At 40.3% G+C, this 144,179-nt stretch overlaps 3 protein-coding genes across 6 annotated transcripts in view; 1 reads left to right on the top strand and 2 right to left on the bottom strand.

The window, feature by feature from the left end:
• The first annotated feature begins 49,937 nt into the window (after positions 1 to 49,937).
• Positions 49,938 to 52,586, top strand: TMEM252 (transmembrane protein 252). Its single transcript, XM_058044232.1, has 2 exons — positions 49,938 to 50,402; positions 52,256 to 52,586. The coding sequence occupies exons 1-2, from the start codon at positions 50,056 to 50,058 to the stop codon at positions 52,584 to 52,586; spliced, it is 678 nt and encodes a 225-aa protein (XP_057900215.1). The 5' UTR covers positions 49,938 to 50,055.
• Positions 52,587 to 58,948: 6,362 nt separating this feature from the next.
• PGM5 (phosphoglucomutase 5) lies at positions 58,949 to 127,514 on the bottom strand. The gene is made up of 11 exons (XM_058043798.1): positions 127,254 to 127,514; positions 120,698 to 120,860; positions 117,953 to 118,099; positions 113,803 to 113,928; positions 111,579 to 111,769; positions 110,526 to 110,680; positions 84,061 to 84,176; positions 75,273 to 75,408; positions 74,177 to 74,360; positions 70,375 to 70,509; positions 58,949 to 60,492 (listed from the first exon to the last, which is right to left on the bottom strand). The coding sequence occupies exons 1-11, from the start codon at positions 127,512 to 127,514 to the stop codon at positions 60,403 to 60,405; spliced, it is 1,704 nt and encodes a 567-aa protein (XP_057899781.1). The 3' UTR covers positions 58,949 to 60,402.
• A 12,519-nt stretch (positions 127,515 to 140,033) lies between these two features.
• Positions 140,034 to 144,179, bottom strand: part of LOC131095586 (zinc-regulated GTPase metalloprotein activator 1A-like) — a 21,484-nt gene continuing 17,338 nt past the window's right edge. For 2 of the 4 annotated variants that reach the window (XM_058043529.1, XM_058043532.1), the window contains 4 exons: positions 143,321 to 143,389; positions 143,155 to 143,220; positions 141,218 to 141,347; positions 140,034 to 140,559 (listed from right to left, as the gene is read on the bottom strand). In XM_058043529.1, coding sequence (XP_057899512.1) covers positions 140,486 to 140,559; positions 141,218 to 141,347; positions 143,155 to 143,220; positions 143,321 to 143,389 — 339 coding nt within the window. In that variant the 3' untranslated portion in view covers positions 140,034 to 140,485. Of the gene's footprint in view, positions 140,560 to 141,217; positions 141,364 to 143,154; positions 143,221 to 143,320; positions 143,390 to 144,179 lie in introns of those variants that run through there. The other 2 variants (XM_058043530.1, XM_058043531.1) reach the window with 2 other exon arrangements.

Raw genomic sequence — 144,179 nt, 5'->3', positions numbered from 1 at the left:
ATTTACTGTCAGGCCAGTCATTCTCATTTATAAGTTTGGGCTTTTTTTCTCTCCTTCTAAGAGCTGCTGCAGTTTCTCTTGATACCCATTGATCAGAGTGGTAAAAAATGCTGTGTATCATTGAGCAACATCTTCCGGTACAGCAGCTCCATTAGCCCTGCAGCTGCTGCTGCAGATGCAGTGTATGCACTTTTGCAGCAAACAAGCCTTTCTTAAAAAGCCGCGAGGGTCTGTGGCGATAGAAAGATTCCTGTTCCCTGCCTGGGGTGGGCAGTGAGATCTAGATAGCCTCTTTGGCCCCTTGACTTTTTTCACAAGACTTCCAGTGGCACCATCTTCATCCTCTCTCTGCACTAGGATGCTACAGGGAGTTTTATGAATCACCTCCTTCTGAGAAATAGCGCCTTTCAAGTCATATTAGCAGCCACCACAAGAGTTTTGGTGTTGCCTCGATTACTCCTTTTTTGCCCCAGGGCTCCTGGAGAAGGCTGTAGAGCCAGTCCTCCACCCTGTGAGTCTGCACCACGTCCAGCCTGTCATTTTGCAGGATGAGGGTAACACAGACTCTCCAGCCTGTGACTGCTTCCTGAGTGCTGATGGCACAGCCTAGATAAAGGGTCCTCCCCTCAAACATGCTTGTCTTCAAACAAGCAGAATCAGCCCATTTTCTCAGGGCAGTCATGACTCCATGCATCACCCGCGAGGCAAGTGTTTGTTAACATGGTTTGAGTGGCTCAGGAAGTCAGGTTCCCTTTTTTCCTTCCAGGCAGCTCGTTTACAATTAGTCATTTACAACGCAGAGAAGCAAGATGGGGCAAAGGCTCTCAACTCCTCTGCTGTCAGGGAAGCCCATGCACGCCTGTCCTTCAAGGGGAGGAGGACAAATGGAGTGCCACCATTCCTGGGTGAAGGCGGGTGCCAGAGGACTGGGGACAGGTCTCACAGCAGCTGGCATGGAGCATGCTGCAGAAGCTGAGACAAAGCTGAGCCCAAGGTTCAGTTTTGCCCTTTTGGTCAATGAGCACTCCACTCCAGTTATATGAAAGCCTCCTGCAGGATTTACTTGCAGGATTTTAATTTTTACAGAAATTAAATGCATAGATACAGCAGTGGATTACCAAAGCAAGAGGACACACACAACACAAACTTGACAAAACCCACTTCTATATTGGTATTGCAGGAGCTTGACTGAAAGTATTGGTTCTTGCTACAGTATTTTAAACTTGCCTTTCTTTATGATCCTTGTTTCACAGAATTGTCACTGTCTTCTGATACTGAAAGGGAGAAAATAACACATATTTTTGAAACATATTTTTACTTTACTATCTAAGGGATATCAGGAGACAGATTGAAATCTGCTGCCCAGCCCCTACAGTACCAGCCATTTGGAGGGCTGACAACTTTCAGAGGCAGAGAAATGCAGAGAAAACAAAGCTTATAAGTTAATAATTGGTGTGGATATGATTGGTAAAATATGCCAAAAGTCTAAGTGGCCATATTACAAAGTAGATCAATTCTGCATTTATGCTGACTGCAGAATCATTCCCCATGGTTTTTGACCACTGAGCCTTGGTTCTTGCTGCTGCAGGCCCAAGTCTTCTAGAGCACCCAGCACCCACTCTTGGGTACATGATACCCAAGAGAGAAGGCAGAGGCCTGAAATCTGGGAGCGGATTTATTCTCCCAGGTTTAAAAAAAAAGATTTCTTCACTTGGGTGAAAGTCAGATGTGTGAATCAATGCCTGACAGTGTTGTTCTAAAAACAGGCAGAAGGCTGAAAGAGTCACTTTAATGTGTTTTATGGCCTTTGATTTTTTTTCCTACATTATCAAATTTTTACAGCACTAGGAATTTGCCAACTGTATGTGATACCAAGACAGGAAGTTCTGCCAAAGGTTTTGCTTGAAGGTAGGGGAAGAAAGAAGAGAATGTTCTTCCATTTAATGTCTGTGATGAGCAGTTTATAAGGTCTGCATATTTAAAGTACTTTGCATTATTCTTGCACAACTCTAGCCTTGCTTTAGAAGCAAAAACATGACTGATCATCTCAGTTGCATTCAAAAGTTTCCATTTCTTGACATCAGCTGACATTTTGTGAATTATTTACAGTGGGACACTAAAGCATACATTACATCTCCCCTAAAACCTTAACTCTTCAAGGCAAATGTCTAGACTTTCTGTCATTGGAATATCTCATCCAAAGACAGTATGCAGAAGCCAAACTCACCCTTATGGCCCCTCAAACTTATTGCTGCCATTTTATCATTCCACAGATTCAGACAATGTAGTTAAAATGCACCAAGCCTTTGAAAATTAGTGAAATCCAAAGACTGCATTTTTTTTCTTAAGGCAGAAAACTGCCAGGCTCACAGTGGGAACCTTTGAAAGACAGATACAGGCACTGCTGTGAACATCTTCCTCACCAGCTGCAAATCCTCAAAACTGCTCTACTGGGGAAGACAGCCTGGCTCAGCAGATCCCCACAGTCATGCTGCTAAATGATTTCCAGGAAATGATGTTGAGCTCCTCTGGGAGATGTGGGCAGCACTAACATGCATCAAAATGTGTCAAAAACAACAGAAACCCAGATGGCACAGAGTAAGGATATCTATCCAATGGGGTAGGCAGGGGTTGAGGACTAGGACTTCCATCCATAGAATTACAGAAACACATAATGGTTAAGTTTGGAAAGCACCACTGGAGGTTATATAGCCCAAACTCCCTACTTAAGCAGGGTCCTCAGGGTTCTGGACAGTATTCAGGTGGAATTGGAGCATCTCCAGGGAAAGAGAGTCTGCAGCCTCTCTGCACAATCTGTTCCAGGGCCCAGTCACATGCATACAAAAGAAGTTCTTCCTCATGTTGGGGTGGGACTTCCTGTGCATCAGGTTATGTCCTTTGCCTCTTGTCCTATTGCTCAGCAATATCAAAGAGGGACTGGCTCCATCCTCTGACACTCAGGCACTTGCATACATTGTTCATAAATCCTCACAGTCTTTTCCAAAGTGATCAGGCCCAGCTTGCCAAATTTTTTTGGCAATAAAGATCTTCTAGTCTCTTTATACCAAGGAGCCCAGAACTGGACATAGCACTGCAAGTGTGGCCTCAGCAGGGCTGAGTACAGGGGCAGGATCACCTTCCATGACCTGCTGGCCATGCTCTTCCCAATGCCCCCCAGGATACCATTGGCATTCTTGGTCACAAGGACACACTGCTGGCTCATGGAGAGCTTCTTGTCCACCAGGACCCCCAGGTTCTTTTCCACAGAGCTGCTCCCCAGCAGGTCAGCCCCAGGTGCCTGAGGCTGTTCGTCCCCAGGTGCAGGATCCTTCATTTGCCTTTGTCGACTTTCAGATGGTTCTTCTCTGCCCATCTCTCCAACCTGCCGAGGTCCTTCTGAAAGGCTGCACAGCACTCCAGAGCACTGGCCATTCCTCCCAGCGTTGTGTTCTCAGTGAATTTGCTGAGGAGGCACATTCCACCTTTTACAAGTCAAGGATGAACAAGTTAAACAATACTGGCCCCAGTAATGAACTTTGAGAGACTCTGCCAGTGACAGGCCTCTGATTTTAACCCTCTGGCCTCTGTTGTTAGTCAGTTCTTGATCCACCTCTCTGTCCACTCACGCAGCCCCCATCCCTGAGTTTGTCCATGAGGATATTGTGGGTAATATCAAGAAAAGATTTTCCAAAGTTCAGGAGATCCATCCGCTGCTCTCCCCTCATCCATTCATGTAGTTGGTTCATCATAGAAGGCAATCAAGTTGGTTAGGCATGATTTCTTTTTGATCAATCCATGCTGACTACTCCTGGCCAGCTTCTTGTCATCGTGTTCAGAAATGGTCACCAGGATGAGCCATTCCTTCACCTTTCTAGGGATTAAGGTGAGGCTGCCCAGCCAGTAGTTCCCTGGGTTGCCCTTCCTTCCATTTTTGAAGACTGGGGTACCACTTGCTTTCCTTGAGTCCTCAGGCACCACTTATCTTTATGACCTTTCAGAGATAATAATGAGTGAAATAGCAATGAAACTTCAGTTCCCTCAGCACTTGGGGATGCACCCCATCAGAGCCACAAGTACAAACTTGTGGATATCAAATTTGACTTAATGGTCCCTAACCCAATTCTTCCCAGCCAAAGGAGAGTATTTCCTCTTCCAGGTCTTCTCCCTGGTCTCCTGGGTCAGGGTTCCCTAAGGGATGGGCTTGCCAGTAAAGAAGAAGCAAAGAGGCATTTGGTATCTTAGCCTTCTCTACAACTTTGATTGTGAATGGCCCTGTTCCATTCAGTAGCAGACCTACAATTTCCCTAATTTCCTTTGTTACTGATATACTTGATATATTTTGATATATTTCTTTTGTCACCGATATATACTGATATATTTTTGTTTCTTTTGTTACTGATATATTTGAAGAAGATCTTCGTCCTATCCTTAGTCAGATTTAATTCCAGCTACACCTTGGCCTTCCTCACTGCAATTCTGCATATGCTGACTATATCTATGTATTCATCCTAGGGATTCTGTCCCTGCTTCCATCCCATGTTTGGGTTTTTCCCATTCTTTGTACAACCAAGCAGGTCTCCTTTTCCTCACTTGCTAGCTCATGGGGATGGAGACATCTTCCTTGAACCTGGAAGAAGGAATCTTCAAATACTGAGCAGCTTGTTGGACTCACTTTCCTGCAGGGCCACTCCCATGGCATTCTTCCATGAAGTTCCCTGAAGAGGCTGCACGGAAGTTCTCCTGAAGTCTAGGGCTGCAATCTGATGTTCTTCATCCTTGCTGGATACTGAACTCCACAATCCATGGTCCCTGCAGCCAAGGCTGCCTCCAGCCTTTCTTGTTGATTAGTATAAGATCCAGCTGTACACCTTTCCTTGTTGGATCCTTCACAGCAGCCTCTACAAGAAACTTAACATAAGCAGTGACCTGAAAGGAACCACAGGGATTGTTATTACAGCCTTGCTGTGTTTTTCCTTCAACTGACATCAGGGAGGTTGAAGTTGCCCACAAGAACCAGGACTCATGACAGTGAGGCTACTCCCAGATGTCTGCAAAAGGGCTCATGCACATCCCCCTCTTTATCAGAGGGCCTGTAGCAAACACTCACCGCAGTGTCACCTTTTTTAGTCTGCCTTTTAATCCTAATACATAAAATGTCACCTTGCTCATCATCGTCCCTAAGGCAGAAATCCAGCTGCTTCCCTGCAGTTCTGTTCATCAGGCTCCAGGCTAAGCCTGTGGGGAGCTGAGGTCCCCATCCCTATTCACAGTAGCTCTACTGTAGCATTCAATGTGAATATTATGATGGCAAAGGTGTCTGCACAGCTCCTTGTGTGTCTCACCAGTATGGATCACAGAGAACTGACCCAATTGTCTTTGTGCTGCTTTTCTGTAAGAATATGTGAATATTTTCATAGGAGGGGATTTTCTGTAAATATATGTGCCTGGAAAAGAGAAAATGGTTGAGCCTAATGCCCAAGCATGCCTAAGCACAGATTTCCCTATTCAATGCAAGACTCAAGCACACAGAAGATTTAACACAGCACATTTAACTTCTTCATGTCATCCAGAAAATCCATATGCCACCTGGGAACTGGGCAGTAACCTTTTAGATCTTTGGGGATATACACAATTTTCCCACTCTCAATACAAGTGAAATCCTAGACTGGATGTCCTTGTTCAAGCACTTGCCTTAGAAAAAGAATATCATGGGAATCATTCTACATTAAATGTAGATAATTCAAAAATTTTTTGCCCTCCAGAAGACATGAAGGGCAGGGCAACAGCAGGCAAAGGACAATAGTTATATTGATTTTTTGGTGATTCAGGAAGGGCTGAGGTTCAGCCTCAGCTGAAACAGTTGCTTCCCTTGTATTGATGGGCTACTATACCAGTAGAACAGACCAAGGTAGGCAGATTGCAAGCCTTTTCCCGCTGGAGTGAAAGTGAAGGCCATTTGAGAGTATTATTTATTTGGATAAGACCAGTGCTTTGATGAACGCTTGCAGTGATGTAGGAAATTGGCCATGAAGCAGCTGTTTGAATCTGTAGGTGTCTAAATGGTGCAGGTCTCCCCTTTTTCCCGATATCGCCTTCCTTTCTTTTCAAAATGCCTCTTTTCCAGCTGATAACATCTGCTTAAGTGTCAGCTTCTGACTAAGGGGTTTAATGGCTGAAAAATTGCCTAAGGGTCAGAATATTCCATTAGGTTCATCCTTGGGTCACTGCATTGAACCAAGACTGCAGACAGGATCCTGACCTCTCCAAAATATTTTATGCCTTATAGAAAAATGCAAGTATTGTACTTGATGTATTGTTTAAAAATGTAATTGATTTTAAAGAACTCAGAGTCTCTTGGATGAAGCCACTAATGGCACTGAAAGCTGTTATTGCCATTCTAAAATTTGCTGAAATAAAATTAATGCTATAAAGAGCAAGACCCTACCTAGCAGTCTAACTAGGGGTTTTTTTTTGGTACATCCTGTTCAGAAAACCTACGTGAAAAAGTATGAAATTTATACCCCGCTCTGATGAATCAGGCAATGTGTTGAGGATATTCTGGCAGCTAAAGGGCACCTTGTCCTATATTCATATCCACACAGAAAAGTGTGTGTGAGTGTCTATGTGGTTGTTGCCTCTTACCTAAACACACATTAAAGAGCACATGGGTGCAACAAGGTAAATGCATGTACAGGTTCAGCACAGGTTGGAGACGAAACTTTCCACGTGCATGTATGCAAAAGAAATCTTATTTGTCTTCATCAATTTCAGAAGCTTTACTCCATTTATTCTTCTGCAGGAGCAGCAGAATAACACCTTATGTAAAACTATGCTACTATATGCAGACATATACGAGGGAAATGCCATTAAAGAATCCCAAGCAATTTGGTCAGTAAAGCATGCTATGGCATCTCTGGCAGTCTTTTAGAGTGCTACAGAACTGGTTTAACTGGTCAGCCATCTGTACAAAACTTTAAAAATGTTTTCTGCTATAAACCATATAATCTGTAGACCAGTTCCTTTCTGACAGAGCACAAGCTGTGACAGTCCCGTATTTTATGCACAGCAAATCTCCCGTGTTCCTTTAGATCAATCCATCTGGTATAAATTAGAGTCTCTGCGAAGAGAAGTATTGGCTTTCTGGGTTTTTTATTCATCACAAAGGAAAATGTAAATATACTCTTTGTATTTTTTATTCATCACAGAAGAAAGTGTAAATATACTCTTTGAAAACTGAACATGGAAAAAAATATGGCAGTGCACCAAAGGAAAAGGAAAAGCACAGCATTAAAAACAAGCATGAACGTATTTTTTTTCCTACTGTCTGACACAACATACAACCAGAGGGCATGTCATATCTTTATTTTCTCTCAACAGCACAACTATATTCTGCATATAAAACCGGGGGGGAGGAATTCCTATAGAGAAACTTCGCAAAGTCCTTCAGCCTACCATATGGCTTTTTGATCTGCAAAAGGGGCTTTTCCCAGCATCATACAGCACAAGCCATCAGCTGCAGATTTAATGGCCCAAGCCCCAGCTGCTGCTGCTCGTGAGAGCAGGATTTGGGCTGGGCACGTTACTGTATACACTCCCCTACAGCTGAGCTATATAAGGAAGACTCATATCTTGTGCCACTTAGAAGAAAATTAAACTGTTGCTGACAAATCTAGCCATGATTATTTTTCACTGCAGAACAGAGATTAGCTCAGTTGTTTAAAGCATGGCACTAATAGCACCAAGATTGGAGGTTCAATATGGGCCATTCCCTTAAGAGTTGTGGGTCCCTTCCAAATCAGAATATTCTGTGATCTATATCAGTGAATTGCTAAATAATGTTTTGAAAACAATGTTAAAGGACAGTTTTAAACCAACTCTTTATCCCACAGCTTTTCTAGGCCTATTAAGAGAAAAATTGACTGCAGTTTTATTTTACTTATAGCTTATTTTCTCAGTCCAGCAGCTCCCGAGAAGCACAACATTGATACTGCTGGGGTAAGTTGTAGCTCTTGAGACATTCCCAGATACTTCACTGATAAACACAAACAAGAACCCCCCAATATTATTTAATTTCAAGGCTAGTGACAACATCCCTATTACTAATATATGTGCCAGCATCAAAAAGATGATGATCATCTCAGACATAATTAATGCTGACAATAAACTGGTAGCATTGCCACAGATTGCTAAAAGATATAACTGAGGATCCTGGAAGTGACACAAGGGACGGAGGCATTGCTCCCCTAGAATGGCTGCACTAAGAGCTGCCAACACTGCCACAATATTTCACTGAGGCATTAATGCCTTTTTCCCTTTCAGGAAATGTAATTGCCTGCTCTCATAGTCTGTCACCCAAACAAAGAGAGTGAATGCCACGCCTTGCAGAACAGCCCTCAGAAAGGCTGGCCTGGGACCCGTGTTATCCCTGAGGAGCAAGGCTGGCTGAGAACACAGTGAAGCTGAAGGAAAGCAAGGGCCTGGGCTCAAGCATTTACCATGCATCCCTTCATGAAACACAGGTATGGGGGGAAAGCCCTCTCCTCAACATGCAGGTTTCTCAAAATTGTAAAAGATTGTCCATCATAGAAAGCCAAATTTATCCTCAGCTGCATCCAGAGCAGGGTGGGCAGCAGGGCCAGGGAGGGGATTCTGACCCCCTGCTCTGCTGAGCCCCCACCTGCAGGGCTGCATCAGCTCTGGGCTCCCAGCACAAAAGGTTATGAACCTGTTGGGGAGAGTCCAGAGAAGGGCCATGTGTGGATGTGACAGCCCAGTCAGGCAGTGAGAAAACCACATAAAATTTCCCAGAATTGCCTTGTGAGACTTAAAGAAATTGAAGATAGACAATGATAGTTTATTATTATAAACAAACTGCAAGTGTTGTTTTCCTACTTTCTGTTTTCTTGTTGTTTCAAAGATTGTTTATAAGAAAGACATTTTGTTAATTAGCCAATCAGATGAAATGTATTGATTAATTGACCAATCAGGTCTATCTGTATTGGAACAAGGTATAAAAGAGGATCTGAAGTAAAGATCTGGGATGCTGTGCGAACCAGTCTTCTGGTGAGTCTGTGTTGTTTCTTACTACACAGCAACAGCCATGAAGATGATCAGAGGGATGGAGCACCTCTCCTAGGAGGACAGACTGAGAGACTTGAGATATTTCAGCCTTGAGGAAAACAAGTTCTGAGGAGACCTTTTAACATCCTTCCAGTACCTAAAGAGGGCTACAAGAGAGCTGGAGAGGGACTTTTTACAGGGGCAGGTAGTGACAGAACAAGGTCGAATGGTTCAAACTGAAAATAGAGATTTTGATTGGATATCACTGAAAAAAATTTATTATGAGAGTGGTGAGACATTGGAACAGGTTGCCTGGAGAAGTTGTGGATTCTCCATCCCTTGAAGTGTTCAAGGCCAAGTTGAATGGAGGCTTGAGCAACCTGGTCTAGTGTAAGATGTCCCTTCCCATGGTGGGGGATTGCAACAAGGTGATCTTTAAGGTCCCTGCCAATCCAAGCCCTTCTATTATTCTCTGCAATTGTTTTTCTGCAGATTATAAAACCAGATAGGGTCAGTAAGAAGTACAACCAAAGTAAAAATGTATATTAAAGAATGTAATTTTATGTAGAAAAAGATATATTTCTGTCTGTATGTGTCTCATAGTTATGATTTCCTCCCCACTGCTTGTGATAATTACACACACATATAGCAAGTTGCAGAGCTCAAGGAAAGCTGCATTTCTTCACATTACTCTCTGCTGACTAGGGTTTTTTGTGTCCATGTCTGACAAACAGTGTTGCAATTGCCCAGGATTCTGGTGAGAGCAGAAGAATACTTCTGCAATGTCACTCAGTATGGCCAGGAATAGTTTTAATTTTACGGATGAGCATTTAACTTATGCAGTGCCCTTTAAATCAATGTACTAAGTACACACATTAATAATTAATATTTAAATGCAATATAAAATGTGACAATGCTGCACATTTAATCCAATATAGTTACACCAAAGCTGAGTTTTGCCCACTGCATTGATTTTTGCAGATAAAAACGAGGCACAAATAACCCAGGAGCTGAGAGGGGAAAAAAGAACCAAATATGTTGCTGTGGGGAAAATACACCAAAAAACTGGGGGGAAAAAAAGTGTATGAAAGAACGGATTAAAACCTGAAATACAAAACATTTATTTCTGTGTAAATACAGCATTTGGAATGTACATGTATAATGCAGTGGCAATATTTCCCTTACAGACATATGTGTGTTGAAGAAGAAAGGCAAAAAACAGCTTGTGGTAATCTAGGGTGAACGTCAGCAATAACCAGGTTCACTGCAGAGAAGTACACTTAGCAGTTTGGGGTCTTTGGTTTTAATAAGCCCTCTGAAGCTGGAATTTTCACAAGTGCTTTTAAATTAGCTCTGCGCCTTCTTTGTTGTATGAGGACAGCCTGTGTGTGCATCTATTACCCACATGATGAATGTCAAAAAAGGAAAAAGGCAGAATGCAAATTCAAGCTGCAGCCAATTAAAAAGGGCTGGAAGACGTGTCAGGGGACTGTGGAGCAGCCGCACTCCCTGCGCGGTACGGCTGGAGCCGTGGTCTGTGCCTTCAGCTGCAGACTGACTGGCACACATCCCCCACCCCAACAAACTGCAAGGCAAACACTCCCTGCTCTGAGAGCCTGCCTCGCCAGGCATCGCCAGGGACCTGGCTTGCCAAGTGCTGCACTGCGAGGCCATGCAGATCCCAGCACAGCTGAAATGTGAGATCATTTCTGGGCAAGACAGTCCCAAACAATGAGTGCTCCCCACCTGCTTGAATGCATTGGTCTGGGAGAAAAATCGTGTAAAAAACCGGCTTGTACTGAGACAAAACAAAATCAAGCAGCTGCAGCTTAAACCACCTTAGAGTCTATGTGGTTGTTTCTATCTTCTTGAACCCTGTAATCCTGTCATCAGCCCCCTGAGTCACCTCGCACCTTCATTATCCTGCTTAGCACTTGCAAGCAGGATCTGTTTTGACACAGTGAATTACTGGGAGGCAGAAATCTTTGCCCCAGTCAAGAAATCAAATATTCCTATCTCTCAGCTATAACACAATTTACTTCCCACAAAGTTAATAATCCTTCCATCTAAAATTACACATAGAACTTCCCATATTTTCTTTCCTCACCCTATCCCCAGGCATCACATAATATTTGCAACCCCAAAGAGATAAAACATTCCAGCTGCTCTAAAATATTCAGAAGTTAGCTCACAAGAGTCACTGTGGTCTTCACACTTTGTTCTGGAGCTTTTAGTGACACTAAAGTGTTCACAGACAGACAAGAGTACAATAGCAAGATTGCAGAACAGAGGAACAGCAAAAGTGAACTAATCACTCTAAGACAACACAGTAAGCAGCAATTTATTTCAAGACTGATTCAAACAAAAATTCTTCTCTGCTCCAGACATAACACTTGATCAAGATGGTATTTTGCATTTGGATCTCAATAGGTGGAGGAAGAAACCTTTAGGGAATAAACAACTCTTTCCCTATGGATATTTCCTATCAGCATTTCTTCCTCTAAACCTATATTTTGCAATGGTCCAAGTTGTGTTGCACAGGTGGCTTTTCTGAGAAAGGAAATTGCATTGGACAAACAGTCAGAAGTATCCAGGGGAACCTAGGGTACTTGTAAGTTCAGATTTCATGCCCCTCCTTTATGGTTCAATGCTCCCAGGGAGCAGGCTACTGGTGCCTTACATTGTGGCACAGAGGCACTGATGTCTCATGTTCAGTGACAGCTGTGAAAGTAAAATTTGCATCTCTTTCTCTCACAGCAGCCAAGAGGAATTAGGTACAAATGGATAAAGGCATGCTTAACCTCTTACTGGAAGCTAATACATCATTGCTGTTTGCCTATACAAACTCCTACCCTCATAAAAGATCATCACACACTCACATCTATATATTCAGCTACAGCAAAAGTTTCTGCATATTTGTGCAGAAACTGGGCACAAGTGCCGGGCATTGCTGGGCATTGCTGCTCTACAGGTGGTAGTAGAAAGTCAAATAGAGGAGTACTGGGCCAAATAAAGAGGCCAGAAGTAGAAGTTGGAGGTTGCTGAGAAAGGACAGTGAGAATACCAGGAGATCTGCTTTCCTGGAGGTTATCAGTGGGAGCAAGAGGGGTTACTCGTTGCCTCAGAGACATCTCAACAAAAGTCACTTTCTCTCTCCTTCATGAAACTTTGACATTTCCCTTGCTCAGGAATGAGCATTGTCTTTTGGGTGGACGATGGTTGTGCCATGGGTGATGGCCCAGCACAGGTTTATCCCATCTTCAGCCTGTCCTAACTTAAATGAAGGATCAGAGCATTCACAATGAGATGAGACTAAAACCAGAAGAGATCTGTTGTTCACCCAAGCACACCTGCAAGGCTAAAGCTTCAATTTACTCAGTACTCTGAGTGGATGCTCCTGGGGTGGAAAAATGCTATTTTTTATTGTCTGCAATAATAATGTTTCCACTCAAATCTCCACACCTTTCAACATTGATTTGGCTGTAAAAGTAAAGACACTCTCTGGCCCTGCTCTATTCCCACAACTTCTCTGAAATTTTAGGACTCTGCTGTGCGGCCTCCAGTGCAGTCCCTTGCTGGAGCCAGCAGTAGCAGCAGCAGGCCTGGGCTAGGGACAGTCTGCCAGGCCTCACCAGGGCCATCACCATGGTCCACCAGCTGGGGCTGCTGGAGGAAGGAGGAAATTAATGACACAAGGGCCTCTTGACACAAATATGTTCAATCAGCAGCTAGGGAACAAAGTTAATACATTGCTGTAGAACCATGGAAAGAATTTCATGCACTGTCTCCATGAAAGTTGTATTGCCATTTTCCCAACACAAAAGCTGTTTTTATGACTTTTGCAGCTCCATAATGTGACACAAATAATGCATTGATCCTGGGTATGCTGGTTTTGTCTGGGATAGAGTTAATTTATTTCACACGGGCTGGTATGAGGCTGTGTTTTGGTCTTGAGTTGGAAACAGGCTAATAGTATAGAAATATTTTTGTTGTTGCTGAGCAGTGCTCAGCCTGCTCAGCAGGCTTTTCTGCTTTTGGTACAGCCACTCTGGCAAGGAAGCAGGGGGTGCTTGGGAGGCTGGGAGGAGACAGAACCAGGACAGGTGACCTAACTGACCAAAGGGATATTCCATGTAACATCATGCTCAGAGTATAAAGAGGGGAGAAGAAGAAGAAGAAAGGAGGGGACATTTGGAGTGACAGAGTTATGTCTTTACAAGTATCCATTATGTGAGATGCTCTCCCAGAGATGACTGAACATGAAATGCCTGCTCATGGGAAGCACTGAATTAATTCCTTGTTTTTTCTGCTTGCATGTGCAGCTTTTGCTTTGCTTGTTGAACTGGTTTTATGTCAACCCATGGGTTTTCCAGGTTTCACCCTTCTGATCCTCTCCCCAGTCCTGCTGGAGGGGGAGTGAGTGGCTGCGGGGGCTTGGCTACTGGCTGGGGCTAAACCATGATATTGGGAGAGTGGCCAGATACCCACCCTCTGCCATGGGCCTCCTCTGGTGCCACATCCCAGAGCATCAGCCCCTCATCCATTCCATTGCATTTTGGACAAGCTTCCAAGAGCAGTGACACAGGCAAGCTTCCTGCTGTGGACAGAGACAGAGGTTTTCACTGACAAGTTCATTGTGTTCAGTTATTATTTCCATTGATGCTTTCACAGATCCTAAGTTAATGTGTTTTTCTCCTGTATAGTGCAATGACCTGTATTAAGTTTTTTCAGGCAAATCAATCATCTACTTATTTTCCTCTGCATATGCTGCCTTCAACAACAGATTGATAATGAGAGCACACAGACAGACAGAAATCATATGATTAGGCCTTCATCTCAGGGGACATTGTAGTATCTGTCCTGATTTTCCTCCCTTTATTTCCGTCCTTAAGCCAGGATATCTCCTTTCTTAAGGATCAAAAGGGAAAGGAGAAGCAGGGGAAAAGGCTGGCTTCCTGAAATTTGGCCCATTTGATAGTTTTTGTACTTAAGCTATTACAAAAATAATTTCTCCTACTCACATACAAGGCTACAGTCACACATAGCTGCTTGTCTTGGCTACTGCATCTTAACGATCTCCCAAATTGTCCTAAAATGGGACCCTGGTCCCTGGCATCTCTTGGCTGGACATGCCTGAGCACTCACATTTTGGGAGCATCATTGATTTAAATATGACCTTGCATCCATAAAAGGAGAAAAGAGTTTCCAGACATGACAGTGAAGCCTCAGAAATAAATTCTTTGAAGGAAGAAGTGGCAGAGGGAAGGTTAATAAAGTGTGTGAGGAAGCAGAAAGAATTTTCTATTTGTCTCCAGTGCTAGTTGGGTATTTACACTGAAGTGAATAAAGAAAATTAAAAACTAATAAAGCATTAGATACCAGACATTGAATCAGAATTATGGTGCTGGATCAATGTTGTCTGGAGAATGAAACATTACACAAGCTAAAGATCTGATCACAGTTAGTAGTAGATGGATTATATAGAACATGGATTTCTCCTGTTCATAGTGCTTCTCTCTGCAGCACTGCTCCTTTTGTTCTCAGTTTGCCTAATTCATCACTGTTTGGTGGGAAAACAGTCTCATACTTTCATTGATGCTGTTTTAATGCACAAACTTGCACTCCTCTGACAAAGGTCTGTGGGTAGAGAACGCACACTATCGCTGCATCATCAGGCGTGGTGACTTCAACAGGAGGGACGCATGGCCAGTAACTCTTGCTGCTCATGGCTCACGTCTCCAGGAGCATCCAAGCGCAGATGCCAGCCAGGGAATCACACCTGCCCTAAGTGTGCAGGGATGGGCCAGTCTGTGCCAGGGGACAGGAGCTGCTGCTCCCCAGTGTGAGTAATGCCAGACACCTCTCTCCTGCTGCTCATTGCTGGAGTCCTGCCATGGATCTCTAAAAGTACAGCAGCACCTGCAGGTTAGAAACTTACTCAAAAATGTAATATGAGAGTTTGTATTTTCTGGTACTTCTGTGTTCCCAGAGGGCAAGGAAGATACCTAAAAACTAGATACAAAGCTCAGTAAAACAGAAGAATTGAGAAATACAAAACCATGTTTGATGGGAATGTATAATTGTTTGGCATCTGCTACTAAGGTTTTTCACACCAGGAGAAAAATGAGGAACAAGAACATGGCAAGGAACACCTTCAGTCTGGAAACACATTAATTGTAGAGCTAAGTGGCTCACAAATGCCACCTTTCTTTAATGATGTTGACAAGAAATCAAGGGCTTTTCTAAAATACATGTTATTCAGAAATAACTCACAAACAGTTTGTAACAACTGCTGTTCAAAATTGTTTTGCTGTGCTTCATCCAGCTAATGAGCTCAAATCACTGCTTTGGTCATGTCAAGGGTTGGACTCAGATTGCTGTTGCAAATTCATCCATTTAATAATTTTGAAAACATTTCCCAACACTGTTGCAAATTACTGACATAATTCCTGCACATCTGCAGTGTGGAGCATAACCTCCATTTTCAGAGCCAAGCAGTGCTGGTCAGAACCAGCAGTCAGAAGCCATGGCAGCTCATCTCAAGTCCCACAGCCTGGCTGTCACTGCCCCCCACCTTGGGGACCTCCCCTGGATGAACCAGTGGGACAGCTGGAGCTGGAGAGCAGAGAGATGGTGTTTCCAGTGTCACTGTTGAGTGTTGTCCTGACTTCCTGTGCAGGTGCCACAAAGCTTGCCAGACAGTCACAGAAAGGGGGGATAACACACACACCTGTTCCTTGTTGCCAAACAACAGGAAAGCCCAAAGAGCAGATGCTAAGCTCAGGGGACTCTTGCCAGACTCACAGATTGGAACTGTCGGGGGTCTTGGGGTCCCAAGACTGAGAACAGTGAAACACTGCTAATATTTACATGAGCTCAGATTAACAGGGGGCCAAATATAGTGCTGGATCATTCACAAGAGAGACCCAAACCTGCTGGTAATACATGGACTCCAATATTTCTGGCAGTAATTTCATTCTTTGTGTTTTATATAAGATGAAATCTAATGAAAATGGAAATCTTCTGAAAAAATAACTGAAAACAAGGGACGGATTATAGGAAAGAATCAAACAAAGGCTGAAAAGAAAGCAGGGGAGATTTCTGCTTCTTCCCTCCTATGCGTATACAAAGAATGGCATACTTTAAATTGTGAAACCATTTCTTAAGCAGTTTATCTCATAAAACTCATTATGCAGCTTAAGTTTAAAAAAGAGTATATTTTAATTATAGCAACCTTCTTTAGAACTGGTTTGAAAATTACTGGAAAAAGGTATTATCCCGGAACTACATGTTCCTCCACCCCAAAGGGAAGGAGCTTCGCAGGATCCGAAACAATGACCGAACTACATTGTGAAAGATAAAAACTATTATTACGGTAAAACATTTAATTAAAAAAAGCCATGAGTTTTGGCAATATTATGAGCTTTCATTATTCAGGGCACACAGTAGCTTCCCATCAAATGGGATTATAAAAAGTGTTATTTTCTGGAAAGGTTAATTTATGATTGCCCATGTCAGAACCTTTTCATGTATGTCTCAAAGCTGCTTCATTCATTGCTGAATACTGGTTTAGATCAGAAATTCATCCATTATCACCATTTTCAAGCTCCCATTCCAAACAAGTGTAATAAAAAGGAATGAAAAACCATGTTAGATTCTGCTTAAAGAGGCTGATTCTTGGATATATTTAACATGCTCATATTAACTGAAGCTCATTTTAATAGAAGTTACTTCAGGATCTTCACTGGGTAATCAAGTAGTCACCCCTCTTACTGGCAATGCAGCTGTTACAAGATGCTGGCCTTGGCCATGAAGCAGACGGGATGTGTGAAAGCATTTGTTGTACTTTCAGCTTTGCAGGAATTGTGCATGAACAAAATCACACTTTCTTCAATACTTGAGATTTTACCACTAGCAACCCTGCTGGTAAAAATGGCTAATAATCAGATTAGTTAAAAAAAAAAACCAGAATGCTGTTATTAATGTATCTGATCACACAGAAATGCTCAAACTGAATATATGGTTCTCTCTACAAAGCCTCTGTATAAAACCTTCCTTCATAAGCATTTCTCAGTGCTTCATTCAATATTTCTACCATACAAAGAATTAATTAGTATTCTCACAGATGTAAAATATTTAGAATACTTTTTAACTTCTGCAGAATGCTATTTTTGTACAGGCATAATTATAATGAAATATTTTTGCTTACTTATTTCACTACATGCTAAACATAGCTGGTTTTGAATTCCAAAAATTAAACCACTCCAAAAGTCCATTTGAAGATATTAGTGCTACAACCAAAACATAAAACTTATTCATATTTTTCTTGTCCTGAAGTGTTTAGAGCTGAGCTTCAATTGGCAAATGAGTCAGCCCTTGTCTTGGGTCACTGTCTCCTATTTCTTTGCTTTATTTCTTAGGATGGAAACTCTTCACTGACAAGAAACTGAGTCTTAGAGCAGAGCTAAAAAACACATCTGAAATGAAAACTGCTGTTTGAGATTTTAACTGTTGAGACATTGTACCTATGCTTTTGCAGCTGTAATGCTCATAGTGGGAAGGTATGAAGAGGACAAGAGTTACGAGGTGGGTCGGTGTGGGTGCCAGAGTCCTGTGGACATGGGCACACAGTGGAAATGACTCCAAGAGAAGGCTGCCAGGTAGGAGCAGGCAGGAGTGTGACCACTGCTGCAGCTAGCTGCCTCCAGCAGGCTCACAAGTTTCCAGAGGGACTTTCCCAGAGGCTGGTGCAGATATTTCCCCAGGTGCAGCAGCCAGAGAGCAAGGGAAAGCTGGAGCCATGGAGGCTCACTGCATTGCATCACTGTCCTGTTAAACTGCTGTCATACTGCTGGACTCCAAAGGCAAATTTGGAGCAGAGGGATGGATTTGTAGTTTGTGTGGAGGTCTCTGGTGAGGTTTAGTAGTTGAGGATATACTATTATCCTTTTGACATTTTTCTCTTTTGTATTCTTCAATCTCAAAAAAACAAACAAACAAACAAAAAAACAGAACAAACAAAGAAACAACAACAAAAAAACCCCAAAAAACCAAAAACACTACCAAAAACAAACTGTCCAAACCAAAAACCAAAACCAAAACCACAGCACCCCAATACCTGAAAAGTAATTTCCAAATACTTCCTGCCTGCCTAGCACAAATCTCTGAGAACTAACCTGTATAATTCCACCTTTTGGCACCTCGGGCTTGTTGGATCCCATACATTTATCTCAATTTACTTACTGCTTGCATCAAGCCAGTATTAATCGGGTATGCCTAATACAGAGAACAGAGAGAGTGAGAATAACCTAATGTTAAACATAAGTTCTATTTATGTATTTTCAAGCAATCAAGTTAATCTGAGTGTACATCTTGAGTGTGACAGTTAATAATCTGCCACAGCAGTTCAAACCAGTCCCCTTAAAGAAGAAATTCTGCACCTCGAAGGTGCAGAGAAGTGATTCTGTACAGGTATATGAAGATAACAATAACTGCCATAAGGCTTTATGGACACTTCTCAACCATAAGGCACCATGAAAATGGAGCAGATGATAAAAGACATTCCAGCCTAGCTTCTAGCAGAGCTTGTGAATGGGTTCTTGCTAAGAAATGTGAAAATGCAGAAGATGATGACAAAGTGACTCAGAAAGCCTGGATTATAATGCTATTCATACTCTTGCCCTTGGTGATAAATTAAATAAGGTTTATTCAAGATTTTCCCATAGCTGTACTATATATTTTGATCATAAAAATTCACATATTGACTCAATATAGTACTCCCTCTTAGCAGAGGATAAAACTGGAGGCTCATCTCAGGAGAACACAGTAACTTATATGGGCGCAGTTTGTCTGAAACATTGAAAATAACAAAATTTCTGCCTATCTGTTTTTTATTACAGAATTAAAAATAAATGATCCCAGGATTTGGTAGGATTTTTCATAGCTGCTTTGGGGTTTTTTTGAGGCCAGAGTGCTGTATTATGAATTTTTTTATCTGTAAAGAGTATGCTACAGCCAAACAGCTTGAATCTTGACAACAGATTATGTTTTGCAGATGATTTTGGAACACAGCATGAGAAACACTATCTATTCAGAGATTATTAGAAAAGTAGAGTGAAATTTACTTCTAGATAATTGTTCCATTTAGATGATAAACTATGCAGCCAAATACACCACAGATAGTCATAATTTAATCCTAAAGACTATAACATATTCTGAATTACTTTTATTCATCTGCCAGAAGTGTTTCAGAATGATAAAAAATCCATTTTGTCAAATGTGAGAATGCCTGAATACCAAAGCATCCCCTCACAAGACAGTTGTGGCTTCATCCTGCTGCTGAAATGCTAAACATGTCTATCAGCTATTATATTTTACATCTGAATACCAAGTCAATTGAAAAAATCTGACTTTAAATGCATTAACATACACAAACCATGCGTTCCTTGAAGAAGTTTGGGCCCAAAGGTTGCTTCAGCACACTGATCTAGACTTAATATAGTATTTGTCTATGAACATCTTGTCAAGTGGGGACTAGAAAAGCGATTTCACTCCATCATGTATCCAGTCTCAGGCCTGATTGTATTTTATGAACAGAGTCAGCAATTGAAACAGTTTAATCTTGCTGTATTCTATCCCATTTTTTATTTTGTATAAAAAGATGCTGGCCTTCCAATGTCTTAAGTTTGCCAAGAGGTGTTACCACACTTGTTTATACCCATAAACTACATATAATATTGTAGGCTGAGAGACACAGTAGTGTTTGTGTATGCATCTTTTAAGACCTTTGCACCACTTGTATCCATCAGGGTACCATTTTAAATTGTAATATGAAAATCATGATGACTGAACTTTCATTTTTGAAGTGCAGAAATTATACTTCAGTAAAGATGTGTTTTAGCACAGGCAGCAAGGAAGAATTAAGAATTCACATTAGAACCAGTGACACATAAGATATATGCATTCATCATGACAGACTGTCCTCTTCCCTGCTCCTGTATCACCTTCTGTACTCAACACCCAGGACAGATGTAGTCTGAATTCAATCAGTCCACAGCAGGAAAGTGAAATTCCCTCTCCATTGTAAAGGGATCAGGTTGTGATCACCTTCCTTCCCCCAGAAGGATTAGGCTTCACTCCTTTTCTGTGGCTGGGGTGCGTGGCCCTTTGTCCACACAGCAGACTGCAACTGCACAGGTTTCACCAACAGCATATTCCCTGAGCTGTGGACGCTTCCCATTTCTCCTCTCCTAGTACACCCTGCTGCTAGGCCTGGAATTGCTGGGATGTTTGCAAACCTTTGTCTTGTAATATTTCATTGTCTGTACAGATCTTCTCTGCATCAGATGGCAAGTTCCCACTTTCCTCCTAAACCCTGTGGAATAGCACCTTGCTTTGAAGTGGAAAATGCTGCACTGGTTGTACAGACACTGTACTGGGCAGTGACTGGTTTCCAATAACTGGAACTGGTAAAAAATATTGCCCTGTGTTTACCTGAAAGGGAGCCCAATAGCTACAGTTGTGGTTCTGGCTTATGGGCTTTGGGGTGCTCAGCTGGCACCTACGTTTTTCTCCCACATGAAGAATCAGTAAATTGTACCCTCTGCAAACCTTACTCCTTGAGCCTTGCCACAATTTTTCCTTTAACCGCGATCTTTCCAAAGGCAAAACTGTGCACTTGTCAGAAGCTTGTGAGAGGCGAGCTCTGCTCTGCACATCTTCTGGACTGAACACAGGAGAGGACACGGCTTGTTGCTACCAGACATGATTCATTAATTTGTGAATTTTAGAGGCAAAGAGACACTTTCCTATGCAAATCTTATTCTGACAGGCTCTTTCCTCCCATCATTTAGGAGATTGTTTCCAATGGGCCAGCAGCGATTCTCACTGCCACAGCAATCACAGCCACAGTCAGTCATGTATTTTCACAGACTGAATTTTAAGAACATGTCCCTGAAGGGAATGTCTTTGAATAGCTTAGTCAGAATTGTATTTAGCAGCTCTCTTTTGACCCTGGAACAGAGGGCTTGAGTCAGCAAGTCTGCAATGACTGTATTTCTACAGACTTCTTCACTCAAAGAAAAGTCCTGGATGGAGTGATGTGTGAGATATTTAATTATGGCATTCAAACATCTCCATTTATCAGCAAACAGCTTAACAAAGATCACAGCTGATGTAACAGTTGCCTTATTTGCTTTCTGTAAAGTTAAAGCACAAATCTAGGCCTTCCTTTCCTGCTTTAGATATAGTGGCATTTTGAAAAAGCTGGTCTTTTCCTGGGAGAAGTACACAGTATATCAATACATTCTTTTCCTCAGAGGTATCAGTTACACCTAATTGAAAATTTAATTTTTCAGATAAAATATACTTCTGAAACAAGAGGTGGAGGGCCCTTAATGCTGGGGACTTTTCTCCCCTGATGTTTTTCCCTACAGTCCAGGAACAAGAAGATCACTGTGGCTAAGTCCAACCACTACAGCCAAGCGCAAGTGGTTGGTTCTTGGGGTTGGGGTTTTGTTTTGGTTTTTTTTTTTTTGGTGGGTGGGTTTCTTTGGTGTTTGTTTGTTTGTTTGTTTGTTTTGTGGGGTCCCTTGTATTTTGAGCTGTGCTACTGCCCAGCACTGCAGTGCATATTCCCACACAACAGCTACCAGCTCCTGTGTCTCTTGGAAATTGAAAAGCAGGCTGTGACTCAGCAAAATGCAATCAGACTGGAAAATAAAATAATATGCAACACAGAGTGAACCGCAAGTAGCTCAAAACCCAAAGGACAATAAATGCTGAAGAAAATCACTAATTTTCTATGGAAGAATATTCTTCATTAGAATGGCGTCATCCGTCACTAGCTGTTACAGCAGTTAAAGTAAAAACAGCTACAAGCACATCAATATCTCAAATGATACTGTATCATTCTTTCTTCCTGTACGCACAAGAAGCTTAAAATAGATAACTCTATTAGTGCTTGATTTTTACAATGCCTTGTTCCTGCCAGCCCAAGATTTCACTCTCTAAAAGCTTTTAAAAGGCAGGCTTCATTTGAGCCTGGCTTTGTTTGACATGACGGCTATCTTGTGAAATTCCCAAGCTGGTAACTTTAATCCTTTCCTGATTTCAGATAGCTTCTAGATAATGAGAGAGTTTTAACCTTCCCCTTACCTGGCCTCCTTAGTGATCAAGAGGGACCACCAACAGAGAGGACTCGTGCCGTGTGTGTGGTTTACCTTTCCTCTTACAGCTTTCAGAAATTGCTGAACCTAGAGTGGGCCCTGAAGGGAGCAGAGAGGAAATCTTTTTGGTTGCACTGATTCATTTCTGAGGACACCAAGGAAGCCAAAAGAGTTTCCACACAAACTGGGAGGGTGCCTGACTAGACCAGCCTGCTATTCCCAGCCATAAATTTCTTCCACAGATATCTTTCATGAAAAAACAGCACACTTCATTCCACACAGCAAAACATGAACTTACTCCTATACGCTATCTAATTAGTCTCAGTGGAGAGTGAATCTCAAAATGTCAGCTTCTGCAAGTCATGCTGACCTATATCAGCCAAGAATCTGCCTTCTAAAGGCTCTCAAGAGGACATTAAATGGATTCCAGTGTGACATTCTCCATCACAGCTGCCTGTTCAAGGAGAGCTCTAGTATAAAGGGTGAATGGGGAAGTTAGTGCAAGGTTGCAAACACTAAGTGCCTCAATGTCTAAACATCATCTTTTAAGATATTTCTATTTCAGCAATACCCAAGTCAGAATTGTGAGACACAGCTATTCTCACCCATATGAAGAGCAATCTGCAACACTGTGCACACAACTTCTACTTTTGTTCACTTTCTTTTTAGTTATTATTTTTTCCTTAGAGTTCTGGGTAATGAACTCAAAGATGAGAGAAACACCCTACTCTATCCAGAAATGGCAAAACAAAATCAAGAGCATGGGGAAAGCATTTACAAGATTGTTCCATTATTATTTGACATAGTGTTCCACAATGAGTCTCATCTTAGACCCTGGGGTGACACATGGCTTCCACCAGCCTCCATTTTGTACTAGCAGTGGCCATAGCCAGATACCCAAGTGGACAGCAATTGCTGAAAGCCACAGCTGGGCTCCTGTCCCTACCACCCAGCTGAGTCTCTTTGGATAGCAGCTCTTCAGAGTTTGCCAGACTGTCATACTTTGCTGCTGCCCACATGCAGAACAGCTATGTTCTTTTGAATCACTCTCAGAAGCACTGAAAAAGGACTCTGCTGCTGTGGTTTCCTTATAATGCATACACCTTGTCAGGAGCTGGTGCAGGCAATGCTACATTTGCTGTAACATCTCTCATGATTCCATCACTTCAGACAAACATCACCCAGTTTCTCTCTAGCTTCTCCAAAGCAAAGGTAGCAGGACTGAGCTGTGCCTGCAACTCTCATCCAGCCTGAGCAATAGGATGGGGAAAAGGAAAAGCAGCCCTCCCCTTCCTTCCCACCTCTGTACTGGGTCTCTGTCTGCCTCAAGCCCAGTAACAGCCAAATGCTGCTTCTTGGGGTACCCACAGCAAAACTGCTATTTTACATCCATGGGACATGGAACTAAATCAAAGAGCCCAAACCCAGAGCTGAATCCCCCAGGACCATGGTGTGTACTGGTCTGAGGGCTTTCTTCCATGTGCCACCAAGGCTGAAGATGCTCTGCTGCAAGCTGAGCCTAAAAAAATTGGAATTCTGCTTCTAAAATCAGCTAATTTCTCCTCCTTGACTAGAGAAATGAAGGAGATTGCACAATTTTTAGAAAGAGAAAGCAAAAAGGAACTTCAATGCCCCAGGCAGCAATGCTAAAGCAGATGGTAAGATGTGCTGCAGGGAGAGATAACCACAAGGATTATAACAGCAAACCATGAGCCCTGACTATTATCAAATAACTACTGAAGTAGAAGGATCTGTCTGAAATCCAGTGACATACGGACCAAGGCTGAAATTTATAAAAGCAATGCTTTGTTGATGCTTCCACAAGGAACATAGACAGCAACCACCAGAAAAAACCAAGACTTGGCTGCATAGATTCAATAGGTGCATTTAAAAGGATTTTTGGTGTCAGGTTCCAACAATCAGTTTAAAAAACTGGAGACCTATTACCTCAACAGCTTGTGGGAAATTAGCCTGGATAATGGCCACTTATGTTAATACTTGCACAATGCCCTTGTGAGATACAGAATGCCCACCCAAAACCACCTGGACACCCGCGTGGGGGAGCAGCAGTAGCAGATGCTTTTCTCTTTAAGACCCAAAGGCTCAAAGCATTAGCAGCTAAGCTTCATTTAAATGAAGAGTGAGGGTGATTGTTATGAGAATCGTGCCCTCTGTTGATACAGGTGAAACACTTTACTGAGATGGTGTTGCTGGCTGAGGTACGGCTGTCTCAGTAAGAGATGTTCATAGCTTGGAAAGGGTTGATTTTGTTTGTTTGTATAGATTTTTAATTATGTTTTTCATATAACCCCTCAGCAGACATCACCTGAAAAGTTCTTCATTGAAATGCATTAATCTGGAAAAGTTTTTCTGGTCACTATGTATGAATTTTCCTCCTGGGATGAGTGTGAGAAGAGAAGGGTCACATGTCCACCTCCCTCTGGTGACTATGCACCTGAGATAAGAATAACAGTGTCTTGAGCAAACAGGAGCAGACCATGCACAGCCATGTGAGTGAGTTGCACCCTTTGCAGGATTTCAATGTCTGAGTTAAAAAATAGAGCAAGAATGAGAAGACTAATAACAAATTAAATATATATCACAAATTAAGGCTTCACTAAGTATCTGCATTTCTTTATCTGTTCCTTCAGACACTTGTCTTTTCCAAATCATACTTCTAACAAATATTGTCTCCCCAAAAAAGTCAGAGGAGGCAATGAAACTGTTCAAATCTGCCATGTCACATTCAGCATTCTGAATATGCCAATACAGCAATATAGAATACACATAAATTTTTCTTTAAGAGTATTCTTTAAGCAAGGCTTTCTAAGCAAGTGTTTTACCCCCCTGGTGTATAAGACTGTATCACATTAGCTCAGGTTAGACATACAATTAAACCATTGGGGCAGGCCCTCCAAGCACTCTTTTCGGCCCTCTGCTCTGTAGGCTTTTCTAACAATACCCAAGTGTTGTGTTCATTCGGGAGATTTCTAATGACATTCACCCCAAGCCTTTCTGAAGTCTCACTCTTCTGTGCTGGCTTTGGGTCCCTTTATTCTACATACCTCTATATCCTTTTTCCTGTTTGTCATGCTTGCTGGAGCTGAAAGCCACCCTTCCCAGAAACCAGCCACAGATGCATTATTTAACATCCTATGATATGTATATTTTATATTTTCATTTTTTAAAAAATGCATTACAAGTGGTGATTTCAAACTTTGGTGCAATTCTTGGATGCAAGTTTCAAGCAGATTGGCTGCAGGGTATGTGCACAGACACACACTTGGATGGAAAATATCTGAGGAGTTCTGCAAAGACTTGCTATTTCCATCTGAGAAGTGAATATGTTATTAGAGATCAAGACATAAAGCTTGGGAAACAGCTAGTGTGGTTCAGACTTACAAGCTTAACGCCAGGAAATCTGGCATTTGCCCAACAACAATACTGGCTGATTCTCAACAGGAAGGGAAAAGTCTCATAAGGATCAAGGAAACTTTGGAAATGTTAATTAAATGCTGAAGTTAAGATTTTAAGTCAATGCACTTGGCCTGACCCCCTGTTTGCATTGCTGCTTCTGCCTCGCAAGAGACAGCCATCTGTCATGCAGCTGCCCCGGCTTTCCAGGCCTCACCACTTCTCCGCAGGGAGACAATATTCATCACCCAGTGCCCACACCAAGTGTCCCTGAAAGGGGTGGGGGAGGCAAACACCTTTCCCTCCTTCTTTTCTCACCCACTGTGTCCTGGGACAGCTGTCCCACAGTCTGAGGACAAGTCCTGCTCACCCTGCTCAGGTAAGAAACATTAACATGGAGAGAGTTTCCAGGCTCTGTCATATTCCTCAAGATTTACCATAGACCAAAGGGAAAAGAAATACTGTTCCCAACTCTTAGAGACTCCAATATATACATATGGGGAGACCTTATGGCATTTCAGCGCTTAAAGGGGGGCTGTAAGAAAGAAGAACTCAAACTTTTAGCAGGGTCTGTTGTGACAGGATGAGGGATCATGATTTTAAAATGGCAGTTCAACTTAGATGAAATTTAAGAAATTTTTTACAATGAGGGTGGTAAAACACTGGCAGAGCTTGCCCAGAGAGGTGTCCCTTGTCATGGCAGAGGGTTGGACTAGATGATTTTAAAACATCCATTCCAACCCTAACCCTTCTGTGATTCTATGATTACAGACAAAAATGTATCCTGTGATGACAACTTTGCTGAGCACAAATAATGAAATCCAACTGGAAAAGGATCCTAAAAGTTCACCATTGCAATGAGACACTGCAGTGCCACTGAAAGTCCCATTGCAAATGGATTATATTGCTCAAACATGACAGGTGTTTTTGGATGTGGTACAGGAACACATTAGCAAGAAGACTGCTCACAGAAGACAATAATAGATGCACAATTTCTTGCTTTTTTGCTCAGCTTGTCAAGGTTGTGTACTTTATATAAAAACAGATATAATAAAAGAGTATATTCACCCCCAATTGGTATTACAGAGCCCACTTACATTTGCTTAGGATAGATAATTGTAATATATCATGCTACATTGTGCGCCATTAACCATTTTCACAGCCATTGTCATCATCTTGCAAATACACATGCTGCTTTATTTACAAAAGTTCAACATAAGAGTAATTCTTAAAGGGAGAGTGTGCTAGAGACAAAATAGGCTTCTCTGTTAAGCCTTTGCCTGAGGGGAGTCTAATCAAACATACCTTCCCATGTTCTGCATTAACTGGCTGATTTCTTTTTAACCTTGAATAGTAAAATAGTCTCTGGGAGTCTAAAAATCTCATTGAATAATTAGTCATAATTTATCAACTTACCTCATCAGTGCATTCATTCATTCCACAGACTGGAAGGAAAATCTGGAGGTTTCTAATCAAAATCTCTGCTTGAAACAGAGTTGATACCAAAATTACATGAGATCTTTCATGGCCACACCCAAAAAGGTTTTGTATATCTCCAATGGCAGATGCCCCAAAGCATCTCTCAACATCCCATCCTGTTTTAGTGTAAAGACTGTCAAAATGAGGAACCCTTTGCTAGTACATGATAGAATTTCCCTTGGTGAAAATTGTGTCCTTTTATCCTTATATCTCAAAATAGGCTCTGTGTCCATGTCCTGTATAACTCTCATTAGGTACCTGGAAACAGCATCTAGATCCCCATCACTAGATCCTCTTTCAGGCTTTTTACTCCCTGGTGAACTCAGTTCACCTCCCAGGAAAGCCAAGTTCAGATGTGCTAAGCCGCTCCTGGCCTCTTGCAGAGTGCTTACTGAGGTGAGAGGAAACACATTTTCATTCACCTAAACCATCACTTTCAAACCAACTCCTAATTACAGCTGACTATCAGGAAGATTGATTTTAAACATCAACTTTTTTCGTCAATAACCAAGATGGCTATTCTGGTCCCACATCAGTAGTGGCAAAACAAGCCGAGCACAAACCACGGTTATTTTTGCTGCTTCTAGCCCAGCCAAGCCCAGGAAACAGGGTTTCTCTAGGGACAGGACCACCCTGTGAGTCTGCCAGGCCAAGGAGTTGTGGTTGCAGACGGAAAAAGCAGGAGTCTTCCACGGTTTTCAGAACAGCTTGTGCTTTTTCTATGCCAGTACTGATCTAGTTCTCCTTTTGATTGCCTCACATTAGGAAGACATTGAGAAAAGAAACCTGGGCACTTGATTTATAAGCATTTTGGAGAAAGGACTGCTTTTCTTACACTTCCAGTGCACCAAGCAAACTGTCAGATCTTAAACAAGGGATTCATAAATCCCTTGTAACTGTGTTACTAGGCACATAGGAAAACACTACATATATAAAAATCCTCAAACTTGTCTAGCATTTGGAGCCATCGATGGCTCAGCACTCCTCTCTAAAGAAATCTTGTTAATTTTAACATCGGATTATGAACAAGGGCCTCTTCCCTGTTTAACTTAGGACAGATGAGGCATCTCTGCATCAGCTGTTCACAGTGCTGCCTGTGTTATAAATGCCAGGGTGATCGGATTTCTCCTGCTTTTTTAGATATTTCCATTGTAATTTTCTAAAATAATAAAAACATTTAAAAATTACGCAGTAGTATTACCAGTGGTAATCCTTCTTAAAAGGAGATAAAAAACTGACTAAACTGCTTTTGAGACAGCTCTGTTCCAAGCCCTTCTGTTGGCATTGCCTGTACCATTTGCTGACCATGCAAGTGGGTGAGTGCATTGAGAATTACTGGGTGCAGAGAGCCCTGTCCTGCCCCTGCTTGCATGGGGCTGGGCTGGCTTTCTGTGCCTGCACACTCCTGGGAGGCATGAGGAATAGCCATATGCCCCTGCTGCACTTACATCAGGGGCTTTCCACCCTCACATTTCTCATATTATTCTTTGCAAAGGAAATAATTTCTTGGAGCGACAATAACACACATCTGTGCCTTACTCAGCACATGACAGGCAGAATTAGGCTTTTCAAAATGGGAGCTATTTAATCTTATCTCCTCTGTAGCTCTTTCTTTCACTTGAGCTTTTTCTAAAGCACAGATGAGTGCTAATGGTGCCCACCACACAACAGTGCAGCACGGACAACACTGTAGGTAACCACAGTGTGTACTTGTGGCCAAGAAGGCAGTGGTGTCCTGGGGGCATTAGGAAGAGCATTGCCAGCAGGTGATAGAAGGTGATCCTGCCCTCCTCTTCAGCCCTGCTGAGGCCACACCTGGAGTGCTGTGTCCACCTCTGGGCTCCTCAGGACATGAGAGACATGGAGCTGCTGGAGCAAGTGCAGTGAAGGACTACAAACATGATTAAAACCCATGAGCATCTGTCTTAGGAGAAACAGCTGAGGGAACTGGGCATGTTCAGCCTCAAGAGATGTTTGAGAGGGGAAATCATCAAGGTCTATAAGTATCTGATGGGTAGGAGGCAAGAGGATGGAGCCAGGCTCTTCTGAATGGTGCTGAGCAATAGTGCAGCAAGCAACAGGCAGAAACTGCTGGACTGGAAGTTCCACCTCAACATGAGAAAGAACTTTATTGTGCAAGTGACCACACACTGGGACTGATTGCCCGTGGAGGGTGTGGAGTCTCCATTACTAAAGATACTCCAAAACTGTCTGGACACAATCCTGTGTCATGCATCCTGGGAGGCCCTTCTTGAGCAGGGAGGTCAGAACAGATGACCACAGTGATCTGTTCCAACCTGACCTTCTCCTGGGATTCTAGGATTCTATAACCTTTCAAAAATATTTGTTTTCCAACATCCCCATTCACTTGTGTTTTGTGGTGTAAGCCACCACTTATGGAACAAACAGACACACTCATCTGTTAATATTTTTACTTAAGCCATGCAGAGGTCTTGAAGAATTCTGGTCTCAAAAACCCATGAAGTTACAGGTCTAGTTAGAATTTGGCTTCAGTTTGCACTTGAGATCGGTCTGTATCCTAAGATCTGTTGCGGCTGAAATTTCTGCCTTTCCTCTAACTCGTCCTTATTACAGCACTTTGGTCAACACAGGGGCAGGTTTCTTGATGAGGCTGTGAAATACGCATACCCATCTGTGAAAAGGTGTGGAGAAACACATGGTTGGTGTTTGACCACAGAGCCCTGGTGTTCTCCAATATGAAGTCTGCTGTGGCTCCCAACACCTCGTTCCGATTTCCCCAGTTCCAGCTTGATGCCCAAGGCAACTTCTGTAGTTTTCTCTGACATGCACTGAAATGAGCATCACTTGTGCTTTTGTGTAGTGTCCCATCGGCATGTGCCCAAACTCTGTGGCAAAGGCATATCAGCATCTTCTGGAGATGGCAGGGCCCAGTATCGTTGTTGTCAGCTTTCTGGTCAACACAGATGGTGGTCAGGGCTAAGACAACAAGCAGAGCTGTTTGCTTTTGGGGCTTTTTTTAAGTGTGGGAGGAACTTCTATTTTAAAAAATAATGGTGTGTTGATGAGTGCATTACACTAGATTTCTAGGAAGAAAAACACCATCTTCAAGCTGTATCAACCCAGGACCTAATCTTGCTTCTTGCTTTCATTGTGGTCAGAGCTCATCCTGGGGCTGAGGACAGAGACCTCCCCTATCTTCATGCTCTCTGTCTTTGCTTGTCCTTTTGCCCTTTATTCATCTTCAGACCCTCACACACACATTACTGAAACTGTTGTGGTTTCCATAATACCCCTTTCCTGCTCAACTACCTCCACCTTTTCCCCTTTCAAGCCCCCCATTAGTAACCATCTCCTTCAGGAACCTACTGTAGTCCCCCATCATCAGAGATACTCCTAAAGGCTGTGCTTTACTCTGCAGAAATCAAGGAGATCTTCTTCTCAGGCCCACATGCCACTGTCTCTTGTTATTCCTATTGGTCTTCATTTTCCATGGCCTCCACTGACTTGGCAAAGTTGTCATGTCAAGAAGTACAGATAGTGTTTGATCTGAAGCTGTGCCACTCAGTCCTGTAATGGAACTAGAGTCTTCTCAACAGTGATATTCGGGGCAAAAAACATCCCCTTATCATTTCCCCTGGACAACCAGAACCTGTAGAGCAGATGTTTCAGTGAGCTACACACAAAGATGCTTAGGTCAGAAAACAGTAATTACGGTCTAGCTGTATGAATTATGCATAGTAATTAACTATGACAGCTTTTTATGACTGAAGTAACTGTGGCATATTACAGGGCTTTTGATTTGTTTTCTTAATCATCAGTCAAGTCTTGGATAAAGTGAAAAATCAGCTTTCTGTTAAACTATTCAATTCATTTTATGTGCAGGCTTTATTGAGCAACCAGCATTAAAATTGCATTCTTTATTTATGCTTTAGATAAGAGCACAAAAAAAATTCAAAACATTGCATTTTGCAAAAGAACTCTAATGGCTCAAAAAAAAAAAATTGTCACTTAATTTAGCAGCAGCAGAAATACCCACAACTCCATATTATTCAGTTTACTTTACAATTCAAAAAATTAATTTATGTACCCAAATGAACAAGGAAACATTCAAAAGCGGCTTAAAAGGGCCAATTATTAGATATATTTCAAAATGAAGTATTAGTCTCCATGGGTCTACATGCTGCTGGCAGCCATCTCTTCAGCAACAGCCACCTCTAACACGCAAGCTAGCTACGCGTAAAATGGCAGTAGTGCTTATTTGAAACTCTTCCAACAGTGATGGAAGTGATGAAGTTTCAGTGTGATTCCATACAAGCTAAGATTAAGGTTCCTTTTGTCTTCAGAATTTGCCAGATGCAGAATTAATTCCATATTGTTTTATCATTTGAAGTCCAAGTAAGGTTTTAGAGATGCTGAGTAGGGCAGTTCCGTTACAAAAAGCATATCTCCCTAGAATCATAGAATCATTTATGTTGGAAATGATCTTTAAGATCAGCAAATCCAACCATTAAGCCAGCACTGCCAGGTCCACCACTGAATCATTTCCCTAGGTGCCACATCTACATGTCCTTTAAATAACTCTGGGCATAGTGACCCAACCACTTCCCAGGCAGCCTGTTCCAATGTTTGACAGCCCATTCTGTGTAGAAATTTTTCTGCATATCTAATCTAAACATTCCCTGGCAGAGATTAAGGCCATTTCCTCTAATCCTGTCACTTGTTACCTGGAAGACACCAAGCCCTGCCTCATACAGCCTCCTTTCAGGCACTTATAGAGAGTGGTAAGGTTCCCCTGAACCTCCTTTTCCCAAGGCTAAACACCCCCAGGTCTCTCAGCCCTCCTCATAGGACTTGTGCTCCAGACCCTTCTCCAGCTCCATGGCCCTTCTCTGGTCTTGTTCCAGAATCTTGATGTTTCACTTGGAATGAGAGGCCTAGGGCTGAGCACAGGATTTGAGGTGTGGCCTCACCAGTGCTGAGTACAGGGGGTCAATCCCTGCCCTGCTCCTGCTGGCCACACCATCGCTGGCACAGGCCAGGGTGCCACTGGCATCCTTTGGCTGGCAATATGTTTTACAGAGCGCAATGGAGACTGAAGAGGTATTTGGTGCAATGAAGTTATGTTTGATTTTTGGTGTTTTGATAGCAATCTGAGCAGAGGTATCTCAGTGATCTGCTACCCTCTCATGGTTTCATTTAAGCTAAATGAGAAAGTTGAACAGTTCAAGAGGGCATTGGTGATAACAATGGGGTACTGCATAGAAATTCTTCAGCATAACCATACCAAGATAGATGGGGCTTTCTGCCACCTGGTTTAGTGGAAGTTGTCCCTACCTATGGTGGGTATTTGAAACAGACTATCTTTAAGGTCATTTTTAACCCAAGCCATCCTATGGTTCTTTGATAACCAGAGGTTGGAAACTCTGGCCCCTTATTTTGATTCCCATAAATAGGGGCTGTAAAGACATAGATATTTTTCTGCATTGACCACAAATGACCACAAAAGCCCAAGTAAAGTATTGCTGTCATCAACTCTGTGTGCATACAGATCACAAAAATTACTAAGGAATGATGCCTTTTTGTTAAGCTATAAACCACAGACTCCTATGTCTGTTGACATCCTTTTGAAACCTTAATCAAGAAATATTATCACTGCATTTTCTTCCTCTCTAAATATGGATTATTCTCCTCACTCTAGAAGAGAACTCTTTGCCAAGAAATGTACAGAGTGTGTACTAGAACCACACCACCCCTGTACAAAGGTATCATATATAACCACAGATATGAAGAAGATTAATTCTGTTCACCATAGCACAGACTTGTAAAGCCACCAGTAACAGACCTTATTTATGGAGAAAGATGTAACTTTCTGATCTGTCTTTGCCTTCTCCAGGCTCACAGCATACATCTGTTGTTTCTATGATATTGAATATACAGGGTGAGTAGTATCATTATGGTAATAGGTTACTTCAATCTAACCACAGAACTGTAAATACAACATGTATTTATAAAGTACTGGGAAGGTGTCCAGATTAGCTCAGAGCAGTGCAACATTTAAATGCTGTTATTGTGCACTCCTAATTTAATACCTGACATTTTAGTTGTGCCAGAATTATATGCACAGCCTGCTACTGCCATTCAGTGGGAGTTACTGATATAACACTGGAATAGTGTGCAGAGAAGGATGCCAGCCAGCACTGCCAAACAGAAAGAGTTCCTGAGAGAGGTCCATGTCTATTTCAAGGTCTTGAAAAAGATTTAAAACATACCAAAAAACCACCATAGTATGTGACAAAGTCTATTGCAAAGTGAGTGTCCTATCACCAAGAGGTTTTCTCTCTCCCAAGATTTCCTTGCCAGAGGGCTGCTCCCAGACCCTCATTTCTTGAAAGTCAGGAGAGTGCATATTTCTCTCTTGTTATGGTAGCAAGGCCCCACCATTAACCGAACTTGCTTTTTAAACTTTATTGGTCTCAAGAAGATCCTACACCAATGAAAAAAACCTGTGGCTTTCTTTTTCTCTAATCCTCAGCAATGCTGTAGATCAGACACTGCTTATTTCTAAAACACCACAAATGTCACAGAGAAAATGATTTTGAAAAGTTGGATTTTCCAGCACATGGCAGAAGCCCCACTACATACTAGAGCTTTTTCAAAACCCATTTGGAATAAAGGGTTTGCACATCAAACCTCCTGCACAGCACACAAATCTGTGCAAGAAGGTTGGGGAAGAGGGTATTTCTGTGATTGGGAAAGGCACCCTTGCAGTTAATCCATATCACAACAAATGATTGTCAAATGATTGCCATACTCTTCCTAGGTTTGGCTTCAGCTGGAGCTAATGTTAGTGCACAACTTTGTGTCAGAGACAAAAATGATCTTGCAAGAGCTGTTGTTTTATCAAGACAGTCAAGACAACCACAGTGTACAAAGGTGAGGAAATAAGAAATGTTTCCTAATGAGCGTGTGCTGTATATCACAGTAAACTGCAAGTGGTGATACATTGCGCTGGTGATGAATGCCTCCACTCACTTACTCATTTGATTCCAGCAAGACCTTGGATTCATCGGTGGGAGTGTCAGGATGGTGAGAGATGGTCCTTGCCTTGCCTTGCCCTTCTTTAGTTTGTAATGATTCTACTATGTTGCCTGTAAATTAATTCCTACTATATTCTTCAAGCACGTGCTCATGTGCTTGGGGAAAAAAAATTGTGTCTTAGGCATCAAAATCATCCTAGTTTAAGGTCAATTTGTCCTAGCTTCATGTGTAAGTTTTCCTACAAGCAGCAGCTTGCCTTCAACAAGACAGTAGCTTTTGTAGAAGTCCTGTAGGTCAGCCTAAGGATTTCTACATGTGCAAATACCAGCAAAATAAACATTTAAAAGTTTACCCTGCACGTAAAGGTACATGATTAAAATCATACTTCAGCCCATGCAAATTGTGAGCCTGTGTTAACCTAAGGAGATTTAGGATAGGGTGTTAGCAGTGTTATTGCTATTTCAGCAGCACTTTCAACTGGAGTAGCAATGCAGAATGTGAAACAGGTACCCACTGTTCTCCCCATCAGGTAAAACCATCAGCAGGCCAAACCCAGCTTCTGGATGGGCAGTGAAGGCATTCTGCTTTGCATTGATCTTGATCTTGTAAAACACATGGTTAGGTGTGCAGGAAACACATAGTTAGCTTTTGCAGAAGGCAAAATCTCTAAATCTCTTTGCATGAATAATTCTCCCTCGGGAAAGAGAGAAAGACTGACAAAACTCAATCTCTCAAGTTAGCATGTATATCACTACAGCACTATTATGAACATTTTTACTGACTCCTCAGCTTAAAACTGAGAGAAGATACTATTTTCCAGAATGGTTGAGATCTGAAACTCCTGACTTGCTAAGTATAAAAGCCTGTGTGCAATTCTGCCTTATATCCACAGGTGTCAGTGAAAGACCAGCACTTCTGACATTTATGAGGTAAAAAACCACTGAGTCGGCACAAAACATAGAAGTTTAACATAGCTTAACTCCATGAGTGTAGGTTCATCACCTGGAAAATATACACTTTTAAAAAACCTCAAGAGACATTTCCTGGCAAGTTCAGAAAAAGCATTCCTAGAATGAGGCAGGCTGAACAATTTAGCAGAGCAGTTCCTTTCAACACTGATCTAATCCTTTCCTTTGTAAAGCATAAAACCCCATCTCTTTTCATTTAATTCTACAGTACAGACATCTCCAATTTCCCCATCCCTTAGTTCCTTCCCTGTGCTAAATTCCTACTGTATTCTACCTTCATTTCCCTGGACTCTGCAAGTCTAGGCTCACATTCTCTGTCAGCACTGGGTAGCTCTGCCTCATTTGTACTTTCCAAGCCAATTCCACTCAGCCACCTAGTGCCTCCTGCAGCCCTTCAAATTTAGGCTTCCCAAACTAGTTGATGCTACTCTGGGTGCTGCTGGAGGAGTGAAGGAGATGGGAAGCCCTTAGATATGGTTGTTTGCAGTCCCCACACCCAGCCCAGGTGCATGGCAAACACCTGGCTCTTGCAGGTGAGAAGGCAAGATTGGGTCCTAAAGAGAACCATTGTGACAAAGGGAGGGGACCCGTCCTGGTAGCTGTCCCCAGGGAGATGTGATCAGCTAAACAGCTGCCCTCTCCATGGGGTCTGCCTGTGTAAAATGCTGTGCTATTTGCATCTTTGTGATCTCCATTCAGGCAGGGCTCCTTCAGGGGATGCATCTTAGGCAGGACAGGACATTCCCTTGCAGGAGCTACCTGGCACCATTTGGGGACAAACACCTCCTACACATGAGTGACAGATGTAAACCACCTCTTTGCTGTGAGGGAGGAAAAGGTGCATAGTCCTTCCCCAGCAGATCACTGCTCTGTATGTGAGCATACCTCTAGCTGTGTGAGCAAGTATTTCTGACAGGAACACGCCGTGGTGTAAAGTCACCCTCCCTTGTCAAAACAGACCCACAGATCAAGCTGGAAGACAGCTACATGGCTTCTCTGGTGATCTCATGAGGCAGCTGAGAGTGACCCTGGCGCCAGATGAGAGCAGAGCTGGTACCAGCTGCTGATGCTGGCGCAGTCCCAGCCAAGCCAGGGCAGGAGGGAGCTCCTTGGGCCAGCGCATTCAGCTGCAGGAGGAGGCTGGGCTGCTTTGCCTCTGACAGACATGTCTGGAAGGAACAACGGGGCGCAGCTCTTACAGATAGGCAGGAGCTAGGATTGCGGGGCTTGCCAGTCTGTGCCCCTTCAGAGGTTTCAGCACTGCAGTTCTACAAAAACTAATAAAAGGCATGTAAGCATCATCACTCATCCTGTGGAAACTCTCACTTCTGTGAGATCCTACTTTCCTTTATTTAACTACTTTTATTTAACTTGTACAAAGAATGCAGAGAATTTGAGAATTAGGAAAGAACTGAGATGGATGTTACCCGTGAGACTCATGAAAAATTGCGACTGTGATGCTGTCAGCATTTTAACTGAGAAGAATAATTATTTATATGGTCGTTTCTGATATGTGAAACGGTAGTTTGCAGGAGAAGGGGATAAGATGCAATGCTTCAATCATGCAGGTTGCTGAAAGAAATGAGAAGTCCTATGGAAAACATGGGAAATTTTTCCCTGAATGAAGGAAATAGTGTATTAAGAATATTTCCTGTTGCCCAATGGAAGTTAACATAAATTCTTGAATTAAAAAAAATATAATAAATGAATGTATTTAGAAATGGAAATGTAAATATTATGCCACTGTGAAAAAATAATTTTTAAATCTGAAGCATGGTAAAAGTTTCCCAACAAAAATGACTGTTCATGAGATTTTATGTCATGTGTAAGCAGATGTAGAAATACATTCTGCTAACTACTGCATCTTTTGAAAACTCCACTTAACTTCCAACTGTTCAAAAATCCTTCTGATTAATCCTGTAACTGGAAGAGAAACCAAACCAACATTACAGTCTGCACAGACCTACATTTATCTGCACTATTTACTGTCAGTGAAGTAGTTTCATGCCTACTGATTTACAAAGAGTTCTGATTACTAAAAACCTCTTCAGCTGCCATTCTTCATCAAAATCTCTAGAGCATCTACACAGAATTCGAAGGAAAATCAGTAATTAATGTATTGTATTGTCTCATTGAGCTAATTCAAGGTCTAGTGATTCCTTTTATTTGGAAAAATGTTCCATTAGAACGAGCTCCAACCCTGTAAGTCTTGCAGACTACTCCAATCATGTGCTACGAAAGAGAAACAAGTTCCCTGTAACTTCTCTCTGAGGTTGTTTCTGAGCCCTGCAGCCCTGGTCCTTCACAATGTCCAAACAGTGGCCACCTGTGTGCGCAGGTGTTGAAGCCATGAAGCAAATGCCTGAATCCCCAAGCTGTGCATAGCCCTGTCTCACCTCCTGGCCAAGCTCTTCTAGGATTTTTAGGGTTCTTTGCGCTCTTTTTAAATATGCAAAGAATAAACCAACATTTTCATCTGACGTGATACATCACCATGTGGTTATCTGGCAACTTGTATGATTTTTATGTCTACAGTCAATCAGATGTTAGGAAACGTTTGCCTTTTTAAGCTGCTTATAAATATCAAAATACAGCTGACACACCACTGCTTGGGCTGGATAGCCAGCTTGGTTTGATGTCCAAACTGCGCCCAGGCACGTTCAGCACAGACAGCATTGCAGAGGAACAATGCTGTGCACCAGAATGGAGGTACCTGGCAGGGCCACGGCTCGAACTGCCAGCATGGCAAGTCCTGCCTGACCAGTCCAATGGCCTTCCAAGATGCGGTGATAGCATCTGTGGACAAGGGAAGGGCTACAGACGTAATTTATCCGGACTTCCATAAGGCCTTCAACACCGTCCCTCACAATATCCTTCACTCTTAAACTGGAGAAAATTTGTGATCATGTTACTCTCACTTATATTCTGTATTTAGTGTGACATCTCTTCTGCTCAAAGGGGTTTTTTTCAATTCATGTTTTTGCAGTGCCTCATAATATTCTTATGAGGCCAAATTACCTGGTGAGAAATGGCATGAGATAGAAAGCTGCCAGCAGTATGAGGAAGTATGGGTTGAGAAAGGAGGATTTCAGGCTAGTGGGGAAGACAAAGAAATTGATATTTACCCATAAATTTTACTTTTGTAAAGAATATTACAATCTTTTCTGATTGTTATTTAAAAGGTAATGACTAGGAAAGTCATATGTAACCTGAAAATAGACATTTACTTCAATAAAAATGATGGAACTACTTAATTATCCACTTATTTCACTCAGTGCAGAAGATAAAATACTTCTATGATCAAGTTTTTCCTATGCCAGAGCTGAAGGCACAGTCTTCTCTTTTTGCCTTGACCTGGAGCATCAATTTCAATATCCATCTTGTTAAGAAAAAAATCTTAATTCAGATGACATGTCTGAGGGCTGGGGAGTGGGGGTGGTGTTACAAAGCCATATTTTGCACACAGATGAGTAATTAGGCTGCAGTGGGTATGGGGGGTTCTCCTTTACCACGGCAAGATAACTCCCTTTCATCAGATAAGTTTGCAAACAGAGCACAACAGAGCCTTAACAATAAATTTGTCACTAGGAGTTCAAGATGTTTTGAGTTATATCAAAGGAAATAGCTCCCAGAGTGAGATCACTAGTTGCATGGTCCAAAGCTGTCTTTGCTATTGCACAGCTGGGGGAGAGATCACTGAACTTCCATTACAAGAAAATAACAATACAAAATTTCATTATTTATCTTCAATCTCTGTAGGTATGCTTAAGACAGTAGAGATGGATACAGATATGGTCTTCTGCAGGGAACAGAAGCACTGACCAATGGCAGAATTTAAATTGTGTACGGACTGACATATTACTAAAAAGCATAAATTTTAATACACTCATATGCCCTTCCCTCCCTTTTGCTCCTGTCTAAGATCTATATGGAAGCCTTCTAGTTTATGTCCAGACATTCTATGTTTAAGGACAACAACAAATTCAAAGAGCTGTCTTTTTCCTCTTTAAAAACACTACTGTTTGTATATATTTGCTGGACATCATGAGTGATGAATAACAACAGAGTTAAAATGCTGCTTATCAGAACTCTACACATATTGAAGTGTTTTGTACCTGAGAATTCAAAGGAAAGAGCAAAGTTTCCAACAGTCAAACCTCATTAAGTGCGCAGGTATACTTTTTTGTGAGAGTTTTTCTCCGTCATGCTTCGTGTAGATCGTCTTTGCTGGCCTCAGCATTTCCAGTGGAAATGATCCAGGAGTAAATCAGACATTGAGATTAAATGAAGCAGAAAACAAAACAAATTGCACATGAACAAAGTACTGAAGGGTATGTAGAGACTTCATCAACTTGGTAGTTGCATAGTCTACCAAAGGGTTAGAGATAAAGGGAAGAAGTATTTCCCTTTTCAGTAACAGTGAGCAGGACCTGTAGTGTTCCGGAGAGTGGATTGCAAGCAAATAGGATGGAGTCAGTTAGAAACGTGGAAAACAGCGAAAAATATTGAAACCGAAGTACTGGATACCCTTGAAAACAAGTACTGGATAGTTTTCATCTCTAAAATGTACCTGTCTCCTTTGAGGAAATATGACGCTGTAAAGGAGGGTTAGTCTGCAAGGTATCCAGAGTGAGTTGTCATATAATAAACTCTTTCTTTTCTGTGATCTCCCTCCAAGAGATGGAAGGCTGCTTTAGTTTCCCCACCTCCTCCTGCCCTCACTGGGATGAACAGGAACTCTCTACCTTTTTCTCAGAGTTCCTATGCTCCAGCTCCAGCTATTTAAGTAATCCTTACTACGAGTCATTAAACTATGATACCTGTTTTATAATCAGGAGTTAAAATTGGACAGTTATGTGCTGCTCAACTTGACATGCTGCATGTCTTAAAGAGAATGCAGCATCTTTAAAGAAAGAAGCTGGCTTTGCAAAAAGGATTGAGTAAGGGGCAGGAAGAAACTGGGAAAAAATGGTGAAGATGAAAAGCAGGAAAGAAGAGAGAGAATGAGAAGCAGAGAGCAGAACTTCAGCCTGAGAAATAAAAAATTCCAATCTGAATATAGGTAGGAACTGTTTCTCCTTTGGGGGTATAATCAACAAGTACACAGTTACCAAAAGGTGAAGTTGTGCCTTTCCTCCTGACCCAGCTGCCCAATTCTAGCTGTTCCTTCTCTTGGTGGAGGAACTGAGCAGCTGCAAATTGAACAAGATGAGTGGAAAAAAAGGGGGGGGAAAGGTATTTTCTCTGATTCAGACTGTAGCCGTTTGAATGTAAGTGCTGGATCAAATGGGAAGGGAGCAAAAGAGGGGCTGGGAAGGACAGAAGGCAGTGACCATGAGTTAGGAGACAGGGACATAATCCTTTGGATAGTGGTTTATGCTGACTGAAGGGCGGCAGCATCACTCCAGAAGTTAAATTACATGTGCACCATGTTCAATAGGAGCTGAGAAGTAAATACACAGGACTGCAATTCTGTTCCTCCTTCAAGGTTAGATTATTGAAGGCTTTGAAAGACCCAACCCCAAAAAATTCAGGAGTTGAGTCTGGATAAAGAATCTGTTCTGGCCATATTAGAAAATACAGACTCTGTTCAGCAGCTACATTTTTGATGGAAAAATCTCTGCAGCTGTACTTCTAGTATCTTTTTAATAGCATTCTGTGGGTTCAGTGTTTGGAATGTGATGGTAAAGACAACAGATATCAGGAACAAGGGACATCACACTTATGAGACCTAGCATGGTTCAGGTAGACAGAATCATTGATCAGGGATGGTCATCTGGGAAGAGGAAGCTGGGAAGGTGTCTCCAAGTGACTTACCTGTGAAAATGAAGCATTAGCCCACAAGCTATCACGAGGTTCCTGCATGTGTGTGACTAAAGGTTCGCATTTTTTTCATTCTCCAGAGAATAATCAGTCAGGAACAGAAGTGAGTTAAATTGCTGACATGATGAGCTGGAGACCAGGTTCACCTTAAACTTTGCAGGTAAAACACCCCCAGAAATATTTTATGCCTTCTTGTTTTGGAGGCAACATACTGGGAGAGAAAATTGGACAACATTTCTCTAATAGACTACACTATTGTTTTAATTAACGTATGTTGTATGAGTTCTCTGAACAGTAATGTGGTTCAGATTAATCCACTGAAATGAATTTCAAAGTCCTTAGAGGGTCTATATCTTCCTTTTATCAAAATCTGTTTATGCAAGGTATCTCGGGAGTACAGAGCAGGGAAACTTGTCACTATGGATACGTATTCACTGATATTTATTCTTTCCTATTTAGTTAGTTTCACAGCTATTATATATTTTCAGTCTTTCATTCTGAAAAGAATCAGGAATTTCCCTCTTCTAAGTCCACTCATTTTCAGGCTAAGTTTCTCCTGGCTATTTTGAATAATTTTTTTCTTATGCTTTCATAGTTAATAACTTTAATAGTTTTTTTCCTTCTGACCTTGCTGTTCCCTTGTTGATGTGCTTGTGGACAATAACCATATTGCCTCTCAGCTTTCGTTTTGCCCAGTACAGCATGTCCAGCACCTTCAGTTGCTTCCGGTACAATGGGTGTTGATTCATTCTTTACTTAATAGCACTTCTGCTATTAAGTGTGCCTGCTACAGGTTCAAAGGAACCTTGTCCAGGATATCATAAGTCGTGTATGGAATCAATGCCCTTGAATATGAATTTTAACACTTCTTCATCCTTGCAGAAAAGAACTTTCTTGAGGCCTCCTATCTGTCATATCTGCCTCTATTACAGTTGTGTCACTGAACCTTGTTAACAGCAGTACTACAGATTTCTTGCCTCCCCTCTTGTGAAGCCAGAAATGTTCTGTGGGAAGTGTTAGCTTTCTATGTGTAGTCCTATCGGTTCCAAGGAACTTGGATCAGTCCAGTACAACCTACATTCCCTGCCTCTTCTGCTCCTTAGTAAGAATATATTTGATATTTCTTGGATTTACTCATCAGCTCCTCTTAAGTCTTAAATTCAAGGCAGAGCTACTATCCTACTTATCCAGACAATGTTTTTGGTTGACCCATGATCCAAAGGAAAAGTTTCATTTTTTCCAGTTTTCTGTTAGCTAGCTGGTTTTTTCCCTGTGCCTTTCCTTCCTTGTGTTTTCAGTCATAGAATCACAGAATCAAAAAATTACTAGGGTTGGAAGGGAACTTCAAAGGTCATCCAGTCCCACCCTCCTGCAGAGAGTAGGGCCATCTTCCAATATATTGTCCCCATCCAAACTGACCTTGAAAATTTCCAGGAATGGAGCATCTACCACCTCTCACTTGTTTCAATGTTTCACCACCCTCATGGTAAAAATCCTCTTTCTTATGTCTAATCTAAATTTACCCTCCCTTAGTTTAAAACCATTATTCCTTGTCCTATAATCAAATAATCAAAAATCCACCAATCAAAAGCAGTGGCTTTCTTAGATTCTTTTTGAGCGTCATCATGTTATCCACCTGATCATTAAAGATTTGTCAAAAACAAAAGTCCATTGTTACACCCTATGATCTTCCTAACACTGATTCTGCCTCCTGCATGGTTCTACCAACTGTGGTTCTACTTGGTGTTTCTAGTATGAGCCTCATCAGCCACACTGTTTAAAACTTCCTTAAATTTTATACCCCAAAGAATTATGGGAGATTGTTCTACCTTTTTACACCTGTGACTATAAAACCATCAAGGGATAACCAGTGGGGTACTGGACTAGAAGCTCTAGGAACTCACCAAGACCAAACTGACAGCAACTGCTGTTTATAGGACAGAATACTCCTTGTGGCGGAAGGGACCCAGAGGTATTATCAAAGTCCAAATCCTGGCCTCACAGGACACTCCAAGAATCACGCCATGTGCCTGAGAGCATTGTCCAAATGCTTCTTGAACTCTGTCAGGCTGGTGTGTGACCACTTCCCTGGGGAGCCTGTTCCAGTGCCCAGCCACACTCTGGGTGAAGAACCTTTCCCTGATATCCAACCTAAACCTCCCCTGACACAGCTTCATGCAATTGCCAGGTCCTGTCCCTGGTGACCAGAATGGAGAGACCTGTGTCTGCCCCTCCTCTTCCTCCTCTGAGGAAGCTGTAGACTGTGATGAGGCCTCATTGACTCATTTGGACCTCCGTGATGTTGCAGACCAGGCTGCATTTTATGTATGCATACATCAGCCTGCACCATCTCTTTGGCCAGAAACAGGGTCTGCTCTGTCACTCCACACCCATGGAAAGTCTTCAATAGAGACCCCTATTTCCTGCAGAACCTTTGTGACCACCCTAAAAGATGGCTCTTCTTAGGTGGGAAGTGCCCTTTTGTCTTCTCTAGAGGAAGTCTGGTGATCTACAAAGGAGACAGAGTTTGCACATGTCTTGTGAGGGGCTGAAGATGTTCCTGTATCATGTATAGTAGGGGATCTCCAAATAGTGAGAAGCAGTGCCAGTATAGTGTTCTGTGGCAGCCTGCAAAGAGAATGGAAAGGCTTCCCAGAAGCATGGAATTAGTCAGCTTTTGCAATGGGACTGCCAGCCTCTGCACGCACCTGTGGCTCATGCATTCACATCCCATAGTGGCTGGAGACATTCCTCCTTGAATCATCAGGGAGATACCAGCCTCCTGCACTCCATTTTCCTGTAGGGCAGCAAACTAATTGTAGGTCTCTCTGCTCCATGCATTAATGAGCAGTGCTGTGTAGGTATTTCCTGCCAGTATCAGCAGTCTGGTTTATTAACTGAAAGTTAAAGAGGCCTGGGAGTCTGCCGATATTTCTGGGTCCACTTGTCAAAATGCAGACCTTCATCTCAAACACCCACCTCCTAAGACACTTCTTATTATTCTGGCTTTTTTCGGTTTGCTTGCCTTTTTTTTTTTGGTTTTTGGTTGGTTTTTTTTGCTTGTTTGTTTTTGGAGGGTTTTTTTCTTTTTCTTTTTCTTTTTTTTTTTGGTGCATGTGTGTGTGTTTGGCTGACCAGTTCTCCATCAGTCAGGCCTGTTCATTTGCACAGAAGTGTGCAGACTTTGCACAATGCAAGCTTCACACATGCCACAGGCTGTAGTTCTTGTCCATATGCTTTCCCAGACAATTCATATTAGTGTTAATTGCTCCTTAGGCAAATGTTCTTCATTCTCTCTTTTTAAATTGCTTTGTATTTTCTTGTGATACACACCTTCTTCATTTTCTTTGGCAAACCAGACATGCTGTAAGTGCTGAAAACCTGCCTCTTTACAAACCTGCCTGCTTGACTGTTGACATTTACCTGAGTATTGATTCATTCATTTGGTTCAAATCAGAAATGAGGAGACCTCTGCAGGTAAAATTACATATCAAAGCATGCACTGCATTTATGGGAACAAATACAGATAACTATAATTTCTAATGCCAGATTCACTCTGAAAATCATTTTGAAAGATATTTTAAGATCTCACTATATGAGATCATTTGTCAATTTTGTGTAAAACTCAAAGGATTCCTCTAACCTAGGGCTGGACTTTTGCATCTATTCCACTTAAAATTCTTAAGTTACACCTATGCTAATTAAGCTCTACTGATGTACAATATTTGATTGTATCGTTCAGCCAGCCTACTGAAATGACGTCAAATAAGAAGAGTTTCAGGAGGTTCAATCTCATTGTGTTACAATATTTAACTGTACTTGAAAGCCAGTAGGAATGCTTGTTTTAATATTAAACAGTCCAGCACAGCCAAACAGCTAGCTCTAAGCTTTTTGTGCTTTGTTAGATCAAGAGCTACCAGCAGCTCCTTCAGGGTTCACTTTTGATCTGCTTTTGATAAAACTGCTCAAATCTTCAGGCCAAGACAGAATGCCTGACTTTGCCCCTGCTGTCGAAGGCAAAAAGGCATCAGTGCCAACAGCACTGTGCTTCAGTGCCTCCCATACCATAAAACTAAAGACAGATTAAAGAAGTGCTCAAGGCAGTCCTTGTCTTTCCTAGAGGAGAACAGTACTGTTCATATGGGCAGTACCCCATGTTCTCATGCTTATCTGAGCCCTACTTGGAGGTATCTATACAGGCTATGTGTCTTTCTTGGACTCCTTATACAAAACCGTATTTTACTGCTAGACCTCAATTTAAAAATCCTTAGGACAACCATCTTCTGCAGAAAAGATGTAGGAGGAGTAAAAGTTAAAAAGAAGAGTGGCACTTAAATTTTGAATGGAAAATAATACTTGTTCACTCTCTCCCTAAGTAAAACTTCCCCCCAGACATTTTACACTGCCATTAAACCATATAATCAGCTAATTACCTATAATAGCACTACTATTTAACTGGTAATTTTTTTACCAATTTATGATTGGAATTCTGCCAAAATCCTCACACATGAAATGGTGGAATACAAATCTTTCTGTAAAATGAACATTTCGGCTGGCACATCATCTACAGCACTGATGCATGAACAAAAGGGACCTTGTCTCATGTAGAAAGGATGCTCATTCTTTGGGGTCAAAGTTATCCATATTTGCTAAGCAGTGCTGTAAAATTGTTTCCTACTCAGAAATTGTGCAGATACAACTGTGCTGGAAGCACCACACACAGCTGGAACAGAGCAGAGGGGAGGAGATGGCCCTGCACAGCCTCTAATCCACACTGCTCAGCCAGGCTGTCACTCTGTTTACCCACAGCTCTGATCCTTATGCTCAGATAAACAGACACCAGAGCCTTCTGTTTTGTGGGCTTGGTTATTCTTGTTTGGTTTGGGTTTTCTTTTTATTTTAAAAGCATTCTGTTTCACTGGACACATAATAATTTGCTTAACTCTTAATTCCACAGAAAGAAGCATAATGTCTGATTCAATAGATGTTCATATGCAGTTCATAGCTTTCCCAAGCTCCTGGATATCAGGCAAGACATGGTATTTTAAAATATGTGAACATGAGACAAATAAGCATGCCTGTATTTTCATTGCCAGAGCCTTCCACTATATCTTCTTGCTAAGAGAAAAAGAAGAACACTGGCTACTGTATTTTTTCTTTCCTGACACAGGAACATTCTGGTTTTCACATATATAAACCAAAAGGAAAGGCCTCAGATGTCTTGATAATCCATCATGTTCATTTCAAAGTTTTACAAAAATATACAGTTCAGATAGATACATCAATAAATAGCCTGATAGAGCACAGATAATTCCATATTCATAAGGGAACTGTCCCATTTATGTGTAATTTTTTCTGACTAGCCAGTTCACATAATCACTTTAAACTATTTAAAATGTTAAAGATTTAAACTATTAAACTTTGAATTATCGTTAGTTATCACAATTTTTATCAAACTTACTGTATGTCATTCTTTTAGTAAATAAAACAATAAAATTTGGAAAGAATACCTCGGGAAAAAAAAGAATATCAGATTAACCAAAAATAAAGTTTAAATATTTGTTACAATATTGTCTGTTAAACATCAAAATTTTATGCTGTGATTTGAAAACTTAGTATCTCAATTCTCCTTATTTTAAGTATTTATTACTGTTTTCTGTTACCTGTTTCTAGAATAAACTATTCTCTACCATTTGGGGAAACCTCTCTACAAAAATCCTGCAGTGCACTATTTTCAACCCAGTCAGTTAATTTCTGCTTTTTTCAAGTATTTGTAGAATGACTTATACCCAGTTTCCTTCATGAAATTCAATCATTCATTCTCAAATAGGAGCCACACCTCCTAAAATCTCAATACCTTCAGACACGAAGAGCAGCCCTGGCTGTGTTCATGCACCTTGCTTTGCTTAGACATCATCACATCCCCAGGCTGGAAACCGATCTGTGAAATATGATTTTGATGTTCAGATTGCATTGACTCTCAGTCATTCTTAAACTTTTCTATGCTCTCAAAACTGTCACTAATTCAGGTATGATATGGAGAAGAGACTACACCTGCAGAGCTTAAAATAATTTCCCATTAACTCAGTTATATATTTCTAAGGAATACTGGAATTGCTAGAGAAACCCATTGGCAAATCTGCTTTGAATTATTGACAAAAACTTAAAAAACCGTTAAAGTGAGTTATTACAATAAATCATGTCAGCTAAGGCTGCTAGAAAGTTACAGAAGAAAAGTCAAAACTGGTGTAAATTTAGTTTTAATTTTATTAAAAATAATTCATTTCAGACCAGAGTAAAACATATAAGCTTCCAATTTCTGGTAAAATATCACTTTTTAGTAGCAAATATGACCTCAAATCTGACATGCATCTTATATCATGCATGTACTGTGATATGATATGCAGCTGGTATTAACACGCCACAATTATTTGCATTAAAAAGTCTATTTTTTAATTTTCTGACTGTCAAATTTTCCATTTTGTTAGTAGTTAAAAAATAAGTTTGTGTTTCACAACTCTCATAAAAATGTGTAAGATATCACAAATTTCTTTTTGACCAGCAAGCAGCATAATTCCAGAAACTGGTTTGTTGAAGCCTTACATGTTTCAACAGGATACAGGATAAGCAGTGACCTTTCAAAGTGAAAAGCAAATTGCCAAACAATCACAATCGTCAAATCATCCAGTGGAACACCCATTAAGTTCATCTTCAATCAGACTTCCTAAGAATTGCTTTTTCTCCATCTGGACTGCTACCTTTTGACCTTGGTCTGCAGCCAATTCTGCTCAGTAACCTTTACACCATGTTAGTTATTCCCTTTTCCCACCTGATCTCATTAGAAGCAACTTTCTTCCTGTTTTGTAAGAGAAATAGGAAATCTGCTCATCCAGTGTGATGCAGTCCAAGACACTCACTGCCAATAAAACAATCAAGCTGCAAAATGTTAGGGAAATTGGAAAAGGCCAAGAATAACATTACAGAAAATCTGAAATGATGGAAAACAAGAAAAATAATAGAACCCTGATAATTAAGCAGCATTATGGTGCTATTGCCACCTTTTTTTTTTTTTTACCTTTCCCTTCATATACCCGCTGGCTGAGGTACAGATGCTGTTTTCAAGGATAATAGACCCATAGTCTGTTTCCACAGATGAAACCGGTCTCTTGGAGAAAACAGCAAAATTCTGCAGCCTGCAAAAAACCCTGCAAATCTCCAAGAGAGAATACAATTTCCTGTCCATGTTTTCCTGTAACATTTAACTAATCCTTTATCACCACAGATATGATGCTATAATGTTCCAGGTATAAATTTCAATGACCACACAGGCAAGTGAGTATATGCCTATACAGAAAACAAGAAGTAAAAATTATTTTTATTGACATCATTCTTTCATAAATACCATCTCGTAGTAGAAGGAGTAGCATTACAGAAGATGTGAATTACATTAATTAACTGAACTTTAGATAGCAGTCATGAATAACTCAATATTTCTATTTAGGTGAGTTAAGATCTGAAACATCAAAACTCCTAGAAGTAATAAAAAGTATTTTGCAAAATAAAGTATGTTTAACAGATATGCAGAAAGTAGAAATTATACAGAAAAAAGATTATTGTAAATTCAGCTGGATCTGTTAACCTGTTGGAAAACAAATTGAAGGGAGAGCATTCATTAATATTTGGAAAAACAGAGCATGAAGCAAAGGAGTCCTGGTGAACAGTTCTGCAGCAGAAAGAAGATGAACTGGTGGACTTCATATTAGGCAAGACAGATGTAAATTACTTGCCTTTTGAAACAGCTTATTTTAATGTGTCTATGTCACAGTACACTTTTGCAGTTACATTTCTGGAAGGGCAGCTGTTGCTGTTGAGTGGACACCCAGCAGAGCTGACTACCATTTCACTGTGCTTCACCTGCCTCTCACGTTCTCAGCTCCACTCACACCTTCCCTGCATGAACTCCTACCCCCAACACAGGGCTTTACCCTCCTGGTTTCCAATTTCCTCTGTCGCACCTGGGCCACCTCTTTTAAAGACCTGAATTTGGCAAAGCCAGTGTCTAAAATAACTGTTTTCCCAACACTCCACCTTGTCCCTTAGAAACATGCACCTGCCCACAAGCTGAGTGGCAACTCACATTAGTGGGAATCTGCTCCACTTTATGTCTTTTCCACTGAAGCAGGTCCTTTAAGGGAAGTAATCTATTTGTTGTGTCACCAGTTGGTTTTGCAGTCGAATTTTTTGCTGTTTTTGCAACTTGAAACCTACAAACCAGTATAGGAAGGTGTGAGCTGGCTGTTGTAATACCCATCCAATAATAGCTATGCAAGTTAGGCAGATGGAGAGAAAGCTGAGTGTGCTCTTCAGAGCCCAGCATAAGTTTGGGATAACTCCATGTCTAGGAAACCTGCTCAGTAAGAGATATGTTGCCTTCTGCTGCTGCTTCTAGGAGCTCACAGACGCCCCTCAAGGCTGCCCTGTGTCCCAGTCTGAGGTGCTGCACTCCTTTATGAACTGCATAGGTCATGCAAGTGCTTCATGGCAGCTTCCTAGGCTCTCAGGACTGCATGGCAACACTTAGTGCTTAGAGAAGTAAATCCTTTGTTGAACCTAGATTGACACCTGTCAGACACTAATATTCTTTATACCTTATCTTGGCAAGTCAGAGAGAAAAGGTGAGATGACATCCCCCCTCAGAGAACAGCAGTTTTTACTGATGCCCCTTCCCCTCCCATGTCAATGTCTGCATTTATATGAAGCATATTTTCCCTCCAAATTTTAATGGGGATTTATGAAGACCATCTTTGCTGGTTGTTGTTTGGTCTTCTTTTAAAGTCAAGTAAGTCAAATGTAACAAATACAGGTCTCATTCATTAGCAGTGAAGTGTATAAACCACTGCAAATCATGCAATGAAGGGAGCAGTCCAAGTTTACACTCCAGAGATTACAGCGGCAAAGGGATGGTTCAGGAAGTTTCTGCTTCCTTCCTAAAGTAGGTATAAGGTTACAAATTAATCTCAAAAGAGTTTATAAGTCTTCAAAGAGTTAATGAGTAGGTTAAAACTGCCTGCTTCTCTTAATTGTCTACAGGGCGGTTGTAGCATATAAAGTACCCATACTTGAATATGAGAAGTACAGCAGAGAGAGCCAGCAAACAAACAGCAGACAGGAACAAAGTGCTGTGTCTTCTGTGGAGGATGCCTAAAGGTCTCTTTACTTTCATTCGTCTTTTTATGCTCTTACTCAGTTTCTCCACTATTTGCCTGGGAGTACTTTGCATGTCCATGAATTCCTCCATGTGCAGATGTGGGAACAACAAGCTAGTGTTTTATTGCCTGTTAGCTTTGGGGCTCTGTCTCCTTGTTACTGGCATTTTTTGGAGCACTTTCCATGAAGTCCTGAAATACAGGGCCCTTGGCATCTTCATTCAAAGTCCCAGCCACAGAGAACCACATGTCTGCACCATAGACAGGTATGTGTTGCAGATTAATTGGGAGGGAGGGATGCTATTTTTTAAACATACAGTCTTTGTGAAAAGAAAGTAGCAATGCAAGGTTTTTACAAAATGCAAATCCTGTAGCTATTTTATTATTTTTCTGCGGAGAGAACTGTAGTCAGAAATTTTATTTGCTAGAGCAAGCAGCAATGTGCAAACAGCCATTCATGAAAACAATACCTAAGGTAAGGTATACTACCTGAAACAGAGAAAATTTCAGACTTCCCAAAGCTTCCAAAGCCATGCATGGTGGCAGCAGGTGCAACTATTCCGAATTCACGCAGGAGCATACTGAGTTCCATCTCAGCAGACAATTTAGGATGCTGCTGGGGGGTGGGCACTCATGTAGAGAGAAGCTGAGTTATGCAGGGGTCCTCTGCTCATCCATTATATGGCTCCTGCCTAAATTTTATTGTCTAATTAGCCCCCCGATTTAAAAACCTCAGGAAATTCAACCTAAGGCTAAGAACCTTCAGGCTAAGCGCAAGGTTCTGCATCTGGGTTGGTGCAAATTGAAGCACAAACACAAGCTGGGCAGAGAATGGTTTGAGAGCAGTCCTGGGAGAAGAACCTGGGGGGGTTTTGTTGATGAAGTAGGTCACTGTGACCCAGCAATGTGCACCTGCAGCCCAGAAAGCCAAATGTGTCCTGGGCTGCATCCAAAGAAGGATGACCAACAGGTCAAGGGAGGGGATTCTCCTCCTTGGCTGTGTCTTTGTGTGTCCCCACCTGGAGCATCTCATCCAGATCTGGCATCCTTGGCACAGAAAGGGCATGGACCTGCTACAATGGGTCCAGAAGAGCACCATGAAGATGATCAGGGGAATGGAATGCTTCTCCTGTGATGACAGGCTGAGAGATCTGGAATTATTCAGCCCCAAGAGGGTTCCAGTGAGTCTACAGCACCCTATGTACATGAAGGGAACTTATAGGAAAGATGGACAGGGACTTCCAAAAAAGAATGTGTAGTGACAGTACAAGGGGAATGGTTTCAAATGGAGAAAGGATATGTTTATATTAGATATTGGGGAAAAATGCTTTACTGTGAGGGTGGTGAGGCACTGGAGCAGGTTGCACAGAGAAGCTGTGGCTGCCCCATCCCTGGAAGCACTCAAGGCAAGGCTGGATGGACAATCTGGTCTAATGGAAGGCGGCCCTGCCCATGGCAGGAACTGAATGATCATTAAGGTCCCTTCCCAAGTCATTTTGTGACCCTATAATTTTGCCCTTTACAAAGTCTGATGCTTTGAGAGAGACAGTTTATTAAACTGCACTAGACCTGGCAAGAGTCTTTAACATGTCACTGGATACAAATTTCTTTCCCTGGACTGTTGTGGAAACCGTACTAGAAACACCGAGAATGGGTGCTCTAAAGGCACTATAAAAGCAACATTCAGTAAATTTTGGTTAGATAAGCAGAAACGTACCAAATTTATTTTTAAACTGTGGAAAACAATGGTTATTGCAATAATAACTAACTTTGAACACTGATCTCATTCTTCTTCCAAATTAAACTTTTCTCTCACTTGTTAAAATACTCACAAGCATGAGCGTTTGTATGCCATGGTTGGGAATTTTCACGGGGAAGGCTTGTCTTTTTAGAGTGCTGTGTTTTAATAAAACATTTTGTACAAAGGCAAGGCAAATTATACCAGTTATGCCTACATTTTACATTAATGTATTTCATTCTTTAAACACACTTAGATATCGGTTTACTGTTAAAACCTCATCTAAATTTTGGAAACATAACAGACGAAGCGTCTAACCAAGCTCTGTGAGATAAATCACATTTCACCATAATGTGTTTCTTTTTGGCTTGCTTATTTTAGGCCTGACTTCTATCCTCCCTCTTATGAAGACAGCATAGATCCTGAAAAACTGGTCTCCCCACTGTCAGTTGCCTCCACAATAAAACAGCAAGAATTCATCAATATTCCTCCGCCTCCATACAGTGAAAGCACTGTAGAGTTTGTCAGTGAAACAAATGAGCAGGAACAGCCACCACCATACACATTATCTCTGGAGCAACAGCAAACAGCTGGCCAAGACCCAAACCCCGGAAGGGGGTTAAATTCTCATACATTCACGCAAGAAATCAGTTGCCAACAGGATACAGATTTCCAGATGACCTCAGGAAGAGCAACACCTGTCAAAACATGAGAGACTGGCAGCCAGTAAAATCCTGCATCTGCAAAGCACGGAAAACTGGAAGAAGACTTGTGTCAGTGATCTAATAGTAACACTACTTAAGGTGAAATTGCACAGAAAAAACATTCATCATTTGTGACTTAGAGTGGAGTTGGAGAGGATATGTAAAAGTGCTCAGTATTTCAAATTAGAATAAATCTCCAGAGAGATAGAAATGCTCAGGCTGTGTCTAATAGAAGTCACCATCTCTGGCAATAGGAGTTTCTTACACTGCAAGATAAATGAAGCAGCATGGTGTTATCAGTCTTGACTTGTGCTTCATAAGGAGTTTCAGAAGAAAGCTCTCATTTTTGGTTTTGAGACATTAACTAACTTGGGAAACCTATTAACTTAGCTTTTGTTTGAGATTTGCAGATTATTTGTTGCAACTGATTATTTTTGTATTGTATGCCTTTCAACTTATTTTTTTTTATGTGGGGGGTGAAAAGAACTACTATTTTACTAGTGAATTCATTAATAAATTTTGTATTTAAAACAAATGCCTTGAATTGTTTATATGATAAAAGGTGCCTATGATTCACGATAAGGGCACAATAAAATACACCACCTAGCAGCCAAACAGAGAGCTTTGATTATGCTTACATCTCCTCAGAGGGAACTATCAATTGCAGGAGGAAAAACCATCTCTGATACTTCTGAGCCAATTCTAAGAGCAGTTGCTTCTGTCATAGCTTACACAAGACTGTGGGAACTGAAAAAGTGACCCTGTATCCTGTATGCTGTTTCTGACACAAGTGGCTTCATAATTACACAACAAACACCAGAAAAAGGACAGGTTTGGACTCATCCTTCTTCTGTTACATGGATCCTTCCTCCCACAAAATCACTGAGGCAAATTTCAGGCCACTGTCATCTGTAATTCCAGATGGCAAGAAAAATTTCATGAGGGTTCACTCAGATTTGAACTTGTAATATTTATTTTAGATGGAATTTTTCTTTCTGGGTTGGAAGGTTTGTATTGGAGAAGATCATTTAGTCCAAGCCCCTGGAACGAGCAGATACATCTTGAATTAGATCAGGTTGGTCAGAACACTGTCCAACCTGACCTTGAATTTTTCCAGGAATGGGACATGAATCACCTCTCTGGGCAACCTGTTCCTGGTTTTGTTACAGTGAGACAGAAAAGCTATCACACTTTCCAAATGTTCACATACTGTAAGACTACAAGTTAAGCATTACAGCTATACATGTGTGGTAGCCATGGCTAAGGCCAGGGAACTGACAGCTGCATCAGTTTTGTCTTTCAAAGAATTTCATCCTTTATGGAAAGAACACACAGTTCTTCAGTTGTTGTAAGTAGAAAGAAAAGAAGAATAAAAAGGGTTGGACAAGCTACAGAGGTGAAAAATCCTTTCAGGACAAGTTTGGGATGAGAAATGTAGAAAAGTACCCAGAGGGAACAAAAAAGAGTCCCTGAAAGAGACAGAAGATATATCTTTCAAAGTGACTGAGAAGCAGCACACCACAGAGAACAATAAAAATCAGAGGAACACAACACATTATTTCCAAAACAGTTAAAGAGAGGATCTGCTTGGGTGACCTTATTACGGCTTTACCTCCTAGCATTACCACATCCATCCTGCAAAATCTCTGGCTTCTTTACTCCAGAGTCCCACATTATGAAGGCAGCCAGCATCATGCAAGCATTAGTGCAGGCATCAATCACAGCAAGTAAGACTGATTAACCAGGAGACATCCCACAGCAAAATCCTTGTCCTCTGCATGTTTAGCTTCCCCCCCACCCCCATGGAAATCTAAGTTTTACACTAGGTGGTATTAAAGCAAGACTGAGAGAGTGGAAAATGGCTGGGACTACAGTTCTGGGTCATACTAAGAGCAAGAGTTGCAGGAGTATCACTGAAGTTTGCTCTTGGAGTGGTTTGCTATTGGAAACACATTCAGAGCATGTCCACATGTATTTATGAATACATGTGGAATTTCTTTCCTTTCTCCCAATTCTACAAGAGTCCTGCAGTGCCCCTTTTTAGTGCCAGCCACTTTCAGATGTTGTGAGGTCATAATGGATCTAGAAATGTGAAACTAAGGATAAATGCATCTTCAACCTGCAGTATGCAATAAAGTATTTGACACAAAATGTTACTGACATAGGGAGAACATTCACACTAATACCTAATATTTTGATACAATCTGGTTTTAAGTTTCTCTTTTCAGCTGATGATTATGAACTCAATGCAAAATGCCATGGGCAAAGAGCTCAAAAAATGTCAACAATCTTAAGGCAGCAAAAGGCTTTAAACACTTTGATTTTGATTGTATTTAATAGCGTGAATTTATCTTTGCCAAGAGTAGCAGCTGGAAATTTCACATTAAAATAAATTTTCTTTGGGCTGAAGGATATGAACTGGTCAAACTAAAGCTTCAGAATGCAACAGATTCAGTGCATTGACACACAGCTTCCTGACACTGGTGACCGAGAAGCCAATCTTGGCACTCACAACACCAGAAGAAATGTGTGGGCATGTGGAGGTTTTTTATGCAGGGATCATGAGACATCATGAGATGGAGAATTCAGAAATTTGAGAGGAGGGAGAATACCAAAGAGTGGAACTGAAGTTTACAGAGCAGACTTTAACATCTTTAGAGTTGCTTGGAAGAATCACATGGGTTCTGGCCCTGGAGAAAAGATGAGTCCAGGACAACTGTTTAATTTTCAAAGATCTCCTCCTTTAAGCTCAGGAATCGTTCAATCTGATATGCAGAGATCAAACAAAGGCAGCAAAAGGCCTACATGAACGGTCAGAGAGTTCCTGACTAAGCTCGGATATAAACAGGAAACGTATGGTAAATGAAAGTAGGGACAGCTGAATTAGGAGGAATGCAGAGCACTATACAATCATGCAGGGATGAGGAAAGCCAAAGCCCACCTGGAGCTGAATGAGGTGATGCTGTGGTTTAAGATCAGCTGGAAATTAAGGTCCAAACAGCCACTTCCCTTCCCCTGACCTCCTCCAGTGAGAAAGGGACAAAAAGGGAGAGATTATGGGTTGAGACAACAATTTACTGGAAAAATAATAAGATAAGGAAAACAAACAGTAACAGCAACAATACTAATAAGAACAATACATAAACGAGGAGATTACACCCCAAAAATGCTTATGGAAGTCCCTCTATCCTGTTGTTACCATGGCCCGTGACATGCAGCTTTTCCTGAGACAAAGGAGAAAAATGGCAGGTGTTACTGCATCCCTGGTGGAAACACGGCTTTTCCAGAGACAAAGGAGAAAAGAGTGGACATTACCACAGCCAGTGCGGGGTTCTTGTCCCACATCTGAGACAGTGGAAAACAATGATGGACAAATCTCCCAATCCAGTCTGCATAGCTTCACCCAGACTGCACCACTCTGCTCAGCACTTTGCTTTCACAGGTAAAGAGGGAACAAAAATGTCTGTCCTTCCACTCTGCCTTTTATTCTACCCAAAGCCATGCCCTACAGCGATGACATGACTAGTATAGAATAAATCACATGTACACATCCATATGGCTCCAGCTTCCTTGACCTTCCCAAACCTCCATCCCAGCAAATGCAAAAATAACTCTGTATAGACTAAAACAAGAACAGACAGGAAATGTGAAGGTTAATGGGGAAGTTTCTACAGCCATGTGAGTTGGAAGAGGCCATAGAAAAGGCTGAGGTGCTCAATGCCTTCTTTGTGTCCATTTTTACTGGTAAAAGCAGTCTTCAGGAATTTTAGGCCTTTGTGACTACAGGAAAAATATGCAGGGAGGAAGACTTACCTTGGATGGAGCAAGAAAAGGCCAGCAAGTACTTGAAAAAACAGGACACACACACACCCATGGAATGACTTAGGATGACATGCACAGAGCTCAAGAAGCTAAATCATGCTATTGCAAGCTACCCTCTATTGCCTTTGAAAGGTTGTGGGTGACCAGAAGTAGTCCCTGAGGTAAGAGAGCAAATATCACTCCTGTCCCTGAAAGAAGGAGGATCCAGGGAATTATATCAGGGAATTATATATTATATCAGCCTCACTTTAGTTCCTGGGGAGGTGATGGAATAGCCAAGGATGGAAACCCTTGCCAAGGACAAGATAGGATCAGGAAGGATTTATGAAAGGTAAATTGTGCTTAATCAACTTGACGACCTTCTAATTGAACACTAACAAAGGGAAGTCCTGCCCTTGTGGAGGAACCAACCCAGACAGCAATACGTGCTGGGGCCAGTGGGCTGGAAAAGAGCTACACAGAGACGGACTGGGGGGTCACGCGCTTAACAAAAAGCTGTCAAGTCACCAACAACTCACCTGCACAGCAAAGACAGCAATTGACATCCTGAGCTGCATCAGGAAAAACAGCAGCAGCAGCTGGCTGGAAGGTGATCCTTTCCCTCTGCTCAGCACTGGTAGAGTTAAGATACATCTGGAGTGCTGGGTTCAGGTCTGAGTTTCCCCAGCACAAAACAGACATGGACATTCCAGAGTACTTCCAGCAAAGGACCATAAAGGGACTGGAAATTTTGTCATATGATGATACACTGAGAGAGCTGGGAGTGTTTGGTCTGGAGAAGGCTCTTGAAGGATCTTACTGATTTCTAGAAATACTTGGTGGGAAAAAAGAAATGTACGGACCTAGGCTCCTCTCAGTGACAACACAAGAGGCAATGGGCACTAACTGGATGACATGAAATTCCATCTGAACACTCCAGAAGCTTTTGCTATTTTGCCATTCAGTTTTGGGGTTTGGCTTTTTTTTTTTTTTTCCACTATGGGACCAGTCAATCACTTGTACATGTTGCCCACAGAAGTTCTGGCATCTCAGTCCTTGGAGATAATTAAAGCCAACTACACATGGCCCTGGGCAGCCTCCTCTACCTCCTCACCTGCTGTGAGCTGGGACATAGGTGATTTTAGTCCTGATGGCACCTTCCAACCTTGAGGATTCCCTGATCCTCTGGTTCAGGTGAGTAGTATATCACCTTCCAAATTGTCTCTGAACACATAGAAAATATGAGGTTTAGGAAACAGAATGATCCAAATAAATGTTACTGCAATCACAGCTGAATAATACAGGAATCTTGCAACTTCCAGACTCGAGGAAGCTGCTCATTAAACAATAGCACAAAAGGGTGTGGGTCTCTGTCACAGTGCCTAGACATTGTGGTAAGATGAATAGCATTAATAATAGTTTTCCTTCTGCTAAATGTATGGTCTGGTTTTAGGAGCTCTCCATCTTTTTGTAAGTTCATACAACTTGCTTTTTTCCACACATTCCTCTATCATGTTAATAATTAAAAGACCTCAGGAAATGCAGCATACTCCATGTGGCTACAGTCCTCTCCCACATACTTCAGATATAAAAAGTTGTGCTTGACCCTTACAAAGTTTTATTCATCTTCTTGCAGAGAAAATATTAGTAACATTTTATCAGTATCACCCATCACCATAAAAAAAGGGATGGCGATTTCAGGGTAGGCTACTTCTGCAAGTCTGTTGTTTTACAGCTATTTTAAAACCAGATTCAAACAACCCTTTTCTGAAACAGCCCTTTTTCTATTTCCATACACAGGCACAACTAATGTTTCTCCAGCCCAGGACAAAGTCAATACAGAGATTTTAAAACATGCCCCTTGGTTTATGATGACTGCCATCATGAAAGTAGACTGCCATCTACTGCAGCTCTAGTGACAGCTTTCTGATAAAAGCACAAGTATGTTTCTTCAGTCTTCATCTGTTCTTGAGTCTTCCCACTGCATCCTGAAAGACACGTGGCTGCAATATATTTTACTTTTCAAACTGTATTCTCATTTCAGAAAAGCTTGGCAAATGGGATACTCCATAGTATAAACAGCTAGTTCAAAAATAATTTCATTGTCAGAGAATGTGTACGAGATTTTAGAAATTTTAGTGGACTGACTTACAGAATGTTCCCTCACACAACCCAATAATTTGAACTGTCATAATTCAGAATGTATCTATGCTTGACCATGTGTGATCTACTATTTAAGAGATTATTATCCTGCACCTAGAGAAGTTGAACTAAAAATATATATATAAATGAAATTATAAATTAATAAATAAATATAACTATAAATATAAATATAAACATAAAACATTATATAAACAAGGTTTTTGTGAAGATGAGTGCTCTTACATTATAAAGTAGATGTCCAAACTGTGTGAAAATGTCTTGTTCATGATCATATAAAAGAAAAATCTTTGTAAAAAGAGCTAAAGTCTTAAAATCTCTTTTGGTTTGTGGGAACATTTAAGGGCAAGGTAGGACACTAAGTGAGAACATACCTCATTTGTTTAGAACCAATTAAGTAATAATGTAATTGTAATAAAGGCGACTTTATTAGGATGCTTGAAAGTGCAGGGTGTCTTGTCCACAATTATGTATTAAGACAGACATACAGCATTACTCTTTATTGTATACTAAGTGTTATAGCCATTTTCTGACAGAAGTGTTCAAAGAAATTTAAACAATTTCCTTTGCTGCGATATTATATAAGTTGTACTAAAGTTTGACAACCACAATGAATTGAAATACACTGCAAAGAGGCAAGCTGCACAAAGCCATCTTGACGAATGATACAAGTGATCATACCACTTCCAAGGAAGCAAAGCTTTCAAGCAAATTACATGCATAAAGTGTTTGTGTTCTTTTTCAGAGCACAGTATTGTAGCTAGAACTACTGTATCATTTCACAGGCAGAAAAATGCTGATGTCCATATCCCCAACAGCCTTCTCAGATCTATGCCGGGAACATCTCTTGTACTCCCCAAACTTTTATTGCATGATCCACTGTTACCAAGAATCTAATAGAAACCATGTCCAGAGGGTGAGTCAGACTAGTATTTCTATTCAATTGATTAGGGTTCAATTCCCTCTCACTCACTTGCTTTGTGGCAAGTGGAGCATGAATATTCAGAAGACTTAAAAAATCTTCCGTAACTCCTAAACGATTGCTGAACTTGCAGAGATTATCTTTCAAACACAGTAAGCACCAGTATCATCTCCTGACATGAGGAATATTATGGAAGACAGTCAGATTCCATACCCGACATATTGCTGGAAGGACAAAATCAGCTTTATAGAACAAAGGCCTCCTTCTGGAGGAAAACAACCAAAGAGTCAAAAAAAAGGGAAAATCTAAAGGCACAAGTCACATTGATATGTTTTAAAAGCAGGGGTAAAAAAGTATGGAATAACCCCATCTTTTGGAGCAAGTGTAAGTGTGTATACAACACTGCTGTCAGTGTGCATCTGTGAGCAACAGGAGAGGCCTGAGAGGAGGCATGGAGCCAGGGGAGGAAATACACCCCGTGCAAAGCTTAGTACACGGTCCTATGACTCAGACATGCTCTGTACACCTCTTCAGAAACTTACCAGAATGTGACAAGAATCCCAAACAACACTCATCAAACATGTCTTTGCTTTGCAATTCCTACCTCTCTCTCCCTTACTGAAATTTCTCCAACTTTTATCATAGCATTCAACACCATGAAGTTGTCATTTTTGGCTACATTACTGACAACATTTGAATGTTAAGGCCTCCTTCTTTGGTTATACTGTTTTCAGAAATTATGATACTGCAGGTAAAACAAGTCAATACACTATTGCATTTGGAGATCAATGCAAATGATTATGCTTAATGTTATATTGAATTTTTCTTCCCACCTAACTTTTAAAATCATACAAGGCACAAATGGCTAACAAGTTTTAACAAGGTTCTGTCTCTTCCTTGCTGTTCCTCTTTTGGCCCTGGTTTAACAATCTTCCGTGGCTTCAGGTGATGACAGTGGGTCCCTTTCGTCCTGTCCTCTCATGAATCTGAGATATTTTCAGTGCAATTGCAATAAGAGGACTCAGGACAGCCTAAAGATGAAGAAATACACTGAATTACATAAAGCAGAAATATCAAAAAAATCTTACATTTATAAATCCTTCTTTTAACTGCACAATTATACAATAATAATAGTAAATAAGAATATCAAAAACTGACACAGCTATGGTGTCTATTGCTGTTATACTTGACACAATGAAGTATCATGCTTAGCATATGTTTTGTGAAGTGTTACATTGAGTATATCTAAGCTATGCAGAAAAGAGAAACAGTAAATATACACTGTACTGATCACTCTCTGTGAAACAGGAATTGTGGAGCTCTTTGAAATCTGCAGTACAAAACAGCCCAGAAATAACAGAGGTAGACCAGCTTCTATTCTGATGAGGGGAAATCAAACAGATGATATTTTCTTCTTTCTCTAAATACACTTAATACGTGAAGCTTTGGGTCAGAAGGGACTGTAACAACTAACTACCTTAACAGAATTCACAGAAGTGTATTTTGACTAATACCACATGTAACTGTATTAACAGGATAAACTCCAAAAGAACAGCATGAACTTTCAAGTTTCGGGCTACAGACCTTATTAAACAGCCATTTATAGGCTTGAATGGGTGAGTACAGATGACAGCTATGATAGTACCACATGAAAATCAAGCAAAACACAACTTTTTAAATGGCAATTGGATAGTCTTTCAGTTAGTTAAATGATTCACAAAGATAAAATGGCAGAACTGAGTTTTGTGTGAAAATTTTCCTTTCAGAGACTCATATATTTGGTTACCAAACTAATTCTTTGATCCTTAGAGATTTTCTACAGCTGTCTCTTTCAAATAAACTAATTCCAGCTTCACATACATTAGGTTTGAGAGTCAAATGAAACAGAACAGTAATTCTGGAGAGCTGAAATTTAGAGATATCTTCTTGTATAAGCCTGTATAATCAATATTTTGAATCTGTTTCAGCCACCTGACTGTTTCTGACAGGAGGAGGTGTTTCTTTACTTATGCAAACAGTCAGACAGTTAAATCAAAAAGAATGAAGAGACTAACTGTGCAAGCAGAGTCATGGAATAACACCATGAATGCCATTGGTGTCAAGTGAGTTTATGATTAAGCTCAGTTATGCACAAGTGTGAGCAGTCTGACATGTTATTGTTAAAAAAGCTCCATATTTGTAGATATCTGTCTTCTGAATAATCACTGAAGCAGAACACAAGTCTATTAAAGTCAAACATACTTAGAGAAGATTAATATGTCGAGGACAAACTCGTATCTGTGAGCAAATGCTGCAAAAGTAAATATTAAAATGTGCCAATTTATAAGGTCTGGATGAGACTAAAGCATTTGAAGTTCTCCAGCACTCCCCTAAGAAACCTCTTCCTTATTTAATCTAAAAAGTACAAGAAAAATCAAAAAGGAACTGTCCTGACCCGCTTTACTGGATCCTGCTTTTTTAGGCAAAAAATGCGCTCTGAATTTAAAAAAAAAAAAAAATCCACATTCAACACTTTACACAATGCTGGAACAAAACACAGAATCAAATGAGTTTATGTGACACTCATTTACAAAAACAATTTAGCCTGCCAAATGATTCCAATTACTACTAAGTATTCTGCTTGTTGCAATCATGTTTTTCAACAGAGAAAGTTCTTTTTTAATTCTGTCTTTCTACACTTCAATTTAATTTTTATACTTTCTTCACCCACAATATGTAAAAAAGGCAAAAGTGCATAATATATGGAATAGCAAGAACAGGGCAGAATAACAAGAAACTAGTACTACATATGTCTTTTAAAAATTCCTTTACATCTGTCATGAATAGTTTACATTACAGCTGCAAGAGATAAATCTTAGCCAACAATCATTTATCACTAATATTCCTCTAGAAAGACTTCTATATCTCAAGGAGATCTTTTTTAAAAGTATTTTTTATTGGTTCTGTCTACTTGAGAAACTGTAAAACTTTACTACTGACATTTCAATTCTAAGTGACAGTTGAAATTACTCTGGATGTTAAATAGCCCATTTATCTCTTGGCAACTGTTTAGGACATATGGCATGTTACCCTTCAGATAAAATGTAAGAATTGAAAATTAACAGAACTGACGTAATCAGATCTTGCTTTAGTAATCATAGGTAGAAGTTATATCTCTAAAAAATTAGCTAGGAGGAAGGAATGATTACAAGAAAATAAATCAAGCAAGCAGATATCTAACATCAGGCACATACAGATTAAAAGCTTTTTCCTTGGGAATAATCTGTAGCAGAGCTGTCAGACACGTATAATTCCTCTTGGCTCGTTAGCAATTTTTCTCTCTGTGATCTTGCAAGAAAATTCCATACAATTTCCTCTCTTCTAATCAAGATCGCAGATAAGATTTTTCCCAATGACGCATCAGGTTTATCAAAAAGTTAGGAAGGGCTGAAATGTACCTGATTGCATGTTAAAAAGCTCAGCATTGTGCCTGTACATCCTGCCATAAGGGCTCAACACAAAGCTCGCCACAGTGTGCTTGCTTTGGCCTTCCATTCCAAAAACACCCAGAAGTCTTTGGAAAGGTTTATGCTACAGCCACCTACCTGCCATAAGGATCTAAGGGGTGAGGCTCATTGTGAAACAAACTGAACTGACTCGGTAATATGCACAGCACTGGTGGTGTTCACTTGATTCAGCTGAGAAGAACACCTTCCACAGAAAAAAAGGAAACTGACCTCTCTAGTCTTGTGCATAGTCTGCCTGTTAACTCAAACAGAATTACAATAAAGGTCAAGAAACCACTTGTTCTGCCTCTGGCAATAGAGGAGGGCAGGCATGAAAGGTGAAATAAACAGGTGGAAAATGGAAACCAAGTGGAGCATGAAGACATCTATGTTCACAAAAGATTAGTTCTTTTCTAGTATAACCAAAGAGCTTTAAGGGAAAATTAGGCTTGATTAACTAATTTCCTTGATTCATGGAATATTTGATAATTAGTGTCCCATGATTTATTTCCTTTGCAGTCCGAGTTGATTTAAAATTTCTTCACTCTACAGCGTGACTTTGAGAAGAATCTGAAGCTAAATTACTTGAATAGCACAAACATGCTGCATTATCTAAGAGTGTGTTCAAACAGATATAAGTCTCCACATTCCATGCGTCCTCTAAGAAAATCTTATGAATTTTAACAGTTAAGGCAAAACTTTTATTATGGTTCAACTCCAGCCAGCAACTAAGGACCCCGCAGCTGTTCGCTCACTTCCCTGACCCTGGCAGACTGGTAGAGAATTGGAAAAATGCAAAATCCATGGACTGAAATAAGCACAGCTTAATAACTGAAATAAACTAAGATACAATAACAAAACTAATAATAAAAGGAAAAAGAGTAAGGAATAAAATCCAACTAAACTCACACAAATTATGCACAATACAGCACCCACCACCCACTGACTGATGATCAGCCTGACCTGAGCAGCCATCAGCCCCTCACAGCTAACTCCCACACAGTTAATACACCAAACAAGACGTTCTGTGGTATGCAATATCCCTTTGGCCAGTTCAGGTCACCCATCACAGCTATGGTCCCTCCCAGATTCTTGTCCTCACTGAGAGAGCACAGGAGACTGAAAAGTCCTTGACACGGGTTAACTTCTACTTAGCAGCAACTGCATCAGCGTGTTATCAGCATTATTCTCATACCAAATCCAAAACAGCACTGCAACACCTAGTAAGAAGAAAATTAATTCTAGCCAGATGAAATCAGAACAATTTCATATAATTTTTATGGACTGTACTGCATGTTCTGATAGCTAAGCAGAGTAATGCTAAAAAACCCTCAAAAGTAAACAGAGAGGCAATAATATTTCATATACAAAACAAGATCCACCTGCAAATCAGAGGGTTTTTCTCTCTGCTTCTCACTTTTCAAAATCCATTTCAGAAATTCATGAAATGAATCTTTGATGATCAAGATGTATTTTTAACCTTTTTTCCTTTTTTTTGTGCTTTCTAATTGGCTTGCCTTTTCCAATAAAAACACAAAGAAGCAACTCCTGCTCCGAAGTCTTTGCTTGGCTACTGCTAATCTTATGATTCCGTAACTAACTAGTCCATTATTTACTAGTCTACAGCAAAAGTAACTGCAGTATTTGTGATTCACTGCATCCCATTTAAAGATTACCCAATATAGACTGCATACAACTGAGGGAATTGGTTGATGTAATTGCACAGCCACTCTCCTTGATATTTGAAGTCATGGCAGTCAGGACAAGTCCCAGGTGACTGGAAAAAGGGGAAAATATTGTACCCACCTTTAAGAAGGGTAGAAAGGAGGAGTACTGAGAAACACTGACCCGCCAGCCCCACCCCTGCCTGGGAATATCACAGAACAGATGCCCCTAGAGCTGTGCACATGCAGGACAGGGAGGTGATTCAGGACAGACAACACAACTGCACCAAGGGCAGATCCTGCCTGATCAAGCCAGTGGCCCTCTACAATGGGGTGATGGCATCAGTGGACAAGAGAAGGGTTACAGGTGTCATTTATCTTTATTTTAGTGTAAAGCCTTTGGCACAGTCCCCCACAACATCCTTCTCTCTTGACTGGAGAGAGATGGACTCAGTGGGTGGACTGTTCAGTGGAATTGGTTTACAGTCACATCCAGAGGCAGGTGGTCAATGGCTCAGAGTCCCAATGGACTTGAGTGAAAAGTGGTGCACCTTGGGGGTCCATAATGGGACTAGTGTTATTCAGTATCTTCATTAATGACATGGACAAAGGGATCAAGTGTACCCTTAGCAGATCTGCAGATGACACCACCCTGAGTGGTGCACTTGACACACCTGAAGGATGGGATGACATTCAGAGTGACTTGGATGTCACTCCGGATGTCATCCCATCCAGAGTGACTTGAGAAGCTTGAGAAGTGGGCCCATGGGAATCTCATGGAATTTTTACGACCAAGTGCAAGGTGCTGCCCATGGGTCAGAGCAGCCCGGGTGCCAGCACAGGCTGGGCATGAACAGATCCCAGCAGCCCTGCCCAGAAGGAATTGGGGGTGCTGGTGGCTGAGAGGCTGGACATGCCCCAGCCACGGGCACTGCCAGCCCAGAGAGCCACACGTGTCCTGGGCTGCATCCAGAGCAGGGTGGGCAGCAGGGCAGGGAGGGGATTCTGCCCCTCTGCTCTGCTCTGCTGAGACCCCACCTGCACGGCTGCATCAGCTCTGGGCTCCCAGCACAGCAAGGACAGGGACCTGTGAAGCAAGTCCAAAGGAGTGACACCAAGCTGAACAGAGGCATGGACCACCTGCCCTATGAGGAAAGGCTGATAGAACTGAATACATTCAGCCTGGCAAACAGAAGGCTTGGGAGTGACGTAACTGCAGCCTTCCAGCACCTAAAGGGAGCCTAAAAGAAAGAGAGGAACTTTTTACATGTAGTGACAGAGCAAGTGGGAATGGATTAAAACTGAAAGAGCACAATTTAGATTAGATACTAGGAAGAAATTCTTTACTGCGAGGCTGCTGAGGCACTTCAAAGTCAGGTGTGGATGGAGCTCTGAGCAATCTGGTTTAGTCAGGAAGGCTGGAGATACATGATCTTTAAGGTCCCTTCCAACCCAAACCATTCTATAATTCTGTGACTCTTTGTCAACACCTATTTATTGCTGAGAGAACTCACATAATAAATTATAATGTACTGTAAACAGAGCTAATTAGGTCATTATCAGAATAATGGGGACTAATGACTACTGACACTCTTTTCAGGACAGTTACCCTGAAACAGCAGCACAACATGTGGTAGAAGAACACACTGGATTTACAAGTACAATCATGGTGGATCATTTCTTTCTTTGCTTTTGTGTATGAAACTTCCTGTTTGGATCTTATCCAAGTGCAATAATACATCCACGTGGCTAAAAAAAGGACAAGACGTGTGGGGATGTACAAATATCAAATATTGAGGTAACATAACAAAGTAAGGCTATAAATGAGATTAAAGGTCAACAAAGTCTTATTTTAGTAGTTCATGCCCATTGAACATCTCTCTCTACTTTTTATAACTGTATTAAATTTAGGAAAACATAACTCTGTTCACTTAGAAAAACATACATGCCAAAGCATAAAAGTCCAATTCATGTAAGATTTCAGAGAGAAGCCTGTTTGTTATAATGAACTGAGCTTTCTGAAATGCTAGTTGGATGCCTATCTGAATAGTTAAAAACAACAAAATAATTTTAAAATATAAATCATCTATGTAAAAACTATCTGGAAAGAACTATTCACAGGAATGCCCAGTGATGAGGGGCATCACTTGTGACAAGCCACACCAATAGAGTGATGTTTAATTCTAGAGCAGAATATTTCAGTTTTAGAAAAGTGTTGGGCACTGTTTTTAAGACTTTGTTTTAGATCTAGATTGCATCACCACTCTAAGTTATGCAATATTCAAATGAGTAATATTTTGAATTGAATTTGATTTGTTTGAATTGAAAACACTGAGTTGTTTCTGAAACACTTTGGAGAGAGTATGATGTTAATTTTTCTTTATTGCTCCTGATTTTCACTGTAGATACTGGCTTGCAGAAAGAACTGAACAGAAAAAAGTAGCAACCCCTTATTTCCCAGGCGCCCATGAAGCTGCTTCTGCAAATTTCTTTAAATGGATCATTCAACAGCCAGAAGTCATGGCTATTCACATTTGTCCATGACCTCAAACATACATTATTGGCGTGTTTTACCACTTTCCTATGAAGACTTTTGTTGTAAATCAGGAAGTTTATGCTAGGTAGAAAGTACTAGCAATTAATTGTATGAAAGATAGTACTTAAATATTATTTGGGTGACTCTTACATTCATTAACACCTATGATTTACAACACATACTGGCCTACATATAAACTAGAACAAAAGGTCAAGAAGATTCAGTTCAACTCAAAAAGTGCCACAATTAGTGCTCCAGAATAATATGCACATCTCAACATGCACATTGGAAGATGTAGTTCAGACATTTACTTATCTGTGAAAAATTGACCATCAGAAGCTACATTGTCAAAGACTACAGAAGCAAAATAAAAAGAACTTGAACACTACCGTAAAGTTGGATGATTAATTTTGGAAAAGGCTTTGTCTGGAAAAGGAAAGTTGGGGGGGGGGGAGGGGGGGAAGGACGCTGGTATGAGGCAAAGTCAAGCTAATTACCATAACGATTCCACAAAATGGAACCTCCAACACAACTGAGTTGACTGAGTTTTGTCACGACTGTGACAAAAAGCAAAAGATGTATCAAGGTATTTTTGCCTTTAAGGTCAGGTTTTGACTGGAATTGTCACCAGGCAAAAACATGGAGCAGTGCATTATCTAAAACAAGATGCTGGAAAGACGTGGTGCAATAAACAGGACCATCTGAATATTTACTTAAGCAGCTAATCATCAAATAATGTTGTCTTGGTTTATGACATAAAAGGTATGAAAGGGAGATTTTCTTGATCAGCTGTTTCAGAAAGAGTGCAATAATACAGAAACCACATACAACTGTCTCCTCAGCTACAGAAAAATATAATTCAAAATGTAACAACTTTAGTAAATATCATAAGGTAATACATAAAGTATCTGTATATAGTTAATATACTCTTTTAAGTCAGTGCTTTTTTCGTAACTGACCACTTACATATATGTTGTGTTCCTATTACTGACAGCAAATAGGCAACAAAGTTCTTGAAACTACAAATCTGTCACACCTCTTTTAGATGTGTGCATGTCAATATGAACTTTAAAGCAAACTGAACAATAAAGGAATTACAGTATCAGGGAAACTATGGCACCCCTTTCTAGCAATGCTGTTTTCTGAAAAAGGAGTATTTTATTCACATTCTTTTACATACTTCACTGAAGACTATAAAATGTTCTCCCGTGAAACATTTAGTTATTTTTGTACATGAGGATCTCCTAAAATTTATGCACTGTCTTGAAGTCTGCCATCTGCCTGTCGGATACAATCTATGACCCCGTTGTTTCTAATGCACTGATGTTGTTGGCAAAGCATGCAGCCAGGGCAAGGAAAGACAAGCAGTGGGAACTGTGCAAGATTAAGCAATGAGAAACCAAATAAAGAATTTATTGTATTAATTGAGATGAAACTTATATTTATTCCAGATGTTATGCACATGGCAGGAGATGAGGAGGGTGTTTACAATACCATGTATTTCCTGAGGCAGTCTGGATATCAAAATGCCTTTCTGCACTGCATAAATGCAGGAAAGTCCCTGTAGCAAGTTTCAAGGCAATGATGTTTCTACCCCTGGGATTATTTGTTCGCTAGTGAATATTCTGATTAAACAGCCAAAAGTCCTGTGATCTGACAGGCTTTGTTACCAATACAGAAAGAGAAATCCCTTCCAACCTTTTTTCTGTCCTTGGGAAAAACAGACCCTTTTGGTGCGCTGAATAAAAGACCAAACTCTGAAATCCTCGAGGACAGTCATAAGCTCTACTGGCCTGCTTAGGATCCCCTGAGGATCACCCTGGCCAAGGCCCATTACAGCCTGTCCCAGGGGTGTTGGTCCCTGCCTGAGCTAAGCCGTAGAAGTGCCTGTCTCCAGCCTTGTCTCTGCCTCTGCTGCCTGGGTGAACCTCAGGCCCAGGAGAAGCTACAGGCAGTTTCTTTCCCTGAAAGACTGCTTGGATATATGCTGTATCTTGTCTCCAGTTTTGACTTTGACCCTGTCTCCTGAGTAGGTCTACTCATCCTTGTCTCCAGCTTTGTCTCTGGCACCATCTTTTCTGCTGCCCCAGATGAACCCTGCCTCTGATCCATCACTTGTTGAGGCAGCTTGCTCCCACAGAGCTGCCCTGTCCTCTTCACCTTCCTGCTGCAGGACTGTCCCCTGGACAAGGTGGGCGCTGCCTGTGGTGCAGCAGGATGCCTGGCTCCTACTGCCTTGTGCAGCAGACCCATTCCTGCTGCTCCCTGGACATGGTCTGTATTCTGGAAGACTTCATGCACCTCTCTCAAGCAAATGCAAGCAGAATTTATTAGATCATATCTGCAGGCATGGGATCTGCAACATTTCTGTGACAACTGAAGCACTTTTCATGACTGATACGTGACCGTTGAACAGTGTAAGAAGAAACTCACTAAGTTTATGGTCAGAATCTGGTGAAGCATCAAACACTTACTTAGAGTTCAAATTCATTTGACAGCATATATGTTTTCGTAGATTTGCATTTGCATTCCAGTCATGAAGACACAACTACATGAGACTTAATACTAGGGAGTTTTGATTTACTACAAGCCAAATGCTTAACTTCTTTTCCATGAAATATCCTTAGTCCTCTCTTGCATATCACAGCATAAAGAACATTTACTGAGAAGAACCTAAGAGTGTGGAGTGTAATTTATTTTATTAATTGCATAAGGCATCTGCTGGACAATCCAGCAGCTTGCTCTTAAGCTTTACTCTTCTTAGGAAAAAGGTTATGATATGAGATAATTCTGAGACAGTTGCAAGTCTTTCCCTTACAAGGAATCCCTACATTGTTGACACTCTGGTATCCACATTTCCTAACTGTACTCTGATTGTGAAGAGTCTTTGGGATGCCCTAATTAAGTGGCTCTCAGATAATCTCCTTCAAAAATGGTTATCTTATTTTTAAAACACTGTTCCATAAATCAAATCACAACTCTAAAAAACTTTTGAAAAAAATTCTAACTAGAATGACTTCTCTTAACTTTAATCAATGAAGTCATTGATTAAAACTGCTGGTCCTTCCTCAAAATGTGTACACTTACAAGACCAGGGAAATCATCTACAAACATAGCACATGGGTCAAAGCATTGAGTGTTGCTTCTGATCAAAGATGAAAACCTGTAACCACTGCTATACCAAGGCAGTGCTTTACTTACTGACCTACTACAATCCTGTTGCATTACCTGTGGTTCCTTATTGTGTTGGCTAGGATCCTTTTCATAACTCTCTGCATAGATCCGCAGAGTAGCTCTCACATGACTAGAAGCACTCATTCTGAAGATGAGTCTGGAAGCATCTGAAAAAATAATCCGCAGCCCCTAGGAAAGGAGAAGGAACATCATACATGGAACATCATACAGTACCTTAACAAATCACCAGACACTGCTCCAGAATAAAAGTGAAAGGAAGAGTCATCTGAATGCCAACTCTTCTTTCCCCACAACTTTGGACAACACACTCATTACTTGTTGTTCTAGTAAAAGCATCTACTTGATGCTTTTATCCCCAATTGTCTTGTTCTGTTTATGCTGAATAAGTTTTAACCTTTAAGACTTGTTCCAGAGAGTGAAGGGGGGAGAGAAGAAGCGCGCAGTTTGTTTTCAGACACTGCACTCACTCCTCCACATTCCTGCTCCGGACTGTGATATCTGTGGATGGATTTGGATCTCTTCCAAATTTGCCCTGAACCAGGACCCTCTTTTTTCCCCCCGGAACACTAAAAAAGATGTTGTGCATTCCCTCCCACTCCTAATAACAAATACTCTCTTACTGTGTTTTTTTTATTTCTTTTACTTGATTTGTTCTTACTCTGTGTGGCAAAGCACAAAATCAACAGCCTGAGAAATGAGTATAAGATCACTAAAGGTAAGTAGCTTACAAAACAGCTACAGAATCCTTGGATCAAAAAATAGTTGTCACTAGTGAATACAAGAGACAGGACCAGCTGCTACCCCTCAAATACTACACAGCAATATATGACTGCAAGAATTTCAGTAAGTCTATAGTACAATTTGGAAAACTTAAGGTGTTAATTGGTTTCAAGTACATTACTTCATGCACATTAACTTGTGCATAACAAAGAGGACTGATTGATTAATTAATTAATTAATTAACTAAAAATTTGCTCTTTGCTGCCATCTTCACATCTTTTTTTCTTTTATCCTCCCCCTGTTGTACTGCACATATGAACACTTTTTTCTACAGACCACAGGCCACATTCTTGGATCCACAGTTTCTGTACAGAAAGGTCCTTAAAGCCAGAGGACTAAATTGCACAGATAAATTGTTGTAGTGTTGCAATATTCTACCAGCTGTGCACTAATACACATTCTAGTTCCCTTTATGTAAATGGTATCTTTAGACTAAGTACAGCCTCTGATAAGCCACTGAACTTTTCTCCCCCTTTGTCCTTCTGCTGTCAAAGGTCTATGCACAAACTGAGATCCTTGCTACTTCTGTTTAAAGGGCAGTAAGCCATTAAAAAATGAAAGAAGATAATTAAAAGATATGCATTTTATTTTTCCAGTTTTATCAGCAGCTTGACAAGACACTGATGTTGGAAATGCAGTGTGTCAATATTCCAAAGTATAAGTAAAACCTAAGTAAAACCTTTGTTTCCTCTGATATCTGCCAAAACATCTTTAGCACCATATAAGGCATTGTTTGATAATCACAGACTCATAGAATGGTTTGGGTTGGAAAGGACTTCTAAAGGTCATCCAGTCCTGATGTCACCAGGTCATCATGTTCACTGCAGTGGGCAGGGACATCTTCAATCAGATCTGGTTGCTCAGAGCCCCGTTCAACTTGACCTTGAATGATTCCAAGATGGGGCACCCACCATCTCTCTGGACAACCTGTTCCAGTGTTCCATCACTCCCATTGTAAAAAAAAGAGTCTTTCTCACATTTAGTCTAAATTTATTCTTTTAGTTTAAAGGCATTACCCCTTACACTACTGCAGCTCTGCTAAAAGAACTGTCCTCATATTTCTTACAAGCCCTCTTGAAGTACTGAAAGATCAAAATAAGGTCTCCCTGGAGCCTTTTGTCTCTTAGTATAATGGCCTACTTTTACCTCTCATCCTTATAATTCAAATTTTACCCAAAAATGCCACTGGTCCCATCCCTGGCTTGCCGGACCCTCAGGAGCAGCATTTTTATGTGCTGATACGTGCAAAAACAGAGTACAGCTTTAAAAATTAGAAGTCTTCAAGAACAACAGAATGTTTAATTTGATTTTAAGTCTCATTATTGCGGCATGACAAACAATATTAATGGGTTTCAAGAAACAGAATTAATTAGAAGCAACAGTCTGTGTGTATTGTTTGTCTTCTATTTTCTCGTTGCTGTGTTTTCTGAATATGTTGTTTATTAACACTGAATAACTACCATGTAGCCAGCTTCTCATTCATCGCAGTTACACTGAATATAAATCTCTCTCCCCTGTGTTCTGGGGAATAAGACTTGGCACATGCTCCTGAACACTTAGCTGAAAAATCCACACAAAGCCTACGACAGTCTGAAAGAGATAGCTGCATTTAGATGATGAGCAAGCTACCCAAGGAAAATGGCAGCAGTGAACTGTTGTTTCATTTGCATAGATCAATAACCTCTCCAATTCAGTGTGCTCGGAGAATCCACTGAGGCTGCAGACATATCAAGCTAGGAATGTGTCCTTGCCAAAGGACAAACTGGCTGAACTGTACTCTGAATAAATAGGAGCTACTCCCTATGAAAAGACATGCTTTCTGGTTTTATGGGCTCCCTTTCAGAGTCTGTCTGAAAACAAGCCAAGTCATGTTTCTCTCTTTGTGTTACATGGTGATATGATTAACAATTATATTCCCATACAGAATAAGTGCTTTGGACGAAAAAATTAAGGGAAAGTAAAGTGCAATTAAAATTCACAAGCTGCTTTTTGAACTACAAAGGTCACGAGTTTGCCATGTCTGTAATTTTCCACTAGACTTGGATGTGACAATATCCTCATATCTTATTTCAGTAGTAATATGCAACAAGAAAGTAGCTCAGTGGCAGACACGCTGCTCATATTTTCTGGATGCAATGATGAATGGAAACTACAAAGACTCTGAGAAGGAAGTCATGAGAATAATTTTAATGGCTTGTAATATAATTTCCTAGGGTCTGTTTAGGTCAAATAATTTAAAAACCAGAGAAACTACAACCATAAAAATATAAACAGCATAAAATAAGGACAAATTTTAATTGGAGTCACAGCTCCAATTACTTGAATATACATTCAAGTTACTTGAATATACATTTACACCTAGTAAAAGTACATAATGAATTTCAAACACATAATGTTTCCAAACACTGAAGGCTCAGTTGGAACTGCAGCTCTTGATAAGCAAGGAATCTCAGTATAGATGGAGTCCAGAAGGAGCTGGTAATTTGGGCTAGGGATGTCAAATATGCCTGCATAGGCTACAACCTTCTAAAGTCTTCTGCATCCTACTGGCTACAACAGATATTGTAATCAGTGGGATGCAGAAGTATCCTATACAGAAGACCTCTTACTGTATCTCAGTTATGTAGATCCTGAGGGTCACCACAAACAAGAATCTGATTTTTTTTTTTTTTTCGTAAGGTATAGCCAGTGGAGATTTCAGACAGCAAATTGAAAAAGGGAAGATTTTCTTTCTGTGTGATATTTTCTGCTGTTCTGGAAAAGGAGCCCTCCCTATTCATGCATTGCTTTCAATAGGGACTTCATCCCACCCTATGCTCACTGTGTCACTATTGTCCCCAGTTATGTAAAGCAAGCACAAAATAAAATAAAGGTGGATTATCTTATCCAGACTGAGCAAATCTTAAGTAGGAAATGCAGTATCTATTCATTCATAGCAAAGGAAACACCATCCCACAAATAAATGGACAGTCTTGCCAGCTGAACTTCAGAAACAACACTGTTGGGGACAATATGCCAGCTGCAAAACTTTGCTAATCCATCACTACAAACATACCTGTCTTTTGGTCACAGTGCCATCCACAGGATCTATGTACTCAAAGCTGTCTGTTCTTTCCACACTGTAGATATTGTTACCCACAGCAAACTGCTGATGACTGAATGATTTGTCAGTGATCAAAGCTTCCAGGTCTCTCATTATGAAATATGCTGTTCTGGGTTCCAGCGCTTCGTAATCAAACCTTGCACATATATAAAAAAAAAGGTAGAACCAGAAAGTAAGTCCCCAGAGCTGAGAAGACAGTTCTGCTTTCAGAGAGCTCTATATACTCACAGTTAACAATTTACTGCTTACTTCAAAAATTAGCAATGTACCTCTGAAGTACTGATTGCAAATGAAACCAGCACACACATGCCAATCCTGTGCCGTTACATGTGTGCAACCATAGTTTTACATTGGCCACCTGACTCTAAAATCAACAGAAAGCATCTAGAAAATGCAATTTCTAAAGCCGCATAGAAAATACACAGCTAGCTTTCAAAACTTAATGACACAATCAGTGGAGTGCTCAACAGAAAAGTGAAATAGAGAGAACTTTGCTACAAGTTTTGAGGAACAGCTGTGTGCAAAAGATCTTACAAATGGCAAACCCTGGATTAAGAGAGAGGCAGAAGCAAAGATGAAAATGACAGCTAGAACTCACCATATTGAGGCCTTAATAAAAATTAGTAAATGTTTTTATCTTTGGAAGAGTTATCCTGAATTGGAAGCAGGCATAGGTTTCAGCTCTCAGTAAACAATGTCACATGGAGGCACTTACAGAAAAAAAAAATGCAGGAACAAATCTTGCTGGGATTATGTTTCTTTTTCAACATCATGTAACAAGGTGCACCTATATATTCCACAAGTAAATAATTCAAATCTTTCTGCCATTCAATATTTTTAAATTACTCATGCTAGCAGTGACATATACATGTAGCTTCCTTTTTTTACTCCTCCGAAAAAGCTTGTCTACAAAACAGTCATAATCTGTGGCACATTTTCATTCTGTATGAATGCACACCTAAGTGCAGCTGAACACATCTAAACAAGCAATGATTGTAGCAGAATGCTCCTATCAGCTGCATAAGTGCCTTTTCCTCATTTTACTCACCTGCAGTAGTAGTGCCGGCCAAATTTTGCCCAGTGATCCCTGACAATCTCCTCCACACTCTGCTTTCGAGCTGCTAGGATTGAAAGCCAAACTAGCACAGCCCACAGTCCATCTTTCTCTCGAAGGTGGTCAGACCCTAAAGAAACAGACAATAAGCACATTATTTGGTATCACTGCAAATCAGAAAACAAGGTAAGAAGGCTGGGAAAATGTCTCATTTAACTGTGCATGTCACATAAAAGTAATCAATAGTACTAGCCCTAGCACCTCTGATATGTTCTAGACAGAAAACCAGAAGTAATGCTTAAAATGTGATCTATTTATACATGACAAATCTCATACTTGCAAAGTTAAATAAAAATTTGTACAAGTATCTGAAGAGAAACAGTAGCAGTATGAAAACATGTGTAGTCATTATTCCTTCTTACTGATATACAGTGTTTTCACATCTCTGCTGCTGTTTCCCAGAACGGGGCTAGATATGCGAACCCCAGACATGAGCCAGAAGGTTCTCCTTTACAGAGTCAAGCTTAACAGCATCGCCTTATCTCTGCAGATGTTCATCGGCAGATGTCAAACTGCAGAGAAAGAACTTCCCATTCCATAAAAATTGGGAATTTCCAGAATGTTTATGACCTCCAGTCAGGACAACAATCAAGTGCTTGAAATGATTCTTCCGGAGCAAAAAAAACCCAAAACCAAGCAAACCAGAGAGGGAGACTGCTCCCTTTTTTATATTTCTTCATACCTCTCAGGGCTAAGGAAGACTGGATGCTCCTGCCTAGATCCCTGCATAGGTTTATATTTATGAAGAAAGTAATTGTTCCAACAATGAAGACTAGGAACAGTTTTGGAATCCTCCACACAATTCAGCATGTGGTCTCAGACCTCAGTAAGATCCGAGACCACTGGCACTCAGTAAATACTGATGGCAATTTTATAAGCTAACACACAAGAAACTTGAAGAGATATCAAACATGTAGCCACTGCTCTGGCATAATACTACTAAATTTGGTTAAAGTTTGTTGGCTGCAGCCTTAGGGTTTTCTGTCTAGTCACACATTATTTAAACCATAAGTACAAAGCAAGTGAAGCAATTTAGAAGTTTTGTTTACTTCATGAAGCACCTACTGATTATGGAGGCAACAATTTAAATTATCTGTCTTTAGAAGATAGTTAACAAAAGAGAGGAATCTAAAAACTCTTATGCTGAAAACCTGTTTTCTGAAATATTCTCCTCCTCAAAGACAGAAATCCTGTTGCAGCAAGACAGCTTTGTACAGCTTGGCTTTACGTAACAGGCTGCAAGGTCCACACAGACAGCCATCTGTCAAAATAGCAGTGTTTTGCTACAGGCAGAGGACAGCTCCCATAATATAAACTGACGAACTGAAGCTGTTAATCCAGTGAAGAACTGTCAATCTATTAAAGGCATATAAGGAAAATAACAAGATGTGCAGAGAGAGACCATGATTCCTAGGTCAATCACTGCTGTTACCTTGAACTTGCAATCCCTCTTCTTGGGAGAAAGCAACAATCAGCAGCCTCTGCTCATATGGATTTTCTAAGAGCCCATTGTCCTGGGTCTGCCACAGATCTGCCTGCCACTTAGGCTTCTTGCATTACATTCAGCCTCAACACTGTTTATTTAACAATAATTGCTCTTAACATTAAGTTAACTACCACGGGGTTAAGTAAATGCAAATTACTATTCAGCACAATATTCAAGCTGTATAGGAATGATTACTGAACACTTGCTGATGAGGATAAAGATTTACACGAAGATTTTGTTTATGTCTGTGTGGTAGGTTTTACAGAAAACAAGAACACTGTGGATGGACTGAAGAGCTGAGACAGTAACATGCCTTCACATTTGCAAAGTAGCCATCATGATAGTAAGAATATCTCTTTTTTGCTACTTGTTCTGTAATCTGCAAGCTCTCTGCAACAACAGCAGTGCCCTATTACAACAGCCAGAGTACAGGCCTGGCGCTTGAGGAGCTGCTGGAAGAGGAGACACCGCTCACTCTTATCCCCTCCCTGCTCCAGTACCGTGAAAGCATGGAGTGCCAACCAGTCACAAAAAAAGGGCAGGGTTATTTATGAGCTCTCAAAGCTTTGCAAATAGCTTCAGATAAGAAAGGAAAACAAAGGTCTCTCTACAGAGAGTCAGTCTTTCAGACATTCAGGCATAGAATCACAGAATTGTTAGGGCTGGAAGGGACCTTAAAGGTCATCTCTCACCTCTTCTGCAGTAAGGAAGTAGATCAGCTTAAGGATATCTTCTACAGGAACAGCAGCAATATGTCCTATGTATAATAAAGTCAGCTTACTTGTAGGCAAAGCAAGTAGCAGAGTCAAAGCCATTGTCACCAAAGCCAAGAGTCTGTTCCCAGATAAAGGTGCAGGCTTCTGCCCCTGACACCAAAAGAGAAATCCAGAACAGAGCTTTCACTTCCCCCCGATATATTGTTCCTCTGGTAACAGGAAGGAAAGTTATCACATCACCACAGGGGCTGGGGATGCTCAAGGGATTGGAAGAGCAGGGCAGGAGCAGCCAGGCCAGCAGCCAGGGCCTGCCCAGTCTCACCAGCCACACAGCAGGGCAGTCGGGGCACCAGGGCAGCCCAGCTCTGGCCATCAGGCACCTCCTGGGAATGGGAATAGGGCAATACCAGGCCAGGAATTGGGAGCATGGACAGGCTTGGCTCTGGGGAACCCCTGGCCTGGCATGGCATGGCAGGGCTGTGGGGGGCTGGACACTGGCCCTGCTGCAGCATTGCTGGGGTGCTGCACCAACAGCCCTGGTGCTGCTCCCGGGCAGAGTGAGGGAGCCCCAGGGGCCCAGACAAGGCCCTGGTAACAGCAGGCTCACCCATCATGGCTGCTCCTTTCCCTCTTAACGTGCATGCCTCTGCATGTCTCTCCTTTCAGCCACTCATTCTTAACACAGAAAAAATTCTGTTTTGCCTAAAATGTCATCTCTGTGGCTGATTATCACCAGCCATTTAAATGGTTTAAGTGTCTTAACAGACACCAGCAAGAAGTGGAGACATGGAACTGAGCTTAACCCCTCAGCAATTTGCTCCAATACGAATGACCATTTATTCTTCTGCTACATAACACCTGGCAGACTGCAGGCCAGCAAATCACACAGTGAAAAGCACTGCAGTCCTTCAGCAAAATGGTCTATATCATGACAATGGAACAACAGGCTACGCTGAACATTAAAGAGATGAGTTCTGATTTAGCAAACACTTTAGGGATATTTCACTGAACCAAAATGTTCTAGTGAAACGTGGACAGAAGCATTTCTGAAGAGCTCTTTGCTACATTCTGAACCTTGTTCTGGTATGGCTTAAGTGCATTAATCTATATGAGGAGGACCGAATGTATTATTCTTCATAGACATTTAGCAGATTTGGCATGTTCTCTGTCCTTGCATGCCCCTCAGAGGACATAAATTGTTGCTTCCCTGGAAAGAGAAAGCAATGGGAGAAGGTAACCAAGAGACAAAAGTCTGGATATCTAGGATCTGGATATCCTGACTCTATTTCAGAATCAAAAATCACCAATTAAAAATACCAGCCTGACACAAGGACAAAAATTCTGTGTGCCCAGAAAGTGTTTCAGTTTGTTAGTCTTAATGGAAGTGAAACTAAAAACATTGATCAGCTGCATACATATATGTTGTTGTACTTACTGCCCTTCCTCCTTTCAGCAAATTAAAATCTATTTCTGCAATTTTGTTACTCTGATTTTCACCATCTGTAGGTGTCTTTGCTTGCTCTGTCTTAACTGAGTCCTACTGTCCAGCTCACGTTGTAGAAACTTTCGGGAGGGAGTCTACTCTGCTGCCTCAGTTCAGCTAACACCATTCTTTGCTCTACAGATCCAATGAATTTGCAGAGGCAGACCTGTCCTGAGCAAAGGGAAGAAGGAAAAGGTGCCTTGCAGCTCTGTATTCCTGAAGTTGCAATACTAACACTGCCCCCAGCTTTCTTGGGGCTCTGAGTAAACTCAGGATGATTCTCAGTGCTACTTTTAATTGAAACATCCTGGAATTAATTAATTCCTGATTCTGTTCAATGACCTGAAGCAGAAGGAGACAGCAGAAAAGAGGAGTAAATGACTTTTTTTTCTGATTAACCCTTTATATTTAACTTGCATTTGTAAGAGAAATTATAATAACTGCAAGTGTTTCAACAACTTATTTTTATAAGTTAATTAATTATTTCTCTATATAACAGTAGGAGAAGTTATTTTTTTACTACAGTAAATTGCTATGTCCAGACTCAGAGTAAACAAACTGGGCAAAATTCTCAGAGCATGTTCCCATTCATAGAGAATGCCACTTACACAGTCTGCAATGGAAGAAAAATCTTCAGAGGCAGTACCTTGAGAAACAAAGAAAAATCATGCGAATATGTTCATATTATTTATGATTTTTCTACTATGTGAAAACTAATTTTGTCTGTATCTGAGACATCCAGTTCTGAGAGGGAAAGCAAAACTTGTGGGTCATATGCATGAATAAAAGGTAATTGCTTTTCCCTAAATTAGTAATCCCAGTCTATCATACTGCATTCTACAAATGTGATTTTAAAACAAGAAAATCACAGGAGTTCACAAGCTCACACCAAGTAATTTTGTTTGCACACACCCAAGTCTTACAGATTTTTTGTCCTGCTGAAACTTAGCAATATTTTAGGCAAATGGAGATTTAGGGGCATTCTGATCTGATAATTTTTTCAAATTAATAAGATTATTTTAGATTTGTATTACTGCAACAGATAATCAAATAGCTCATTTGTGGCTTTCATTCATGTCAGCAACCACACATTTTTATATTCTCCACTAGCTCTTCTTCCATATAATCTTTCAGGAGAAGGGGGTTGATGTTAATAGAATCTGTGAATTTGGAGATGAAGCAAGCAAATTAATGAAGGTTGTAGCAATCACTGAAATGGTTTAAACTGCAGTAAGATAAATCAGCCACACAGTTCTCCTAATCCTGATTAATAACTTGCTGATGAAATTTAGAAAGTAATTGCTGCTGCCGAGGCCTTCCTTTGAACTCTGTGCCGGGCATTAGTCATAGAACCAGAAAGCTACTAATCTCATCTGACAAGCTCCCCACACTGCTACAAAAATGGAAGAAGTTTTTAAAGCATTGGTTTAGCTCCAAGATCAGCTGCCAGAAAACAAGTTTGGGAAATACAGCTGTATGGGACGTTTTCAACATCTTTTCTCCTTTTATAGCAGAAAATTTGCTTTTATTTACTTGCCACACCAAAGTCCCTTATGTTATAAAACCAGGGCTCTGTATTACTTGGAAATTTCAGCCAGGCTTTATTACCTGGGTACACAAACAATTGATTTCCAATGCAGTTTGATGAAGAAGGTGGATTTTTAAAACTTCTTTCTCTTACATAGAGCTGTAAATTTCCTATCCTGATCACTATGTAGTACACTTACATAAATATTCCATGCTGAAAGCTAAAGAAGTGCCAAATTTCAGTTCCCTAAATAGGTATGACTGGGCAAAAGCCGTAAAATTGATTCAAATGCCCAATACTGGCAGAAACATGTGAGGGTCACACAACTTAGGACATTACTAAAAGATTCGCAATAAGGTAAATATTTACTGCTAAAAACAGATCACATTGCTGAAGTACTGGTCATCTACAAACCAGAACATGTCTTAAAAATAAACCCGCCTCCTGGCATATGAGGACACTTTTCAGACATCTGCATTGAAATGAAAGATGATAAGGAAATTGAGGCAGTGAGAAAAACAAACTTTAGACATCACAGCCATTACATAATTTGCCCAAAAAGTGTCACAGGATCACAGAATGGGTCAGGTTGGAAGGGACCACAACAGGGCATCTGGTTCAATCTCCCTGCTCAAGCAGGCTTGTCCCACAGCACATGGCACAGGATTGAGTACAGACGATTCTTGAATATGTCCAGTGAAGGAGACCTCACAACATCTTTAGGAAATCGCCCTCTGAATCACACTTTTTTACACAGCAATTACACACAGACGGAGGAATTCAAACCCCACGCTCAAGTTCTCTGGATGCCCATGGAATCGAATCTTGAGTGTCCAGATTTGCCTTTAGATGGAATTGGATAAAACTGGAGGTCAAGAGGCTTTCTGCACTGAAGTGCTGCAGGTACAACAAAGTTAATCTGATCAGAGCATACTGAGATGCCAATATAATGCTGTAGGCTAGCTCTCCGTGCTGGCCAGCAGTATGTTCTTCAAGCACTCATTTACAAGAGTCAGGATTTATGAGGAATTTGAAGAATTGATGATAGAAGAACCAGACAATGTAAGAACACAGAGTGGTAAGGAATGTAGAGACTAGTCTACAATTAGGTCCTGCAAACTTGGAAGAGAGGCTGTAGTACAGAAGTTTTATAGTACAGAATTGTTTTAAGGCCTCACAGAAAGATACAAGCAAAGAAAAATGTCAATGGCAAGTGAAGAGAGGTCAGGGTAATTTTCTTGCATATCTAGAACAGTCAAACCCTACAGGCACTTCCATGACCTCCATGAGTGTTTCTCTTCCCAAATACAAACACTATCAGATACTCAGGAAAATAAAATTAGACCTACAGAGATCATATTGTCGTCATTATTACAGTAGGTCAAAACACATTTTCATTTCTATATGACTCATCTCCAGGGATAAAATCCACCAGTACTTGGGACACCCTGCTTAGCAATACCTGAATGTGCTTTTGCAATGTGAAAGGGAAATCTGATGTTTGTCTTTTTTTATAACTTCACCTTAAAGTTTAAACGGCAAGTTGCCTCAAAGAAGACATGGCTTCAACTGAGCACAACCAGTAATTCCCCTCTTCTCCCACAGTCAAAAGCATCTGAAAGAGTCCTACTCAACACCATCAGATGAAGATGGTCTGGGATAATTAACACCTCAAGCAGAGACAGAGCTGTGGCAGTGGTTTTCATGACATATGGCACATATGTCATGACAAACCACTACCTCTACATATAAGCCTACATGCAGCAGGAGGTGCTGCACTCTGTGGGCTAAGGTACCTAGATATACTTCCAGATATACTTCAACATATGGGAACTCACCACCAAAACTCTTACAAACTCCTTCTAGTTAAAATCTACACAACTTTCTTCAGCAGGATGATGAAGCCAAGAGCTTTCTTCCATATAATTTGTGGGCTACTGGAGTCATACCAATGTCTTTAGAACTAGACAAATTTCATCAAAGTATTTGGTTTTGCATGTGCAAGAGGAACTTCAGTATTTAGAGGGAAGAGGTACTGAACAGGCCCAGTGAAGAAGTATTAAAAAGCAGTGCGAGTTGAAAACTCCCCAGTTCACACTTCAAATGGGTTAATGGAAATGCAGTTCAACAACACACAACAAATAGTAGCACATTCTGAAAGGTACAAGATCTTCCTGCCCTTCTCTCCCCAAATTACATCTCTCTGAATGACCTCATAGAACACACTGTAAAGGAAGTTTGTATTCAAAAGATATAGTCAAGACCATACAAACCTGTGCCACTCAGAGCAAATAGTGAAGGCATTCAGTTTGCCAATCACGACACAGGTTCCCATTGACAACAAAAAGAAAATTATCATTAATTATAATTTTAAATTCTCTTCCTTTTTACATATAAGACCCCAAAAAATATAACATATTTTTCATTCTTGCATCATAGCCCATTCAGATCCATACAGTAAACAAAAGATAAATACATGAAGTGCCACGTCTATGGTTGTTTAAGGTATCATTATTTTTTAAATAGCAACATTCTGCTCTAATTGATCCCAACCAACAAACTTAATTCTGGACATAAATCAATTAAAGCAAAATGAAATTTGTAATCAAGTTTCACTGCATGGTAATTAATTTTCTACAAAGAGCTGCAGCCAAGGTATTACACATTCAAAATAGAGAACTCCATATAACTCACATCAAAATACAGAATAAACTACTAGCCAGGCAAATTATTAAGTTATTCTGGTCTGTGCTTTTTCAGAGACTTGCAATATAACCCTACTGATAAACAAAAAGTAAGAATTTCTGTGCCAGAATCCAGGAAAGAAAAAAATAAACACTCCGAAATTTATTTTATCATTCTCATAAACTAAAACCACATTTATGTACATTTATAGACTATATACTTCAAATTATTTGCTCTATTTCTTACTGTCGATACTATTCTGATGGCTCAAATTTGTCAATCATTCTGCATTCTGTTTGATTGGTTCTTGGGACTGATAAGGCAGAAATAACTAGGGAAAACACAAATACTCACATGCAAGTGAATTTCTTCTAATGATGATTTTATCTGACACTTGAGCAATTGTGATGTTCCAAAAAGGAAAGTCTGAAACAGTTTTCTTAAATGTACCATCAGATATACCAGTCCATTGTACACCTAACCACATTAGGAAAAAAACATATGGCTTCCATATAGACAAAATCCCTCCAAATGCTGCTGCAGTCTGTGAAGACTTGCAGAGGAACGAATGAGGCTTTCTTGCATTATGTTCAAGTCAGAAGAGAATGCCAGGCACCTCCAGAAGCTGTCTGGGCAGCAGTAAGGTTGCTTGCCTCTGCTGAATATCCATTTCCCATATTTTTCATGCCTCAAGTGCTGAACACCACACTTACAAGATGGACCTCAAGATGTGAACAACAGAAAGTTCTCTGTTTCAGCAGGAGACAGAACTAATCTGCTGATTGTTTTGGGTTTGACTTAATTTCTGATTATGTATTACTTACCAGTACCAAAACTCTCCTCGCCACAAAGGGAACAACGTCCAGAGTCCATGAGATTAGAAAAATACCTCCATCCTGCTGGTGTCTCATACACAGGAACCTTCATTACTTTTGCCACTCTGGGAAACACACAATAAAACATCACATGATTAAGATCATGCTTTTTTTTACATATGATCTGAGGAATATTCTACGTCTCATTACATCTCCTGACAGCAGGAGTAGAAGTAGAAAAATAAAAACCAAAACCAAGAACAGATCAACACTACCATTCAATACGGATCCTTGTCTCAGCATTTAACTTCAGCCAAAACCCAAGTATGTTTATACGTTACGTGTATTATTTTGGAAAATGTAGGACCTCAGTTCCATAGGCTTTACCAGTATCTTTCCCTTCTTACTGACCAAGAAACAGCTAATCTAAGGATGAACAGTTTTGCTGCACTAATATCTTAATGGAAGATAAAATATCATGTTGAAGCATCCTCCTTTGCAAAATACAGATAGTCAAATAAGGAAATGCTTGAAAGATACTTTTACTTCTTGTAATGTCTTCAAAGACAAGAAAATACAGGAATGTTTCAGTATGTTCTTTAAAAACCTTTCCTAGTCTCAACCTGAATCTCAACTTATTCTCCCTGTCTCCTATCATGTAATACAAGAAACCCTCTCACTATCTGTGTGATGTGCCAGTGTTTTCAAGAACCAAAATTAACCACCTTGTAAGTTGGATATGCATTCTTTTCCCCATGATTGTTAACTGGTAAATATTCCTGAATGAAAAAACCCTTGCGTGGACTAAAAAACAAGAAAGAAAGAAAACCCTACCAACAACTCCAAAGAACTCTAAGTCTCAAGATGGGGATTTACACAAAATGAGTATTACCAGTCTTCTTTCTAGTTATATTTTCTGGTTTTCATTGTGTGCCTAGGGTTTTCAGAACCAGCTATTTTATAACATGGAAAATAAGAACTGAGATACAGTGAAGCAATCTGACCAACTACCAATGACCTTACGATTGCTTCAACTATCATACCTAACAATACTTCTTGAAGCAAGAGAGTTTACTTAATTTTAACTGCAGTCAAACCAAAGCAAAGCAAATTAATCAAAGATGGATTCAACACGACACAATCTGTCTAAAAGTGTCAAGGTGAAAGCACTTCTGGTCAAAAAAACACCTGTTTTCTGATGGCACATCTCTCTGTCTCACATTAAGTGCATAAAGTAGATGGGATAAACTGTCAAAATATGCCAGCACTGACCCCTTCAAAACCTGGTACATAAGTATATCTAAATGAGAGAATCACAGAGTCGTCAAGGTTGTAAGAGACCTTCAAGATTATCTAGTCCAAACATCAACCTAGCTCCACCATAATCACCCCAGGTGCCACATCCAGACACCTCCTGAATACTTCAGAGAGTTACTCCGCCATTTCCACGGCCAATTTATTACAATGTCTAGCCACTCCTTCAATGAAAAATCCTTCTAATATTGAATCTGAACCTCCCCTTGCGGAACTTAAGACCACTTCCTCTTGCCCTTTGACTTGATACATGGCAGAAGAGATTGACCTCCACCTGGTTACAACCTCCTTGCAGGCAATTACAGAGTGATAAGGCCTCCCCTTTCCTCCAGGTTAAAAACTTCAGCTCCCTCAGCTGTTCCTCACAGGACTTGCGCTCCAGACTCACCAGCTTCACTGCCCTTCTCTGGACACACTCCAGCACCTCAATATCATTATCCAAGTACAGGGGGTCAATCCCTGCCCTGCTCCTGCTGGCCACACCATTGCTGGCACAGGCCAGGATGCCATTGCCCTTCTTGGCCACCTGGGCACTGCTGGCTCACGCTCAGCTGCTGTCACCAGCACCCCCAGGGCCTTTTCCTGTGGCAGCTTTGCAGCCACTCTGCCCCAGCCTGTGGCACTGCCTGGGGTTGCTGTGACCCAAGGGCAGGACCCAGCACTGGGCCTTGTTGAGCCTCACACCACTGGGCTTGGCCCATGATCCAGCCTGTCTGCAGAGATCCCTCTGCAGAGCCTTCCTGCCCTCCAGCAGATCAACACTCTGGACTGATGGCGATGCTTGTGAAATGACTGAGCTGAATTACACCCTCTCATCCAAATGATTGACAAAGACGTTAAACAGGACCAGCACCAGTACCAAGCCCTGGGGAACACTACGGGTGACCAGCCACCAACCAGATTTAGTTCCATTCATCATCAAAAGTGATGACACTACAGTTCAGCCCTTAAGTATTCTCTCTGAAATTTTTTACACTGTTAGCCTGCACTGTAATGTAGTCTCCAAATCAACCTTTCTTTTATGTAAGAATATCCATTCTAGGTGCTCATATTACATCTAAATCAGTGATTTTTAAACGAGATGGAGTAAGAATTGCTGATATTTATTTGAAAAGAGACAAAAATGTACATGAAAAAAAGAGTATTACCAAAACTTTTAATCCTGAACTCAGATTTCATATCTATAGTTTAGAGGTCGGGGCGAGTATGTACCTTCTCGTGTTTATACAGCACTACATATATTATTAACCCTTAGAAATATTGTTCCATAAAGGGAGGTTTCACAGGGCAAAACTGAACAGGTATCTGTCTGGCTCTTCAAAAAGTCAAGAACAAGAAAGAATTTAATCTCTGTGTGACAATAACTTCAGGCTGAAAACAGGACTGTACTGCCAAAAAAAGAGAAAACATTAAACCAGAAGGCAATACCTAACATGCTGGCAGAGCAAAATCAATTCTCTTAAGGTAGCCTAACAACACAGCTGAAATATGTTTGCTTGCAGAAATGTTCCCATATCCTGGTACAGTTTTTGGAGAAGGAAATCTTTTCCCATTTACTTTTCTACATTCCTCTAGCTGGGGAACAAATAGCCTAGGATGGACTTACCCTGACCAGCACTAAAAGCTTCAAGAGGCTGTAGCTGTTTTCAAAGAGTTCTAGGTACTAATGTTGTTTCTGTTGGCATGTGGGCTCACTTTGCACAGAGTTCATAGTACGATTAGTTTGTAGTAGGAATGTGACAGATTGTTCCATGCACCTTCTTTTTTCTTGTTGTTTCTGGCTCTTAATAATTCAACTAAGTAAGTAAATAGAAGTACACTGAAAATCAAGCATACTTCTTCCTTACTGACATTTTTCTGAAATAAAGACTCATCACTGGAAGTCTCAACAAATGCAGAATGTGCCTTTATGCAGCCTATAGACATTCAAGGTGAAAAATTACCCCAGAAAACATGAGGGGTGGGTTCCCATAGAACGTTGGAAAAATTCTCAAAGCTGCAGACTCTGAGAAATAATATGCTGCATTAGATCAAACACATAATCACACAAAATACAGGAAAACACCCTCAGAGGAAGGAAACTAATATGTGACGGTGAAATTACTAGATCTTCAAAGCCAGGGAAAACAGAGATTAGATGTGGGAAAGGGGAGGGATTTTTAATGCTCCTACATCTACATCTTTCTAAACTAAAAATATGACTGGGTATTCAGGAGAGAAAAATTAAAAAAAAAATCCTCATTTTTCCAATATTTTTTTCACTCTGTATTTACCAATCTGCTTTTTAATATAGACAAAATTCCTAAATCAGAGCTTTCAATCATTGATACAACAAGAAGCCAGATATTTTCTTAAAGAAGTTCCAGCTGAGACTGATAGAATCCCTGTGGATCAAATTTGAAAATAATTTTCTGTGTTCTGCTGAACTGAACATTTGCAGCACTATTTAATGGAGCATATGGCTTCTTGACAGGCTTGATAGATGCTAGGCAAATAAATGCTTAGGATAAGGGTTTCAGGAACTTGCAATTCTGCAGGAACTGCTGATAAGTCATGGTAAGGATTTTTATCTTCAACAAATCATAGGTCCATTAATTACATTTTGCAATGTTTTTAAAAATGCACCCTCACAGGACAGTTCAACCAAGACTACATATGTACAGCTTTTTAAGTTTCTCTTCTTTCTGTATACTTACACTAGATCCCCAAATTTGGGGAGTTAGAAATGTAAAGTCAAGTTAATGTAAAGAGTTTTGTCTGTATAAGTTCTCTTGATGAGAGAGGATACTCCTTCTCTCAGGAAGTGAGTCTTGGAACTGGTACTACAAGTGGTATTTATCTTGAAGAAGTCCAGATAACACAGTAAATTTTATATATCCTTAGGTATGTATAATGCATCATCAACAAGATACTGATACAGCAGTGCACCTGTAAGGGTGATACCTCAAGCTCTGAGCTTTCATGTTGTAGGTACTGGCTGTCAAAAGGCCTGATTTAATGGATAGAATATACTTCCAGAGCAATTCAAAATAAAAACTGGGGAAAAATATGCCCTATAAATAGGCTCATTTCCCTAGCCTATTTGAAGTAAAGACATTCTATTTATGTCTAACCACACAGTTGATATACCTGTGTTTATATGTTCCATGAGTATAAACTATGTTGAAAGAAGACAACAAACCATGGACATTCTGGTTCTTGTCATCTTGTACATTTAATGGGACTGACTTCAAACACTACACTTGCTTGCCTTCCTTTAGTGTAAGTGCTGACTACATCAATGAGAGTATACAGTAAAATTTCTTCTGTCCGTGTTTGGCAGTAATTACCCCTTGCTAGACTAGGAAACAGAGTATTTACATTTAGAACCAAACTGTAAGGTAACCTTAGTTATAGCCTTAGAATAACCTTAATTAGTCTGCCCATTTCAGAACTAAACAGCATTTATATTCCCAAGATGCTGAAACACTAACTAAGGAGAAAAAAGTTAAATCAAAGAAGAGAGGACTGCACTTTTTGCAATTACACAATATTTATAATTATACTTTGTGAATTTACAAAAAGTAGGAGCAGATGCTTTTAAATGAGGAGATAACAAAATGAGTGAAAATACGAATATAAATTATTGTACAGTTCCATTGTTAAATTTACCCTCTTACTGTTTCACAGTTGCACTGTAATTTTTTATTTTGAAGAGCTAGTCCCACGCTACCTATACTGACTGCCCACTTTATTTTCAAAGATAAGAAGAATGTATACAATGCAATCAGTTTGAGTTATTTCATCTCTAGAAAACAGAATTATTGGAGAGGTTAGTACCAACACAGAAATGTGAAACCAATTCTTGAACTACACAATAAGGCATGACCACTCACTAAATCACGAGCTGGCCAGCTCATAATAAAGGTAATAATGAACATAATTATAGTCTTCTAATAAAGATTAGAATTTTTAAAAATTTCCTGACAAGAAAAAAAAAATTAACAGCTAGTTCTAACATTACCCCTGAAAGACCTAACAGACTAATGCGCAAAACTTTACCAGGCAACTGGACTACTTATTCTACAGCTTCACATCTGAATATCCCAGGTCTTCTTTCTTACACTTCATAGCCATCTACATGCCACCTAACTAGGAAAACATAAGGTACAGGACTCTTGATAGCCCAGATTACTTTCCTTGGAATTCCAAAAATATTAGCCTGCTAAACTATGTAAAAAAGATTTTCATTTTTCAAACACATGGTTTTTCATTTAAAAGTGTTAAAAATCCTTGTGATAACTTTCTTTCAATTTTTCAGTAGGCACAACTGACTATTTTTCACAGATAGGCTCATAAAACCAAGTGGTCCTTGATGGCATCTCCCAGACATTGTGGTTTTGCACTAGCAAAACACCTGTGACACCCGAAAAATGACCCTGATTCACATTAACAAGAGTCAGAGGGAAGTTTTCTCTAACCTAATCACTACAATGCCACAAAAACATCCTGATGAATATAAATCATTCAAATACAACAGCCTGCAGCAAACTGAGTTTCTTGTGCCAGTGAAACTCTTATAACTTCCAAGAATAGACCAGTCAATAAGACAGAATCATCCTGCCAAAGCTGTGATGCCTGTTCACCACAAAGATAAAGGTCACAACACTGGGGGAAGGGCTTTCTTTGACAGGTCTCATGAAGTTATAAAGATGTAAGAGACTGGCTAGAGATTTGTATTGTAGGTGAAATGCTGTCTAGGGTAAACTGCAGCACCCCTTTCATTCTGGAGTCTGAACTTGGAGGAAGAAATAGGTATTAATGAAAGAAACACTAGAGAAGCAGCTATACATGTTCTTGTTTCTCATCTTCCACACATATAGGTATCAGCTGACATGGGAAAGATGCTAATAGGCACCTGGATGAACAGGCTTCAAAACACTGACTGGTGTTCCATGGATAGGCTGATTTTCAATCCTGCTCCTCTCTGTGCCAGCACTGAGGTAGATAGTTCAGAGACGATCCTTCAGCACGTCTTCCTCTGCAGAAGGCTAAGCACTGACAGGCACTAACAATCAGGAATTGAAGGAATTTGTGGGACAGATGTGGGCCACTGAAGGACAGCGTGTTGTAGCAGCACTCCAAAAGAGAACAAACCTCTGTAATGGTTTCTTTCAGAGTTACTATGGCTATAGAAGGAAAAGGTTTCTCACTATGTCTTCTAAATCTCTACTTAGCCACTGAAGTAGTCTTTGTTATCTAATCTCCAGCTGATAAAAGCCTAATTTGATTTTAGGTGTGAAGCATATTTTATTTCAAAGACAAGACTGTTATTTGACTGAAACTGAACTGAAACAGACACTGTTTTTCTTTCCACTTCTGTAGTTTTGCTTCATGCAAAGAATTAAACATATCTTAATAAGGGACCTGCATCTGATTTATCAAGAAGAAAATTTCTCTAGCTGAAAATAAGTCTTCACATACAGTCTAACCTTAACCTACAAACCTTTGTATTTGATATTTTACTGCCTGAGTTGCTTGGATTTTTTTTCCAACACTGGACATTTCTGAGGTCAACACAAGTAATTTCTGTTTGCCTACATCAATTTTGCTATCCTTTTAATAAAGATACTGGGTTGGCTGTTTTCTAACCATATACTACAGAATTTAAGTGTACTTGCAACCAGACCCAAAACTTAATGGTTTCATTCTTTTAGACCACTGGGTCCCATCCCATTCTCACTGCACGGTATTTCCACTTGCTCTCTTTTTGGTCTCTTCTTTCCACTGTTGGAAAGCTCTTTGCTACTTCATTTTTCAACTTCTGAAGTCTAATTAATCTCACCTTTGGTCAGTTCTCTCTTTGTTCTTACTATTTTTCAGGATGCAGGAGTCATGAACCAAATGATTGCAACTTTTGTTTTAGTCCCAAGTCTTCACTTTTTACTTATGCAACTGCAATAGACCGTGAGAAATTCACAGTAGTAGCCATGACAGCAGGAGCACTGGCACCAACTATAACATGAAATAGATGTTCTGCTTCTGGATGTTTTCACTCTGTCTGTGCCACCTTCCCTTAAAAGGCTTCAACTGCATATTGTGCAAGGAGCAGAACTAAAACAGTCACCTCCCTTATATGGTCAAGTATTACAGTGTTACTCCTTCCCAGTCTTTTAATTTCTTAAGCAAAAAGCAGTGGAATGCTAAGTCCTCACACACAACACAGATAACCAGGACATCACTAAGATAAGATGCAAGCTGTCATGTCATGGCAGAGAGGCTGTCAGGACACTGTGGCAGAGAAAAAAATAGACAAGTTCCCTTACTTTTTGCTTTCTACTATGCTACATCTCACAGAGAACAATCCTATAAAATAAATCAATACAGAAAAAGCATCTGGAGACACTTTAACTATGAAGCATCTAAATAAGTTAGGAATTTTTTTTGTTGTTTTCCTTCCTCCCAACCCCTGCAATGCTTTAAGTAAAGTACTTAATACAGGTGGAATAAAGGTATGCTGAACCAAGCTCTAGTGTTCAGGGATAACTTCTGTCTTGAAAAATGGCAACTTCAGGTGGATTTTTTTTGGCTGACAATAGTCCTAAATAATGGATTGCTGATAATTGCAGAAATCATCAATATATCTAATCAGTACTAGGTGAATTACCTTTCTATCAATGGAGCCTCCTGGCATTTATGTAACATAAGTTGTGCCAATAAACTGTTTCAGTATTTTCTCCTGCCTCTCAGTCTCACATTGGCCTTTCATTGTTTTTGAAATCTTTCAACAGCAAAAGCTAAAAATTGCTCTAGCAGAAAGGCAAAGTCATAGAATCACAAAGTCACAGAATCATAGGACAAGTTGGATTGCAAGTGACCTTGAAGATCATCTAGTTCCATGGTAAGGGTGGAACTAGATGTGACAAGTAAGGATGCTACCCACTACATCACATTGCTCATAGCCCCATCCAACCCGGCCTTGGGCACCTCCAGGGATGGGCTGTCCACAACTTCTCTAGGCAACCTGTTTCAGTGCCTCCCTACCCTCACAGTGGAGAATGTTTCCTAATTTCTAATGTAAATCTCTCATATTCAATTTGAAAACATTCCCCCTTGTCCTATCACTACGTGTGCAGGTGGAAAGCTGTTCTCCATCTTGTCATAAGCCCTCTTTAGGTATAGAAAGGCTCCCCCAAGGTCTCCCCAGAACCTTCTCTTCTACAGGCTAAACAATCCCAAGTCTCTCAGCCTGTCCTCACAGGAGAGGTGCTTCTGACTTCTAATCACCTTCATGGTCCTCTTTTGGACCTGCGACAACAGGTCCACACCTTTCTCATGCTGAGGACCCCAGAACTGGATGCAGCACTGCAAGTGGGATCTCACAACAGCAGAATCCCCTCCCTGACCCTGCTGGCCACCCCTCTTTATGATGCCATGTGGGACCATGTCAGTGGCATAACACAAACTTAGCTATAAGACATCTGTCAGTCTTACCTTGTCAGCCACTCCACCATACAGGGCCACCAGGCTGGTCAGGCACAATTTGTCCTTAGTAAAGCCGTGCTGGCTGCCTTGGATCACCTCTTTGTCTTGCATGTGCCTTAACACTGCTTCCATGAGGATCTTCCCCATGATCTTCCCAGGCACAGTGGTGAGATCACCAGTCTGTGGTTCCCAGTTTTCCTTTCTCCCCTTTTTAAAAACAGGACTGATGTTTTCCTTTTTCTAGTCTCCAGGGACTTTGCCTGACCAACATAACTCTTCAAATATGATGGAGAATGTCTTGGCAAGAATATCATCCAATTCCCTTAGGAACCTTCAGTGTATCTCATCAGCCTTGGGCCTATTTAGCTTCACCAAGTGGTTTCATACCCACTCTTCACTGCCAGCAATATGAACTTGACTCCCTCAGCCCCCAGCTGGAGGTTCAGATACTTGAGAGATGTGGAAAGCCTGACTGCCAGTGAAGACTGAGGCAAAGAATTCATTGAGTACCTCAGACTTTTCCATTTCTGTTTTCACCATTCTTCATTCTCGTTTACCATGGCCTTTATTTTCGGCCCTTCTTTTCCAAGCTATGTACTTACAGAATTCTTTATTGGTATTCTTCACATCCCTTGCCAAGTCCCATTCCATCTGTGCCTTAGTTTTCCTGACCCATCCTTACATATCTAATCCCTATCTCTGTACTCTTCCCAGATCACCTGTCCTGCTTCCATTGTCTATGTACTTTCTTCTTATTCATCAGTTTGAGAAGCAGATCCTTGCTCAGTCATACCAGTTTCTGTCCCTCTCTCTTTGATTTTCTAAACACTTGAGCTCAAAGAGTTGCCAGGTATGGTCTGCTCTTCTATCCTTAAGGATAATTTCCCAGGGGATTACATACACTAATTATTTAAACAACTGGAAGTTTGCTTTTCTAAAATTCAGCATCCAGTCTATATTCCTTGCCAGGCCCATGTTCCTTGGGATCATGAACTCAACCCAGGCATGGTCACTACATTCCAGTCAGTCTCTGACCTTAACCACTCTAATGAGCTCATCACTAGCACTAGTCCAGGCCCAGTAATGCTTCTCTGCTCAGTTTAGCTAATAAATCCATTAGTACAATCTACCTGCCTCGTGTCTTGTAATACCAGCAACTGGGCTACATGGAACTCCTGTTCAGCACAATCACCACCATACACAAGGAATATTGTGTGGAAAGTCAGACACTTGGCTTTAAACCACTAAACTAAACACATTTAAAACTTACTATCTCCCTTTGGCCCCTTGAAGTTCACTGGACTTCATCTGTCTTCCTTAGGAGCAGACTTGTGCCATAACAAGGATGATTAAAGCACTTATCTCAGGACTCGGGCTCCCCAGTACCCACAGTGAGGTCTTGCAGTCAGTCATATTCCTTGTTGCCACCTGTAGGTCATGGTGTGAACAGATGGTATTTCACACCATCAAGTTTTCCTATAAAAGTTCTGCAGCACCTCAAGCCGAATGTTACAAGCACCTTGTGCAACACACAAAAAAGACAGCACTCTTGAAAGTACTTGAGACACTTTACAAAATAATGGAAAACCAATCCTCACAGGCAACTTTCTGATTCTATCCCAAAGGGTAAAGTCATTTGCCTAACTGCATACAGAGCCAGGGGAGCACTGCAGAACTGAAATGCATCTGTAAGCAGTAAAGAGCTGCAGCACAGATCTAATCAAATCTCTGAGAAAGGACTGCAGAAAGCCACTGCCTCTTCCTCACTCCTCAAGGAGTTAAGTGGTCAAAGTAAAAATAGCCAGCACAGCTCCTTGCTGAGTCTGCCTTTGCCTTCAAAGCTAATGTGACAACCCTGTCCACTAAGGGCAGGAGGTGCAAGGATACTTTTTACGGACACTATTCTCTAGCCTAGTCTCACTAATCTGTGATGGAGTGAACTGTCACTGATGCAGAACTCACTGGTGAACAGAATGGTAAATGCACCTTTAAAAAATACATGAAGCAGATAGCACACAAGCTGGGATTTATCACCCTGCAATTGCAGGGCTGCAAATAGGTTATTGTTGCAGTGACCAAGGTATGAAATTACTGCCAGGGTTAAAACTATCACATGACTTCAAGTTACACACATGTTGTAGTGAGACTGTTACCATCTCAAATTTGGAAGCACTATGAGCCATTAAAGAATCTGCTTTCTGGAAGTTAAATCACTTTTAGAAGTTACACTGGTGGAGTCCTCATATGCAGGCCTAGGTTTTAAGGCCTTAAGTACCACTTTGGCTTGTCAGTCCCTGAAATGTGAATAATAATGTGGATAATAATGCAGAGTTCTAACAATGAGACTCCATAAGAGAAAACAGTTCTCTGAAGAGCTGAATGTTTAATTCCATTTAACTGATGTTTGTACATATAGAAACTGAGAGCTATCCCTCGTTTTGAGGAAATTCAGCCTTAAAAATCCTACCATGGATTTTATAAGAAGCCACTCACTTCAGACATGAAACCAGCCAATAAGTCTGAGGCATCTGCTTCTGTTCAGTAAGACTATAATGATGTGGATACTCCTGTCAGCATGAAAGCAGGGTAGGTCAAACTACAAAACAAACAATTCCTTGCGGTCTCCAGAAAACAAAAAAAATCACAATCTAAACCTATTCTCTCAGCTTCTAATAAAAATCACAGCAGAGATTTTAGCATGGAGCAGATCTTCCTAAAGGAATCAGAAATGGATGCAACTCCTAGACAATAGCCTTTGGTACAATAATAATAAAATTTCATTGAATAAATACCAACTTAGAGTTTCCTATGAGTAGAGTTGCTAAGGAGCACTGTCTAGTTCACCTGTATTAAATACATTGTTAAGTCAAGAGAAAACCCAACATTCCTGCTTTTTTAAAAGAAAAGTTTATTTAATCATAACGCAAAATACTTAATTTCAAAGGAAATATTTGTGGTCTCATTACAAACAATTAAATCAGTGAATTAACTTTTAACTGCTAGAAATTACTCTTAGTTACCTTTCACTAGGAATAAGTACATTTTAAAATTATTTTTCCAAACTATTAATAGCCTTTTGAACTTATCACACTACCAACACTGACCTCTTCCTTCCCTTCCACTGAGTGATAAAATTCAGAACAAATCCACTGTGTTTAGAACTAACTCCGACTGTCAACATCAATGCCTGTATCTGGACTGAGTATCTGTATCTGAGTTTGCAAAGAGCAAGCGTTTATTTTAAGTACGGTATTTATAATAGTGTTCTTTTCTGCTGTGTGAGCAGGAAAACACAGACATGGCAAGATGAGAATAAACAAGAAAGGAGACTAGAAAAAAGTGTGCTGCATTTCTCAGGGGCAGGTCTACAAAGTTCATAGCCAAAACTTTTTGTGGGAGGACTATTGATTTAAGCCCAGCTGCATACTCACCCACTTTAGGCACCTTTGAAGGTGAATAAAAAATGCCACAGTGACCAACAGAGCATGGCGCAGGTACCTGTAAGCTCAGAGTGAAGGAATGATCTGTTAAGCAGGAAGCAGTCTGGCCCATCAGTGTGGCACTGTGTCCCTGCTTGCTAATCCCCTTCACAGGCCAGGTTTGGTGCTTTGTAGGCACAAACAAACAGGCAGTGGGACTCTACAGAATATCATCTGCACTGCCCTGCATAGATACCATGTGACATACAGGCTTACCCAGGCTTCCATAAAAACACCTCACTGCATGAAGAATGTGTAATTCAGGGGTTGATGAATGTGTTACCTTCCTTAACCGCAGCAGTGTTCAGAATGTTCACAAGCTTTACATGATTTCACACTACAGTACTGTCTGTGGACATGCAACCCCATCTTCTGAGTTGTGTTCTTCAGCACTCTTCCCTTTCCATATCCTATGTCCTTCTGGCCCAGCTACAGCATGCCACCCACACTGAGATTTATGAAGAGATGCAATCTAGGAGGTTTGTGCTGGGGGATGCTGACTCAGGCACAGCTTCAGTTTCTCCTTTACAGAACAACAAGTGTTTTATACAAGGGTTCAGTGCTAGAAAGAAATTAGTAAATAATAAATGGATGAAAATAAAAAACAAATAAGTAATAAAAACCCCAGTACTTTCATACAGACCTTCTTTTTTCCTATTCTCCATCCATTTATTTTTTTAAATAAACTTCTACAAAAGGATTTCTTATTTCCCTTCAAATCTTTAGGGGTTCTTGTGAGTCCAAAAGTAAATGTGCTTAATTACTTGCTTAACTGGTACCAAGAGGAAAATATCAACTATTTTGCTTTACTAAGTGTTTAATACTCAATAAAGCAAAATAGTTGACATTTTGCTCTTTTATTATAAAGCAACACTAGCTATGTGGACTGTAAGAGCTGTTTCCAAGAAATCTGTTAACAAATTCAGTACCTTACAGACAGAAATACCACTCCCTGGGAAGAGGGAAAAAAAATTATGCCAAGGTGAACAGGTCTGTGTATAAATAAAAGTAAGTTGGAAGGGTTATTGTTTAAAAAGGAGGAAAGAAGCAATTTCAAAGTACACAATTCAAGTGTTCGTCCTCTTGCTTCTGAATTCTCATAATAATTTTTAATCTACAGAGAAAAACAGGATGCTGTCAGCACACGGTGTATAGAAGCCAAATGATTCTGTATTTAACTACACCTAGCTGAGAGGTTTATCTGTGCTGAGACTACAGATTGCAAAGGTTCCTACTGCCTAGCCCCTGCAGACTCCTCCCTTGCCTTTAAGCAGAAGTACCAATAGAAAAATTCTATTTTCTAGAGGAAAAACTCTAGCATTCCACTTAAAGCCCATCAAACCAATTAGCTTGACCAAGTATCAGTCACCACTATTAGGTTAATTGTAGCTGAGAGGGACTTCAAAGCCTGCAGGAGGAAAGCCAATTTGTCAGATCCACACAAGGAAAGGAAACCTCCTAGAATAAACAGCTACTGAATGTTAAGAAATTAATTTCCTTCACTGAGACTCTGCCCATATAGATTCTTCTAACTTGGGATCACCTTCCAGCACTCCCGACTCACAGGGTAACATTTAAAAGATTTAAAGATAGTAACTAAATAAGGAACATGTAGAACAGCTCTGGGGCATGAGCAACAGGCACAGGAGAAACACAGTGGACTCCTTGCCCATTTTGCCTCAGGTACGGAAATACTCGTAGCTAATGCTTGGCTAAAGCATTGTCAAGACTCTCATCCATTCATTAGTAACAAATTTTAATGTTCTGAATGATTCATTTGAAGAATTTCTAGAAAAGTTACTGCCAGGCCTTCCACAACTCTTTCCAGTGAAACAAAGAATTGACTGATCTGATTAAAAAAAAAAAAAAAAATCTATAAAATATGACATGTGGGCCTTGATATATCCTACGTTTAATGGCGACTGTAAAGATAGAAATGGAAGGGTCTGATGGGTTAATTCAAGCTGCAGTTCAGTATCATTACAGTAAATTCAGCAGGACAGTCTACATAATTTCAGTGAGCTACAAGAACCTTGATTAACTCTCTGATTTTGCTGGCTGAGTGATACCCACCACAAAGACAATTTCTGCAAAGCAGCGAAGTCAGATTGACACTGGACAAGGAGCATACAGCTCACAGATTGGTAATGATGTCAGTAAAATTCTCTAATTGGCAAAAGCAAGAATGAATCAATCATCTTAAGCATTTCTAAATGATGGAGGAGCAAAACAAACTTTATTTGTGCAGAGATTTGATCAAAAAAAGCAAACAGAGCTTTAGTTGTACCTGACAGGGAGTTGATTCATTTGAACAAGAGAAAGTACTCTTAGAAATCTATACACAGCAGTGTTCCTGAGACCACATTATTTGATTTGATTTTGACCACATAATTTGATTTTAGACAACAATTTCTTATGTTTCTGAAGAACAATTTACTCAATATTCAGTTATCTAGGAGGGGTGTAGAATTAGCTCTTGATTCTGGAAACTTCAAGACCTCCCAGCTGGTGTGGACCAGTGCCCAAGGGCTGACAACCAGTGCTGACTGGCCAACAAAGGAGCTATCCTTACAGTCCCATCATGTTCCATCCTCTCTAAGAAATCAATTTGCACTTGGGAGGAAAGATACTGAGAAAAAATACAACACTGGATGATTGCAGAGTTAAAACAGCCCAGTAGACTATTCCACCACTGAGTGATCAGCCAGTCAGGAGCATATCCTAAAGAACTTAATTCTACAATTTACAAGTAGAGCTCTGACTAAGCTAATTTTCTAATACAATTCAGCAGTAACTTTATGGAGACATTTGCTCTATCTATATTATTCCTCTCTGGAATCAAAGAAAGATTCTGCAAGTCAGTCAAACCATCCATAACTACACATACTACACCTCAGATCCATTGTACCAAATGAAATAAACAAAAATAACAATCTTTTAAGTAAATTTACAGACTATGGCTTAGTTCACTCTGTAATATTCTGGCAACCTCATGATGTTGCACTAGTGCTAATAAATGCTACTTGCACAGTGAAACTATAGTAATTTCCATCAAAAGCAAAGCCATACTTCTCATAAACTCAGACAAATTATACAATTGATAAAAGTGATGAAAACAAAAATTCTCACTGGTTTTCCAGTCAAACCAGTTAGAATAAAAAACTATTTATGCATTACAGTTGCAAACAATATATATGGGCAACATATCTTCTCTTTAACATAAGTTACACACCCCTCCATGTATAATACAAAAGTTTGTGAAAATTTCATAATTGCCTTTGAAATGGACCTTTCCACAAACTCAAAACTTACAAATCTGATAACTTCCAACAAAATGTATTGGAGCAACTAATGTTGTTTCTAACTGTTTCTCTTGGTTACAAACTTACTGTACAAGTCTGTGTAACTCTTTCTTATTAGGGGGTTGTTTTCCTCAGTGTGTGGAATGTTAACAGGTGTATTCATCATGATGTTCCACACCAAATGCTGTCTCATGTTGCTTTTGTCATCAGTTTGAGATTCAGATCCAAAATGCATAACTTCTTACCCTCTTTTGCAAATGTTTCAAGAGTCAACTCCCAAAAGAAGTATAGCCTTCAGGACAGTGTGCCTGTGACGCCATGCCTTATGAAAACCTCATTGTCCTTTTGTCCAAGCTCTAATAGAATGATTAGAAACAGCTGTTGACATATACAGTATTCAGCTATGGCTGGGCCAGAAGTAAGGATAAAGCAAGAGACAAAAGCTGCTTTGCGACAGACAACTAGCAAATACATACACTTCTGTGAGCATAATGAGAGAGAGGTGTGCTTTGGCAGCAACATACCCCAACAGAATTTTGTCTTTCACGTAATAAAACCAGCTGGCACAGTGCTCAGAGTCCTTTTGAGGTGAAATCAGAATCATAAACTGTCTCAAGTTGGAAAGGACCCATAAGGATCACCAAGTCCAACTCCCTGCCCCTCACACGATGACCTAACAATTAACCATATGACTGAGATCATTGTGCAGATGCTCCTTGAACTCTGACAAACTTGGTGCTGCAACCACTTCCCTGAAAAGCCTGTTCCAGTGACAAATTGCACACATATGTACTACATATCCACAGAGAATGAGGTTTGATTGCAGGGCTCACAGTAGTAATGAAGAAAAGTCCAACCAGCTGGAAAGCATGCAGCCGTGCTCTCCAGATGTACTGCAGTAATCCCTAGGGCTATTCATGCCCTTCCTGGCTGAGATACAAGAACTACTTTTCGTTATTATTTCAGCACTCATGTGCCTATAGAGTAAGTTAACTCCTCATCAGCAGGACAAAGAGAATGCACAGTGATCAGATATGACGACTTCTAGCATTCTGTGAACTTTTACACAACAAATAAAGTTCTGAGTTTATTTTAGCCTTCAAATTCTGCCATGGCTAACCAGCAGGAAGATTATGCCTTGTTCTAGAAAAGACACTGTCCACTTCTTTTATGGCAACAACTGACTCAATATTAGACAGCCTGTCTCTGCCCTATTCCCAATAGCATAGCCTGTGATGAGCTAAACGCTGCGAGCAAAGGCAGGGTTTATTTGAATATAAATACAAAAAACCAGCTGTCATTGCTAGGCTGTAGTATGCTGTGTTAACAGCCTGACTTGTTAATGGTTTCCTGAGTAAGACAGGAAATCTTCTTAATGCATGGAAATAACAGAAACAAACAAAAAGGCTGATTAAAGCAAGCTGGTCCCTGGAAAATGAAACATACCTAAGAATATAAGAAACACCCAAGCATAAAATGACACAAATGAATTTTAGTAGTGGACCTCGTCTCATTAAGGAAAAGCTTCGTGTTTAGTGCAACAATGAAATATCAGCCAGGTAATGAACACAACCTACAGAAAAACAAGCAAAATCCCAAAGCATGAACAAGTTCAAAACAACACTTAAAGCCTTCTCACCTCTCCACCCTTAAACAGGTACCTTTTCTGTTCTAGTCCCAAGTCCTGCACAGTCACTGCTGCATACAGAACCCATGGGTTTTTCAGCAATACAAAGGTCTAAGAAGGCAAGGAGAAATGCTTTGTAAGTTTTCTAATTCCACAAGAACTTTCAGGAAGATTTTATTATACCAGAGAAGAAAAATGGCATTATGAATTGTAAGGTGTAATAAAGAGGTGTAATCCTTTATATTCTTCTGCAGATACTTAGCGAGGTGAACCTCAATAATGTCATAACTAAAGACTGGCCAGACCCAGGGTCTCTTTCAGGATATGCAATAATCCTATGAACTAAGCACAGGCAAAATACCCTCCACTAACTCAGGAGTACACATCTTATATTAATTAGCCTTTCCTGGCTTTGAGGTCAGCTGGTTCACTGTGCCTATTCATTGATGAAGATGAAAACCAGACATGAATATGTCCACTACGTGTGTTACAAAACTCTGTATTGCTGCCATTCAAATTGGGTTACCAGTACCCTGAATTATCTGAACAATAGAGAAAGAATGGCTTTAGGTACATATCAGAAGTTACTGATTGCCTCCCTAGCTGCTTCTTCACCTCCTGAGTACTATAATACTACTTCCACCCTCTCATTCAGAGACAGCAGGATAGCTCAGAAAATGATCAGGACAGAAACAATGCCGTTTCTCTAGATTGACAATTCCTTGATTTTGAAGAAAATTAAAAAAAATAATATAAGACAACATAATTTTTTTTCTATAAACTACCTTGCTGCTACATAGTAACTACAAGAGTGCAAAGGTGCAGGAAGGCTCAACAATCTTGGTGGTGTAAGGGCTTTCCTGCAAAGGTCTCCTTATAAGGACACAGTATTATAACTTAGATTGGAAGTGACCATGGAATGTCTCTAGTCCAATATCCTGAACACAAAACTTGCTTCTTTCAAATTTCTTTGCCCCTTGTCCTTCCACCATGCACAGCTGGGAAGTGCCTGGCTCCAGGCAGTGGCTCTCGACAGGCACTCTCTGTAGGTATGGGCGGCTGTTGTTAGGTCCCACCAGAGAAGCCATCCTTCTCCAGGCTGAACAGAGCTCCCAGCCTCTCCTCTCAGGGCCTGTGCTCCAGCCCCCATGTGTGCTGGTGATCCTATGCTGAACTCACTCCACTTTACTGATGTTTTTCCTATAGTGAGGACCTCAAACCAAACAAAAAGCAAAATCTGGGAGTGGTTTCACACATGATAAGAAGGAAATAATAACTTTCTCCACCCTTTGCACCAATATCTTATTCATATGGCCCAGGATGTCACTGGCCTCTTCTGATTCCAGAGCACACAGCTTCTCAGACAAATATCCCCCAGGATGCTGCCCTGTCTCTGCAGAGCTGCTGCTCAGTTCCTCTGCTGCACTCTGCCTTTCTGAGGGCATGGTTTGTCATTGCTGAATTTCATTAGGTCTTTGCCATCCACTACTGCCAGTCGTCCAGGTTCCCCTGACTGTATCAAGAACAGTGTGGCCAGCAGGGCCAGGGCAGCCATCATCCTCCTGTATTACTCCTGGTGAGGCTGTAGCTGTGTACTATGTCAATTTTTGGGTCATTCACTTCAAAAAGGACTTCGAGGTTCTGGAACATGTCCAGAGAAGGGCAACAAGGTTCATGAAGGATCTAGTAAAATCTAGTAAACATGTAATATAAGGAATTTCCGAGGCATCTGCATTTGTTTAGTCTATAGAAAAGGAGGCTCAGGGGAAACTCTCTACAATTTCTCTGCAAGGAGGCTGTTATTTGGTGGGGGTTGGTCTCTTCTACTGTGGCTACAGTGAGAGGACAAAGGAAATGGCCTTAAGCTAGAAAGGGGATATTCAGATTAGATACTAGAAAAAAAATTTTCACTGTTATAGTGGTCAGGCACTGAAACAGGTTGCCCATGGAAGTGGTGGAGTCAATATCCCTGTGTATGTTCAAGAGGCATCTAGATCTGGAGATGGGTTTAGTGGTTTAGGGGCAACAGTGGCAGGCAGTGCCAGGTGAGTGGTTGGACTGGATGCTCTTATAGATCTCTTCCAACCTTGATAATACCATGACTGCTGGCTCTGCTCTCCAGCAGATCAACAGGCACCACACAATTTGGTGTCATCTACAAACTGGGTTTGAGTGTCCTCCATCTCCCCCTTCAGACCACTGATAAATATGTGGACAGGTCACAGAACAGACCTCTGCAGTACCCCACTTTTTACCAGTTAATTAACCAATTGCCTGTGAGTCTGAGCATCAAACCAGACTTTTACCAACCTAGCTCTCCATCCATTGAAACATAAAGTCCCTGGATACAGAAATACCATGGGACTGCTAAAATGGCAGTAAATGACATCTACTATCTTAACACCATCAACAGATTCCATCACTTTATCAGCCAGGCAATCGGTTTGGTTAGATACTATTTATTCTAGTAGCTCCCTAATGATGCCATTTAGATTGGAATTGCCAAGCTCACACTAGTTTTCCTTTGCTCTCTCGCAAACTGTTCTGTATATTTTAAAGACTGAAAATTAGTAAGTGCTCTTTTTGGTTGTAGGACTTGTCTGGGAAGGGAAAGGAAAAAAGCAGACAAGTACATGACAGTGCTCATAGAAAAAATACAGAAAGAAGAAGAAAGTATAGTATGCCATAGGTATAGACAGTTACTACAGAATCAAAGAATTGATGTTGGAAAGATTTTCCACCTCTTTCATTTCCCCCACAAAAGGAAACCGGAGACAATATTTCTTCTCCTTCAAAATCAATACAATAATTCAATTGATTATTACTTAAAATAAGATCTGATCTAACAGGACTCTCAATCTTCTTCAAACAATTTTAAGTTACCTGGCTCTGCCAGTCTCACAGTGACCTTCAAAACACACAGGATGTAAACAACAATTTACTGTCCCCTTAATTTCTAAACAACCTAAGAAGATTATACTTTAATACACCCTAGAAGTAGAATTTTAAACACACTGTTTTGAAATTCTGAGCCAGAGAAATTTTCTTTTAAATCAGCAGGAAGCATTCTCCATGAAGGTCAACCATTGACATTAAAATCCTTTGATGGGAGAGGCTGCTCTTGGGTTGACACCAGCTGTGCTTTCCAGCCTGGGCAAAACAAAACATGTTCAGACATGCTGATATACCAAAGAGCCTTTCTAAGTTGAAGCATATAATAAGACTGCATAAAACCTGAAAGAAAAGGGGTCTTTAACTTTTAAGTAGTCACAAAATCTTCTGTAACTGACTGGATGCAAAATTCCTCAGATTGTTTTAATTAAAACACTTTTGGACTTTTTACCAGGAGATTTGTAGGAATTCCTGCTGTTTATTCATATCTGTGTACTTTCTGAGATATTAGACACGTGGCACTAGGAATCTGTGACTTTGTGTTACCCGCCATCAATCTATTGCACACTACAAGTCTTGCTCCAGGCATTTTGCAAAACATTTCTTTTTCTCAGGTAGTTTTTCAAATACAGCACATTAAGTTTAGACAAAAGTCTGTTTGTTTGTGAAAACTACAAATACACATACTTCTAAATAGAAGTCAATCAAGGTTACAAAACATATTTATTTCTCACCAAGCACCAAATCTTTATCTCTCTAAGTCTGGCTGACAAACTGACTTCACTCTCAGCCAAAGATTAAGCTGGAAACAGAGCACTGCATAGTTTTCAACTCATATTTTCTCTTACATGAAGAAAGCTTTCAAATCACCTTTATGTATTCAGTCCTGCAAGCTTCACATTGCACAACCAATGAACCTGCTCATTTTAAGCTAAGCAGCTATAGCAGTCCAGTCCCTGCATAGGCCAGAATCCAGCTACCTTTGTGTAAAAGTAAGAGCTGTGTGTTGTGTCAGGCTGCTCTGCAGCCTGCCATTCCCAACAGGGAACAGCTGCCCTCAGGCCCAGAACTGGCCATGGAATCCCTCTCAGACCCTAAAGCTAAGTTGTGTGCCAAGTAAAAGCCATGGGATTGCCATATCAGTATTCTACTGATATTTCACAGGACGGCACACCAACATGTTTTCTGTCCTTTTCTTCATGAGCAGCCACTGAAAAACACAAGATTCATTCTCTCCTGCAAATGTCAAGAATATGCAATAGATCATACGCTCATTTTTACATTTCACTGAAAAAGCGTTTGAGTATGCAACTGCCATTGGCCTGTAAAGTGTTGAGAATAAACATTTACTGCATACACATTTAAAATGTAGCCTGTCATGACTACAGCATGTTTGGACCACTGTGAGCTAGGATAATCAAACACTGGATAGTCAAGCATATGGTGGGTTTGCAACAGTCAAATATGCAACACTATAGTAAAGCATAACAAATCCACCATCAAAAAAACCATAAAGACCAAGACAACTCCCTAAGGATATCTTTGAAAATGTTTGCAATGATAAATCACCACCACTGCTTAAAAAACATTCAATGACAAAAGGATAGCAGCTAGATTACAAGCACATTGTAGAAATCAAACCAAGAGACACAGCTAAAGAAAGAACATCAGTGCCTTGTAATGATAGCTGGTTTTTCCTCCACAAATCTTCTCAAACATGTCATATCTGTGTAAAAAAAACATTTAGCTGTAGAACATATTTGAAAGCTGTTACAGAAGAAACCCTATTGTTTTACTATATATACAAGTATACAAAGGATTTATATGGACATTTTTAATATCACAGTGTTACTCTAGAAGTTACAAATCCTAAGCACCTTTCCAATCACAGTGGTCCCCAACTTTATATTACACTTCAAACATGTTAAATTACATTCATGAATGTTTTATGCAGTTGTCCTTCTGCAGCATTCCAGAACACAAATTGTCCTTCTGCTTTATCTAATTTAAAAACTGCTTAAATGTGACATGCACTAAGTTTGACAGAGGTGTCTTAAAAAATTCACAGCGAGCCTATTTCAGAAAAGAGGGAGTGAGACTGAATTATCATGCTGAAGAAAGATAAAAGGAGGAAAGTTATGGCTGGCATAACTTGAACAAAGCACAGTCACAAAGTGAAGGCAGTATGAACCATGCAGAAAGACATATTTATGACTTGGAGAAGCCTTTATGTTGAAAAAATCCTTCAAACTCAATAGTAAAGGGTGTCCATGCAGTGAAAAAGAAATAGAAAGTACCTATACTGCTTCTGGCACACAATTTTTCAGATTACTGACAACATAGAAGAAATGCACAAGAAAAGACAGACAAAAAACATGCAGGATTTGCATGTTAAGAATTCAAGCAAATAATGACGAAGGCACAAGTGGGATGTGGTGTGTTGTGGCCTGAGGTACATATTTGAAGAAAAAGAGGAGATGCTGAATGGGAAGGAAGAGGGATAAGAGGAACAGGGGAAAACATGGAAATGTGAAAGGTAAGAGAGAGCACAAAGATAGATGAAAATAAAGGCAGTGTTTAGAGAAAGAAGAAATCAAAGATGTAAGAACAAGAAGGAGGGAGAGAGGGTTGGACTTCATGATTTTATTGGTCTTTTCCAACCTAAATGTTTCTATGACATAAGCAAAGCTTCTTGGTCTGCTTCAGACAAAATGGACCACACTCTAAACCGCAACGTTACTTGCTATCAGGGGCAACCTCCTTAAGGCAGATTGGTTAGAGCTCATAGCATCTCTGCCCTCGATGTCAACAGGAGGTAAACAACCCAAAACACTTATTGTCACCACAGCCCCCCTCAGAAGCTGTCTCTAGATTATCGGACGACAAAGACAATCAGCAGACAGAACACTGATGTGTGGAAGTTGCATTAAGAGACAGGCTCCCAGATGTAAAGTGGCAGGGTACAGCACAGTAAGGTGCTTAGCTTTGCCCAGGCCAAGTGTAGTGAAAACACTTACATGCTGTTGAAAGAACCTTGCCGTAGAAACAACCTATCAGATGCTATTCTAAGAATACCGTATTCTCTCAGAAACCTTTTTCTCTAGTACCATCTTGACTGCTTTTTATACACACACCCAACTTCATATTTCCTGCAGAAACAATTTTTATTCACCCTTGTGATTCTCATTTTGTACACTGTTAGCTAACATCTCAGTATTTAATTTCCTTTCCTGTTATGCAGGCATCAGATAAATCAGAATACAAGGATACGAAACAAGAATAGTTTTTTGAACAGGGAATACAGGTTCCCAAAACAAAAAGAATACCAGCCTGTGAGTACATATTGCCAGAGAATTGAAGTCTGGAGACGTACTGCCACAATCTTGTTGATGTTGGAGCATATTAAAGCAGATGTTTCCTGTAAAGTGTTATCCTCTCCCTACAGTCCATACCAGTATATTCCAGCAGTCACTTCAAGCAAATACAAGCAACACTGGTTAAGTATTTTGAGTGAATTCTCTTGTAATTCACTGCTCCATTTGTTAATGCCATATTTCTAAGCAACATTTAGAGTCTTTTCGATTATTGCTTCCTTCTTTTTAAGTTTAATAATGCCCTTTGAAAAAGTCTTAAGCAACACATCATGCACACAAGTGGAAAAGGAACAGACTTTCTAAATCCCTAAGTTATTGTGCATAATTTGTTTTTCTTTAATAGAGCTAAGGAAAAGTTCCAGTTCCAGGCTAAACTGTGGCCACACAATATGGACACACCATACAAAGAGGCAGTTTTCATTTGCTGTCTAGCATAGACTTCAGGAAAGATCTCTGTGACCTCAGAAGATAAAAGCCAAGTAGGCAGGAATTGATCCAGTTCTCCCAGAGGAAAGTCACGCTTATTACCAAGCAGGCCAAAGCTCAGTGACCTCCAAGGAAGTTCCAGGCGTGTGTGATACTTCTTAGACTGTTCTAATCCACGCAGGCAGCCCATACCCACCCACCCAGGGACAGATAAGGACCTACTGAGAGCTTAGGGGACAGGATTAAAGGGAGAGCAGTGACTGGAGACATTACAGCCTGAGGGTCTGCCACAGGCCACCTGACCAGGCAGACCAAATGGATAAAGGCCTCTACAGACAGACAGGAGCAGCCTCACCTTCACAGGCCCTGGTGCTCATGAGGGCTTTCAATCACCCTGGTATCTGTTGAACGGACAACACAGCAGGGCATTGGCAATCCAGGAGTTCCTAGAGTGCATGGATGAATTTTTTTTTTTTTTTCCTCCAAGTGACAGGGGAGCTCACAAGGAGACATCCTAATGATCTCACCACAACAAGGAGCTGGTGTGGAATGGGAAGTGCACTGACCATGAAATGGTGGAATGCAAGATCCTCAGGGCACAGAGGAGAGCACACAGCAAGCCCACTGGCCTGGACTTCAGAAGAGCAGGCTTTGGTCTCTTCAAGGATCTGCTCAATAGAGTGCCATGGGACAAAGCCCAGGAGGAAAGAAGGGCCTAAGAAAGCTGGGAAACATTCAAGGATCACCTCCTACAGGCCGGACAGAGATGCATCCCAATGAAGAGGAAGTAATGTGAAAACACCAGGAAGCCTGTGTGAGTGAACAAGTTGTTCCTGGACAAACTTAAACACAAGAAGAAAGCCTAGAGAGGGTAGAAGCAGGGGCAGGTAGTCTGTGAGGAATACAGATTAATTGTCCAAGTAGCTGGAGATAATGCTAGGAAAACTAAAGCCCTGATAGAATTAAATCCGGCCAGGGATGTTAAAAGCAACAAGAATAGTTTCTATAGGTACACTGGTGATTAAAGGAAGACTAGGAAAATGTGGACTCTTTCCAGAAAGAAACAGGAGACCTGTTTACTGAGGACATGGAGAAGGCTGAGGAAGTCAGTGGCAGCTTTGCCTCAGTCCTTATCAGCTGCAGTGCTCCAGCCACACTGCCTGAGCTGCACAACCAGCGGAAGGCATCCCTGCCCATGGCAGGGGCTTTGGAACCACATGATCTCTGTGAAAACTGCACGGTCTACACTGAGCTACATGACAACATGGAACTCCTAAGTCTTCAAGAAAACAAGGAGAACCACAAAACAAAATAAAAAAATAAATAAATTAAGTGTCCTGGACACAGACTAAAAACTTCATAACAATAAATATTTGTAAGAATGGAAGGGAAAATACTTAAGTCCTTCCATCATTATCAGTTGCTCAGTTTTATTTAATAATCAGGCTTAGCTCCACGAAACTAAATAAGGCAGTAATCACCATGAAACAATCTTTGTGCCAGAAGGTCAAGTAAACATTGCAAAGAATATAATTCAAACGGTCACAGAGCATTGATGGGGACTTGAGTTCATGCTTTCTGACATATTTATCAAACTTTATGGAAAGCAGATAGAAAAACATGTTTAAATGTCACTGTTTCTTCAGCTCTTACAGAAATGCAGATATGGTGTTTACATACAAAATGAATTCTACTTATATCGTATTTCAATATAACGATAAGGAGATTTTTTGACTGCTGAACAGAATAAACGAAACACACCAAACACTGACCTAACAGTATTTCCTTAAACTAGACTATCTACCCACAAGTAAGGAATATATCCCCAAAGACTCTGTCAATCATTAGAGGAAGCTGCAAGCTCTGAATTTAGTAACACCTCAAAGCTACCTGAATAGGCAAACAGTAGATACAGCAATCAACCTTTCCATACAACCTACCTTTCGCTTTAAAATTAATATTTCCTGATTAGACACATTTAAGGGAAGCAGCAGATCACTCTTGTCATAGTAAAGCTATGTAGCCAGATTAATTGAGACACAATTGATTTAGCCAAAGCTTTTCCAAACAGAATATATTAATGCAATAAAAAAAACCATCTTGTCTTGATATTTACAGTAAACTCAGGCCTGGATGAAACTTTTTCAAAATTCAGCTGCTAGCACAAGATGCTTATATTTCCTCAGTCTAAGGAGGGTTTTGATTTTTTGTATTGAATTATTATTTCATCTTTTTTAAAATTCCACAACTTTCATAAAAAGGTCTGCCAGATTAGGCTGTAAACCATTATTTACTAATAAAGAAAAATAAAATTTAATGGGAGAATACAGTGAAATATTGGTACATGAGATTTACCAATTTACTTCCTCTCCAAACTGAATTAAATTCTTTTAATGCAAGTAAAAACAGGAAAAATTAGTCTAGGTTTTGACAACCAAAATCTTGTCAAAACCAGTTTAAAAAATAAAGCACATAAAGATGGGGAAAATTTGAAGCTCTTATCAAAAGACTTCACAATTTTGGAATTTCTATGTAATAAAAAGTAACTAATAACTAATGTAATGACAAGGTGATACAAATAAATATTTCATCTTACTTGTCCAGAGCTGTGCTGGTAGGCATGCTCCTGCCAAATCCTCGGACACCCGTCTGACAAAAGTAGGGAATGCAAGACAGATGGGCAGCAATTATAGCCAGCGAATCTGATGCATTAACAAAGAAACCATTTTGGCCAAGGATCATGTAGCGGTCCTAGAGAAGAAAACAAATTTAAAATAGCATCCTAAATTCCATGTATTGAGGACACTTAATTTTTTTTCCTAGATCCACTGGAGGTAGAGAGAAAAAGGGCAGCCTTTGGGTAATTCACATACCTCTCTGGGCAGAAAAATTTACTGGAATCATCCTGGCATGTTTATAATCTCACTACCACATCATCACTCCCTCCTGCCTTGCAAATCAAAGCTCCAGATCAACTTCCAGCTTCTGCCTCCTACATGTCACTTCAGCAGCTCTGTTTCTGCCAAGAGAATGCTTCTGTAGGAGAATCTTTTTGCCAATGGCACACACTATTATGGGAGTAGGAGAGTGTTTTGTGTTTACTGAGAATAGAAAACAGCTTCTGTTCTTCAGGACCTTTTAATCTTTCTCCCACCTTGTCAGGGCAGAAAGTTCTTTTGTAATACAATGCTTTTTATTATGGTGACAATGCAACATTAAAAAATTAGAATAAGCAGAGGTTATGACTCAGTGCTTTGTTTAGCTAAAAAGCCCTTAATTCATTATGCTAACCAAAAAGGACCTAATGTTATTCCTGTTTACTGTGACAAGTTTATATAATCTATTTGCTGCATGCTCCTAACCAAGGAAAAAACTGTTACACCAGCACAAGACAAAACCAGCCTGATACTTAAATAATTCTCATCCTGCCTTCAAATTCTGCTTGATTTTCAGTCATCTGCAGAGAAAAACTATAACATATGTGTCTGATTTATGGGTTGCAAATGTTACCATCTGTACCTGAAAGTAATACCACTTTCAGCTTCAATGGGTTACTGAAAACCAGATAAATTATACTTACACATCCCATATCTGACCCCAGACAAAATAACAACTACGGTGGAACCTCAGGACAGATCTAAATACTTACTCCATCAGCATCAAAAGCTGCTCCAAATCCATACTCGCCACCTTTCATAGCCTCCAGCAAGGCAGTTGCATATGTTAAATTTGGATCAGGAGGCTGTCCACCAAAATCCTCCAGTGGAATACAGTTGATGGCAGAATTTGCAGGAGCTCCCAATTCATCACACAAGATTCTTCTCACATAGGGTCCCATAACTGTGAAAACAGAAATCTGCCATGCAGTCACAAAAGCATATGCTTGACATTCAGATTTTTCACAGCACTGTGGTCATTGCATACAAAATATAATTTCAGCAATTCTATGCATCTGTCCTTGCAACAACCCCCATACTATTATTTCACAGAGGAATATGTGATTGTCCTTAAAGTAAATAACTAATCAGTATGAAAATAGTCTATTTACATGAAAATCAAAATGGTGAAAGACACAGAGGTTTTTTTACAGATTATTAAGTAAAGAAATTATCATACACATAAAGGAGTTTTTCTCACTAAAATAAATAATAAAAACCCACTATTCTATGTGTTTAAATAACACATAATAGCAAGGAAAGTTAACACTAGGTGAATACCTATGGGAAATACACTTACCTTAAGATTCGAATTCATATGAAAATTGCAATAGTTTTGTCCACTAAAGAATTTTACTACATTTTAGTTGCTACCATGCAGAGAATAAACAAAAATTGTCTCGAAGCTAACTCCAAAATACTTCTTTGTTTTGTTAAAGATATGACCAACTAAAACCTCATGCTGTTACATACCATAATTATTACCTGCATTTGGTGACTGAAAGGTCACTACCTGAGCACTCTGCATCCCTGATGCAGGTGTGAACAGGTCACTCAGAGGTAAAAATTGCAAGGGTGACTGCTCTCTCTTTCTCCTACCATACTCCTAAATCTTGCTAATTGGAGCAGCAGAGACCTGAGGTAAAACTGTGTGAGTGAAACCTCTTTTCATGAAAATGTAGATTAATTCCATAAACTATACCATGATTCAGATTGTTATCTAAAGTGGACTCCTATCAAATTACTCTTTTTTCTGCCAATGTTAAACTACCAGCATGTACAGCTATAAAAATACATTCCACTTATATACACTTAATCTACACGTTCTTTAAATTGTTGATACCCATCTCTCCACCAAAATGCAAGGTCATAAAGCCAATTCTCTGCCACCTTGCAAATAAAATAAACAAGCTAAGTCCTTTAAAATGTTTGTGATGCATCAGTTTTTCTAACCCTAAACAGATTATGCATCTTTTTGACAACATGTAAAACTTCTGAACATGAGAGCTCCAAGGTATTTTAGTAACATCTCTCCAGTATAGTACACGACAAGGGGCAGTGCCTTCCTCACTGCTCCCTCTGCACTGCTAAAGGACAGCATCTGCCTTTTTGACAGTCTGGCAAAACTGGGTGTTCAGAGCTATCACGCTGTACTAGATAAAAAGCTTTACAGAAGTTTTCTAAGTCTGTCCAGCTCCTTTTATGGGTCTGTTTTTGTAATCCCATTAAAGAATGAAACCTGGTTTGCTTGACATAATCTGTTTTCCATAAGATAATGCTGAACAGTCTTACTCACGCTCCTATCCTTCAACTCATTATCTGCAGCAATCCTTATTTATATATTCATAATGTAGCCTAAAATAGATCTTATCCTGGTTTGTGTTTCCCCAAGCGATACAGCTTATAATTTTTTAATATCAGTACATCATTGATCCCTTTGCTGTCTTCTATGACACTTTCAACTTGTCCACAGTACTCTGAAATTTGCTCACTTTTAACATTAGTGAGACAGAGGTCTGAGCTAACTCTTTAATTTATTTATTCAGACTTTACTAGTTTTATACCATTTATAATTTCCTCTTAGTAGAGACTGCCTTGTAACCTCCTCAGTCACTGGACACTACAGTACACTTCATCACCCTGTCACGGCAAGATTACCTCACCCTGAAAACTTTTATTGGACACATATGTCCTTACTTATTTATCAAGTAAGATAAATCTCTTTGCTTGGTAAGAAATATAACCCGTAACTAAGACTGCCTTTGTTGTTAGTACAAGGTTCAAATCCTCCCTTATTACCCTTAGCTTCTACTACATAAAAGTCCAACATTTATATGCTGTATGTTATTGGGAAACCACTGCAGTGTACAACTTTTATTGGGAAGTTATTTCAGTGTACCTACTGAAATTCTGTCCCAATAGTACTTAAGTCCATACCTCCATTCATGGCATCAATCCTTATTTTAATCTGATTGGGTCCAGTCAGCAAATTTCTGATGGCATTGAAGTCAAAAATACTTCGAAGGAGATTGAGGTAGATTTCCACGGAATCCACAATTTCCACTAGAAAAATCACACCAAAAAAGTGACTACAGTTCACCCAAGTGAAGTTATTTACTCCAGATCTCTTCCACCCAACAGAACTAAAATCAGGCCACACAGTCCCACATCACACAGCTTTGCTTTGAAAAGAGGAAGAGTCTAAGGCTCCCTCTGCCTTCAGTGTGGCTATTATCAAGCTTTAAGCCTTGAAAAGATCAGCAGTTTTGCCAGCCAAAAGACTCTAGAGATAATGTAAGTTGACAGCTCCTATTTCACTGAAGACATTCACGAGTGTACCTTACATCAAAGTAAACTCTTAATAGATCATTCATTAAGCCACTGAAAAACATTGCAAGCTAAATAGGTTTATTTTCAGAGGAAAAGGATGTTCACGGCAAGTTGACACCACTCAACTTCTACCTGACAGAAGTATCTATCTGCATGATTCCTTCAAGAGAGACATGCAATCTATTTTCTAAATTCTGGTACCAGGAATACCTGTGTTCAGTTTGTTGTAGGTGGATAACAAACTATACTTTTGCATTGTAGATCTCATTGATTTAGGAAAGCAAAGGCTCATCGGTGTTTTTTGCTAAGTTCTTGATAACTTGAAATTTAAATTCTTAAAAGGAGAGCACTACAGTTTTTCTAGTTCTTTTGGATGTAAAACATTAAACAAAAATGAATTAATGAAAATAAGTCTGTCATAACGAAAGTAGCAACCAAACAACTGTCAAAAGCCATGCTTCTCAGTCATCTTGGAGTTAATTACTTTTCCTGATTAAATTTAAAAGCATATGTAATACAAATCTCTTTTCATCTGGTTAAATTAGTGTCTTGAAATATCTTACTTATAAGTTAAATTATTACTTAGAATCTCATCCAATTTTGCACAGAAACACTGACCTCACACTAATGCTCTTCTTTAGAGTAACATGAAAATGAGAGACATTTTTTGAGCATGAGAAAAACACTTATAACAGATTGTGACAATAAGCTTGAAGAAACAAAAAAAGGTTCTCAAGGCTGAAAAATTATCTGTGAAACCTACTTGAAAAAGAGTCAATTCTGTGCTATATGCTGAAAGTTTTAAACACTTACCAGGACTATATTATTGGTCTTCTATGCCCTGTTCCTTACAGCATTTTAGTAAGCCCTAAGATTTACACAATTGAACAAATGTGGCAACTCTGGTGAAGCTGCTCACACATATGAATATAAAGCACATGAAGGATTAAAGTCTAGAAATTATTTTAACTCCAGCCAAACCCAACCTCTGTTGTTCCAGCACCTCTTGATTCACAGAGGGTTGGATTCTTGTAGCCTTGATTCACAGAAGTTAGTTCATACAATCGACAAAAAAGCAGAAGTTTCAAATACATAAGAGAGTATCTTGAATTAATTTTTCAATTATTTTCTTTCTTTCTGCACCTTCAATCTGCACTGAAATCTGTGTAAACTGTATTTTTTCATGCACCTATAAGCCAATTGCATTGCTTCAGTAGAGTTCCCTGATAGCTCTACTATCTCAGGTTGATGTATTCTTAGAAGATGTGACTGGAAAATGATTTTTTTTTCTTAGAAAAACATACAGAAAACCTGCAAATATTTGTATGTACTTTTATACATATTTGGGGGAGAGGAGTGTCTCTTTTTGTTTGCCTAAAAAAGCCAAACATGTTCTTTACAATAAAATAAAATACCCCAGTGAAATCCAAATTTAAAGACTTTTTTTAAATGAAAAATTTTATTTCTCAAAATGTAAATTGTCTCAAAATTTGAAGTTTGGGTGAAAAATAAAATGGCTTTAATTTTAGGGCATCAGGAATGCAGAAAGTTCTTGAGGCTGCATAGAGTTTTACAGTATTTGAAATATATGAAATATACACTAATTTTGAAATATTTATCAGGACCCCTACATTTGTTTTTGACTCCTTCAAGAAAACAGCTTTGTTAAATAATTTTAAATCAATCGTAAGCATAAAAGTATTCACTATGCCTAAAATTAAAGACGTGCTTAAGCAATCCCTTTACATTTGGAGTCGCTGGATGTAGAAATCCCATAACTTTTCAGAAAGTGTGAACAAAAATGAATAAACTGAGAGTCTCACTTACTCTTTTATCAATTAGTCTTCAATAAGGAAACCATTCCTAGACCAAAAAGGTTTGTGTTTTGTGTTTAACTACTAGCAAGCATACATTTAGCAAAGATATTTGGCTGAAAGAGGAGGCTGAATGCACTTAAAAGTCTGTAACTCAGAGTCCTGAAATGCAAAACAAACATAATGCTTACCTATAAATGCACACAGCATTGGAGACAAGCAAAAGGAGCTGGAAACCATGGTGCATTTAGAAAACTACAACCTAACTGCAATCCCAGAAACATGGGACATGAGGTTCATGACTGGAGCACTGCAGCTGAGGGCTGCAAGCCTTTCAGAAGAGACAGACAGGAGGGGTGGTGGGAGGTATTGTGCTCAATGTTAAAGAAGGGTCAGATTGTCAAGAGCTGCCTCTGATAAACAGCCATAAACAGACTGAGACCCTGTGGGTGAAAATCAAGGAGCAGATCAACATAGGGCTCTGTGGTTGGCCACCTGACATGGGGAGTCTCTTGATGAGACCTTTTGCTTTATTAAAAAAAACCCAAACTCTACCCCCATTGGCAACCTCAAACTTCACTGCAATCTCTCCTCCAGGTTTCCTGGGACTGTGGCTAGCTGTTAGAATACTTCCAGCAGCTGCTTTGATCTTTCAGATGATATATGATAGACCAGCGTCATCTATCTAGCCTTCTTAAAGGTTTTTGACACTGTACCACATGGCATCACATCCAATATCTCTGAATTGCAGAGACATCTGATGACATCTGATCTGATGGATGGACTATTCAATGGAAAAGCAGTTTGCTGGGTGGACACAGCCAGATTGTTGTGGTCAATGACTCTATGTCCAGGTGGAGACCAGTGAGGAGTGAGGTCCCTCAAGGCTCTTGGTCTTGGGACCAGTCAGTACCCTTCAATAACTTCACCAATGACATCAGCAGTGACACTGAGTGATCCTTCAGCAGGTTTGCAGATGACAAAGCTGAGTGGTGCAGCTGACATAACAGAAGAAGGAAAGGAACAAGCTTGAGAAGTGGATTTGTGAGAATCTCCTGAGGTTGCACAAGTCCAAGCAGGAAGCGCTGCACCTGGGTCAGGGCAGTTCCAGACACAGGCACAGACTGGGAGAAGAACTCACCAAGAGCAGCCCTGCAGAGAAGGACTTGAGGGCTCTTGGGAATGAAAAGCTGGGCATGACCCACAGCCCAGAGAGCCACACGTGTCCTGGGCTGCGTCCAGAGCAGGGTGGGCAGCAGGGCAGGGAGGGGATTCTGCCCCTCTACCCTGCCCTGCTGAGACCCCACCTGCAGGGCTGCATCAGCTCTGGGGTTCTCAGTACCAGAAAGACATGGACCTGTTGGAGCAAGCCCAAGGGAGTGCCACAAAGATGATCAGAGGGATGGAGAACCACTCCTAAGAGGACAGGCTGAGAGATCTGGGATTGTTCAGCATGGAGAGGTTCTGAAGAGACTTACTGCTGCCTTCCAGTACCGAAAAGGCAGCTGAGAATTTTGAAACAGGCAAACCATGTTATGACAAGGGGGAAGGGTTTTAAAGTGAAGGAGAAGGGATTTAGATTAGACTTTAGGAAAAAATTCTTTACTGTGAGGGTTTTGATGTACTTGAAGAGGTTGCCCAAAGAAGCTGATGGACGCCCCATACCTGGACGTGTTCAAGGCAAGGTTGGATGGGACTCTGAGCAACCTGGTCTAATGAAAGGTCTCCCAGCCCATGACAGCACAGTTGGAACAAGATGATTCTGAAGATACTTTCCACCACAAACCATTTTATGATTCTTTACAGTCTCTTATTTTGGTAACTTTTAGTAAGGTATCTCAAAGAACTGAAGTTCTGCTTATATAATTACCCATTATAATTCTGCAGTAATACTAATATTTAGACTCAATGGATTTAGCATGAGTAAAAGCACACATGGATACCTCGGAAAGGTTTGAATTTGTTCTCCAGATCAAATTCTTGTCTTCCTAGGCGTGATAAATCCACTCTGAGATCAGGACAAATTGCATATTCCTCCAAGGTTTTGCTGATTTGATAGATTTTTTCTGAAACTATATCTGGAGCAGGTCCTATAACAGAAAATAATGTGATGGGTCATTTCTTTTAAATTAAGATTTCCTATTTTAAAAATGAGTGCTATAGCAAACATTTTTCTGAATATATTTGAGTTACTATGGAATAAAAAAAAACAAAGTACTGCAGTAAATAAAGTCTGTTCTTTCCCTACAACACAGGTTTAAAACATTTTTCAAAAAAATAAAACATGGAAATACACTGCATTACTCACAACATTTTGATTGACATAGAGTAAGTTATCCAGGGGCAAGAAAGATGAGGTAACCACAGTCCTATTTGTTTGGGCTTATTGGTCAAGGACTGCCTTTTTTCACTCTGCAAGGAATCTCAACATAGCTATCAAAGGAAAGCCTGCTCTTCAGCAGCACGTTCTGGTGTTTCATAGACCTTCTGCAAATGCACACCTGTGAAGATCAGATAGCTTGGTGTTCTGCATTATTTCATTAGAAAAAAATACTGTTTTTAGAAATCTTACCCATTTAAGAGTGGTGCTGTGTTACAGTTTTCCTCCATTACCTGAATGAAACTTATCTTTGTTGGAATTCAAAATGCCTTAATTGCTTAACAATTAGCAATTACGACCTGGATTGGTTATGTCATTCAGAAAGAAGAAAACACATCTTTTGATGTTACTTTGACTGCTACAGCCTGAAAGATGGCTTTATTTTCAAAGATTTACTGTCAAATAAATTAAAGCTGCCAGCTTGATGTGAAAATTACTAGATGAACTATGCCATATGCAGTGAAAAGGTTGAGTCCGAGCTGCAACTGAGTATGAATTGCAGTAAGTCCCTTTCCGGCTTATCTGACCCTGCACAGCTTATATTAAAGCTACACTTCTGCTCTAAAAATTATACGTTTTATTCCCTCTGTTGTGTTCTCTCTCCTCATCCAAAATGTCTTTGAAGGCTTTTTCAGTACGAACTTTCCATTTGTCTTGCAATGCTGCTATATGCAGTGCATTGCCATGTAAAGTATTGTCTTCCATCTCAGATGCAGTGCACCAGATGGCCCAAATCACTACAATAAAAACCAGCCACAAAACTCTTCATTTAGCTTCCAAAATGACTTCTTACTTCATTCCATTCTCCATTCATGTAGCTTCCAAAATTGAATATTACTTATCTAATCCAAACACATCCAAAGGGTGAGGATGTCATTAGCTACAGATCTTCCTTGATAGATGGATGTATTGTCTACTGATATTTCCAGCTAAGGAGATCCCACAGGTCACTCTACATTGTCTTCTACACCTACAGAGACAAGCCATTTCTGCTTGACGTGGATCTGCAAAATAGACTGAGCAAGAATATAGAGTAACAATAACCTTCCCTAGGAGCTTGTTGCTGTGCTTAAACACTGTCTTCAAGTTCAAACACCTTGCCTAATACTTAACCCACATTTTCTCAGCTGGAACTTAAACCAACTACTTTTCATTATGGCCCAGCTGATTAACATAAATAATTAAACCTTGTGACGTGTGTTTGAGGACTGTTTCATACATAAAGCTTACTAGTCTTTTTGAATTCTCTTTAAGGCAAAGCACACTAGACTCCAACTGTTACCTATTTATCAAGCAGATTTTAGATGCATGTGGTGTTTTAAAGTTCATAGAGTGCTAATTCATCTAATGGTTCAGCTCTGGTATATGTGTGCTGTGACCCTGGCTTTCCTACTGGCTGACCTGACATAGTCCCTGTAATCCCTCTGGGATTCAAGCCTATTCTGTTTATAAAATCACACTCATTTAACCCTGCATATTTTTCAATTACACAAGAGAGAAGGGAGAAAGCCCCCCATCTCAAGTTCTCCCACCTTCAAAATAGGGAAAGAAACATTATTTAAACACTTTCAGTTCATTTTTTTTCAGATGGAAAGCACTCTACATGTGTGAGATATACAAGGTGTCAGCAACCTCACATAATGTTATATAAGTGTACACAAATCTGTAATGTAAACCATACAGAACCTATAACATATACAGGTAAATTAGAACTCGTAACAACATAATGTGTTAGCTGTCAATTTCGGAAAACAAGACTTTAGCTATACACAAAAATTCCCTTATTCATTGTTGGAATGGCAGTGGTAAAATGGTACAACTCCCTGCCTGGATAAGTTACCTCCTGGGTAAACATAAGAAGTTTCTCGTGTGCTTTCTTCCACACAAGACAATGAGTCACACTGCTTACAGTACTTCTGAAATTACACGCTTTAAAGTAAATGCCAACACGAGCAACACAGAAATACGAAGAAAACAGAACGCCCTCATAGGCATCTTTATAAAAGGATCAGAATTGTTACAGTTAATCTGGATGCCTACATAAATGACTGCAAAAACCAGACAGCAAGTTATTTATAGAAATCTTACAGCTACTCCAAAGGCTTCAATGAACACTTAATGCTTATTTTTCAGACCCATGTACACAAATACACTTATATTATTTAAAGAAAAGAGATGCCTACATCCTTCACAGTTTTAAGAGAGTAAATAAAAACCACATAATTACAGACAGCTAGTCATCCTCACAAGCCATTTCCAGGATACCAAGATGCAATGTTGTAGTGTCTTTTTTTTAAAAAAACCATACCTCCATTGGAAACTTCAAACTTGACTCCAAATTCTCCTCCAGGTCCCCCAGGACTGTGGCTAGCTGTTAGGATAATTCCACCAGCGGCTTTGATCTTTCGGATGATACATGAAACAGCAGGTGTGGATAAGATCCCATTCTGTCCAATAACCAATCTGCCAATCTACATGGGAAAAACAAGCCAAAGTAGTCTGAGCAGTACTACATTTTTGAAAATTAGTATATAAACACACACACAATAGGAATATATATACAGGATAGAAATGGTAAAGTCTTGGTACAGAACATACTCTTTTGCAGAGAAATATCCATGAGTTGGTTGCATGCTAACCTGGAGCACTGACAAAAAATACTGTAACCTGGCACATTTAACCCCAGTGGCCTGGATGTGACAGTACAGCAAGCAAACAGCAGCGACAAGGATTTGCAAAGCTCCCAAGCACAACACTAGGCTATCATCCTGCTACCAAAACTTGCCAGGCAACCCCACAAGTCAGCAAATCCTCTCAGATATTAGTACAGTTCAGGGCTGACCCCGTGGATGCATTTGCAGGGCTGGGACTTCAACAGAAAGAGAACAGAAAGCAAATTGCCTTTCCCAGAGCAGCCTTTCCATGTAATCACAAGTACCGCTCCACATTAGGACCTACAGAATCTTGTAGTTACACTTCCATTGCATGACAGCCTTGGATGTCCTGCCCCACAGAAAGCATTGCTCCTCCTTCAGCTATCAATGGCTCTTTGGCTATTCCAAATGAATAGTTTCCCAGGGCACAGCTGAGCAGGGGAAGTTCCCACCATTCTTAAAATAAAAAAAAAACCCTTTCAGGCAGTGTTATTAAACACTGACTCAATGTGCTTGGTATTATATGCAGTTCCACTGCAAGGTTCCAATTTCAAAACCATGCCTTCATCCCCTACGCAGATACTACAGTTTCAGTTTAACATAAATAACCTAGGAGCCAACAAGAAATGTATTTACAAAGAAATACAAGAGAGTTCCAAATGCTGGGGAACGCAAAAGGAAGATGCAAAAAAACAAGGGTAGAAGGAGAGGTTAAGTGTTACAGATGAGAATTGAGGCAGCTGCACAAGGAGCTTGAAAGGATATTGTTGAAGTCTGGACTTTCTTAATAACATCAATATTTTAAAAAATCAAATAAACCTCTATCATCACCACCACCACTACTGAGCAGTAGTTTGGGAAGGGGCAGGGCTGTTAGGGTCGGCAGAGGGAAAGGCAGAACACCAAACCCCTTCCACTCCCCATCTGAAAGCAGACTGAACTTCAGAGTTCATTCTCTAATTTGAAGGAGATTTGACAGCTCCACAGTCTGTTCAGCAAAGCAACAGCACAGGAGGCGTCACTACCTGCCTCCTGTCCATATGGAGCTGTTCCTTCGTATACACATGACCTTCTTCTGGGCATTCACAAGAGGACCTTAATGGTTAAAAGTGTGGGTTCAAATAATTTCAGAAGAGCAAAGGATTAGGAGATTATTATTAATGATGGTTTTGTACAGTATTTTGATTTCAAAAATAAAGACTACAAAGAACTTATCAACTTGTACCATAAATTACTTTTTTGATAATTCTCACCAATCACAAACTATGTCTAACCGTTTCTCTTTCAGTAAGAACCACAGGATCTGCTTTTGAATTTTAAAAAACATGCAGAAAATGCACTCTTCTGAGATTTCTACCTCAAGCTCTGATGAAAGAATAATTGTTTGTCTACCTTGCTTCTCTTTTCAGAGTTTTTGCAGATAATTCTGAAGCCTATGAAATGTTGCTAGAAAACAGGACAGCTAATACGTTAAGAAACAAACAAAATATTACCGTGGAAAGAAAAATATTATTTTAAAAACCTTGAAATTGTTTGTTTTGAATATTGTTCCTCCCTTTTTTTAAACTATGAAGCATGTAGAAAGCTAGAGCAATGACTCAATCTTCCAAATACAGCTGTCAGAAAGGGTTGCCAGCTCTTAAAACAGTATTGTGTATGAGTAAACAAAAGGAATATGACAGCAATAACGTTTTACAAAACGCTTGAAAACCACAATCTGAATCTATCTGGAGGCACTCAAGTATAAACATATTTACACTTGCATGCAGGCTTGTCACAAACATGGTTTTGGTATTTCTAAATCTAAAGTAGTGAGTTTTAAGTTTTTGTCCTCATGCACATAACTGTATTTTTCAAACTTACTAGAATCCTTAAATTATTCAGAATGCACAAATTACCTATGACTATCTCTGCTATATTTAATTTCTTCCCATTCAGCAGATGTTGCATAAACCAGTTTTCCCATTTTTCTGGATGCCAAATATTAATACAAATATGAGTAATTTGATTGGCCTTAAGCACTTGTAATGAGGCTACTATTTCTATACTACTTTGAAATATTATTTATTATGCTAATTTCTGTACTATAGAAATATTGAAATATTTAGCATTCTAAATTAAGGATCCTACGAATCAAATTACATAAATGATACAATAGTATTTTATCTGCAGGGACTACAATAAAGTTTCACGTTTTATTAAGGCCATCAGTGCTTCTACAAAACTCCCTCAGGACAGTGCAGACCTTAGAGGTATAAATGTGCTATCCATCTTCCTTTGCTGTTTTAATTTTGGTGGCAGGAATGCACAAAGTCATCTTCTCACAAACTCTTCATTTTGAATCAAATGCTAAACTAGCATTAAATTATTTATTTAATTAATTTAATTAATACCTGTTTTTACAGACTTCTCACAATCTGAACTAAAACGGTTACCAAACTGTACCCACATACTGGGTCACAATTAAAGTTCCAGTAATATCCTTCTGAAAATCTTGGACAATTTCATAGCATGGAAAGATTATCTCTGGAATTCAAAAACTTGCATGGCTACAAGATCACAGGCATGTAATATCTCTTCTATTACTGCATCCCTATGCCACATTCTATTTTGTTCCTGTACTTTAGTAACAACAGCAGAAACAAAGATTCTCAGCAAATAGTTACAGCTGAAAGAATAAAGTACCCTAACAAGTACTTTACATGAACATTTTTATGCAATATTACCACTTGCAGCTGTGCCTTTTCAGACAATTCGGCTGATTACTATGGAGTCACTTAATGTTTTTTTAAATTATTTTTCCCAGTAATCTCTCACATGCCTCAGCCAATTTTACTTCAAAGAACATGAAGCAAGTACATTATATCCTTTGGGCTGTGCCTTCCTGTATTTTACTAGTATCTTTAGGATATTATAGTAAAATTCAGGAATATGAACCCCACACTCAGTGTAGAAGCAAATAAATATCACACAGACCCAGGGAGGGAGGGAAGATTTGCATGAAAGGCCACGGAAAATAAAACTAACATGGTATTACATAGGAGACAACCAGAAAACTCAACTCTGCCATCTCACACTTCTGCAGCATTACTAGCAATACCCTGCAGTCTCTCTAGCACGTTGTCATGACTTTCCACATTCAGAGTAACGACACTGCCTTCTGATCCACCACTGAGAGTCACAAATAACAGCTTCCTGTTTAAACGTATCCTAAACCTTCCATTAAAAATTAGACACCCCATCCAGTTGGTCTAATGGAATATTTCCATCATACATAGAGGAATTGTATTGCACTGCTACTGGCACGACACAGGTGAAAAGGGAAATAGACCCTCAAATACTCTCCTACCACCTCTACTTTGTCAAACTGATTGTTGCAGCCCAGAATGGTACAGGCCCTCTGTCTGCCCTTCCTCACAGTCCCCCACAGTTCCCATGATGTGCATCCCTTACCCAGCAGTGTTTGCTACCATCCCAGCTGTGTGCCCACTGAGGGTAACCCTGGCTGGTCACCCTCAGCTCCCATCAGCAGTTGGTGGCACATGGCAGCTGCAGAGCACGGGCCAGCCTGTAGCTGTGCAGGCTGCAGCAGTGGTGCATGCACCTGCAGCCCGGAGCTGGAGGGCATGAGCCAGCAGCACCAAGGAGGAGTAGAAGGCAGGCCAAGCACTGGCAGCTGACTGAGCAGGGGACCTCATCTCATTCCTTGTACTGGAGCCCATGCCAATCGTGCTAGGCTGTTAGCACACGGGGAATGTGGGATGAGTCACCAAGTTAGAACAAGAGGAACCTAGCAACTCTAAAGGGCAATCCATTTACAGATGATAATAGAAAATCGCCTTTATTTTTGTACTCAGCCAGCACAACTAGCCATGGCTCTCAGTATGTGTCTTCCAGCAAGGAGATTAAAGTTCAGTTTATCAGCACTGCTGGCACTCAGGGCAGCTGAACATTTTCAGTGCACCTTTCAAGCCTTCCCCACGTTTCATCTGATCCAGCCTACATCAATTCACTTCTTTTCCTGTGATACCAGCTACATGCTTTCTCATTACATTAACCTCATCCAAAGGGACAGATCTTTGCTCACATGAATCTCTTCCTCTGCCCCTATTTATATAGCACAGCACTAAACAATGCTATCAAGGACATTTAGATATTTTCCCAGCAGGTGTATCTTAACAGCCAAAAAATAAAACATACAACTAGTACTAATGAAGTAAATGTGAAACTTATGCATTTACATTGTACTTGAGAGAAACAGAGGTGAAGATGACCAGGGTGAAGATGTTAAAGAGGGAACAGAGCATTAGAACATGGAAATGGGAAGCCTTTTCAATAGCTCCCTACCAACTAGGCTGCTGAATTTCCGAGGACTGTGTCAGTAGCAAGAGAATCATACATGAATTCAGGTATTTGTGAGAACTGTGAGCAGAAGTGTTAGGGGTTTGGCTTCAGAAAGCACTAGGGAGAAAGTGTGTTTCTAAGAAACTTGCAGTAACTAAGAAAGGGGAAAGAGCATTACTACAGCAAGGTGTCAGAATCATCTCAAACTGGAAATTTCCTGAGGTCAGAAAGATATTCCAGCACGATGAGGAATGTGACAGAAGCAGTAGGAAGGAGGCAGGCTGACAGGAAAAATTAGTCAGCATAACTTGGACGAGAAGCCCCTGCTCCTCTAAATCCCAAATTTCTTCAGCACCTCAGTTCTTGTGGCCACTCAGCACTGAAACCCATTCCTGTAGTTCCTACCAGCATGTGAGGCCCTCAGCCTCTGCAGGGCAGCTCTTGCTTCAGCTGTTGCTGCACCTTACCCCACCTGGCCAACAGGTGCAATTCCATCCATGACACTGTCTCCACTGGGCCACAAGGGCAATGGGGCTAGGGAGCAGCACTCCTCCATGTGCTTCCCACCTTCCTTGCAACTCCCCACACACCAGTCCCCTCCTCTGCCCTGCACTCACTCCCTGCACGCTCCCTCCCCTGACACTGAAGATGGAACCGCTGTGCTGGTCTCACCACTGTCCCCACTTACAACAGTGTCCCCACAGAGCCCTCCCACACCCCGGGCCACATAAACCCTGGCCTCTCACAAGTCCCTATATAACAGTGATTTTGCACTAGGTAGACAGTATGTAACATAGTCTCTGAAATCTTTAGGCATCACTGAACATCTGCTTGATATTATCACCATGTTGAGAACATACTTTTGAAGTAAATTTAAAATACTCATTATTCATACAAGGCTGGTTGGTCTTGTATGTGACAGCAAATCAGCAGGGAAAATTCAAGCACATATGGAGATTAATTTCAAAATTGAAAGAACTTTTGAAAGGAATGCCTTTTGAATAAAAAAATTCCTATTAAAAAAAAAACCCACAGAATTATATCACTCCTTCTGCCAAACCTAGAGGATCAGTCTAGGCATCATAACAAGAGATAGCAGCTTCAACTCTGCTTTGAAGTAGGAACTTCAAGCCTGGATTATGCAGTGTTTCCAGCTTTCTGTCCATACACATCCACACATGAATGTGTATATACAGAAACATCTCTTCTCCACATGCGCAGAAGAGATAAGTTCTATCTTCTTCTAGCAAAAGACAAAAGTTCTCTTCATGGGTTCTTTCCTACACTCAAAACTGCACCAAAAAATTTGTATCCCGTCTGACCAGAGGTTTCTGCCACTGGTGTCCTCCTGCATTTTATAATTTGTCAGCAAGTGACCAAGAGGAGAGAACCGTTCTTTTCCTAAGGCTGCAGGTAAAATGCTGAATTCCTCTTCCTTCAACAGTACCATTTTCCTCTAAAACATCCTGAGCAGCAGGTGCTTGTTCGATACCTTTGTTTCCCGCGCACTTAGCTTTAACTCTGCTACATTTTCTCCTGCACAGTGCCCCTATGTTTCAGCTCCCATGCCTTCCTCCTTCTAAGAGAAGGGGCGAAACAGCAGGGCACGGCCGGCAGTCTCCAGCGGTTGCCCCCCCGCCGATGGAGCCAGCGCCTGTCCCAGGCCGCACGGGGCAGGTGCGGGGCCGGCCGCGGCCCCGGCGGCGCGCAGCGCTGGCACACAGCCCCGGGCGGCTCCTCCGCCTGTATCCGTGCCCCGGGCGCTCTCCGGGAGATGGCACCGGCGGGCAGGGCGCGGGCGCCGCTGACAGGGACGGGGAGCAGGGGCACCCGCGGGGCGGCGGGAAGGGCGAGGGCACAGCTTACCCCGTTGGCCGCGGCCATCTGAACCACGATCTCGATGGCGGTCTTGCTGAAGTACCTGCCGTCGCTGCCCACCACCATGGTGCAGCCCTGCCGGTCGCGGAGGTCCACGGAGGAGAGGAGGCTCTGCACGAAGTTGGGCAGGTAGTTGCGCTGGCCCTCGAAGAGCGCCGTGGGCCGCCGCAGGCCCCCTCCGCCCGTGGGGCGCTGGTCCTCGTAGGGCGCCGTCTGCACGGTGAGCACGGGGATGGGGCTCCGCTCCATGGCGGCTGCGCTGGCCAGCGGCGGCCCCGGCGCACGCTGCGAGCCGGCCGTGCGGAGCCCAGAGGCGCTCCCGGGCGGCCCCGGCGCGGCGGGGGAGCCGGGGCGGGCTCGGGGGCCGCGCCGCCCCTTCCCCGCCCGCCCCGCCGGGGGCCCCGCCGGCGCCGCGCCGCCCGGCAAGGCGCCCGGGGCTCGCTGCCATCTGCGTGCGGCGGCCCCGGCCAAAAATAACCCTGGAAAGCGAAGCCGAGAGCCGCGGGCTCCTGCCAGCGATGTAACTGGAGGCAGCGAGGAGCGGGCGAGCCAGCGCTGCACACTTGCTCGGGGGGATCACGGTCTGTCAGCGCCGGGGCCCCGCCGGCACCGGGCACCCTGGGCACGAAGGCAGCGCCTCCCTGGCCACACGGAGCGCAGCATCCCGGCAGGGTGAGGCCGTGGAACTGCCCCAGGCAAGGAACAGCGCAGCAGGCAATTAGAGAACGAACAAAGAGAATCGAGTTTTTTCTTTCTCTATTGCTCAAAAGCAAGGTTTTTGTATAGTAAGTAAACTGAAGGAGGGGCTTGCTTACTAACTGTGCTAGTTTTTCTCTCCAGGCTCACTGTAAAGCCAACCATGAAGGTGCCTTTCCCTATGCTAAACCAAGGCATTTCATACAGATGTATGGTAAAGCTTAGTTCATTGGCATGGGTTCATTCTGCTTAAATGAAATGCAGAGGTGGTGGCACTAGCAACTGCAAAGATGCCTGACATTTCCCAGTATAAAGGCTGTGTTTATAGATGCCTGTGACTGTCAAACATCAGCTGAAATTTTCCATCCAAATGCTCTTTTCACACTGGGCCCACACAGCATTGTTTTTTGCCAGGACAACTCTCTTGGTAGGAGAGCTGGGAAAAATAGTCATGTAACCTCGATGCTATTCTTGTGCTTAGGAAATCCCTGCAGACCTGCATCTGAGTAGGCGAATATAGTTTTTTAAGGCATTTTTCTCATTTCTGTGAAGGAGTTTGCTCAAACACCACTCAGAAGCCAGGTGGACTGTTATGGTTCAACAAAGACACGTGTTTGCTGCAATGACAGGAGATGGCCAGGCAAACAAGGATTAAAATGTTTTTGTCTTCTACAGAGGCTGGGAGTTCATTCAGCAGTTCATTAAGAGTCAGTGAGAGTCACCTGCTGAGCAGTAACCAGAGGAACTCAGTCATGGTTTTGAGCCCTATTTCTGCTGGCTTTTTGGTGGTTCATAGCAGATAGAGTGTGACTGGTTTAAGACATAATTTTCTACACGTACATTTCTTTGGCAGGGACAGCTGCCATCACATTAAAACATGCTACATGCTACGGCAGGCAATGCCCAACCGTTTAGTTTAAACAAAGTAAGCCATTTAAGCAGATAGAGGAATTCTAGCTCTGTTGGCAGAATACCTTTATAGTGGGCCATATACTGCAGCAGAGGGCCAGAGAACACACAGGAGGACAGTAATCTCATTTCTTTCATTAGACCTCCTAGCCTGTAGTCATGATTGTGGCTTCCTACTGATTCAGAATGCATCTTAAGCAGCAAAAGGGAAAAATCTGCCCTGAGGAAACGCCAGTTCTCATATACCTAGTATAAACAAAGCACAATTTTAATGATGCAGCTGTATATTAAATAATTTTGGGCGCTGCCAGCAATGAAATCATGACATTGCACTAGTATGCCTTAGTGAAAGCTGAAATAAAATCAGATAACTGGTATCTACCAGAGCAAGGGCTCTACAAGGAAACAGCTGCAAAGGTGGAAAGCATTAGAACAGATGAGATCCCAATAAAGGAAAACGCATGACCAAAGTAAGAAGAAATGCGATAGTCTTTGAAATAAAGAATTGACTGCATTTTTCATACGGATATAGGGAATGTGTTGAGCATTTAGAAAAAAATATATTAATTTGAATCAATTTTAAACTTCTGCAAACACTGACATTCTCAGAATATATATTTTAAGATGGGCAATCAATGACAATTTCCCAGAATTGCTTGTCTCCACCTATGTAATTTATGTACAGTAATGAAAAAGTGTACTTTAGAGTCTTTTCAAGCATTGCCTTGACAAAGGCATTACCAGAAATGTGATGGGTTGTACTGAGCACTGTAAAATTTTTAGTTCAAACTCAAGCTCTGCTTTAGGTAAGTCCATCCAAAAGTTTATGTAACCTCTCTTTCATTATGATTCTTGTAATACTTTGTAAAACTATGTTGTAAAGTCATGCTATTTCAGGGAGACCTCAGGTTTTGTTTTAAAAAATAAAATGCCAGCCTTCACAGGAGGAGTGCAAAGGATGAGGAAATTAATGCAGAGAGCCTGAATGTTTTAGTACAAAAGCTGAAGAAAAGGAACAATTTTTTGCCTTTTTTTAGTTCAGTTCTTCAGTTTTCCTGCACCCAGATTAGCATTATGTGGTTACATTTATCCATGGGTAAATGCTTCGATTTCTGTTTTATAGCAATACAGTCCTGTTCTCAGCAGATGTCATTGAGAAGTGGAGATCTCTGTAAATGGCCAATGCTGCAGAGCATTAACTGATCACTGCTGTGTATCTTCAAAGAATGAATAATTATCAATTTGGGGTGATATTAAAAATCTGGAATGTCTCCTTGGGAAACAACAGCTAAATTTATTCTTAGTATTACCAAACTGTGTTGCGAGTGAGTTTTTAAAAGGTTGTTAAAATAAAAACCAGCTTAATGGAGTGACAGGAGTGAAAGTTAAATTTGTTCGGTTTCCAACTAAAACAATTAGCTTTCTGAATGCCAATTTTAGAAACTTGGTTTGACATATGCAATCCAGTACAGGAACATTTTCACCCTGTAGTTGGTTTCTTACTCGATTCTTAAAGCTTTTAAACTCCTGAGCCTTAAAATGTTCACCACAATTCGTCTTGTGACAATATGGCAGTGTTAATTGCTTTAAGAGCTGTATTGTTGTGGTTGCCCATCATTTTTTTACCAGCATTGTACTAGTACCTTTGTCATTTTAGACTCAGTTTTTTTCATGCACTGAGCTGGGAATTGGGTTGTTGCCCGTGTGGGCTTGAAGGAAAGAAATCTGTGCCATTGCAACAGAAGCCCTTTATAGCCACACAATTACTTCTCATTCAGTTGACCTGGTGACCTGAAGTGTCCCCTCTGCAAGACGGCAGAAAATACTGGTGGATTTTCCTGAAGGTAAATTGTAGAAGCCCACCCCAGTTCTGATTTGATGCCAACGTACAGGAAATTGCCATGGACATGACACTACTTTCTGTCAAGGAAAAATATTTTGTATCAGCTTGCAAATGTTGCAGGGGAATTGAACCGGTGCCATAAACTAAGCAAGTTTTGCCTTTAAGTTCACAATTCATCACTAGTATAATACCTGAGTTTTAGATAGAAACACATTTTTACAGTTGTTTCATGCAATATGTGTTCCAGATAGAAATGTGGATACTCGAAATTAATTCAGCCATTCCCCATGGTGGCATATTTTGCAGTTCAAATTCTTACCCTCACTGAGCTGGATACTCCAGTTCCTCTTGTGGTGCAGTTATCATATGAGGAATAGCATGCACTTACTGTAAGTTTTTAACTTGAGCTATTGAAACAAAAAAGTTCTGAAAAATACAATGTCAGTTTATTTAAACCACTCAAAAATTGCAATTCAATTAATATATTGTTTCATTTTTATAAATAAATTTCTATATTTTCATTTGCATTATTATGTAATAAGAACAAAACTACTTTTAAACCCCAGTGTTTCCAAGTGGGGCATTTTCTACTTCTTTTTTAAAACTTGTAATGATTTTGTTTCAAAATGTAAATTACTTAGAAGTTAAAAGAAATTAAAAGAGAAATTAAAATTGAAAAATTAGTGGATATTTTGACTGACTTTATCTGTCTTGTCTTTCAATTCAGAAATTAAAGCTTTTCCAGCGAGCATTTCTATTATGTTAGAAAAGGCAGAGAAAATGTATTTTATATTCTTATAGGAAAATTAGTTCCCTTGTTGCAGAGTTTTATTGAGATGAAGTATTTATGAACTCATGGATATCCATTGAGTTCTTTTCCGGAAATTTTACTTAATCCCCTGAAAGGCTATACTTCACTACAGCTGCAAGTTTGTAATTACTATGAAACAGGGTGATTGTTTTAAGGAACATTTTCACACAAACTTACATGCAAATTGATTTACAAAGCCCAAACGGGAAAAATTCCCTGAAAACATATTTCTCGTAACTGATAACTGATTTACTGCTATGCCAGCAACTTATGATTGTTGTGTAAGTCAGGTCTGACTCATAAAATTGCCTGTTACTATCCATCTAATCAGGAGAAACAGGAAGGAAAAAAAGGTTTGAGAGAAGGAACCAGAACAATCATCAGTCATTAACCTAACAGAGGCAGCAATCCTTATAAAAGGAACATCCTCCAAAAAGTCCAAAGGATGCAGAAAGTTTATTAAAATAGTTTTGCCCACTCTCAAGTGAGTGATACTCTCTCTCTCAAACTGAAAATAGGTTAGGTAATCTTACTTTATGTAAAATTAAGTGTGCAGTCACCCCAGTCTTGCTGGACTGTGTGACGGAGATAGATATATTCTGTTTAACAAGCTGTTTGTACTGCCAAGTAAGCATTGTGTTGTCAAGGCCTGATTTAGCAGGAACTTACTTCACAGACACTGTGGAAGCCTTACGCTTCCATTTATGGTTATTTACCAACTATGTCACCAGTTAAGAGTGGAAAATTTATCCGTATGATTGTCATTCCAGCACATGATATGCAAAAAATAAAACACAACTTCCAAACTGTTCCTACTGCTGCAACCTGCTGATTCCCAGTCTGATTTTCAGAGGTGCAAGAAATAGCTACTGCCACTGTGTCCAATGAGAGTGACATACGACAAGACCCTCCAGGCTGTAATCCTCAGATGACACAATGTTCTACAATGTTCTACATCTTACAGACACTGCCAACCAAATGGCCTCTTTCACATCATCACCCACTTGAGCACTCTGGGTTCCCAGCAAACAAACTACTTCAGGGTCTGAAATCCCCTCCTTACAAGTAAGCATGTACTCTGTGTATCTCCGTCCTTCTCAGCAGTGGAATTACTGAGTAAAATGAAAACCTCAGCTCTGACACAATGGTTTGATGCTGGGAGCTGGGCAGTGATTACACAGAAATGGGACATTCATTCTCAAATTTATCCTGCCTATCTATCTCCTAGCCCAGGGATGCTAGGTAGTAAAGGTTGCAGAAATATTGCTGGTTTTCTTGCTGTACTAATAGATTAGTACATGAAAGAGAAACCAAATTGATAGCAGAGATCTATTTTTCATCCATTTTAAAAGCCCGTGATTTTTAACATTAAGTCAAAGCACATGAAAAGTTTAAAAACACAGGGAAAGAAATGTTCCCACAACACCTCTTCACCAACATATCTGAAAGAAGATACACAGTCAACATAATGATTGATACAGGGATTCTTTGCCTTTTATATGTTTGCCTTCTACAACAATAAAGCAAGGGAATAAAAGCAAAATACCATCACTCTGCTCTGAGTCGTAGCATCTCTGACAAGAACTCAAAGCTTAAACTACTCAGGAACACAAACACAGAAACACAAACAAACAAACCCCAAAAAAAGGAAGAATAAAGCAGCATAGAAAAACAGCTCCTTCAAAGGGAAAAAGATTTTAATAGCAACATTATTTCTGAGTTTTTGGGAAAGACACAATATGTTTAAGTCTCAGTTCAACAAACAAATACACTGGCCTTTTAGAAAGAACTTTGACACCTAAAAAACCGTTTTAAGGAAGAGCTCCAGACAGAATTCCAGTGATTCTTTAAAAAGTGTCAATGTCATGATATAGATCACTTTGCATAGTTGCTTAACCGTTTGCTTTGGGCTTCTTTTGCACCCACTGAAAAATAAATACTTATCTTCACCATCTGTATCTGACTCTGCCATTTAAGGGAATACTATTGGACAAAGCACTTGAGATTTTTTTCTCCTTTTAAGAATTCTTCTCTTCCTCATGTCAAGGGTCAAGTAATTGTCCAGCATATATAGTCTGAATTCTACCTGACAAATTGATTCTGCCAGGGAACTTGTTTTATCTTCTGACAATGGCTTATGAAAGGAAAAAAAATTCTCACAGCAACAACCTGTCTGCTAAACAACCTTTCCATATTCACGTCACTCTAATTGTTTCTTCTGGAAGATCAGACAGACATGAGAACAGTTCTTTAAAATTATAAAAATAGTCCGGAAGAAACCTTTCACTAAGGTCCAGGGAAAAATCACAGAAAACTAGTCAAAGACGTAATTTCAGGATACCTCAAGAGATTTGGATCCAAATCCTGACAAGCGGCTGAGGACCCTTGGTGACTGCAGGCGCCGCCGTGAGGTGTGGAAAGTGGTGGAGCAGCGCCTCCTTCTGTGGGCATATCTGTTCCCTCAGCCCCTGCAGAGCAGCCAAAGTCTGATTTATTTTTCTCTTTTGTAACCTACCAAACCTTTTGGTGCATCTCTGAAGAGTTTGCTCTCGGTTCTCACAACCTGCAAGCCTGGAAGCGTGTTTAGTTAGGGATATCCATTAGTACTTATGTTATTTGGAAAACTGTTGTCAGACAAACAAGCTTTCTGTTTTCATGTATCTTCCATTCTTGGTTTTGCCTGACCTTTCATCTGGTTCTGCAGCCTACTACTGCAAAAATGAATCTGTCATTGAACTAATTTGAACAAGTCCGTCTTATTTAGGCCACAGTGCTTTTAGAGAAGTAACATGCTTAGTTACTCTAGAATTACCAGTTATTTTTCCCCAGGATGCTCCTCTTGCACAGAAGGGAAGGGCTGTTTCTACCTACCTATTTAACTGAGGGTGCTGGTTTGACTTGCTCATGTTGATCTTTGTCTGCTAGGTTTTAATTTGGATCAGATTATGTCAAACATGCCAATTCCCATCCAGTCACTTTCATGGATATATAGTTAATCAGCAACACTGTCCATCCTGTAGCATCAGGAATACCTGAGGGTTCGGGGCAGATAAAAAGAAAATCCCCACCAAACTAAAAAAATTCATGAGCACACTTTGCACTCTGACCACCTCTTTTTTGAAGAACATGATTAAAGTAATCCCTCCTTCTATGACAGTGGGTCAGGAAAGCTAAAACTTACCTTCTCAGGCACTTTTGATATCATAATTCAGTCCTGCAACTGTGTCAGCAAAGTCATCCATCAAAACCATGCAGTCAGTATTCTCTTACATTTAGAAGAAAGAGGAAAGAATTTGCAGGGGAAAAAATATCTCACTCTGATTTTAGAGTGAATCAGTCACTAGATTCACACTAGAGTCAATCAGCCTAAAGTGATACAGATTTTTATTTTCCATAATCTCTCTCTTTTACCAACTAGGAAAAAAGCTTAAGACCAAAATCAAACAGAATTTCCTAGAAGAGTACATCTGCATCGCTGTACAGCTGACAGAGTTGCTGAAACAAATGTTACCACTAGATGACACCAAATACTCGTTTAATGTGACTTTTCCTACCTGTGAGTAGATCGGCTACTAGAAGGGAAAAACAAAGTGGAGCGGCTGGGATAAATCCTCTTTTGGAACAAATTCGGTTTACCCTGGAAAAAACAGCAGAGTTCTTCACCAAGTAAAATTTTCTTACTTATTGGATAGTAAAGTCTTTATTTCAGTTCAAGTAATATGCTGCTTTTAACTTTGAGTTGTCCTCTGAAATATGACTTTCTGATATTCCTGTTTGCAAACCAGAACTCCAGCAAATGTGTCAGTTTTCATTTTTACTCACCTTCCTCCAATTCCTCTAAGAGAGACATTGATCCCACAGGCATGTTTTCAGAAACAAGTAGCAGAACATTTACCAAGAAGCAAATAAAAACATTATGATTTTTAAAGTTTTGTTTATTCAAGCTGTGATTTATAAGCAAACCAATCTATTTGAAGATGTCCCTGCTCAGTGCAGGGGTTAGACTAGATGACCTTTAAAGATCCCATTTGAACCAAACTATTTTATGATTCCGTGGTTCTATGGTTATGCTTGAAACGTCCTGGAAAGAGCAGCATAATGTCATAGGAATGTCAAGCCTTTTACCAGGTAGTCCCCAGCATATTGATAGTAGCCATATCAGTTTACAACAACCAGGCCCTTTCATCTTGTTGTAACATTACTATTATATTGTTATATATTGCTAGCAGGCAATTGTAGTGTATATGTAGGGGTTTTGAACAAACTTTATGAGATTCTATGCCATGGTTCTCACCAGCCTCTTGTTTATTAAAACAAAATTCTGCACTGGTCAAGACAGAGAAATGTAGCCTTTACTGTTGCATTTAAGTGAAATTATAAAAAATACCAATTTTAACAGTATAAGATTATTATTAGCTGCTCATTTTGAGAAAAAAGAAGCTTGAACATTTCAAGAACAGTACAGAGAAATCAATAAAGAAACCAAATAACAAAGTAATTGTGCTTGTCAATTGAAATTATTAAACTGAAAGAGATGCAACAGATATGAATCCTATTAAGAGAGCAATATCAAATTAGTAGGTATTTCAGACTAGCTGAGTGAGGACAATAAGATTAGTAAGTCCATTCTGCTCAAAGACTGGAAGCACTACAATGAAAACACAATTTAGACCAGTATTTTAAAGTAAATTCAAGTTACAAGTGCTTTACTCATTTCTCAATGAGCAATACACATCCTAGAATGCTTGGCGCTTGATCTGTTAGATCTGCACTCTTTTCTGAAAATTTCTGTGGATGTTGGTGTATGTGGTGCACTGGAGCCCTGGTGTCTCTGTGAAGCTGCTGGCCATAGCCAGACTCGGATTTCCTCTTTGTTCCCTTAGCCTGCCCGTACACAGCTGGAAGAGCAAAGGACCATGTGTAGGGCACCGGGATGGGAATGTAGCCTTGTCATCCTGCAGGATGCCACTGCCACTGCCAGTAACAGGCCACAGGCTTTGCAGTACATGTACAGCACCTCAGGGCTGAGGTTTGCCACACCTGGTCTGGCCAATCTTTTCCTGACCTGCTTGAAGCTCTGACTACTTCAATTTATTTGTGACAGCAGTATCTCTAACTGGCCAGGTGTAAATTGCTAATTTGTTTTACTTTTTTATCCTTGGATGTTACAGCTAGTGTTTTTACAGCTAGTAGTTAGAAGCCGCCATTCTGTGTAGGATGAGATATTTATGGCTTTAATGTAAGGATGAAGTATAGGGAAACATCACTGATACAGTATCAGTGGCCTTGAGAAGTGGAGACAAGTATTGTAGAGGAGTACAGGCATTAGGGGTGATAAGAAACGCAGCACAGGCCTAGCACAGGAATCCCACTGCTATAAACAATTCAGCTACAATCAGTTAAAACCATGTAGACCTGGACCTGTGTTTAGTGTATATAATGTATATGCAATTTATATAACAAATCTGGAAGCAATGTGAAGCTGTAGAGCAGTGCAGGATGAGAAAATCATGGTTGCTCATGTGGGCTGAGGGAGGAGTAACAAAAAATGGACACTGTTTGGGCCAGTGCTCCTGGTAGCAGAGGAAACGCCCCACAAGGAGAGGCAGGTGCTGCTGCTGTGAGCTCTGCAGGGCAGCTGGGCTGATGATGGCAGTAGAGAAACAGAGTGGCTCACAAGGACAGCAGGTGGCTGGGAACCCAACCCTATCCATCCTGTGTCCCCTCTGGTCACATCCTGCCTACAGGTGTTGGAATGGAACATGAAAAACATGTTCCATGCTCCAGCAGGTGGGAGGTTATACATAAGGATTAAAAAGTAAGAGTCTAGTAAAATACTACCAAACTCAGAACTGCCTAAATTTTAAAGGGCATAATAAATTAAACTGTTATCATCCATTCATCTTCCCAGGTAATTCCTGAAGATTAAACCTAACAGGTGACATAAACAAATGGCACAAGAGTGTAAGGATATAATTTTTGTTAAAGTTTAACGGAGCTCCTAAAAACATGTGGAAAGTATACCTTGGGGAAAAATGCTGCTTTGTAAAGTCTATTTCTGTAGATGTCTGATATTCATGAAGGCACAATGATCAAATCATTGCAATTTCCCTCTAGGACAGAAACTCCTCAGCCTCTGCTAGGGAACAAAATGTGTGGGGTTTGTTGACAAGATCACCTTCTACGTTGTTTTGTGCTCTTGGTGGAGGGACTGAACCACCATTACTGCGAGCTATCTGGCTGGGAAGTAAGGCCAGGTCTAGATAGCCATCATTTCTTCAGGTGTGGCTGTGCCCCTGTTGGAACCTGCACAGGAAGAACTGCTAATGTTTGTCTTCACCAGATCCCTCCTCACCCTAACCTGAGCATCCCCTGGCTTCCCCACCATCCATACCACAACCCCAAGACAGGGCTCAGTGGTGTCTGCCTGTCCATTTCACCCTCCCACACAACCTCACTTCAGCCCAATTGTAGCTCCTTGGAGAAGGCCATCCTTGACATAGCTCCCAGTAACACAAATATTACAGTAATTACACAGCTTTTACAGAGCTGTCATTATTTTTCCTTTTCTTTTGGTTCTGGCATGATGCAAACACAAGACATAGGACCCCAGCCTGTGGGTGTACAAACAGATGAGAAAATATTGGTTAAATAAATGTCCAAGAAATGTAACCAGTGGGCTTCTTGGGAGATGGGGATAAAGATGAGGTGCTTGGCATTTTTTCCAGTGTCATTACGCGTGAACAGAATAGAGGACAAAGCACTGGGGCATCCTGACAGCCAGCAAGAGAACAAACTCCACCCCTGCTGAGGAGCTGCTTGCTCTCCATCCCAGGGGATGCCTTGAAATATGCAGGCAGTTTACAGAAGACAAGCAGACAAGATGTGCATACTGCCTAGAGCTTCTCTGACATGAGCATTGCAAGCAGTGCAGGGGAAGTCCTAGCAAGAAGGGTAAGTGATACCAACATGAGCTATAGAGAGTGCAGAGCTTATACTTCCAGTTGCAGCAAAAATACCCCCAGTATATTGACAGTCATCATGGAAATTTTAGCGTGTGGTGGAGTGTGTGGTGGGTGAACAAATATTTAAACATAAGCAAAACGTACCCAAAAATGACTTTGTGTAAGCCATCCATGCCTTTTTCCCTTATGACTCATGGTTGAATCTCTTTTTATTAGGCCTCTGAACTTTTTTTCAAATTGAAAGTTAGCAACACTTCAGAGATTAATTACTTTAAAGAGAACAGAGTTCCTCCATTACATGAGGCCTTTACGATCACTTTTCCTGTGACAAATAGAAGCAAAAGCTTCTGTTATAAACTAAAAATTATAAATGTATTATCCACAAATTTAAATTTATGTGATCTTAATACTCAATGGATAACAGTGATGGCAATCATTTGACAAATTTTCATGCAGGACTGTGTGTCATTTATGCAGTCCGAAACAGTGTGAGAACATATACTAGTTTTAAAAATTAAGAGTTCTAACTGCTAAGGGAAACAGTGTCAACTCAGCTATACCAGTTCACTCAGGTGCCACCAAGGTCTGCTAAACAGAAAGCAACATTGTCTAAGCAGATTGTTCTCTCTTTATACCTTGCTTCAGAGAAAAAAATAAGTCCTGAAAACTACTTCAAGCTATCTAAAGCTACTTCTAATGTGAGGAATGAAGTCATGCCTGCCGATGTATCTACTGGGAGAATAAAGAGTTCTATCTTAGCTAAGATACATTATTTAAATTAATCAATGGAGAAACCAGCTCCGGGCAGTGAAAGATTAATGTCTTCATCCTCAGCTCTTTTGAAAACAAATTCCAAACTCATATACTGCAGTAGAAGCAAAGACTGCTGATACTGCCTGAAGCAGGGACTGAGGGAATGGCCTTCCTTCATTTCTTTTTAATGTTAGGTGTGAGACAAGTTTCTGCTTACTCAGATACATCACCAAGCATGCACAGCAAGCACTATAGCTAAAAGTCCATCCTTCAGAACTGCATGTCCTAGAATTTCGTTTGCAAACATTTTTAATTCTATATTATCTTCCTGCATTGACTCATTTTGCTTTCACACAGCTGCAGTCAAAATATCCCTCTAAAGCTAAGAGGTGAACGAAGAGTACTGGAGAATGTACAGGGCAAGAAGTTCAACTCTAAATTGTAATGAGCAGAGAGATAAAAGCTTCAGACTGTGTTTTCAAAGTAGTGTCACAGAACCCCATTAGAAATCATGCAGAGCAGCCTGAACATAGTGGAAAGGTGCAGTCCCCAGTTCCCCAGATCCTGAACTGGCAGGGTGATGGCCTATAAGATTGAAGTGTTCAGTTACCTCTTTCAAACTGCTGACTATGTGACCAAACACTGCATGCACAGCGTTTGTGTAGACAGCAATTACTCCATGTGATCTTGTGCCTCTGCTACCTGTGTATTTTTAGTTTCATTACACCAACAGGTTTACAGGTAGAACAGTACCTGGGATGGGTGCATACACTCAAAAATCACAAAGCAAGTGGAAAGAGATGGAAGACAGTTTAATAGTAAACACTAAACATTTTGTACTGTGATTATACCACTGGCAATAATCACTATTGCTTCATTCCCAGTGGAAGAGAGTTAACAAGAGAAAGCACTAGGCTTCAAACATGTTCCCCATATCCCCACAGTAACGTTTCACGTAGAACATAACAGCCTTTTGCCTCTCTCCATTTCTGCACAGCTCCATGATGTTGCTGACACAGGTTCAGCCAAATCTAAAATAGGAGAATTGTGTTTGATTCTAGATCATAAGAGCTAATCTTAAAGCAGTAGGTCAGCTGGAATTCTTAGGAAGACTTCAGGGTTCAACTGTTGCATAAACTGCAAGAGGATATAGAAACTACTATAGTCCATGCCATTCAGTCTTTTCTGCCATAAAATCCTTGCAGTATTAAAACAGACATTTAATCTTTTTTATAGCTTTATGTCAACTGTTTCCTCGTTCTTCTCTCACAGTGGCTATGAATACTTCTTTGATGATCTCCTTATCCAGGTTCCTGCCTGTAAAGAGAAATAAAATATCTAACTGTATTTTAAAGTGCATTAAAACACATACAAGTAGCTTCTTCTAACCTAAGGAAGTATTTATTATAACAATCAGTGACAACAGCAGCATTAAAATTAAAGCAACAACAGACTTCAAGCACAAATAAGAGAAAGGGAAAAAAGTAGGTTATTTTTGGTAATAAAACACTTTGCACAGCAAACAAATAAACAGAAAATAGAAACATAGAACTTCAGCACTGCAAACTTTTCAGAAACAAAAGTGATTTTAAACATTTTAAAGCTATAATAACCTTCCTTACAGTTACTAAATATTTGATCAACCATTCAAACTATTCCCATCACCCAATTTATAATTACAGACTTTAGAAACAAGATTAAATATGCCAACACAATTTATGAAAGTTTAGTATTTTATTGATTTGGTTTGATTTTGGTGGCACTAATGGGGATAGTGTAGACTCCTCTCAGCTGCAGTTTTGAACTTCAGGAGGTTTGATGGATAAGCCTTAAAAAGGGGGTTAAGCTGAACAGACTTACTGCACTAATTCTGGCCAGTTTAGCCTGATTGCTTTTCACTGGCCAAGTCTGTGAGACTGTCTGTGAGAAAACAGCTTTTTAAACTCAAACAAGGAGATGCATAATTTCCTCTTACCAATTAGGACCAGTCTGTTTGTTCTCTTTTCATCTTCTTTCCAGGCTACTGAAGTCTCTTCTAGGTCATAGAGCTCATGGACACCTTGGACTATCACTTGATGAGATTTGCCTTGAATAGATACCAGTCCCTTATCAGAAAAATAACTGTTAGGGTATATAAACAAAACTTTAAAAATAAAATATGTAAGAGGGGAAACAAAACTTCCAATCTAGTTCAAGCAGCGAACAGTACTTCTGGCACCTGTGAACTTGTTAGTTAAACATATATTAACAATCAACACATGTACTCATAACATTCATTTTCACATCTCCTTATTTTGTTAAAGGCTAAGAATTACATTTTACCATACTTTGCCTTCTGTTCCTCATTTGTCAGTACCTAGGCTGCCCAAGCAAAAATTAAATGTCATCATCTACTATGCCTCTTTGAATGCGTATATGGTGTTTGACATGGGAGTCCGTGAAAGCCTGTGTGCCAACAAAATGATGTAAAATGAACAAAAATGTCTGATTTCAGATTAGTCTCATTAAGCTCTTATGCTCAGTATATTTACTTTTCTGAAACAGCATCTCTGAATATTGGGGAAAGAATAAATATTTGTGAAGTAGAACAACTAGCAACAGAATTAGAAGAGATGACAAGTCAGCATGAGTCCATTAACTCACATATCAAAAGCTCTATTAAAACAGTTTTCATCACTTCATAGCACAATGTTCTAAAATATTTTAGTGGAACGCATTCTGTAAAACATGTCTTATACTTCCTGGAAGTTCCTCCCAGAATTTGCCCGAAACCAGGACTTCCCTGAAGAAAGAAAGTTTAAAATATTTCATAAATAGGTCTTCCTTTGACCTATTAGTTGGAATTCTATAACTATTACTGCCAAAAGGGTTATGATTGCAGATAAAATATAAATATAAAAGCAACAAACTTTGGAACCTGTTCTGTAACTAGTTGCCTGAGGTTCATTTGCTTTGGTGTATTTGTCTGTGACTGAGGGACAGCACACATCTTACCACAGGCTTCACATCTCATAAACAATTAATTTGATTCCAGTGCTCAATACACCAAAAACACACTTGTGCACGGCATTACTGCTTTTCAGGCAGCTTCAGATACATCAGTGGTTACTCTCTTCTATTTGTTACGAAGGAGAAGACCAGGATACTCTAATTTTGTTGCTGAGAAAGCAAGAAAGCAACTTTCCTTCCTACCAAACTAGAATAATTATGTTTCTATCTATGATGGTCAAGGGTTCTCAGGAAACAAACCAGAGCTTTACTTTCTTATATTTCTTACAGCCTCACAAATGACTGACTGGATTCTTATTTTTTCATTATTTACTGGGCTGCTTGGCATAAGGTAAATGAAAGTAGATCCTGAATTGTCACCTCTACTCTTCTCCAAACAAAGCAAGTGAAGAACATATGAATGAATGCCCATGAAGATGAATACTTATGAGCTGCATCTTTAAAACTTGTTAATTGTACACCACAACTACTATTGCATTCCTATGTTACACCAAACTGAATTTCTGCATATTATGGCAACAATTTTAAGTACACTTGGCCATCTATAGGATCCAATCTACAGTATCCCAACCCTAGATATGTGAGATGAATAGTATCTCTCAAAGCAATGGAGGTAGAAAATGAAAAGTGATTTAACTATGGCTTGATTTTTAACCCTGCCACTGATGTATGGGGATTGTACATCTGCCCTCCCCATTTAAAACAAGTAGGATCAATGTTTGCTCCTCTGCCAGCTATCTCTCTCTGAGTCATTCATGGAATGACAACTTGCTACTCTCCATTTCATCTGCTCTCCTACAGTGATCAGCAGCACCTTTGATAGGTCCATAACTGACAGCACAATGCAGTTTTTTAGGTGTAAAGATGAAAAACACAAAAAGAAACTGATAATTTCTGACTAACCTTCAGTCTTATGACATCCATGGTGCATCCAGTCTTATCTTTCACATTCTTCTCCCACAGAAGATTCTATGAAAAGAAAAAGTTGTTTTCATAAAAAAAGTGTCATGGGATGAGTTTCTATAAAATTTACAATGATTTTTTGAGTTGACAGTGATGTATTACTTACCTGAATAAAGAGATTTAAGTTTTCTTCTTTTATATTTCCTGGAACTTCAAATGTTACTGTAATTATAGCCTGCAAAAGGCAAGACATTTATTATTACCACATTGAATAAACATCCCGTAACAGTAATTTCAAAAAGTGTTTTTTATAACTTGGCCTCATAAAAAGGCAAGTATATGACAACATCAACTTTAATAAAAAGAAACAAAACTCTATTTCTGTACTGCTCTAATTTGCTAAATTAAGATCTACTTTTTGTTTCTGTTTGGGTGTGCACTTATAGGGCAGATACAATGCCTTGAACAGTTTAGTGCCATTAGCTGCTACCATGTAATTCTTTGCTGTAGAGACTATTATGATCAAGCTTTCAAATATGGTTAACAATGCTATTTTTTTTCTTACTGATCTTGATGACAATACTATCAGACAAAAAATACAACATAATTTTCATAAAAGGCAATCTGCACTTGCCTTGTAAAAAAAGCTGTTTATAAACAGACTATGTAGGAATAGGTTCAGAAAATCAAGATGTCTCAAGTTAAGTTTTGCGCCAAAGCAACTGCCAGCTAGCTGCTCAGGATCAATTACCAAAAGAAAATATGAAAATAAAACATGTAGTTTAAAATTAACTATTTATTTAAAGACTAAATAATGTCTTATTTTTGTCACTATAACTGCTCAATGGTTTGGAAGAACAGAGAGAGAATTACTTCCTGTAATACTTTCAAATTACTACCTTCTGATCACTAGTCTAAACGTAAGGAAAAAAAAATTAAAGCAACAAGCAGCAAATGTTTGTCTAATGATAAGTAAACTTATCTAAACAACCAAGAGCTAACACTCTGAGCAGCTTCAAAAGCCG

This window comes from Melospiza georgiana, chromosome Z (genome assembly GCF_028018845.1).
Source record: "Melospiza georgiana isolate bMelGeo1 chromosome Z, bMelGeo1.pri, whole genome shotgun sequence".
NCBI lineage: Eukaryota > Metazoa > Chordata > Aves > Passeriformes > Passerellidae > Melospiza > Melospiza georgiana.
Note: the sequence above shows the minus strand (reverse complement) of the source record. Positions and strands in the feature narration are given on the sequence as shown.

Coding starts and splice junctions, on each gene's coding strand:
- TMEM252 (XM_058044232.1), top strand. CDS start 50,056: ATGAGAAGTACAGCAGAGAGAGCCAGCAAACAAACAGCAGACAGGAAC. Junction 50,403..52,255: donor CATGTCTGCACCATAGACAG/GTATGTGTTGCA, acceptor TGCTTATTTTAG/GCCTGACTTCTATCCTCCCT.
- PGM5 (XM_058043798.1), bottom strand. CDS start 127,514: ATGGAGCGGAGCCCCATCCCCGTGCTCACCGTGCAGACGGCGCCCTAC. Junction 120,861..127,253: donor AGATGGCCGCGGCCAACGGG/GTAAGCTGTGCC, acceptor TTTCCCATGTAG/ATTGGCAGATTGGTTATTGG. Junction 111,770..113,802: donor GATTGATGCCATGAATGGAG/GTATGGACTTAA, acceptor CTGTTTTCACAG/TTATGGGACCCTATGTGAGA.